The 121896-nt window shown below is 40.9% G+C and overlaps 5 protein-coding genes across 17 annotated transcripts in view; 2 read left to right on the top strand and 3 right to left on the bottom strand.

Annotated features, from left to right (window-relative positions):
• Positions 1-773: 773 nt before the first annotated feature.
• Positions 774-25433, bottom strand: LOC134210891 (regulator of G-protein signaling 7-like). Its single transcript, XM_062687303.1, has 7 exons — positions 25418-25433; positions 24379-25075; positions 6585-6920; positions 5808-6526; positions 5629-5742; positions 1632-1757; positions 774-1572 (listed from the first exon to the last, which is right to left on the bottom strand). Exons 2-7 carry the CDS (start codon positions 24421-24423, stop codon positions 1245-1247), a joined length of 1668 nt encoding a protein of 555 aa, XP_062543287.1. The 5' UTR covers positions 24424-25075; positions 25418-25433; the 3' UTR covers positions 774-1244.
• Positions 25434-38816: 13383 nt separating this feature from the next.
• LOC134210892 (cilia- and flagella-associated protein 20-like) lies at positions 38817-39791 on the top strand. Its single transcript, XM_062687304.1, has 2 exons — positions 38817-39092; positions 39148-39791. Exons 1-2 carry the CDS (start codon positions 38817-38819, stop codon positions 39727-39729), a joined length of 858 nt encoding a protein of 285 aa, XP_062543288.1. The 3' UTR covers positions 39730-39791.
• A 486-nt stretch (positions 39792-40277) lies between these two features.
• On the top strand, positions 40278-41528 carry LOC134215159 (uncharacterized). The gene is made up of 3 exons (XM_062694405.1): positions 40278-40585; positions 40807-40929; positions 41009-41528. The coding sequence occupies exons 1-3, from the start codon at positions 40461-40463 to the stop codon at positions 41142-41144; spliced, it is 384 nt and encodes a 127-aa protein (XP_062550389.1). The 5' UTR covers positions 40278-40460; the 3' UTR covers positions 41145-41528.
• Positions 41529-49022: 7494 nt separating this feature from the next.
• Positions 49023-85642, bottom strand: LOC134210894 (monocyte to macrophage differentiation factor). Of its 8 annotated transcripts, none has more exons than XM_062687314.1 (5): positions 85373-85642; positions 84772-85163; positions 51078-51528; positions 50609-50968; positions 49023-50542 (listed from the first exon to the last, which is right to left on the bottom strand). In XM_062687314.1, the coding sequence occupies exons 3-5, from the start codon at positions 51516-51518 to the stop codon at positions 50261-50263; spliced, it is 1083 nt and encodes a 360-aa protein (XP_062543298.1). In that variant the 5' UTR covers positions 51519-51528; positions 84772-85163; positions 85373-85642; the 3' UTR covers positions 49023-50260. The 8 variants fall into 8 exon arrangements, with proteins under 8 accessions (XP_062543298.1, XP_062543296.1, XP_062543297.1 ...); XM_062687312.1 differs by having other exon boundaries at positions 84772-85302; positions 85475-85642; XM_062687313.1 differs by having other exon boundaries at positions 85475-85642.
• A 31039-nt stretch (positions 85643-116681) lies between these two features.
• The window catches only part of LOC134210893 (synaptic vesicle membrane protein VAT-1 homolog-like), a 143452-nt gene continuing 138237 nt past the window's right edge, over positions 116682-121896 (bottom strand). For all 6 annotated transcript variants that reach the window (XM_062687306.1, XM_062687310.1, XM_062687311.1 and 3 more), the window contains exons 6-9: positions 118676-118821; positions 118449-118608; positions 117882-118386; positions 116682-117769 (exon numbers count right to left, since the gene is read on the bottom strand). In XM_062687306.1, the coding sequence (XP_062543290.1) occupies positions 117750-117769; positions 117882-118386; positions 118449-118608; positions 118676-118821 (831 nt within the window). In that variant the 3' untranslated portion in view covers positions 116682-117749. The remainder of the gene's footprint in view (positions 117770-117881; positions 118387-118448; positions 118609-118675; positions 118822-121896) is intronic.

Below are 121896 nucleotides of genomic sequence, written 5' to 3'. Positions count from 1 at the left end.
GCTGGCAGCAGAAATGGACAAATGGGGCGTTGGGTAGATGACAGTATTCAATTCGCCCGCAGGTGTCGAAGCGTCCATGGTTCAAAGAATTGAATATAGGACGTGACTTCATTCGAATCATGTGTCGTCTAATGTCCAATCACTACACTTTAAACGCACATCTATTCAGAGTGGGGCTCTCGGAATGCAATCTCTGTGTTTGCGTCGAGGATTATCAGGACATTGATCATGTCGTGTGGGCATGCAAGGAGAATCGCGGCCCCAGATCTGCATTAACTGAACATCTCCGGGTCCGAGGAAAACAACCAAAGCTTATTAGAGAAATGTTGGCGGGCCTTGATCTCGAATACATGTCCCTCGTCCACCAATTTGTGAAAGTTGCTGATGTAAGACTGTGATCTTACTCTGCCCATCCCGTTGTCTGTGAACATCAGAATCGTAATTACTTACGCACCCTATATTCCCACCCTTTCCTACTGTATTATTGTATTCTCCAGAGACGTTGTTTACAGACATATAATTACATCGTCTCTGGTATTCCCTAACCTCGACCAAACCGCGAGTTTAAGAATCAAGAAATAAATTGCTAAACTTGAATTCGGCTCCGGAACGCTTCACGGCAATTGAGCCTCCAAAATAAATGAAAGATTAAAAAAAATATTTGGTGTCTATAATACTTGGATGTATTTGAAACGGGAGGTCCACGCTTTCTTCCTCTCCCTTAACTTAATCTTCTGTTTTAATAAACGGCTGTCATCCACAAAACAAAGTCCTTATTTATGATGGCACAACATCATTTATATTGTATATATTTTCTTCAGATTCTTAATAATACTCCTATTTTTCATTGGATGCTGTCTTAGCGTTTTTCCATCGAATATTTCCGCATTTTGTGATGTCGTCTTTCAAGGTGAATAATATTATCGAAGATAATAGTTGTTTTATACATTTTATTTCCATGCCGAGAATCGACAAGACTCTGGCAAATCACACTAACTTTGAAGTATATTCAACAATTCCTTATGTTTTGTTTCTTGGATTGATTTTGATTTCACAGAATGTCTTAACTTGCTTGCTTATTGACTAGAAAATCTACAGTTCAATTCAATGGGCATCTGTTTGGTATAACCTGATTTTAAAACGGTCGATTTGCTTCTAATGCTGTGGGTTCATTACAAATATTCGCGCTAAAATATCTTTCCCCTATGTCGTCGCAGACATAAACCATCTCTTTATACATCATCTTAACGTTTAACTCCAAACAAATTCGGTATGGATTTGTTCTTTTTCTTGGACCCATTGAGGTACTCTTTGTACATGTCGGACCGTAGATACCGCGAGTATGAGTCACTCTTCATCAGGTGATACACGTGGGCGGCGGCCACGTCGAAACACCACCGATTCGGTGGTGCCGAATTGCTCACCGCCTCCCGGGCCAGTTCCATGGATTTCGAATCAACGTTTACCGGGCACGGAGCGTCCGGTGCAAGAAACTCCAGATATATTGCGTGGGCAGCTTCTTTCACCTTCGACTGAGGTTGCGCTTTCATACTCTGTACCGATTCCCAAAACCTAAAATAGAAAATGAGGATCATAAGGAAATGTACGATAAAAATGCAGAATGAAATTACTTCAAATTCTCTCCGCTGAATTCTTTATCCAGAAACTTTGAAAACTGTTCCCTTCCTACTGGATCAATCAGCAGCTCGCGTAAGCTAAAACCCCATCGTTTCACGCGTTTAAGCGATACGTCTTTGCTGAAAATGTAAGTTACAAAATGGTTAAACAATTTGTTTGGGTCACAATTTTTTGTGGAATGCTTCCAAAGTGATGTTCTAATATGTCTAAAAGATAAGCTAGATCGTCCTTCAAATCAACGCGCAAAAAAATATAGTGGAAAAATACCCCAGAAGAAAAGAAACTACACATATGAGTTTGTATCGAGCCCGACAAAACGATGTGGTTAATGAGTACTAGAGTTGGGGGTGATGGTCATTTTCTAAATCAATGTTTTTTCGAAGCCATTCTGGGTTCTGAACAACTGTGCAGAATTTGGGACCGATTGCTTGCTTCCTCACTTTCCGCATCGCGTTTGAAGTTTGTATGGAAATTAGTATGGAAGAACGTATATTTTTGCATTTCTACTACTAGAGGTTTCATTTCATCGTAAACCAAGTGGCACATTGCGTTAAAGTATAACCCAAAGGATGCCGAAAAACTTTGCTGAGGAATGCACGTTGCTGGAACGTCCACGAAAAAAGTTATAACGCTTCGAAGATTGAGTGTTCAAACCGTATGCAAAAAATCATTTATTCTGCCAGCACTGCGAGCTACGTACCTTCTTCGGCAAAGTCTTTCGGCATCTTTCAGACTTTCAGACTTTACTTTACGTTAGCATGTATTGCTTCACGTGATTGATGATAAATTGAAGCCGCTAATAGCAAAAATGTAAAAAGTACGTTTTCCCATACTAATCTCCATGTAAATTTAAAACGCGATGCGGCATGCGAGGTCGCAACCTATCGAGCCAAAGGCTGACCAGATCATTTCGGTCAAAAAACGGAACATGTCAAAAACCTTGTGATAAAATTCAAGAGCTGTGGAAATTTCAAAATTTATGAGCCTAATTTTCACTCTCCGTGCAAGAAATTAAAAATATTTTAGAGTGAATCATTGACCACTGTAACCTTCTATTGTGTTAAGTTAGTTGTGGAAGAAAACTTAACTACAAATATTTCACTCACATATTTAAAAAAAGTGGGGAATTTTGAAATTTTATTTTAATATACTCTTAAGCATGAATTAAGGATTTTATTATTGACCAATATCAAAAACTTTTCAATTCTGAACAATTGAAAATATCAAAAAATAGTTTTAAGAAAAAATGTCAAAAGACAAATGCGAAAAGAGCAATACAGTGGGCGTGCCAAATCGATTTTTCATGAATATAAGTATAATAATAACAAGAATCTCAACAAGGAAAAACATTGATTAAATGTAATTTTAATTATTTCCATGAATTTGGTTGGGGCATGAGAATAAAGGTCAAATTTATTCAATTCACAGTTCTTTTTGATCGAAATTAATTTAAATGACGCCAAAAGTAGCCTCACACCTCGGGAATCTTGTCCATTGATTTTGTTCCCATGTATGTATGTATGTAGTTAGCCACCATCCTGGCTAGAGTCTTGCTCTGCATGCGGTTCCACTTGATAGTAAGGTCAAATTTTAATATGATTTTGCATTCAACATATTGCTGTATGAAGGACCAAAAATGGGGGTGATGGACCTGTAAGCAGAGACACTTACGCGAAACCCACGGGAAAATGAGAATCTCCTTCCAGCAGAATGATCCAACAAAAAGAATAATGAAATTTGCAATACTTGTCAAGCTTTCCATGGGATGGTTGTTTTGAAGAAGGGCGCGTCAACTGGTTAAGGTCACTCCTAACAATAGACGTAATAAACTATAGAGGAAGATTGCCGCTGTCGTCACTGGCGAAACATCTTTTGCTGGCGAGGATAGGGCACTAAATGTCAACGAAGGAAAAATCAGTACGTTTTGACAGATAGGTACCCAACATGTTTGGGAACGATAACAAAGGGAACCGCAGCGACAATCGTCCTCTATAGATTATTACCTCTATTCTCCTGACGGAATTCAAGTTTCAAAGTGCTCGCGTTTTCGGGGACACACCACTCGATACGGAAGCAACGCACAACTGTCATTTTTGTTGATTTAGTTTTGTTGCGTCGCAGCATGCGTGAAAAAAATGACAGTTGTGCGTTGCTTCCGTATCGAGTGGTGTGCCCCCGAAAACGCGAGCACTTTGAAGCTTGGGTTCTGCCAGGAGTGACCTTGGAGATAAAAGTAATAGACGGGAACGACTAATACCTTCCTTCCTTGACTCCGATTGGCTACCACTTCATTGTCCAGTTGTAACTTCATTGATGCCCTGATGCACCCTCCCAACCCCATATCATACATTTACAGTCAAATCAGTAATATTGTAAGAAAAATTTAGGCATGTGAGGAGAATATATGAAATAATGATCTGACCATTGATTTTGTTCCCATGTGCTCCCAAAAACGCGGAACTCATGCAGATCGTCGCGAAAAGTCGCGAAATCCTGACCAATTTATAGTCTAGTTTACAGCTCGGATTTTCGGAGATTTCTACCGGATTGTATTCTAGATCGGGCCGAATCTCTAATTTTTCATAACTGAATCCTCGTCCACACACATGGGAGCGAAATTTCCAGACAAGCTCCTGATGTGTGAACTAGCCTTCCAACTAGTCCCAAGTACGTGTGACCTTAAATCTAGCCGTTAAATACGGTACTTATGGTCAGCCTACATATTTTGCACAATTTATTGGGGTCCCAAAACGGTTCAGAAAAACCTTGATCTCACTTGATCGGACGAAGTTTGCGTTTTTCCATACAACTGCGCCCTACTCTAATGAGTACCCTACTTAGGTGACCGTCGAAAACAATACCACCGCAGATAAATTGAGAGACACGTCGTGACAAAGAATGTACGGGAATCGTTATTAATTTTAACTACATCCAACCAGCGACTGTTAGATTTTCTAACAATTCTGTATGAGAGCCTACCAAAAATGTCAGCTCACAAACAAATGTTTTAAGAAAAGCTTGCAAAATTGTAAGGTCTCATACAATATTTGTATAAGAATGTAAAATTTTCGCATATGCCCAGTTCTTATGCAGGTTTTGGTAAGTTCTTATACAGAATTTTTAGAAAATCTTACAATCACCGGTTGGTTGTACGCAATACTTTCCGATTAAAAAGAATTATTAACAGAAGAAAAATCGCATTGTTAGGAGAATAATCCATCATATATGGCAAAAAACAGACGACTATTATGGGCCAGGCTTCCAAAATTTTGAACTACAACTGCGAGTGATTTGAATCGATTAGGTAAAAGTAGATCCACCGACCTTTTGAAGTCTAGATAAATGAATAATGAAGTAATACACATCCCGCTACGCTACCGATTACGTTTTGAAAAGCGCACGATTTATTTAAAAAATGTGACACCAATGAACCAATGAACAGCCACTCCGGCCTTAGTCTGGAAATAAAAAAAACCTAGCATGTTGAAAACCAGAGACCCTATTGCGCAGCTCGACTCTACAGCAGTTTTATGTGATAGTTCGCATGGGTAGCTCGTGTTGAATCGACATGTGTAATACCTCTCCAATAAAAAATGTTAGAAAAAGACTTTCTTATATATAAGAAATTTAAAACGCGCCATAATTGTTGATAAATTTTCACAGTTTTGAACATATTTTATGTACCCACAATTGGAGATTATATTCTAAATTATTACAGCAAACATACTCAATTACAAATTATCAATTACCAATTATTATATTATTATATATTATAATATTTAATACTCAATTACAATTATCAATATAGTCAATAACTCAATTACAGAAAATATACTCAAATATTACTCAATACTATATTTGACTACAGTAAAGCAATATCTAACGAGTTCCACTTCCATTAGGAATATATAAATTTGCTTGAAGCTGACTAGGCAAGATCTTACGTTACGGCAGTGTTCAGACAAGGCATGCACGAATTTTAGTACTTACGCAGTTCGATCAGTATCCCACATTTCAATATTGTCCGTTATCCATGGATTTGGCTGATCAGGTGTTGTGAGAAAATAATCGTATTCGTTATATTGTTCAAAATATGATATATAACTGAAATAATGAGAAAAAAATTCCGTCAGAATCATTGCCATTTTCACACATAATATAGAACATACGATTCGGCTACTTTGGAGATCTTAATAGTTCTACGTTCTAATTTGAGTTTCAGGAGCTTAATTTGTCTAGTGAGTTGCTCTATTGGATTGCTATTGACGGCCGCGCCGGATGAGCCTGAGCCGTGCGTGGAGGCACCACGGCGGTATGCCTTCTTAATATCTACCTCGGTGGTGTTAACACAACCGGGCATCGGACGGTGTACATCCCAAAATGCGCGCTCTTGGGAGTCGAGCACTTTTCGTTCCAGCTTATCGCGCTTCTTGTCCACCTTGCTCTGAGCCTCCGCCTGCATGAAGATAAATTCCCATTTGCGTGAAAACATTTTCTGTAGCTTGGCCAAGTTCTCTGCTTCGTAGTCTGCTAGTTCCAGGCGAGTCTTGTTCTGCATCGTTCGTTTACACAGATATACCGCGTAATCAGTGTTCTCCGGTTCCCAACAGTTCGACGGCCAAAAGTACGGCGTCTGAAATCGATAGAATGTTCCGTCGTTCTTGACCGTCAGTTGATGGTCATCGATTGGAAACAGGTACCCGTGGGATGCCAACAGATGTGCGATGTGCAACGCTTCAGCGACCTCTTCGATTTTAAGATTCTTCATGATCCACGAAATCAAATCGGACCCAGTAAATACGGACGGTACTTTACTCATGAATGCCTTAATTGTACGCACTGAGACCCCACCGTCCTCACTTTGCATGCGTTCCACAATGCCCTCCATCTGTAAAGATAGGTTGTTATCGAAGATAATAAACTTTTATTTGAAACATTGTATATACCTTCTTGTAAACTAAAATGTTCGGTGCATCCTGATTCATGACAACCTGCGTGTTGTGTGACTGACTACCACGGCTCCCACCGGAAGGACCGATTCCGGAACTGCCAGCACTGGACCCACTTACACCCGGGTTACTGCTGGTGGCGTTATTTACTGCAATCTTGTCCTTGTCCTTCTCCTTATCCCGGTCTTTGTCCTTGTCCTTCTCGTTGGATGCCATTTTCTTCGGAACAATGATTGATACTGCCTTGTCCTTGTCGATCTCCGTAGTCATTGTTACCATCGTCCCATCGATGGTTCCGGTCCACAACTGTGTTCTACTTTTCACGGGTTGAATCTGTAAATTTTCGATTATGTTTGAAGATAAAAAGAAATTAATGCCTGCTTTCCTCCTTCAATGGCTCTACATTCCAACTGAAACTTTGCCTACTTTTCAACTTAGTATTAGAAAGTCTCCCTAATAAAGACACAAAAAAAACTTAGTATTCTATTAGCATTTCCTTTCCTCAATTATTAATTCAAAGCTGTTCTATGCCAGCCATTACATGAGTATGTATCTTGTGTAGCAAGTATATCCAGGGAGCCGAGAATGTTACCCAACCAGAAACATCCTAAACCGGACCGAGAATCGAACTCTCCAACAATGCATTGATAATCCTACACCTACACAACAATTTTCATGCAATAAGCACCATAAAGGCAACCGAGCAGAGTGCTATCAAAATATTATCCGAAGAATTACAAATCGAGTTTTTGAAATCATATCAATAACATATTTTGATACAGAATTGCAAAGGGTAAAGGGTAAAAGCCAATATCTCAAGGCGTTTAGAAAATAACTAAATAATTACTTATCTGGTTCGAAGGTCGTTGTGTGCCATGATTTTATAGTAAATGGATTTCTCAGTTGGCAGTGTGCAATATGCATAATATCCATTGCCGATATCTATCAAATCGATCTTACGTCTCACGTGACTCGTCATACGTCTCAGGTCATACGCAACCGCGCGAACGAGGCATAATTTGAATTAAGCGTCAGTAGGCCATGACTTACAACACGTTTGTAAAGCAACCAGTTTTTTTCCCCTGATTAGTAACGGACGACACGTAATTATTATTTTGTTCCCGACAATTACCTAACGTATTCGGCTTGTCCTTTTCCGATGGCACGAGGTCACACATTTGGCGATCCTTGCCTGGCATAGTTTAAACTTTGCATTAATTTTTCGATTTACCAGATAATCAAAGTTAAAAATAGAAATGCAAAATGAAACTACAAAAAAAACGCGTATACTGCTCGTAAAAGTGCTCAGTGCGTATTCAAATCACTAAAACATTTCGAGAGTGAGTGGTGCTCGTAACAAGTGCTCAGTACAAGGGCGTAGCCAGAGGGGGGCAGGGAGGGGGGCGTCACCCCCCCTAAATGGTGGAAAGATCGAACGGGTACTGAAATGAATTCGCTTAAACATGTGCACTTTACAATCCAATCATATTCAGAAATAGGTTTTTGAAATTCAAAAGATTCCCAAAAAACTTATAAGGGAATCCAGGATCCATACTATATGAAATTTCAAAAATCTTTCTAGAAGCTCCCCTAGGAACTTCTAAATTCCCTCGAAAATTATACTAATTATACTTTTAAATTCCTCCGGAAAGTTATCCACAAATTCCTCAGAAAACCGTTCGAAAGTCCTTCTCCTGTAATTGTAATATCTCCTTATCTAGAAACCCCCAACTATTTTTTTTAAAGGAAATTCATGTGGAAGTTTCTTGAAGATTTCTTTTCTTCCCTTCAAGTTTTACTTCTAGACATTTCTTTGGCTATTCTTCCAGGAAAATCTGCGACATTTACTTCAGGAATGCATTCTAGAGTTCCACCAAGAATACATACGGAATTTCCTCCCAAAATTCCACTAGAAGTTTCTTCAGCAATTTATGACGGAAATCCTCCGATTTCGCTCCTTAATTTCATCTGCTAATCTATAATAAACTGCTCCGGGCATTCCTCCAGGAACTCTTCCTTAAATTCCTCCGGGATAACTTCCAGGACTTTTTCCGGAAATATCTCTATAAATTCAATAGCGAAATCCTCTAGAATTACATTTTGGAATACTTTCCGCAATTATTTCAGAATATCCTTCAAGAATTCCTCTAGAAATTTCTCCAAGAATTCGTCCAAGTATTTCCCGGAAATTCTTCTCTTACTTCAGGAATTTCTCCGGGATTTTTTCCGCGAAATTGTCCTAGAATTCTTTCCGGACTTCACTCGGAATTTACTACAGAATTTCATTCGGAAAATAATGTTAGAGTTCCTCCAGGATATCTCCCAAGAGTTCTTTCAGGAATTTCTTCAGAACAAACAAAGAACAGTAATTCATCTGGGAATACTTTCTGGATTTCATCTGGTAATTTCTGCATTAATTCCTTCTGGTATTTTTTTTGGGAATTCCTTCTGATATTTCCCCAGAAATTCCTTCATGAACTTCTCCAATAATTATTTCAGTACTACTTTGTGAGAATTCCTCTGGGCTTGTGGGAGTTCCTCCGGGAGCTCCCCCAGGAGTTTTTTCAAAAGTTCCTCTAGTAATCTCTCCAGGAACTTCACAGGGAATTCTTCGAGGATATTTGGCAGGAATTTCAAGGGAAATGAGATTTCGGAAGTTCCTCTAGAAATTCAACTCCGGGTATTCCATCGGCTGTTCCTCTGAAAATTTCTTCGGCAGTTCCACTAGTAGTTCCTCCGGAAATTCATTCAGACTTTCTTTCAGGAGTTCATTAAGGCTTTCTTTGGGAATTTATCTACAAATTCCTTCAGAAGTTCCTCGTAAAATTTCTCTGGGAGCTCCTCCGGGAGGACCTTTAAGAATTCTTCCAGGAGTTCGTCCTGGAATTCATCCAGAAGATCTTACGAGAGTTCCTCCAGGATTTCCTCCGGAAATTCTTCCTGTAGTTCTTCAATAAATTCATCTAGAAGTTCCTCTGGCAGTTCTTCCGAAAATTCCTCTGATAATTTCTCCGGGAATTCCTACAGAAATTCCTCTGGGAGTTCTTCCGGAAATTACTCCGGGAGTTCCTTCTCAAAGGAACTGCCGGTGAAACTCCCGGAGAAATGCTCATAAAAACTGCTGGTGGATCTTCCGGAGGAATTCACGTAGGAACTGCCGGAGGAGCTCCCGTAAGAACTCCCGGAGGAATTTCAGGAGAAACTCCTAGAAGAATTCCTAGAGGACCTCCCGGAGGAACTCCCAGAAAAACTATCGGAAGAACTTCGGTAGGAATTTCCAGCTATTTTTTTGGAGAAAGCCTAAATGATTTCCTGAAAAAAGCCAGAATGATTTCCTGGAAGAGCTACTGGTGGAACACCCGGAGAAATTTCTAAAGAAACTCTCGGGAGAATTTTTAAATAAACCTCCGGAGGAACTGCCAGTGAATCTACCAGAAGACTTCTCGGAAAAAAATATTGGAGAATTCATCTTATAGACAAATCTCATCTAGCTGAAACCTTTGTAGGGGTATGTAGCAGGACCATCTTCATCATCAGAGGAAAAATGTTGGCTTCAGTTTGACAACCAAATCGATTCTATCCGCAAATGGGTGTTTTTCGGAAAAATATCGATACTGCCGAATCGATGTTTTTATTTTCGAAACATCGATGCCGAAATATATCGGCGTTGAAACATCGATATTCCGATATATCGATACTCCCAAAAAATTAAAAGCACCAGCAAAAAAAAATGAAACTTAGATTTCCCATTTTAGATCATCGAATCACACATCGAAGATACGCTGTTTTTGACAGATTGTGCCTAATGTGCTATATTTTCACTCTGAAAAAATCGAAATCCGATATCAGCTACAAAAAATCGATACGGTCAAATATCGAACATAATAAAATCGATACAAAATATCGATTAATCGAAGCGAAAATATCGATTCCCGATATATCGTATCGATATCGCCCATTCCTAATCCGCACCACCCGCAGACTAAAACATTTTGAGCGCGAGTGGTGCTCGCAAAAGTGCTCAATGCGTGTGAAAAATCGTTAAAATATTTTGAGCGCGAGTGGTGCTCGCAAAAGTGCTCAGTGCGTATCCAAATCGCTAAAACATTTTGAGTGCGAGTGGTGCTCGCCAAAGTGCTCAATGCGTATCCAAATCGCTAAAACATTTTGAGCGCTAGTGGTGCTCGCAAAAGTGTTCAGTGCGTGTGAAAAATCGCTAAAATATTCTGAGTGCAAGTGGTGCTCGCAAAAGTGCTCAGTCCGTATCCAAATCGCTAAAACATTTTTAGCGCGAGTGGTGCTCGCAAAAGTGCCGGGCCTATTACGGGTTCCAGAAGAAACTGCGGTCAAAAAAGATTCACACCCATACCAAATTATCATGTACAGACAGAACGCTTAGAGGACCGGTGGTCCTCTGCGAACTTGAGACTTGGAAGAGGACTTGGACATGCTCGAAGAGGACTTGTAAGCACTCGAGGTATTCGAAAGACGTGTGCTTATAACTATCTTTAGCGGTGTGCAAGAGGACGGTGTGTGGCGGCGAAGAACGAATCACGAGACGAGCTCGCCCAACTATGGGGGACGCTTGACCATCAACCAGTAGCTGTGGCTTTATGACCCTCCTCAGGTGTATTGATCTACAGCAGAGCTTCCCAAACCTTAGGGTATGCGACCCACCTAGTAAAATTCTATATGTCTCGCGACCCACCAATGAAAAAATGCATTTTACCAAGTCGTCTTAAGCATTAATTGAATCAGAATGTCATCTGTTTCGGCTTCTTCCACATAAAAAATATTCACGTTACCTTACATGTACAAATGCAAAAAATGACGAACATGGTATTGTTTGTCAAAATGTTAGCGTTTTTATTTTACTTCATTAAGGGGACAGCTTTTAGGCATAAATGTTTAAATAAAATAGCGTGGTGATGGATATTTAAAATAAAATGCGGTTTGAACTTGAAATAATGTTCCTGAAAAAAAAATGATCAAAAGGTTCGGCATTCGAGCTGCAATTAATATTTGTTCTGCGCGACCCACCAACAATTCGCTCGCGACCCCCTGGGGGTCGGGATCCACAGTTTGGGAAACCATGATGTACAGAGCCGACAGGGTTTACACAATGGACTACTATTGATGGACAACTGGACTGCGGCAGCGTAAGCGGCAGTGATATTCACTTGTACGCTGCCGATAAAGTTTAAGTGAATCCATCAGCATGATGACAGCACCTAATAATTGTATGTACAAATAAGTATAAATGTACCAAGATGTCAATAGAAATTAAAAGGCGCTATAGTGCATAGATGTCAACTCAGTGATGACTAATGGGCGAATCAAATGGATGAAAGGCATTGGATTTCACACCTGGATATGTCAGGATTGCTTTAAGTTCTGCTCCCTATTGACACTCATTCAAACTATCAGCTATCTAGTCCTTTATACTGACGATTAGTCTTATCGTATCTTTGATAGCCATTTTCATCTATTCTAAACGTTTCTGCCATTTCTCGTTTTTACATTTGCTCGTTCCCGCTCAGTCATTATAGCAAACGACACTATGATTGGTGGGGTGGTGCATTCGGTGCACTGCTTGCGATAGTTGGGCGGTCGATAGACGATGCAATCCCTCCGACTGGTGGTTGCTCATAGGTGGTAGAATCGACGCTCCTTGGGGTCCTAATAATAGATGACAAGCTAACCTTCGGCAGCCATGTTGAGTATGCGTGCAAGAGGGCTTCGACTGCTGTTGTGCAGTTCCAATGTGTGGATAGTACGGCGGCCCGTCCTGGGCGAGAGCTCTGGGGGTAACCAGTTACCTGAGGAAGCTGAAGAGTACGTACCGCTTGATGTGCTTCAGAGTGATATCTGCCTACCGCACGATATCACACGATGCAGCCTGCGTAATAGCGAGCATGATGCCAGTTGGGCAGGTCATCCAGGAAGACGAGGAGTGTTTTGAGCTACGTGACACCAGAGGAGCCCGCAAGCGTACCATGCTTTGGTCGCCAGATGCTAGCACGAACGAAATAACTCCTCGAAAGGTAGGTGGACCCACCGGCTGATACCTAACATATCGAGCTGGGCCAGGAGACCCCATGGGGAAGTTCACTTCCATCTGACACAATTCCTGTCAGGCCATGACTGCTTCTGACAGCACCAAGTGTGGTGCTCAGGCTTGTGCACGCAGAGTACCCCGTCTGCCCTGACTGCCCAGGTGTTGATGAAACTGCAGAACACATACTGTTCGCTTGTCCTCGTTTCGACGTCGAAAGAAAAGTTATGCAAGACGTTTGCGGTCGATACACAACCCCGGATACCCATATCAAGAGAATGTGGCATGCGGTGGAGAAGTGGAACGCAGTTTCGACTGCAACCACTCAGATTACCTGCAGCTTGCAGAGGATTTGGTGCGCCAAGCAGCAGTCAACAAGCATGACTAACTCGTGATTGGTAAGTTAGAACGAAAAAGGCCAAGTCTCACATGGCTCGGATAGGGTGAGCACCCAAGATGGACTCATATGAGATGCATCCCTGTGCGAGTGTGAATGAGCGAGTACAATAAGTAATGCATATCTCCCAGAAGTAATGTTGGGAGGCAGTTCCTGAGTGCAAATACAGATATGTTCCGATTTTATCACGTTCCGATTTTATCACGCTCCGATTTTGTCACGTCAACAAAATTATTCCGTTTTTATCAACAAGAAAATACAATCATTGTTTTAGAGAATAAGCTTCTAAAATAAAATAACTTGGGTTAGTTTTTGGCTAAATGTTGTGTTTATAATATTTCTAGCACTAGCGATAATAAGGCCGTAACTAATAATAGAGAATTCTCTTCACCGACTTCCCCTCTTCGAAATAAAAGTGACTAGATGCGGTTTTGTTTGCACTTTATTACTTCAGGACGAAGGATTTCATTGTTCTTTGGTGTTCTGATATAACTGAAAAGTCCAAAATCCAAAAATATATATGTGATCATAAGCCATAAATTGATCAAGTTTTGAATAAATGTTAACTATTTCAAGGGCTCCAAAACGCCCTGGAGTTCAGAACATGTGATATAACCGAACAACCAAGTCCTGAACAACGTATTCGTGCATTGTTGAACATATTAGCAGGTACATGGAGCCAATAGGATTTCACTCATTACTTTTACACGCAACTATAGGCAACTTAGTTTCTCCAAAACGTCCCTGAGTTCAAACAAGTTCGGAACATGTGATCTACCCGATCAACCAAATCGTGAACGATGTTTTCGTGCATCGTTGAACATCTCAGCAGTTCCATCGAGCTGGTAGAATATAGCTTAATCCTTTCACAAGCTACAGTTCATCCTCCATGAGTTGATGTTCTAAGACTCGATATTGATTCGTTGAAACAAATGATGCCATACTAAAATATTTTCATAGCTTCTTTGATAGTCCTTTCGAACTATTCGCCAAGAACTTGTGTTCCACACCTCGATACCGACTGTATTACATCTTATTACGCCATGGATTTCAGATCTTACTTAATCAACTTATGGATGATGTTAGATATGATATCCCAGTGAGTCCATTTAGCTTATATGAGTTCAATCATCATCTGCACTTGCAATTGCAGGCCTTTACGGTTGGCTAAAGTATTCTGGAAGTCGTATTGTTTTATGCAAAGTCCGTTATACGCCTTAACAAAAAGTCAGCAGCCAAATTGTCTCAAAGATCAGGATAAATAAACTCGATTGAGTGTTTATATTTATTAAACAATGTGGAATAGGATCAACATATTTCAGATTCATTTGCAAGCTGTCAGAAGCAAAATCTTCCCAAGGTTTTGGATATCTAGGTCTTCAGGGTATAGTCAAACTTGACCTCCAATATTTTTCCTGGGTAGCCGAGATCCCGATGAACATTTTTCCTAAAGAAACTGGCGACCTAGCTCTCTTCTGTGATTTTTCACAAGCAATCTAAAAGGCTGGACGTATATGACCCATCCGTCCCGAAAGGGTTATGTAAATTACGCGTTCAGTGAGCTAACGGGCACAGCAGAAGCACCGTCACACCAACTCACCTGTCGGGGAGAAGGACCAATGTAAATTACGCGTTCAGTGAGCTAACGGGCACAGCAGAAGCACCGTCACACCAACTCACCTGTCGGGGAGAAGGACCAATGTAAATTACGCGTTCAGTGAGCTAACGGGCACAGCAGAAGCACCGTCACACCAACTCACCTGTCGGGGAGAAGGACCAATGTAAATTACGCGTTCAGTGAGCTAACGGGCACAGCAGAAGCACCGTCACACCAACTCACCTGTCGGGGAGAAGGACCAATGTAAATTACGCGTTCAGTGAGCTAACGGGCACAGCAGAAGCACCGTCACACCAACTCACCTGTCGGGGAGAAGGACCAATGTAAATTACGCGTTCAGTGAGCTAACGGGCACAGCAGAAGCCCCGTCACACCAACTCACCTGTCAGGAGAAGGACCAATGTAAATTACGCGTTCAGTGAGCTAACGGGCACAGCAGAAGCACCGTCACACCAACTCACCTGTCTGCGGGGGAAGACTGTACGATTTCAGGATGTTGCGCGTCGGGGTGGAGCCTCAGGTTTGGCCACATTCAGGATCCCGCCAACGACACCGGACACTCACAAACCTCACAGTACAATACCACAAAGCTAACAGACAGGCACTTTACTATTGGCAATTTCTCACCTTTTCGCTAATAATTACTAACTTATAAGTTTTACTATACTATTTTATTTTAGAATAAGTTAGATTAAGTACATTTAATTTGCTTCTGGATGGCTTGAAGTTCTTGATAAAAGTGTAGATTTTTCTAGATTTTCATGCATGGCATACTTCGATGGTTGTTGATTTGATCACCATGACGACACGTGGATGCGGCAGACGTCGACGCCGTGGCAACTTTTATTTCGGACGCCTATGACGTCACAGATGTTCTCGCTGCTGCAGTGTTGGCAACATTCTCCGGCCCAGGAACCGAGGTGATGGCTTCAAGCAACACGATTTTGCTGACAGGTCGCTTATAGGTTGATTTGGAAGTTTTGATTTCAATAGTTCTTATATTTCCATCTGGTCCACGATAGATTTTTTCCACTACACCCTTTGGCCAATTGCCACGATGTAATGATTCGTCCACAATCATCACAAGGTCGCCAACTTTGTATTCGTGATACAATCTGTTGTCGGGCCACTTGCGACTCCGGATGAGCTCCGGACGGTATGCAGCTACCCATCTGCGCCAGAAACGGTCAGTAAATGTCTGCGAATGTTTGTAGGCAGCATGAAAGTTCAGATCCATTTCGTCAAAATCGTGTTCAAAGTGAATTATATTGCTACGTCCCAGTAGTAACATGTTTGGCGTTAACGGTTCCGTATTCAGAGGGTCATAGGCAACGTGTGCTAGCGATCAATTATTGACAGTATACATTGCTCCGCACAATGCTGTTCGAAGCACTAAATCCGTAGGGTGTTGTTCCCGCAGCATCGCACGAAGAGCGGTTTTGATTGAACGCACTAGTCGCTCCCAGCAACCTCCGAAATGCGGAGCGCCAGGCGGTATAAATTTCCACTGCACACCCCTAACGCTCAAGGAACTTTCGATCTGCGGCTGATCGAGTGTTTTTACCAGTGTCTTCAACTCTTGGTCAGCACCGATGAAGTTAGTCCCATTATCGGTCATGATGAACTGCGGTAGACCACGGATAGCCATAAAACATCGTATGGCCATTAAACAGCTATTCGTATCGAGTGACGGCACAATCTCCAGGTGTACTGCTCTTGATGTCATACAGGTAAACAGCACTATCCATCTCTTCTCTAGATGACGGCCGACCTTCACAGATAGCGGTCCGAAATAATCGATTCCGGTACAGGTGAACGGATACGCGAACGGAGTCGTTCTTTCCGGTGGTAGATTTCCATTTGCGGAACAGTTGGTTTCGCTCTCAGTTCTCGACACCTCACACAAGACAGTGCATACTTCTTTACTTGCGAACGGATCTTCAGTATACGGTGGCGTTCCTTGACGTTATTGATGACTGCCTCCAACCCCTGATGCGCGTTCGCAATGTGATACATACGAATGATCAATGTTGAAAACGGATGATTGTCAGGTAGAATCACGGGGTTGTTTACTTCGAACGACTGGTTGTTATCTTGAACACGACCTCGCATGCGGATGATTCCATTGTGGAGAAATGGAGAATACGTTCTCAATCGGCTGTTAGCTTTCACATATCCTGTCTTCTTCAGATTATACAGCTCTGGCCCAAAGACTTCAGCTTGTACTTTCTTGTACCAATTATTTCTAGCGTCGGATATTTCTTGAACAGATATCGTCAAACGATCAGGTTTCTCGGATCTTGGCAATACTAACAGTTTTCTCATTTTCAGGTAGTATGCGGTTGATCTGATCAGCCTATTGAAATCTGAGAACCTTGAAATGTCGGGTACCTCAATCGATGCTTCTTCGTGTACAGTGTAACACAACAGATTGGTGCTACTATCGACGATGATTTCAGATTGAAAATTTACCAGCTCTGCAGTAGACATCGCCAATGGTTCCTCAGTAGGCCAGTACATACTGTCGCGATGAAGGAAGTCTGGACCTCGCAACCACTCATGCATATTGCCAAACTTTGAACATTTCGTGGCCAAATCAGCCACATTCAGCTGTGATGGAACCCAGCGCCACAAATCGGTTCCGTGTCCATTTTCTTTAATCCGCATCACACGTGCGCCAACGTACGCGGTCAGTTTTGACCTGTCTTCAGCCAACTCAAGCAGATCTTAGAGTCGGTCCAGAAGTACACCCTGGTAATATCCACCATCATCTCCGTTTGTAGTACGCTCACCATCTGACTTGCGAGAACACATCCTTGTAGTTCCAGGCGTGGTACAGTTTGTGACTTTAGGGGCGCCACTCTTGACTTGGCATATACCAGGGCCACATGAACTTTACCTTGACTACGATGAACCATATATACCACGCAAGCAAACGCCTTGTCACTCGCATCACAGAAGGCATGTAATTCCACATTGGAAAAAGACGAAACCGCAGGGTAATAGTACCTTGAGAAACGAATTTCGTTTAACTTCCTAGTTTCGACCAACCAATCCGTCCATCTGGGAACCAGTCCGTCGGGAATTTCATCGTCCCAACCGGATTGCAACCGCCACAGCTCTTGGAAGAAGATAATCTTCAGTTGTATTGTTATTGGACTGAGAAAACTAAGTGGGTCAAAGATACTCATCATGAACCTCAACAGCTGCCGTTTTGTTGGAATGGCTTCGCCACTTTGGAAGCGCTCATCCAGGTTTGAGAAAGTCAATGGAAAAACAAATTCACCGGACTGTAGGTCCAATCTAATTCCGAGAACGTGAACCTCACCTTTTCTACAGCCGGCCATAATTTCAGGATCGAGCGAGTCGATCACAGTTTTGGAATTCGAAGAGAACTTCGCCAGCTTGAATCCGCCTTGCTCGTGAACATTTATCACGCGTTGGATCAGTTCGATTGCCGCTTCTTCAGTGTCAGCGCAGTCGAAATAATCGTCGACATAATGTTGTTTAACAACTGCTCGTTCGACGCCAGGATGCTTTTCTTCCAGTTCCTTTGCATTGAAATTCTTTATGAATTGTGCCATCGATGGGGACGAAACCGCGCCAAATATCATAACCTTCATCACGTATACATCTGGTGGAACCGTGCGGTTCATACCACGCCATAGAAAACGTTGGGAATTTTGATCTTCAGGACGGATGCGCACTTGGTGAAACATTTCCCGGATGTCAGCTACGAAAGCTATCTTCTTCATCCTTGCTCGTACCAAGATTGCAATCAGCGGAGGAACGAAAACCGGACCCTTCAAGAGCAGATCGTTCAAAGAGAATCCATGCGACTTTGCTTTCGCGTCCATGACCAAACGAAACTTCTCTCCACTCACCACGCTGAAGTGAGGCAGATACCAGGTGTTAGATTTTTCTGACAGTTCTTCAGGCTCGAGTTTCCTGGCATAACCCTTATCGAGGTAGTCTTGAATCTTGCTACAGTATTTTTCTGCAAATTCAGGGTTCGAGTCCATCTTCTTCTCAATGGTTTGAAGCCGGCGCAGAGCTAGAGGTTTACTATCCGGGAAGACGAAATTGTTATATCTGTAAATCTGCCCTACCTCGAAGCGTTCCCCTCGGCGTGTGATTGTGCGATTCATGATATCTAGTGCACGTTGATCTTCATCAGCCATTACCGTCGACTGACCAGAGATACCAAAGTCTTCTACCTTATACATCTGCTTCACCAGGTCTGTAAGCTCGATGTCATCGTTATCGGTACACAGCAACGCATGTTGACCGCCCGATCCAGCAACGGCAGAGTCAATTACTCCATGTACAGTCCATCCCAGGTGGCATCGTGTCAACTGTAAACCGTTGAGCGAGTATTGCACAGTCTTCAGAGGTACGATCAGACCCGCGTTGTTCGACCCAATCAGCATACAGGGACGAGCACCTTGAATTGCAGCTAATTTGTCCTCATCCAGCATTGGATACATTCGTTTTACTTTTGCCATGTCGAATTTCAGCGGAGGTAAAGCTATATTGTTAACCGTTTGAATATTCTTCACTTCGTACCACTTCGCTTGTTCCGATGGTCCAGATATACGGAATGAAAGCAGCATCGATTGCTCCTCCTTGTGCAATATTCCGTTCGTCCATCTGTACGTTACGGGTGCAATCGGTCCTCGTAGTCCGATATTCTCAGCAACAGCAGCATCCATCATTGATAGCGAAGAGCCTTCATCGAAAAGCGCGAACACTTCCTCTACACCTTTTGGTCCTCGAATTTTTACCTTGCCGACGCGGAGCAGTGTGTTCATGTTCTTCCCATTCACGTTACATACGTTCTCTTGATGTTCGGTGCGATGGTACCTCGGACTTCTTGTGGGTTCGTCGGAATGTACTAGCTCGTGATGATTCTTCTTACAGATCGAACACTTCTTATCGGACTTGCAGTTCCGTCTGGCATGGTCCGACTTCAGGCATATATAGCAAACCTTGCAGGAATTTGCTGTAGATCGACGCTGAGCAACCGACAGTTTACGAAACTGTTCACACTTCTCCAGACCACAGTGAGAACTTGCTGAGCACAAGGGACATTTTCTGGTTTCTTCGTTGTTGCGACTGGTAATGTTTAGTACCATCGGTTTTTGCTTCGGTTGGTAGCTGGACTTTTTGGCGTTGAACACAGGGTTGAGACTTGCAAGTTGGTTGTCCATCTCATCCTCCAACCAACGAGAGAAAGTTTTGAACTCGATGACTTCGCCTTCTTTCATCAAAGCGGCCTTGTGTCGAACCCACATCTGTTTGCTGAAAGCAGGCAATTTATCAGCCAGGTGACAGATGAGCTCGGGATTCATCAAATAGTTATCCGCCTTCGCGTTTGCCATCGCAATCTTGGTACCAATTACCGCGTTGTAAAAGGTACGAAAAGATTCTATGCTTCCCTCCTTAACGTTCTCCAGATTTCTCAACGCTTCCAGTCTATTCGCAACTACCCATTCGGTGCGACCGAAATTGGACTTCAGCATTCTCAAGATTTGATTCACATTGTCGGGAGACGAGAGCAGGGCTTCTACGGTCTTACGTGCTTTTCCCTGCAACGCTTTATTCAGTCGTCTCAGATTGTCACGATCAGTAAGCTGGAATTCCTCGGTAGACGTTTTAAATTCGTTCTCAAATACCGTCCACTCCATAACATCGCCTGTAAAGAATGGCAAATCTTTCATATTTCTGCTTTGTAGTGCTTTGAAAGCTTGGGATAAAACGCCATTCACGTCAGGTATGGCGACTTGTGCTTGATTAGCGCCGACTGCTGATACGTTTATCGCTCCAGGTGGCGCACCAGATGCACCCCGTGTTCCATGAAACGGTGGATCCATTCGATAGGGTGACTCATCAACGTCCAATGGTTTGTCCCTCTTTGTATTAGCAAGCCAATCCACAATACGTCGCGATGCATTGCTATACATACTCGTTCCGTACGTGGTGTTCGATCGATGACTGGAGGTCGACTGCAGCTCAATCTTTCTTATATCACGTTCCATCTTCCGCTTTTGGAATTCAGCCTTCCGTTGTTCCGTCTTCAATGCCAGATCATGTTGAATCTGCAGCTCCGCTAGTCGTTTTTCTGCTTCGATTCTGTCTCGTTCGATAGAAGCTCGCAGCTCAGCCACCTCATTTTGCTCTTCTAACTCCAAGATCTTGATTTGACTGTCAGTTTTGCTGCTTCGCGAGGTTCCGGATCGGTTTGATATTAATCCAGTTTTAGCATCATCTTTTGCGGCATCGGATACGACCGATTTGTTCTCCGGCACATCGACCTGATCTCCTGTAATGGTCGTGGTGGCAGCGACGTCCATGTTCCGGTGGGTATTCAGATTCTGCTGGTTTGGTGGAGTACGAAGCATCTCACCGAGTTTCGGTATCTCGACGACGTAATTGTCTAACCGTTTGGGTGCAATACCACGATTCTTACGACTAGAGCAACGTACCTGTTTTTCCATATAAGCCGGTCGGTGGCTTTCGAAGGACCAATGTAAATTACGCGTTCAGTGAGCTAACGGGCACAGCAGAAGCACCGTCACACCAACTCACCTGTCGGGGGAGAAGGACCAATGTAAATTACGCGTTCAGTGAGCTAACGGGCACAGCAGAAGCACCGTCACACCAACTCACCTGTCGGGGAGAAGGACCAATGTAAATTACGCGTTCAGTGAGCTAACGGGCACAGCAGAAGCACCGTCACACCAACTCACCTGTCGGGAGAAGGACCAATGTAAATTACGCGTTCAGTGAGCTAACGGGCACAGCAGAAGCACCGTCACACCAACTCACCTGTCGGGGAGAAGGACCAATGTAAATTACGCGTTCAGTGAGCTAACGGGCACAGCAGAAGCACCGTCACACCAACTCACCTGTCGGGGAGAAGGACCAATGTAAATTACGCGTTCAGTGAGCTAACGGGCACAGCAGAAGCACCGTCACACCAACTCACCTGTCGGGGAGAAGGACCAATGTAAATTACGCGTTCAGTGAGCTAACGGGCACAGCAGAAGCACCGTCACACCAACTCACCTGTCGGGGAGAAGGACCAATGTAAATTACGCGTTCAGTGAGCTAACGGGCACAGCAGAAGCACCGTCACACCAACTCACCTGTCGGGGAGAAGGACCAATGTAAATTACGCGTTCAGTGAGCTAACGGGCACAGCAGAAGCAACGTCACACCAACTAACCTGTCGGGGAGAAGGACCAATGTAAATTACGCGTTCATTGAGCTAACGGGCACAGCAGAAGCACCGTCACACCAACTCACCTGTCTGCGGTAAAAGACTGTACGATTTCAGGATGTTGCGCGTCGGGGGGTGGAGCCTCAGGTTTGGCCACATTCAGGATCCCGCCAACGACACCGGACACTCACAAACCTCACAGTACAATACCACAAAGCTAACAGACAGGCACTTTACTATTGGCAATTTCTCACCTTTTCACTAATAATTACTAACTTATAAGTTTTACTATACTATTTTATTTTAGAATAAGTTAGATTAAGTACATTTAATTTGCTTCTGGATGGCTTGAAGTTCTTGATAAAAGTGTAGATTTTTCTAGATTTTCATGCATGGCATACTTCGATGTTTGTTGATTTGATCACCATGACGACACGTGGATGCGGCAGACGTCGACGCCGTGGCAACTTTTATTTCGGACGCCTATGACGTCACAGATGTTCTCGCTGCTGCAGTGTTGGCAACAGGTTAAGAGTTAGAGATTATGTTATCAACGGATGCCACCTTATCGTAGGAAACATCCATATATTACGTCACGCTTTTAGTGGGAGGGGAGAGTTTTTAAAAGTGTGACTGTTCATATATTTTTTTTGGAAATTTCATACAAAAAGTGGAACAATGAAGGGAGGAAGGATTGAAAATGGTTAATTTTTGCTTAACATAATTTATGGACGTTCCCTTGAAGCACTCCTCACTTACCAGGTACCTCAACCAGTCACCATTGATGATCAATATACATTTCCTATGTCTTTTCACTAACCCTCAGCACTCAGTGGCATGTTCACGTGATTTATGGACAGTCCTTTACCATTTATAAATGTTAGAACCTGAAAATCGTACATTCTCCCAGCAATTGTCAAAGAAAATTATTCCGATTTTATCAACTGAAACTCACGGACCGTGTTGATAAAAACAGAACATATCTGTACCTATAACGCATCAAGTTGATGTCAGTTCGAGTGAGTAAAATCCAAAGTATTCGTTCCATATAGAGTTTGCATCACATTTAACTTGTCATAAGACGAGTTCGTACAATTCCATTTAATTCCGCCACTTGATAGTATTTTCGACAGATACGTATATCGACCTCAACAGGAAGGCCGCTTTCAGTTTCTCGTGCATACGTGCACTCGTAAATAAGTATCTGTCAAGGTACAATCAAGTGGTGGAAATCAATGGAATTGTACGAACTCGTCTTAGGGGCCGTACACATATTACGTAAGCACTTATGGGGGGAGGGGGGGTCGTTCAATATCTTACGCTCCATATAAATAAAAAATCATTTGTATGAAAAAAGTCTTACATGGGGGGAGGGGGGGTTGAAAAACCCAGAAAAAATGCTTACGTAATAAGTGTACGACCCCTTATGACAAGTGAAGACATTCCACTAAAAGCTCAAAACAATTTTCTTATCCCATTTAAGAGTCCTGCACATTGGATACGTTTGCGTTGCGTCTGACACATTTCACATAGGAAAACTGTCAAACGCAACGCAAACGTATACTATGTGCGGGGCTCTTTACTTCAGGAATTTAAAACAGGTTTATAAATTGTTGGTTATGCGTGTAAATCTAGGGGTGTTACTTCAGATTTTTTATGGCCAAAAAGTTGTGCTGTGTGCAGGTACACATTCTAATCTATGTAGCACAGGTTTTTGGAATTTACGTGGGTTACGCGATTTTTACGCGGATTTTTACAAGTTTTTCTACATAGTTCTTCAAAAAGGTCGGAAAACACGTGTAAGCCAGATGATTTCTACACAGCCACCTAAAACATTGTCTTTTTTGTAATAATGAATCTTACATGTTCACAGTTTTTCATTCATCGGAACATAATAAAGAAGAAGGGAGGAAATAAAATCCACACATTCTCTCTAATAACTGGCAGGAGTGAACTCCAAATCCAAATCGCACCAAGTGCCAAAAAAAATCTATTTTCACGCACAAATTTTTGCGTAGTAGATCCAATTGATCACAAATCGTATCAGATATTCTTCCATCCTATAATTGACGATATCCAAAAACACATGTACAAATGAATTGATGTACATTTATTTCCGTTTCCATTCTACAAACAAAATATATCACAAGTCAGTCAAAAAGGCGCTTGGTGCGGTTTCGCTGAACCCCGACCAATTACAGTCTATTTCATAAAGCACGTGTAGGTTATCATTTGAATAACTTGAAACTCAAAAACTTGAATAATGAAATAGTCTAAAAGAAGCCTGGAATTGTAAATTACGGGTTCGCTTTTAGTCATTTTCTCACATTCATCACATTATCTATAAAAGCCTCTTCGATACGTTCCCACATTATAATCTACGAGTCTGTATTATTTATTACATGCATCGAGCGCATGTATTTGTTTTCCCATCAGTGCTTAGCGACCGATTTAATACTTGAACAACTTGTCTAGAACACTAAACATTCAACAACTTACGTTATCCTCACTGGCCTCCCCTGGTTGCCGGAATTCATCCCGCATTCACACAAGATGTGTTGGCACCTGAGAAAACCGGTGGTGCAATCGACGTCCCTTCACTTCGCAATGGGACCGATTCTAATTGCATACAGCGAAAGCAGAGCGGAAATTCCTTAGGATGCTCGATTAGCGCTGAAAATTGCTGCCATATCACTCTACGGCTCTACGGAGACGATGTCCTTCCACCGCCGTCTGCTTACCCTTTGGTGACGCTCTTTTTTCTGCTTCTATCAAACGATATCTACGGCGATGCTACTGATGACTGCTGGCGATACATCCATCATGGAGAATCCGATTTGCGATTCATTTTTTTTCTCCCTTGTAGCGCTTCGCAACGATGAAAAACTGACGATAGATTTTTTTACTTCCAATGCACCACTTCAATCACTGACGGATTTAACGAGTATTGCACTTAAAAGATCGTAACGCTATGCACGCCGTTGCTCAAAGAATGCTTATAGAGGGTGTATGGTGCTCAGAAAAGTGTGAAAATTGGAGTGAAATTGGAAACACTTGTGAACCATCACTGCTGAAATTTTTCACATTGTTTCTGCTTAGCACCGCACACTTCTTGAATGCTTTCCTCAATCCTGATGTGTATCACGGGGAATCACTCATTTTCACTTGGAAATCCACTGCTCGGGGGTTCCGATTACTGGGAAAATCATTTAATTTCCACACGAAATTCTTCCAGCCTGCCTGATAATCAGGGTCAAAAGTGTACAGGTTGAAAAACGAAGTATAAGAGAAAATAGGAGGAAAACTTGGGAAAAATTTCCCAAACTGTTCTTTTCTTTGGGATCTCCCACACGCACTTCCTCTCACAACTCCAGATTGATGGAAGCGACGCTCTCGCTCTAAATGACCGAATGCGACGCGTCGCTCTCGCGACGATTGGTTACGGAGGGGGATCCAATTGGGTGGACACTACCAGCCGATATACTGCAAGAGTTGTTGCTGGTCTAATCGTCTCCGAGAACACCATCCAGCTATCCACCCAACAAACCACGCTCCGAAACTCTGAATCATGAACGATTCCCGCTGTGTCTCCTATAGCGAACGTTTGCACCCTTCGATATCCGACAAACAACTATAGTCAGCGCGTCATGAACATCTGTCGCGTGGTGCTTGCACTATGTTGTTCCCTCGTCTATATATTTTTATCCAGATTGTGTGTCAGGGGAGAATGTTATAGAAATCCTCATGCGCTAATAATTCTCCTTAGTTTTGATTTTCTCGTACAATAAAGTGTACCGGAAGATTTTCATTTTACTCTAAAGACAAAAACTCAGGCACGGAGACTTAAAAATATATAACAATTATTTCAACTCGACAATTTGAGAAAATCACTGTCTGTATGTGTATGCTCGAAAAATAAGGAAAACTTTCAGTATAGATATTCTTACATCTCATGCACACAATTAATTTGGATAAAATTGTTGGTCAAACGTGCAATGTTTGACTGCGTGCAGAGCTGTTTTTCGAACTAAGATAGTCATCTCGGTTCGTCAAACGACTCTACATAAGGTCAATAATTGAGTCAGCTTTTCTGATTTCCCGGGGGCAGAGTCAATATTTATCAGACATGCATGACCTGGGAATATTTTTATAATATTCATTGCCTAAACTTATTGTTTTGAAAATTTTTTGCTTGACGGACAAAGTTTTTCCGGATTTTTCATGACGGTGGACAATTTCATGGTACACTTTTTCGATGATATGGAAATGCTAATATCATCTTCCAAACATAGACGTATATGTTCATAATAGAATTAGAGGGAAAAATACAGATTTGATCCGTTCCATTAGGATACGGCAGACAGGAAGAACTGGATTTGAAAAATAGCGGAGGGCAATATTTGTAACGATTTAAATCTCACATCCTGCCGTCTGCCAAGCTTCCGTGTGCGGATCTCTTCACTGCACAATGATTAGGCTAAGGGGTGGCCAAAACTACCAAAGCATGATTGGGCGTTTATATACTTTTATTGATCTTATTTAAAAGCAAATAAACTATATTTTCTTGCATCTTGATTCGAAACTAATTTGAAGGGTTAGGACAGAACGTCGAAAGACACATGGTCGAAAGGATAAAAGGTCGAAAACAAAAGGTTGAAAGTCAAAAGGTCGAATGAGCAAATGGCCGGAAGTACAAAAGGTCGAAAGTACAAAATGTCGAACGGTACAAAAGGTCGAAAGAAACAAAAGATCGAAATGGGCAAAAAATAGACAAAAACTGAAACGGAGATAATCAATCTCGCAAACTACAAGTTTTATTAATTTCTTAAATCAACAATCTTCAAGGATAAAAAAGAACTATCTAGATATTCATAATATTGTCTCATAGTAATTACTCCTTTTTTTAATTTTGAAAATTGCTCATTTTTCGACTTTGATTGATGAGTTCTGCTCGAAGTTGAATGCATGTCACAAATTTCTACCAACCCAATTTGTTATCACCTTGTTTTTGATCGACCTTTTATTCTTTTCGACCTTTTGTCCCTTTCGACCTTCTGTCCTTTCGAACTTCTTTCTTTTGACCTTTTGTCCTTTCGGCCTTTTGTCATAGATTCAATTTGAAAACATTTTTCATTGTTATTAGATTAATCAAAATGACTCTTATGGAAAATGTGAAAAAAGTTCTATTCTAAAAATGCCTAAATCACATATCTCTCACCATATTATAAGTTCTATATTTTTCCTATATTTTTTGCCGATACAAATATCAACTCTATTTTATGTTCAACAGCTCTTGGAAGGTAGGAGGAGAGGAATAAAAAATAACAAGGAAACGAAAACAAAAGTCCATAATGCAATTATTTCATAGAATATTTAAATTTTTTATAGAAAATGACAGCAAAAAATGTTTAGAAGAAGCAAAGAATATAAATATGTTTAAAATATTTATCCAGTGGTGGTTTAGCACAAACTTTGATTATTAAAAAAAGTACTGTAACTTATTTCTGTAGAACATTTTGTTTTTTTTTTTTGGAAAAGTGGACTCTAAACTGTTGAATCAATACCATCAAAAGTTTTAAAGTACTGCCAGTGTTATAAGCATTTTTTAAAGTCAGGTATGAAATTCAAATTGGTTGAATCAATAAGGGCAATGGTCAGATGCACTTTTGAAAACACAGATATGTTGTCTGAACATGGCTGAGATGTCTTCTCAGGTGTCTGGTTGTAGATTTTCGTTTACCGTACCCCACGCAAAAGCACGATACACTGATTGGTTTCCTTCTCAGCATGTACATGTGGCGTTCATTAAGTGGGATCCAATTCTCACACACTAATTCTTGGGTTCTGCGCACCTTAAGGGCCCCACGCAATACAGCGGAACGGCGATGGAAACGACTATTTTGACAGTTAGTCCATATAGGTCCATATATTTTCTGTAAAATTTTCCGTTTCCGTCACCGTTTCGCAGAATTGCGTTTGGACCTTTAGGGTTGCATAGAGCCAATGTAAAAGATCTCCATTCATACGCTTATTTCTTTGTTAAGGTTTCGGGCCCAGGACATCCTAGGTCTGCCTCTGCTGCGATGTCCAGCGCTTGGTTGTAGATTTCGTCTCCGCTCTAATGTGGTATGTGTCTGGCCTACGTCCATTAACACTTTGGAGTTGCTGTTGATATCGAATATCGGTGGACGTTGATATCGGTTGATGGATACTTGTAGACTTTCATAGATAAAAATAATGAAAAGTAATCAGCGCGTAAATAATAAAGACGTGGCAAATTACACTATTCTGGGTGTACATGGATCTTTTCCAACAAGTTCGTCCTAAATGTATGCAATTTACATAGCATTATGGCACTTATTTGCATAAAAAGTGACATAAAGCAACACAAATTGCATACATTCAGGTGATAATATCGTTTAAATTTACGCTCTTTTTGGCATTCCCTTTATGTGCATTACTTTCGTGTAAATTTCAACAACTTTTTCTATCTGTGTATGTGAACTCTGCTAATACGCACAAAGTCTCACTGGCGTATAACATCACAGATTTCACGTCAGAGTTGCGTATTCGAGGTTTGGTGTAATGCCTGAACCGATTGGATTTCCACGATCTACATATGTGGATCTTGGTCCGCCGCCCGATGTTGACTGGCATTGGTTTTCGACCTTCTCCACTGTTTGCCCGGCTACCGTAGAGTTGAAGTTGTTCCCTTGCTTCTAGGAACGCCCACAGTTTTTCGTGATTTAGACGATCGAAGGTTTTTCCGTGGACAGTCAATACCAATTAGAGGGACTCTTGAAACTCATTAACCTGCTCCAGGAGGATGCAAAGCGTGACAAAATGGTTCTCACATAATCGTCCGCGGCGGAATACTGCCTGCTGCCGTCGGAGAATTGTCAACCTTCCCTATATCCAAATTGGAATAAGTCGTCAAAACTTGAATAAGTTCAGAAAAAATATTTTAAGCACTTTTTAGTGCAATGTATTCAACCGGTTAAGACGAGTTTAGTACTCTCCATGCGAGTCAAGTACGAGACTCTGAAGACGACCACACAGTTGTGGTCGAAATACGTATCTGCAAAGATATCTAAATAACTGGTGGAATTGAATGCAGAGTACTAAACTCGTCTTAGACGGTTGAAGAAGTTGTTCTAAGTGGTCGAACCAACGTTTCAGCTGATCAGTTGGATCGGTGAGTGATTGACATGTCGCGTCTTTCTCTGGCATCCACGGATTTGTCCTTGCTTCAGAGTGCGTGTTTTCTCGCATTTCGGACAGCAGAACGATCGTGCGATCTGCCGAAATATTGTGTTCTGCATTACGCGGCCGGTAATAAAGTTAATCAGTTCAGTGCGTGTTTTCTCGTGTTTCAGATTCTCCAGTAAGCAGAGCGATGGGCCGGTCGTCGAAATTTAGTTTTGCTTTGTGCGGGAAGCAAAATGATCAGCTGGTCAGGGGCCGTACACATATTACGTAAGCATTTATGGGGGGAGGGGGGGTCGGTCAATATCTTACGCTCCATATAAATAAAAATTCTTTTGTATTAAAAAAATCTTGCATGGGGGGAAGGGGGGGGGGTCGAAAAACCCAGAAAAAATGCTTACTTAATAAGTGTACGATCCCTCACCGAAATTTTGTTCTGCTTTGTGCGGGTGAGTAAGTCAATCAGAAAGTGAAAATTTAGTTCGCATCCGTGTAGTGCGGTCGATAATTAAAATATTTAGCGTTTTTCGATTGTTTTTTAAATCAACTACACGCTATACACGGCAGAGATCGTTTACCGAAACGAACCCTGCCACACTTCTTCTTCTTATTGGCATTACATCCCCACACTGGGACAGAGCCGCCTCGCAGCTTAGTGTTCATTAAGCACTTCCACATTTATTAACTGCGAGGTTTCTAAGCCAGGTTACCATTTTTGCATTCGTATATCATGAGGCTAGCATGATGATACTTTTATGCCCAGGGAAGTCGAGACAATTTCTAATCCGAAAATTGCCTGGACCGGCACCGGGAATCGAACCCAGCCACCCTCAGCATGGTCTTGCTTTGTAGCCGCGCGTCTTACCGCACGGCCAAGGAGGCCCCCACTACACCTGCCACACTTCCTACCCCATATATCCAACATCTCAGTGATTTCTCGTGGAAGTGCAGATGACTCGGCGGCTTCTATCAAAGCGAGTATCACGTTAACAATTTCCTACCTTTCCTAATTGACCTGCATTCGGACACGACCGGCGCTGGTATTGCTTATTTTTGGGTCACCAGTTCTTACACATTGAAGATGATGTTAGTCCCAAACTTCATCTATTGGTTCTCTGTGTAACTATAGCTGGCCTGGCAATAACTGAGTAGCAACCGTGGGCGGTCAATCATGCTCATGCTCATCCACGGATTTGTCCTTGCTTCAATCAGGCGTCGTAAAATATCATAGAGGAGGCGTCTGTAGCCAGCAGCATTTGACTTACTTCTCTAGAGCCGCTTTTAGTTTGCAGGACTAGCATTTGGCTCATTTGGAAATGGATTATCTGAAAATGGAGACGATGTCCGTAATAAACGCAGCGCTGATGTCGTATTTGATTATCATCTTCTAATTGGCGGAACGAGAAGCACGGGCGATGAATCAAAATAGACCGACTACTTACTAAGAAGATCCAGCTGTGAAGAGATCGCTCGTTGAAAAATTTGGAACTCGGGTAGTGGATATTCTGGAAGGTGGTAGCGTAGAAGAGAAGAGATGGAAGATTGAGGAGCGTAGAAAAGCAGAAAAACGAGAGAAGCAAAGAAAGGGAAGAATCAGAGGAGTAAAGTACGAGACCCGTCAATGAATGGTATGTGTCTCTGTAAGTAGGAGTTAGGCGCTGCTGCAGCCAGGAAAGGCGGGCATGGGTGGACTTCCTGACCGATGAAGAAAGGATAGCTGCAGCAACCGGAGATTATTGCCTCAATTGGACAGCTGAAATGTGGGTTCGAGCACTTCGCCAATTTCTTCAAGTCTCAGCCAGTGTTCTTCAAAAAGTAGCCATCCGAAGCATGAATTCTGTCGGCTGTTGGTGTTGGTGTTCAGGGCTGACCATATGCTGCATGTGCGAATGTTGTAGCAACTATCACGCAATATTTTCTTCCCGCTCCTCATCATTCTGGAGTAGGTCAACAAGTTGGAAGTGTCCCTTTATTTCCAATTCATTGACTACGGAAGGGATTTCTGCTGTCTGAATCACGAAAATTTTGTGTGGCGCCCAGGGATGCAAGGGAATTTCGGATAGGGTTGAAGCTTTTTTCTGACTCCATTCGGATAGTCGCTTAGGCAAGGATGCATTTCCTCTTCACTATTACTTCTCAGCGTAATCGATAAGATCTTGGTGGGTGCGATTAACCATGTACCACACCTTGTGCTACTTTGGCAGTTTATTGGTGTGGATCATCTAGACGACTATGATTTGGCTAATGATCACGAAACGCTAAATAAAAACAATGAGCAGACCGTATGCTTCTTTGCGGTGGGTCTTACCATCAATGTCAACATGACCGGTGGTTGAGTGTTAATAGGCCGAAAGGGTCATTTGGCCAAAAGGGTCATTTGACCGGAAGGGTCATTAGGTCGAAAGGGTCCTTTTTCCGAATAGAACATTTGGCCGAAAAAGGCATTAGGCCGAATTGGTCATTTGGCCGAATAGGTCATTTGAAAAGTGTGAAATAAGGAGTAAGAAGAGAAACTTCGCGCGGGCAGCAGGGACTATGTTCAAGGGCTTGACGATCCCTCCCCAAGCCATCTGCGAGTTGTGGGGCTTGCCTAGGATGTGGTGGGGTTTGACAGTGGGCCCTGTTAAACCTCTATAAAAAGCTGCATGTATCCGCAAGTAGGCTCCACCAAAGCGACCGTGTGCCGCTCAAAGCGCACAAGCCCAAGTCTTGGTGTTAGGTGGGACGCTAAACAGCCCTGACACGACGGCCCTCCGACGAGACAGGAGGTTTGCGCAGGCCCAATAAGCCGCCTAGAAAACCAATCATTACGAACAATATAAGAGATAATGCGACTCGATATAATCGGCAAAGACCTAGGCGACGAATACAGGATCACGATTGGAAGCATGGAACATGGAATTGCAAGTCGCTAGGTTTCGCAGGTTGCGACAGGATGATCTACGATGAATTACATCCCCGCAACTTCGACGTCGTGGCGCTGCAGGAGATTTGCTGGACAGGACAGAAAGTGTGGAAAAGCGGGCATCGAGCGGCTACCTTCTACCAAAGCTGTGGCACCACCAACGAGCTGGGAACCGGCTTCATAGTGCTGGGTAAGATGCGCCAACGCGTGATTGGGTGGCAGCCAATCAACGCAATGATGTGCAAGCTGAGGATTAAAGGCCGTTTCTTCAACTATAGCATCATCAACGTGCACTGCCCACACGAAGGGAGACCCGACGACGAGAAAGAAGCGTTCTACGCACAGCTGGAGCAGACATACGATGGATGCCCACTGCGGGACGTTGAAATCGTCAACGGTGACATGAACGCACAGGTAGGAAGGGAGGAAATGTATAGACCGGTCATCGGACCGGATAGTCTGCACACCGTATCGAATGACAACGACCAACGATGCATAAACTTCGCAGCCTCACGCGGAATGGTAGTCCCGCAGACAGACGTTTAAGCTCATACATTTGAATTCGATTTTCTTGTGTAAATTTTCAAATCTAAATACGTTGGAATTGCATAGCACGCTAGCGCCGCCTACACAACTTATTGCTACATGAAAACTGACGTTTTGCCATATCGCCTTCTATCTCACCCACGTTTGCCACCCACCGAACCATGGGAGCAAAACAGAAACACTCGACAAAGATCTCCCGCACGGCCGCAAAAATCATTTTTATTTGAATAACTTTACAATCGACTTCAACAATGTAGCTAAGCGAATCGCTTTACTTGCAGTTTTTACCACGATACAGTAAAGAAATTGTGAAGCTGCGTGTATCCATCTGTTACCACCTTTTCGGAACTTTTGCGTTGGCTCTTTTACCTAGATCCTTTCACATGCGTGTATTTTTTTTGGCGATTGTGATTCAAAACATGTGTCTGGACCGAAAATTGTAGATTTTTTCCATTGCAAAACCAGTTAAGTAGGACATGGAATTTAAAAATCAAAAATAACCCTTCCTGAGTTACAAAGTTCTGGCGTGCTGAGCATTTTTCGATTCATTTTTCAACAGCGCGTGTGTGCGGGATCATGCATTTTTATTGAGTCCCATCGAGCAGATCCGATCAAGAAACTAAAAGATTTTGACGAAATCAAAAATCAAAACAAAACGGCAAATAACGTTGGCCGGGTTTGCCGTTTTGACATGTGGCGCCATCTCTTCGCTTATTGCTACTTGGCAATCCGACGGCCATGTTTTTTACACAAGTTAGTGAGTCGAACTCGAACGTCTGTCTGCGGTAGTCCGAAGCACCTTCTTTCCCCGCAAAAATATCCACAAGGCCACATGGAGATCACCTAACCAAGAAACGGAAAACCAAATCGACCACGTTCTAATCGACGTTAAATTCTTCTCCGACATCACGGACGTCCGCACTTATCGCAGTGCGAATATTGAATCCGACCACTACCTCGTTGCAGTATGCCTGCGCTCAAAACTCTAGACGGTGTACAACACGCGTCGAAGTCGGACGCCGCGGCTTAACATTGGGCGGCTACAAGACGGTAGACTAGCCCAAGAATACGCGCAGCAGTTGGAAGTGGCACTTCCAACGGAAGAGCAGCTAGGCGCAGCATCTCTTGAAGATGGCTGGAGAGATATTCGATCCGCCATTGGTAGCACCGCAACCGCTGCACTTGGCACGGTGCCCCCGGATCAGAGAAACGACTGGTATGACGGCGAATGTGAGCAGTTAGTGGAAGAGAAGAATGCAGCATGGGCGAGATTGCTGCAACACCGCACGAGGGCGAACGAGGCACGATATAAACAGGCGCGGAACAGACAAAACTCGATTTTCCGGAGGAAAAAGCGCCAGCAGGAAGATCGAGACCGTGAAGAAACGGAGCAACTGTACCGCGCTAATAACACACGAAAGTTCTATGAGAAGTTAAACCGTTCACGTAAGGGTCACGTGCCACAGCCCGATATGTGTAAGGACATAAACGGGAGCCTTCTTACGAACGAGCGTGAGGTGATCCAAAGGTGGCGGCAGCACTACGAAGAACACCTGAATGGCGATGTGGCAGACGAAGATGGCGGTATGGTGATGGACCTGGGAGAACGCGCGCAGGACATAATTCTACCGGCTCCGGATCTCCAGGAAATCCAGGAGGAGATTGGCCGGCTCAAGAACAACAAAGCCCCTGGGGTTGACCAACTACCAGGAGAGCTATTTAAACACGGTGGTGAGGCACTGGCTAGAGCGCTGCACTGCGTCATTACCAAGATTTGGGAGGAGGAAGTTTTGCCGCAGGAGTGGATGGAAGGTGTCGTTTCTCCCATCTACAAAAAGGGCGATAAGCTGGATTGTAGCAACTACCGCGCAATCACATTGCTGAACGCCGCCTACAAGGTACTCTCCCAAATTTTATGCCGTCGACTAGCACCAACTGCAAGGGAGTTCGTGGGACAGTACCAGGCGGGTTTTATGGGCGAACGCTCCACCACGGACCAGGTGTTTGCCATTCGTCAAGTACTGCAGAAATGCCGCGAATACAACGTGCCCACACATCATCTATTCATCGACTTCAAAGCCGCATATGATACAATCGATCGGGACCAGCTATGGCAGCTAATGCACGAACACGGTTTTCCGGATAAACTGACACGGTTGATCAAAGCGACGATGGATCGGGTGATGTGCGTAGTTCGAGTTTCAGGGGCATTCTCGAGTCCCTTCGAAACCCGCAGAGGGTTACGGCAAGGTGATGGTCTTTCGTGTTTGCTATTCAACATCGCTTTGGAAGGTGTAATACGAAGAACAGGGATTAATACGAGTGGTACAATTTTCAATAAGTCCGTCCAGCTATTTGGTTTCGCCGACGACATAGATATTATGGCACGTAACTTTGAGAAGATGGAGGAAGCCTACATCAGACTGAAGAGGGAAGCTAAGCGGATCGGACTAGACATCAACACGTCGAAGACGAAGTACATGATAGGAAGAGGTTCAAGAGAAGACAATGTGAGCCACCCACCGCGAGTTTGCATCGGTGGTGACGAAATCGAGGTGGTAGAAGAATTTGTGTACTTGGGCTCACTGGTGACTGCCGAAAATGACACCAGCAGAGAAATTCGGAGACGCCTAGTGGCTGGAAATCGTACGTACTTTGGACTCCGCAAGATGCTCCGATCGAATAGAGTTCGCCGCCGTACCAAACTGACAATCTACAAAACGCTAATTAGACCGGTAGTCCTCTACGGACACGAGACCTGGACGATGCTCGTGGAGGACCAACGCGCACTTGGAGTTTTCAAAAGGAAAGTGCTGCGTACCATCTATGGTGGGATGCAGATGGCGGACGGTACGTGGAGGAGGCGAATGAACCACGAATTGCATCAGCTGTTGGGAGAACCATCCATCGTTCACACCGCGAAAATCGGACGACTGCGATGGGCCGGGCACGTAGCCAGAATGTCGGACAGTAACCCGGTGAAAATGGTTCTCGACAACGATCCGACGGGCACAAGAAGGCGAGGTGCGCAGCGGGCAAGGTGGATCGATCAGGTGGAAGATGACTTGCGGACCTTCCGTAGACTGCGTGGTTGGCGACGTGTAGCCATGGACCGAGCCGAATGGAGAAGACTCAGGCCAGGCACAGGCCACTTCGGCCTTAGTCTGAATAAATAAATAAATAAGAGAAACTTCGCACTTCTCTCTCCTCATTTATCACTTCTCGCTGTAAAAAAATTAAGAGCGCGAAGTGAGTTTTGAGACGTCTTACTACCCACTTCGCAATACTCACCTTTCACAGTGAGAAATGAGACGTCTCACTTCTTACTCATCATTTCTCACTTTTCGCTGTCAAACGTGAGACAACTCACTACTTACTTCGCGCTTCTCACTTTTTACAATGAGAAGAGAAAAAAGAATGCAGTCAAACCTCCATGAGTCGATGTTCTATGACTCGATATCGACTCATGGAAGCAAATTAATCCATACTAAAAAATATTTTCTGGGTTACTTTGATGGTTCCTCCAAAGAGCTTTCCAAGGATTTTCTATTCTACATCTCGATATTTCTATGAGTCGATGGTCCCTTCAATATCGACTCATGGAGGTTTGACTGTAGTGAGATGTGAGACGTCTCTCTACTTTACAGTGAGAAGTGAGAAATGAGGAGTGAGAAGCGAGACGTCCCACTCCTCATTCCTAATATCTCACTTTTCAACTCACCCTGTTCGGACAAATGACCCTTTCGGCCAAATGATCCTTTCGCCCGAATAACCCTTACGGCCAAATAACCCTTTCTGCCAAACGACCCTTTCGACCATACGACCCTTTCGGCCAAATGACCCATTCGGCCAAACGATCTTTTCGGCTAAATTACCCTTTCGGCCAAATGACCCTTTCGGCCAATTCGGCCAAATGACCCTGTCGGCCAAACAACTTTTCCGTCCAAACGACCCTTTCAGGCAAATGACCCTTTCGGCCAGATGGGTTTCGGCCTAATGGTTTGTTCGGCCTAGTGGCATTCGGCCAAATGGCTTTCGGCCGAATGGGTTTCGGCTAAACGACCGTTCCTTATAGGGGAAAGTCTCAAAATATCGTGTGGCAGATCCAATTGATCACAAATCGTATTGGATATCTTTCTACTCTATAATTGAGGATATCCAACAACAAATGTAAGAATTTTTTTCGGTTTCTATCTACGAACAAAATATCGAGTTATTTAGTCAAAAAGGCGCTTGGTGCGGTTTCGCTGAGTCCCGACCATTTTAGAAACTTAGCGCCAGTGAAAAGATATCAGCTTCCACTCTGATACTCTTCCCTCCCTCTTCATACGGAGGCTTGGTAAAAGGAAGGTCGTGATATTTTCATCGTCACAAATATTGCCCTCCACTCGCTTTCAAATCCCCTTCTTAAAAAATATTCAAGCCTGCCGTATCCTAAGGAAACTATCAAATCTTGTACTTCAGCCTCTAATTCTATCATGAACATGTACGTCTTAGTTTGGAAGATAATATCAGCATTTCAATATCTTTATAAAAAGCGTTTAACTAACCTCATTAATTAAACTTTTACCGGTTCATATACTTTTTTAGATTGCTCAAAACTTTAGTTACATTTTCATCACCAACAAACTTTATTTCAATGATGCTCCGTTCCTGCGGACGATTTTTCAAATATTTTGCTTTTATGGCACACTTGAATTTTTTTCACAAAATTAGTCATAACTCAGCAAGAAAAATAAAGCACATTTTAAAAATTTATAATTCTCTCCTTTAGGAGACATTTTTAGGAATTCGTTTTCACGAATTTCAGAATAGTTTTTCAGGCTTTTCCATATAAATTTCCTTTCCGTTAAATATTTCGTGGAATTTTTTTATTCAATTAATTTCTTAAGCATGTTGAGATAATTTTCTTGGGTCTTAACAAAAAAAAATGTTTCTGCTATGCTCCGTTCTTGAGTTATTATTTTTCAAAGTTGTTGGTTTTGGGAAAAAAACTAACAATTTCCTGGGGAATAGGGAACCAAATTTTTTAAATAATTGTTTTTGTTTATATATTCTGTTCATATACCACCATATACCAACACCCACCACGCGAAAGAATATGGTCTCCTCTTTCATGTCGTGGATAAACTGTGTTCTATCGGAGGATTTAGAACAATTTTTAATTTTTCCGGTATTTTTAGTGTAATCTTCATATAAATCATCATTCACCACCACCAAAAATGAATAGAAAAATGACCCCTGATAGAACATTTTAAAAATGCACTCACGTGAAGGAAGAAAGTTTGTGCTATCCTAATAGTGGGTATTTCAGAGATACTGATTTTTTTTTTGAAAATATGCCTCTTCGGACAAATACACAGTTAGGCCTGTTTGTGGAGAAACCCTTCGGCCCGTACGATAAAAAATAAAAAACCTCATTTGTCAATTTAATCTGATGATCTGTTTCTTACCATTATCCCCTAATCACACGCCTTCTCTCACCATGCTCTCTCAGTCCGGATAGCAATCATTATAATTCTTAACTACTAGCTTACTAGAAGCGAAGATTGTATTTGTGCATAACGTTTACATCGTCACGTCGTTTGCTTATCAGGAAAAACATTCGGCGCTTTCCCATTCGCATTTGCTGCTTATTCTGAGAGTGCAGGTAACTGTTCGAATTATGTCTCAATGTCTTCCAGATGGGAACTTTCCAAGATATGTGAGATATTATTTTATCCATCTTTTCAAAATGGTTGTTTGCAATTGTACATCCCAATTATTTCCAAAAGTTTTGAAAAAGCCCGATACATTGTGAAATATATAAATTAATTATCATTTTATCTATATAATATTATCTATGTGAATTTACTTTTTTTAAAGCAAAGTTGAATTTGAATTTCTTGAACTCTCATTTCAGCATCAGGTAAATAGAACTTTTTTTATTAACTGAAATTAATGTTTGATCCAACCTAAGAATATGATAAAATGTAGCATTAGGGCAGTTCACATTTAAAAACTGTTCCAACTCATATAATATGTTGGTTGGCTTTTTTCCCCTGTCATAAGACGAGTTTAGTGCTTTTTCATTTAATTTTATTTTTAGTTCAATTCCATTGGATTATAATATCACTTTCCTTGGTGAAACCAGGGTGAAACCATTCCAGGTAAAACTTTTTAAAACGGAAGCAAACGAAGAAGTTCATATTTTTCATATTTACGAGCATCAAAGTATGTCATAAGTTCAACACTTCATCTCTGTTAACTTCATCAGGTCAAAGAACTATTTAACCTGACTATGTTCCGAAATACGTACCAATGCGGTTTCTTGACGATATTCAGTAGTAGCGGTAGCAAGCCACTTGAAATTTGGGACATTGTCACGAAGAACGGCCACGCCAAAAGGGTCACGGATGAGGAACTGAAGCTTATGTCTTTTGAGTTAATGGGTGCCAACGTTGCCACTACATATATGGAGGCACCAAAGTCACCTTGCCCATCTCTTGGCGTGAAACTACCATTTTTAGTGTTACTTGTTAAAAATCTAAAAAAGTTTTTCTCATTTGAAATACAGGTAATTTTTGGTTCACATATATTTCTTCAACGTGTAAAACTACATTTTTCAATAGATTTTGGACGACCGGAACCTTCTTCGACGCTTCCGTGCGTCAAACTATCAGAGTGCGACACGGGTGGATAACTTCTGTACCGTCATGCCTCTTTCTCTCACTCCCGGATGGAATCAAATTCAGTTCAATCTAGCAGATTTCACGAGGCGTGCTTATGGCACCAACTATATCGAAGCCGTACGAATACAAATTCATGCAAACGTACGCGTGAAACGGGTCTACTTTTGCGATAGACTTTACCAGGACGATGAACTGCCTCCACAACTTCGCTTGCACCCTCCACTGAGGCCTTGCAAAGTTACTCACTTATCGAACAGGGGTGGAAAGAAGCCCGCTGAAGCTGTAGAAACAGTCAGACCTACCACACCGGTGACGGCAACGGGTATTCAAGAAGTTAACCAAACAACTGGTAGAATAAGTATCATGCAGACCCCTGTAGAAATTCCAGCAGAACCAATAAATCTCGAAAATACGGAAATATTGCATGATGCGGATTTACCTGTACCTCTTGAAGAATATGCGGAAGAAGCACCCGAAACTATACCAGGAACTGTGGCTTCTGAAATAGCTGTACAATATTAAGTTAGGCAATAGTAATTTATTACCATCATTAGTTTCGTATCAAAATTACTAGTTGAAAGTATATACCACTTCGAAAATTATTTTTATTTTTGATTGACTATTCCCCATATGGAGTATGGAAGCATCGGAACAAACATGCACGAAATGCATTCAGTACATTGAACTATGGCATAACCCTCACGCTCTAATGCAACCCATGCATATGCAGACTGATGTACAGAACCATAACGCACGCAGTCATTCATTTTTGTTTAGTTTTCAGAATTATGCTGTGAATAAACAAATCCACTGCGGGATAAGCATCGCGATCCGGTTGGATATTGGATAAAGAGCGGAATTGTTCTGCGTTCCAGGCCCTGTGACAAACAGGCAGGGTTTTGACCAGCTGTATGAAATAAAACGAAATGTAATAACGACTTTTGTGGGTACGTCACATACGCATCTCGTTTATTTAACGTGGGAACAGTAGTTTCATTAACAACATTATTCATCATATTTGAATCATATTTACCCAAATCATCACCACTGTAAAATGACCTACATTAACATTTGACTCAATTATTGATGAACTCGTATCCTGGACAACGAACGATGGTTGTTTATTGGCTCTATCGATCGCACAAGGAAGAGACTTTGTGCCACCGAAATTAGTAGTTCAGTGGGCGAAATCGATAGCGGCTGAAACGGTTCGACAGAAGATCCCGCTTGCCATTTACGCGCTATCTTCCAGCATGGTCGGCAGAAAGAAACGTGTTAGTGCAGCGAATCGAAAATCGGTGCAGTTTGCGTCAGCTTCACGATCGAAAATTTCCAATGATAGTGTTTATCCCGACTATTCCAAATTCAGGGTCACCTAGTAAGTAAAACCTGACCTGTGTTACGCAGGTAATAGTAGTTAAGATAAAATTAACGTAGTTAAGAAAAAACTGTTGACGTATATGCAAAGAAATTTCTATCTGTAATTGTTACAGACAACCTTAAGAGGATAGTGAATAGAAGAAAGCCTCACACTCGTGCATTACGTCAGATTGATTAAAATATTATCCAATATGTAAATTGCAATTCTTTTTACCGCAGTCCCGTTGTTTGTCGTCAGCGCTACCACAAGGACAAATTGCGTTATGATAAGCAATTCGAATACGAGTTGAAAATGTTGGAGTTGATGCAGAATTCGGCTTACGATTCTATGCGTTTTCATAGGTTAGTGAGAGGTTTACTCACAATAATTAATGTTATTGATTAAGCCACCATTTATCGAGATATTGTTCTACATTTTCAGACATTTTGCCATCACGACGCTGTGGCCACCATTACACACCCGGAAGGAAATCGAGTATGTGCTGGACAAATTTTTCCGCCTCCCGAATAAGCAGACCAGCCGTTTACATGACATCATGAATGCTCCAGTGTACTAATGGACAATAGTTATTTTGAACAAAATAATGATAAGATCGAAACATTGTTTTTCTTGAAGATAGATCGTCACAGCGTAGACCCCCACTTACGCTTTACGAATATTATATATTGACACTCGAACAAGCAAGCCTCTCAAACAGTCGAAACGCTATTTTCAAATCGATATTTCTCAGCCGTTAGTGAACCGATTTGAACAATTGGGTCTCACAAATGTTCCCGTCCTCAAAGATTTGTCTGAGAAGTTGAGATCTCCTATCGGACCGTTAGGGACCTCTCGGGACCTTAAATCGTAGGAGCAAGTAGTGATTTTCATACAAATTGCGTATTTGGTGCTCACCAGCTCGACGTTCATGCTGATTTAAATAAGATATTTTGGAATCCGTAAGATATAAAAAGTTGTCATCTTCAAGAGGTCAGAACGAAATTGTCGCAGATCACATTTCTTTTTTTGGACTCCTCCTCCTTTTGGACTCCGGACAAAAAAATATCTAAGAAATTCACCTGACCTTGAAAAAAAAAAATGAGAATTGTTCTTCAAAAATTTGAATAATTGCTATTAGAACTTCTTAGGAAATACCTACAAGAATTCCTTTTGATCTGATTAACCGGGGATTTCTCAAACTTCTCCTGGAGTTTCTTCCATAACTCCGAGAAATACTTCGGGAACTCCATTGGGAAATCCATCCTAAATTCCTTTAGGAATTTCTTCAGTTTATCTAAAATTTCTCCATAGATTCAAACCAGGCATTCTTTCGCAAATTTATTCAGAAATATCTCCGAACAATCCTATAGGAATTGCTCCCTCTATTCGAACTACGCACATCACCCGATCCATTGTCGCTTTAATCAACCGTGTCAGTTTATACGGAAATCTGTTTTCGTGCATTAGCCATAACTGGTTCCGATCAACTTTGTCATATGGTGCTGTGAAGTCGATAAATCAGGCTACTGTCATGCTATTGTTTAGCCCATCGCCAAACCGTAGCCAGGATGTCCCGGGCACAATTTTTTTTTCATACTACTTTTCAATGATGACAGCGGTCTATGTCTATTGATGATGATGACACCGCGCTTGTCACAGGCTCGTGATAAATAGATGATGTGTGGGCACGTTGTATTTGCGGCATTTCTGCAATACCTGACGTACGGCGAACGCCTAGTCTGTAGTAGAGAGTTTAGCCATAAATCTCGCCTGGTGCTGCCCCACGAACTCCTTGCGATTGGTGTTAGTCGGCAGCATAACATTAGGGAGAGTACCTTGAAGATGGCGTTCAGCAATGTGATTGCGCAGTAGTTGCTACAATCCAGCTATAGCCCTTTTTGTAGATGGGACTCACGACACCTTCCATCTACTCCTGCGGCAAAACTTCCTCCTCCCAAATCTTGGTAATGACCCAGTGCAGCTCTCTACCCAGTGCCTCACCACCGTGCTTAAATAGTTCTCCTGGTAGTTGGTCAACCTTGGATTTGTTGTTCTCTAGCCGGCCAATCTCCTCCTGAATTTCCTGGAGATCCGAAGCCGGTAAAATGATGTCCAGCGCGCGTTCTCTCAGGTTCACCACCATACCGCCATATTCGTCTGCCACATCGCCATTCAGTTGTTCTAGGTAGTACTGCCGCCACCTTTGGATCACCTCACGCTCGTTCGTAAGAAGGTTCCCGTTAATGTCCTTACACATATCGGGACGTGGCACGCGCCTTACGTGAACGCTTCAACTTCTGGTAGAACTTTCGTGTGTTATTGCCCGGTACAGCAAACTAGCGTGAGGTGATCCAAAGGTGGCGGCAGCACTACGAAGAGCACCTGAATGCCGATATGGCAGACAACGGTGGCGGTATGGTAATGAACCTAGGAGCACGCGCGCAGGACATGCGACTTCCGGCTCCGAATCTCCAGGAAATCCGGCTGAAAGACAATAAAGCCCCTGGAGTTGGCCAACTACTAGGAGAGCTGTTTAAACACGGTGGTGAGGCACTGGCTAGAGCGATGCACTGGGTCATTACCATGGTTTGGGAGGATGAGGTTCTGCCGCAGGAGTGGATGGAAGGTGTCGTGTGTCCCATCTACAAAAAGGGCGATAAGCTCGATTGTAGCAACTACCGCGCAATCACATTGCTGAACGTCGCCTACAAGGTACTCTCTCAAATTTTATGCCACCGACTAACACCAATTGCAAGAGAGTTCGTGGGGCAGTACCAGGCGGGATTTATGGGCAGGGATGGAATGCTCCTCAGAGCAAATCAGGAGAAGAAAAAAAATGCTCACTGCTCTCGACACACGAATCTTTGCTCTTCTCTTTTGTACTTTTGCGCTTCTCTTTTTTTCGGGTTGCTCCGAAATATATTCATTTCTCAATGATAACTAAATGGTTTGACTCAATGAGGTGAGGAAAAAGTTGCTCATTGAGTATCTTTGAGCCTCTTTTCTCGAAGGACGGAATTGGTGGTGGCGAATAAATTTATGATCATTAGTTGGCTAATCTAAAGGGTAGCCAGTAGGTAATTGTATTTATCGTGTTTGTTTAGAAAACAATTCAATCACTGTCATAATGCGGGTTAAGGACTGCTTCATTTTATTTTTACACGTTGAAGACATTCTCTTGAAAGAGCTTAGTATATTTTAATCAAAATTGAAGCAGTCGAACAAATCTTGTATTTATCGGTCAAAATGGTATACACTGGGATCATGCGGTTTAATAAGACCGATTTGCAAGATTTCCTCACCAATCGATTCGGCTTGGGCTCCGCTGTGTATTCAAAAAGTTTGCAAATCTGGTGGAAAACTGTCTAAATACAATATTAGGGCCAGTTGGGAGAAAACCCAATGCGATCGCACATAAAATGATCTAGAGTGCGGCGCTGCAATGAACACAACAATTGACAGGAATGCAAAATAATACAACCCCGAGCAAGCTCGGGTACGTTCAACTAGTCTCTATATACAAAAATGAGTTTGCATTTCCTTTGAGGCAATATAAATCACGAACGAGTGGACCAATTTACAAGATTCTCTCAGTAATCGATTCGTCTTGGGATCAACTGTATTTGTACATACTAATAGTTGATCAATTTGCTGAGGAAAGTTGGGAAGTTGTCTAAATGCAACGGATTAATAAGTTCTGAAGAAAGCCATCAAACTCGGAACTGAAATCGATCTAGAGTGCGACGCCTCAATCAACTAAATGATTGACAGATCAAAAATAAAACCCGAGAGAGATCGGACAGTTCGTCTAGTATAAGATAATTTCGTCAATAATCTCTTTGCACTTCAAATTGTAATTGTTAACTAGATAAATGTTAAATTACCTACATCAAGCTGCCTGTTGCTTAGAAGCAGTAAATAATTAATGTAAAGATAGAATGGTGTTCATTTCTACCCGTTCATGGATGCTATACACGGTCCCTATTCTTATGCTGGTCTCATAAAAGTACGAATTTGTAAGACTGTTGTGCGGGTAGCGATGGTTTGACAGAAGTGTGCTATCATTTAACTGTACGTTCAGTTCGAAAGAACACCAAAAATGATGCTCCTCAGAGAGGCTCATTGAGACAAAAGGTTTCTCTCAAAGAGAGCCGCTCCTCATTTTTCCCACAACGAAGAGCATCTTTTTTTGTATGTTTTGATCATATCCGTGATATGTTGTTGCTCACTTTTGATGAACTTTTTTTTGCTCATTGAGCTCATTGTGCGAGCAAATGCCAAGCCTGTTTATGGGTGAACGCTCTACCACAGATCAGGTGTTCACCGTACGTCAGGTATTGCAGAAAAGAAATGCCGCGAATACAACGTGCCCACTAGGGTGGTTCAAAAAATCGATTTTACTCCACAGTGCTCATCTGATTCTTTACCATGTTCTGAGTGTCCTCTGAAAATTTGAGCTCATTTGGATTAAAACTGATTTAGCACAAGCCGTTTCAAGTTTGCATGCAAATTAGTATGGGGAAAATTATTTTTTCATTATACTGTTAATGACGCTTCCCCATCAAGCGCATGTTAAAAGAAAACCTGCATAGCTTAAAGGAATACTCAACAGCTTTCACTCAGTGAAAACCGCATCTCAATTAATTGTTCCAATAATTAGTAATCGAATTTAATCTATACCGTGGTTTTCTGGAGCTAATTGCATAACTCATCAACAGGCAACATTGCTGCTCGTGGCGCGAAAGATAGCACACACAAATTCAGGCTACTATGTTGCACTGCACATTTCAGTGATGCCCTCAAAGAAGTTTAACGATCATGACTAAAAATTCGCAACCTGTTTTAAAATCGATTACTAATTATTGGGACGATTAATCAACATGCGGTTTTCGTTGGGTGAAAGCTGTTGAGTATCCCTTTTAGCTATGTAGGTTTTCTTTTAACCTGCGCTTAATGGGGAAACGTCATTACCAGTATAATGAAAAAATAAATTTCCCCATACTAATTTGCATGCAAACTTGAAACGGCTTGTGCTAAATCAGTTTTAATCCAAATGGGCTCAAATTTTCAGAGGACACTCAGAACATGGTAAAGAATCAGATGAGCACTGTGGAGCAAAATCGATTTTTTGAACCACCCTAGTGCCCACACATCATCTATTTATCGACTTCAAAGCCGCATATGATACAATCAATCGGGACCGTCTATGGCAGTTACTGGACGAAAACGGATTTCCGGATAAACTGATACGGTTGATCACAAGGCGACCGACGATGGATCGGGTGATGTGCGTAGTTCGAGCTTCAGGGACAGGGACATTCTCGAGTCCCTTCGAAACGCGCAGAGGGTTACGGCAAGGTGATGGTCTTTCGTGTCTGCTATTCAACATCGCATTAGAGGGAGTAATACGAAGGGCAGGAATTGACACGAATGGTACGATTTTCACGAAGTCCGTCCAGTTATTTGATTTCGCCGACGACATTGATATCATGGCACGTTACTTTGAGAGGATGGAGGAAGTCTACATCAGACTGAAAAGCGAAGCAAAACGGATTGGATTAGTCATCAACACGTCGAAGACGAAGTACATGATAGGAAGAGGCTCAAGAGAGGTCAATGTAAGCCACCCACCACGAGTTTCTATCGATGGTGACGAAATCAAGGTGGTAGAAGGATTCGTGTACTTGGGCTCACTGGTGACCGCCGATAACGATACCAGCAGAGAAGTTCGGAGACTCATCATGGCAGGAAATCGTACGTACTTTGAACTTCGCAAAACGCTCCGATTGACCAAGTTCGTTCATTTGGTAGGTTCAGGCATGTATAACACTTTACGGAGCCATGGTTCATTGTGATATATACAATCAATATCATTTTATTATAAGTGAATAAGAGAGGGGTAGGAGCCAGCGTACTCGTGGTGACTCGAGGTTAGCTTACAATATTCAAGGATGGACGGGGCTTAGGATTTGGGATCAGGAAATTTAAGCTTCTCATCCGGGCATTTGGCATCAGTGACGATGTGGCGTGTCGTCGTGCTCGAGGAATTCGACTGGGAGCATCTTCTGGATGGCAAGAGCTATGGAGCTCTACGGAACAAAAAGGCAGAGATTAAACAAAAAAACTTCGAAGAAAGAAAAAAAAAACAAAATGGTAAAGTTTGATGTCAGAAGCACAAAGAAAATTATAAATGGCCTGCATATAGACAACATCACGATCTCCCAGAACACCTCGAACTTCCCTGAAGGGTTGTTTATCTCGGGCCACATGGGTATCCAATAATTGCTCTCTAGATGCGTCATTTTCCGAGCAGGACCAAACTACGTGATCGATGTCATCATATCCGGCTCCGCACCTACATAAGTTGCTATCGACAAGGTTTATTCTGTACAGATGTGCGTTTTGTGAATAGTGATTTGACGTAAGTCTCGACATCACGCGAATGAAGCCTCGACTTTAGTCCTCACCTCTGAACCACGCTCGCCCAGAAACTTTTGGAACTATGGAAAAAAGCCACCGTCCAAGTTCGTTGTGTGTCCAATTTCTTTGCCAACGTTGAAGAGTACTCTGACAGACAAACGCTCCGATTGAATAGAGTTCGCCGCCGGAACAAATTAACTATCTATAAAACGCTTATTAGACCGGTAGTTCTCTGCGGACACGAGACCTGGATGATGCTCGTGGAGGACCAACGCGCACTGGGAGTTTTTGAAAGGAAAGTGCTGCGTACTATCTATGGTGGGATGCAGATGGCGGACGGTACGTGGAGGAGACGAATGAACCACGAGTTGCATCAACTGTTGGGAGAACCATCCATCGTTCACACCGCGAAAATCGGAAGACTGCGGTGGGTCGGGCACGTAGCCAGAATGTCGGAGTAATCCGGTGAAAATGGTTCCCGACAACGATCCGACGTGAACAAGAAGGCGAGGTGCACAGCGGGCAAGGTGGATCGATCAGGTGGAGGACGATTTGCGGACCCTCCGCAGACTGCGTGGTTCGCGAAGTACAACCATGGACCGAGCTGAATGGAGAAGACTTCTGTGTATAGCACAGGCCACTTCGGCCTTAGTCTGGTAATAAATAAATAACAGCTGCTCCGTCTTTTCACGGTCTCGATCTTCCTGCTGGCTATTTTCCTCTGCAAAATCGAATTTTGTCTGCTCCGCGCCCGTTTATATCGTGCCTCGTTCGCGGTGTTGCAACAATCTCGCCCATGCTGCATTCTTCTCTTCCACTAACTGCTCACATTCGCCGTTATACCAGTCGTTTCTTTGTTCCTGGGACCTAGTGCAGGGGTTGCAGTGCTTCCAATGGCGGATCGAATATCTCTTAAGCCAAAGAGCACAGGTGCTCTTCTGTTGGGAGTGCCACTTCCATCTGCTGCGCGTAGTCTTGGGCTAGTCTACCGCCTTGTTATACACCTCGAGAGTTTTGACATACTGCAACGATGTAGGGCTCTGATTCAATATTTGTAATGGGGTAAGTGCGTACGTTGGTGATGTCGGAGAAGAATTTACCGTCGATTAGAACCTGGTCGATTTGGTGTTCCGTTTCTTGGTTAGGTGAATTCCATGTGGCCTTGTATGGATATTCTTGCGGGGGAGGAAAGTGCTTCGGACTACCATTCTGCGGGAGGCTGCAAAGTTTATGCATTGTTGACCGTTGTCGTTCGATACGGTATACAGACTATCCAGTCTATACATTTCCTCTCTGCCTATCTGTGCGTTCATGTCGCCGATGACGATTTGGCATCCATCGTATGTCTGCTCCAGCTGGGCATAGAATGCTTCTTTCTCGTCGTCGGGTCTCTCTTCTTGTGGGCAGTGCACCTTGATGATGCTATAGTTGAAGAAACGGCATTTTATCCTCAGCTTGCGCATCCTTCCGTTGATTGGCTGCCACCATATCACGCGATGGTGCATCTTGCCCAAAACTATGAAGCCGATTCCCGCCTCGTTGGTGGTGCCACTTGGCAGAAGGTAGCCGCTCGATGGCCGCTTTTCCACACTTTCTGTCCTGTCCAGCAGATCATCTATTCTGGGGTGCATATGGCGGGCAGTACGTAGAGAAGGCGAGTGAACCACGAGTTTCATCAGCTGTTGGGAGAGAGCCATCCATCGTTTACTTATCGTTAAAATCGATTGTGTATCAATAACAACAACAACAATATTTTGTCATTGCCTTACAACAATTGCCTTTAAAAAAAGAGGTACGAATCAATCACTCACATTAAAGATCCGGATCGTTTTAATGTTCCCGGATCTGAACGCCCATCTCTAGTTTTGATTATTCAACGTTAACTGTATTTGACCAACAAATTTTAATGATACTGAAGACTAAAATTTGTGGGAGCCGAGGTGGATATAACGAGGTGTGATAAATGGTTTACTTTTTCTATTGAAAAACATAGGATTTCAAAATCAATCTTTTCGAAGTACTAATTAAAAGTCTGTTTTGTTATTCAATGTAAACTATTACTTCATATATTTCTTCGTAGTATTCGACAGAAAGTCTATTTCAGTTAAAGGGGGAGTTTGTCTACAGAATAAGTTCAAAATAGTAACTTTCTCTATACTATTGGTGGTACAGTTGCATGTTTTCTATATTGTAGTTAAAGACCATACCCAGCAAAAAAACTTTGATACATGTTGGTTTACTATAATCTTTGCGTTTCCTCCCTGCAGAGCTGAAATAAATTGTGGTTAAACCATTTCATTCTGTATTACTTTTAATGAGTATTTCTTATTTTCGAACAGCGTGTGCTGTAAATATCTAGACGATGTCAATTCCAACATTTTGTATCACCTATGTTCAGCAATGTTTTTCTTCCACGTAGAAAACAAAAAGTAAATCTAAAATGTGGTTTAAATATTACTAAAACAAACATGAGTATCACAATTTTCCTCTATGATAGAAAACTAATGGGAGGCTATTTCCACATGTTGTGGTTGGTGGTTGGTTATCGGAAATGGATATTTTTTGGTAACGGATCTACGTGTCTTTTGGTTACTTTTTGTATATTTTTCAAAAGCAAAAAAGTAATTCATTAGAAATCTAGCTTACTGTACATTAAAGAATATTATCATGCGAGAATTGAAATCAGTGTAAAGTGCTATTGGCATATCATTTGACTAATTTGACCAAAACTTCTCTTAAAAGTTTAATTCATTTCGAAATAATTCAACAAATTAATTATGCTTCATGCCCTACTTTAAACATAAAATCTGAGTGAAATCTAACGAAAGGTCATGTGTCATTAGACATAATGTCATTTTAGCATTCAGATTATGTTTAAGCGCTGTTAAAAAAAAAGTTCTCGGAAAATTATACAAATGAATGCAAAAGACTGTTCATAGCACTGATTGGAATTATGACCGAATATTACATGTTTTGTCTTTGAAGAATATACTTTGACTCTAATACATATGTGCATTTACAGCTATTTCTTGTTGTACCTGTGTGTAATAATCAGGAATATTGAACACCTATAGGTAATGACATTTAGAGCTTGACAATAGTGATGTTTACCCCAACCGAAGGAAGATGTTCTCTTTAAACAGAGAACAATACAGTACAATAGCATCCAAGCACATTACCATAAATCAATCATACAAACGTTCACATATTTGGTGGTCGTCGATAATATCACTGATTCGAGAGCACATTCTGTTGATGGAGGAATTTCTTATTCTAAGCAACGCCTCCAACTTCCACCGAGTAAAGGTGATTGAGTATCGCGAAATAATGCACTGTGGCAGCCATGACTACGAATAAATGCCAAATCGCATGAGCGAAGGGGAATATTCCGTCCGACTTAAAGAAACCAATTCCTATTATGTATAGGAGACCACCCAACTTCAGTTCAGTCATTCCGGTGAATTCATGACCCCAACAGATAATCACCAAAGACGGAACCACACCGATAACTGTATAGAAGAACGTCTCCAGGCATTTGTATCGTTCATGGAACACCTGAAAAGGAGTAAAGTAACATTCAGCGAAACACGTTAAATTATTGTTATGAACTCCCCAACCTACCTGTTGGTAAATGATTCCTAGAACGGCCATAACACAAACACACCACTTCACCACAGATACAATCTGCGGATGAGAAGTGTGTCCTAGGCTAAGCCACGGGTAGTACGATCCAGCGATGAAAATGTAAATCATTGCCCTATCACATCGGTGCAAAACGTCCTTCAGTTGGCGGTTCCGATTGCAATAGAACACACAATGGAAGAATGTTGACACGAAGAACAGCATCGTCAGCGCAATTCCGTAGATTATTGAGCAGACTATCTGGGCTGATGTGCCGCTTCGGAAGAACAGATTCAGGCCGGCATACACCGATGGAAGCACCCAAAGACCATGAGTTAAAACATTGGCAATGTGCTCAATCTATACAAAAGAAATAGAAATGAAATATAGTCTTGAATCAAAGGGTACGTTGGCGCAAAATGCACAGTATTCCAGAAAAAAAGTTCGCATATTCCAAAAAAACGGTTACCTTAGTAGGAATGTAAGCACAGCCTGGTGCGGCACGTGCATTCTTCATCTTAATAGCCCTCAGTTGCTTCCAAGGAACGGATTTCAAATCGTGTCGCAGTTTCAGCCAAAATCCCAATATGCCAAAAATTTCGGCCGGTGTCGTTCCACTGCAGTCCTCTCCGTTTCCGCCATCGTATCCGCAAAGCTTGAACTCCCCGTTGCAAGTGCCTGCACTTGCCCCCACACCGCTGGAGCCCGGTCCGCCGCCGAAGATGTGCGTCGGAGTAGTAGGAAGTGACTTTTTAGCGGGTGATGAAGATTCCGAGACCGGTGGCGAGTCATTGTGAAACTTCTGCTGTTGATAAAGCTGTGTGATTGTGCTTCCTCCATTGCAAATGTTTCCGTTTTCTTGTACTGCATTGGAAGATAGTCCGTGTCGAGCAATAATGCCATCTGGCATTGCGATCCAGCTGAAATAAATGGTAAGGGGAAAACATGAGTGGTTAACATCTAAATAGCCATTGCATATTGGAAAAATAAAAAGGAAGGCGGCTTAGAAATTGAACGAAAAATTCAATTGAAAATAAGTCAATTTGAAGCACTATATCATCTAAGCTGCGGGCGGCTCTGTCCCAGTGTGGGGATGTAATACCAATAAGAAGAAGAAGTAGTGGCAATAAGAAGTGAACAGGTGATTTTTTGTTATTAAAAAAAGGCAAAAGATGGGTCAAAATCTGAGACCATACCATGATGAAGGTGGATGGGTACAAATCCCGTAATGTACATACTAAACTGCAAGGCGGTAGAAAAAGAATCCCCTTATTCACGCCTTTGTGCAATCTTTGTATGCATTCATCTTGACTCCTTTTTTACAATCATAAAATCAATTTTAGCGTTTTAACGATTTATTTTTGTACATATAACTTAAAGCCACTTATTCGGGTCTAACTATCATTAATAACCCGGGGGGGGGGGGGGAGACCCGACGACGAGAAAGAAGCGTTCTATGTACAGCTGGAGCAGACATACGATGGGCTGCGGGACGTCAAAATCGTCATCGGTGACATGAACGCGCAAGTAGGAAGGGAGGAAATGTATAGACCGGTCATCGGACCGGATAGTCTGCACACCGTATCGAATGACAACGGCCAACGATGCATAAACTTCGCAGCATCCCGCGGAATGGTAGTCCGAAGCACCTCCTTTCCCCGCAAAAATATCAACAAGGCAACATGGAGATCACCTAACCAAGAAACGGAAAACCAAATCGACCACGTTCTTATCGACGGTGAATTCTTCTCCGACATCACGAACGTCCGCACTTACCTCAGTGCGAATATTGAATCCAACCACTACCTCGTTGCAATATGCCTGCGCTCAAAACTCTCGACGGTGTACAACACGCGTCGAAGTCGGACGCCGCGGCTTAACATTGGGCGGCTACAAGACGGTAGACTAGCCCAAGAATACGCGCAGCAGTTGGAAGTGGCACTTCCAATGGAAGAGCAACTAGGCGCAGCGTCTCTTGAAGATGGCTGGAGAGATATTCGATCCGCCATTGGTAGCACCGCAACCGCTGCACTTGGCACGGTGCCCCCGGATCAGAGAAACGGCTGGTATGACGGCGAATGTGAGCAGTTAGTGGAAGAGAAGAATGCAGCATGGGCGAGATTGCTACAACACCGCACGAGGGCGAACGAGGCACGATATAAACAGGCGCGGAACAGACAGAACTCGATTTCCCGGAGGAAAAAGCGCCAGCAGGAAGATCGAGACCGTGAAGAGACGGAGCAACTGTACCGCGCTAATAACACACGAAAGTTTTATGAGAAGTTAAACCGTTCACGTAAGGGCCACGTGCCACAGCCTGATATGTGCAAGGACATAAACGGGAACCTTCTTACGAACGAGCGTGAGGTGATCCAAAGGTGGCGGCAGCACTACGAAGAACACCTGAATGGCGATGTGGCAGACGAAGATGGCGGTATGGTGATGGACCTGAGAGAACGCGCGCAGGACATAATTTTACCGGCTCCGGATCTCCAGGAAATCCAGGAGGAGATTGACCGGCTGGAAAACAACAAAACCCCTGGGGTTGACCAACTACCAGGAGAGCTATTTAAACACGGTGGTGAGGCACTGGCTAGAGCGCTGCACTGGGTCATTACCAAGATTTGGGAGGAGGAAGTTTTGCCGCAGGAGTGGATGGAAGGTGTAGTGTGTCCCATATACAAAAAGGGCGATAAGCTAGATTGTAGCAACTACCGCGCAATCACATTTCTGAACGCCGCCTACAAGGTGCTCTCCCAAATTTTATGCCGTCGACTAGCACCAATTGCAAGGGAGTTCGTGGGGCAGTACCAGGCGGGTTTTATGGGCGAACGCTCCACCACGGACCAGGTGTTCGTCATTCGCCAAGTACTGCAGAAATGCCGCGAATACAACGTGCCCACACATCATCTATTCATCGACTTCAAAGCCGCATATGATACAATCGATCGGGACCAGCTATGTCAGCTAATGCACGAACACGGATTTCCGGATAAACTGACACGGTTGATCAAAGCGACGATGGATCGGGTGATGTGCGTAGTTCGAGTTTTAGGGGCATTCTCGAGTCCCTTCGAAACCCGCAGAGGGTTACGGCAAGGTGATGGTCTTTCGTGTCTGCTATTCAACATCGCTTTGGAAGGGGTAATACGAAGAGCAGGGAATAACACGAGTGGTACAATTTTCAATAAGACCGTCCAGCTATTTGGCTTCGCCGACGACATAGATATTATGGCACGTAACTTTGAGAAGATGGAGGAAGCCTACATCAGACTGAAGAGGGAAGCTAAGCGGATCGGACTAGTCATCAACACGTCGAAGACAAAGTACATGATAGGAAGAGGTTCAAGAGACGACAATGTGAGCCACCCACCGCGATTTTGCATCGGTGGTGACGAAATCGAGGTGGTAGAAGAATTTTTGTACTTGGGCTCACTGGTGACTGCCGAAAATGACACCAGCAGATAAATTCGGAGACGCATAGTGGCTGGAAATCGTACGTACTTTGGACTTCGCAAGACGCTCCGATCGAATAGAGTTCGCTGCCGTACCAAACTGACAATCTACAAAACGCTCATAAGACCGGTAGTCCTCTACGGACACGAGACCTGGACGATGCTCGTGGAGGACCAACGCGCACTTGGAGTTTTCGAAAGGAAAGTGCTGCGTACCATCTATGGTGGGGTGCAGATGGCGGACGGTACGTGGAGGAGGCGAATGAACCACGAGTTGCATCAGCTGTTGGGAGAACCATCCATCGTTCACACCGCGAAAATCGGACGACTGCGGAGGGCCGGGCACGTAGCCAGAATGTCGGACAGTAACCTGGTGAAAATGGTTCTCGACAACGATCCGACGGGCACAAGAAGGCGAGGTGCGCAGCGGGCAAGGTGGATCGATCAGGTGGAAGATGACTTGCGGACCCTCCGTAGACTGCGTGGTTGGCGACGTGTAGCCATGGACCGAGCCGAATGGAGAAGCCTCTTATATACCGCACAGGCCTCTTAGGCCTTAGTCTGAATAAATAATAAATAATATCATTAATAACTGTGAAAACGCGAATGGAACACTATACCGTTGAACGACGGTGAATGTGCTTCCTATTACCATTTAAAATTAGTTTTAAATGAATCAACATCATCTACTGCAAATTATCCGTACAGATTTTGACAGTTTGCTTCTACAATAATGATGACTCAGTGTGCATCACAACTCAGCAGGCTGTAACAATAGAGGTGATAAACTATAGTTCATTGCGCGCGGCAAACCTAACCTCACTATTTTGACAGGTACTGGTCCTGTTGTTTACGTTTCGGACTTAGAATTTTTTTTTATCCAAATTAAATCTGCATATTGCACGATGTTGAAGACATTCTGTGCATTCCGCATTCAAATATTGGTAATTATCGATAAGTTTAGGTAATTATCGATCAGAAAATCCAAAAAATCATAGAAGAATCTCAAAATTAAAATAAAGTCTTCTGTAAACAACAGGACCAGTACCTGTCAAAAGTCGTGCGTGATGTCACTGTGCAATGGAGTATAGAGGAAGATTTTCGCTGTCATCACTGGCGAAACATCTTTTGCTGGCAAGGATAGGGCACTAAATGGGCTCGAAGGAAAAATCAGTACGTTTTGACAGATAGGTACCAAACATGTTTGGGGACTATAGCAAAGGGAACCGCAGCGACAATCGTCCTCTATAGTTTATTACCTCTATTGCTGTAACAGATGTTCTGGCAATAGGGTAAGGGAGGTATTGTGGACCACCAGTTCGACGGCTCATATTTTGGACCACTGAGTGCAAATTCCTCTTGGTTGTCCAAAATAAGAGCCCCCGTAAGGGTCGTCCAAAATACATCCTTTACTCTACTGGGTGTCATTTCATGGACAAAAGGACTGTTAAGAGCTGAGCAGAATAGATACGTTTGCATATTATTCTGCTCAGCTCTTTAGTCTTAGTCAGGGTTAGCAGAAATCGCTCTCGATAGATAACGAACAACGATAAGAGAGGCCAAAACCTCTTCGAATCATAACAAGCCATGAAACCAAAACTATCGCACTTATATAAATAGTAGAAAAAACTGATTCGGATAGGCAGCCCCCACCGAGGGGGTGTGATAAAACACGTTTTTCTCGCTCATTTTATGTTGGGGAGCATTTTTTTTTCGCACAGCTGTGTAAAACAAGTGTAAATGCATCATCAGAACCGGTGCCCCCGCAATTGGGGCTTATTAAAAGAAATTTATCATGGAATGTTGCCCCCCGAATCAGTTCATTATCGTAACAGCTACACATGATAAGTGAGAGATTTTCTTATTCTCCTTTGGATTCAAACCCTGTGAATGCTTTTTCCTGATTTTTCGAACAAAAAGGAATGGCCTTCGGTCTCATCGGATTTGAATTGATTTAATTGTTCGTCTTGATCCATATTGAACATTTTTGGGCATTTTAAAATGAATAAATCAAGCATGTTTTATGAAATCTAATCACCATAATATGCAATGCATGCTGGTTTTTCAATTTGTTCAAAAATATAATTGCAAACGTATTTTGTTGGACGGATAATTTGCAGACAACCTGTACAAAGCTCAATCACAGTTTCTCTTATCATGTCGTTAATTTAAATCGTTTATTGATGACATTTACAGCCGGAATCTCGATTCCTCTTATCTTGCTACCGAGTTTGACATTTTTATGGTGCCAGTTTGATTGAATTCAGACAGGCATTATTTGGGATTATTAACATGTCTAGTGATATCTATCTCTTCAGCAGCACATTACAAGAATTCCAGTTTTACAAAGTCCATTCATCAACTAGAAACGTTTACTTTTATACAAAGGCGATGATTCTACTCAAAATCTGGTTTGGACATTATCTTAGATAAGGCATTGATTCGAGAAAGATAACATGTTCGGAATGAATACAGGAACTGGATTCAGTAAGTCAAACTACACAACTGATAATGATGTCTTGATTGCAATCTCATTAGCTGCTAGGTGTTAATTTATACATTTGTTATCAATTTTGAACATCGTACATGAATTCCTCCGCCTGGTAGCTTTTTGGGCCTTTCCAGTGTAGGAGTTCTTAATATGCGGATTACACCAAGGAGACCTAAAAAAGTTGCCATGTAGTAGCGTTATCTTTTCTTGCCCGGCTACATAATTTATGGGGTTTGAAAACATCGGAGCTTATCCAGTGTATTTTTTGGTCGGCCGTACGTTACTCTGTACACCAAGTGAAAGGCTATTGAAGACGTTTTCTGTACAACAATTTGTTTTGTGAAGACATTTGAAGACTTTTCAAAACATTTGTATATTTAACAACTAGTCGACCCGGCAGACGTTGTCCTGCATAGTAGGCGAAAATGCGCGTGCGAAATTTCCATACGAATCTTAATTTTAGTTTTTTACGATTCACTCAACTTTATTAATAATTTTCGCATTACGAAATATCATATAAACCCGTCGGAAACTATAACGAATGTAAATATTGGAGGAATGAATAAAATCCATCCAGCCATTTTTGAGTTATGCGGATACGAACACAGACCATTTCATTTTTATTATATATATATATATATATATATATATATATATATATATATATATATATATATATATATATATATATATATATATATAATAAAAATTATTCGTCGCCATTTTGAATATCGCAATTCTGCGAGCTGTACATATATGCAGCTTATATTGGCAATTCAATCCTACACACCCAAAAAAATCTGCACGTTGTTTCCACCTGAAAAAGTACGTAGATTTTTTCCACCTGAAATTCACGTAACTTTTAGCTGATTTTTTGATAGAATTTTTATTCTACGTGAAAATCAGGTAAGTTCTACCTGTGTTTTGGATAGAATTCACCGGACACGTAAGTTTCACCTGAATTTTTCTTGAGATGGTTTGAGACCCGTCCCCGTTTTGGAAAGGGGGGCTTCCATACAAATGAAGCACACATTTTTTTTTATAACTCGAGAATTAATCAAGCAAATGGAACCAATTTGGGCATGTGGAGGTTTTGCAAGGGAAGATATGTTTCTGTCGTGGTTCGAACCCCCTTCTGATAAGTGGGGCTCCCATACAAATGAAACAGACATTTCTGCATAACTCCAGAACTAATCAGAGAATAAATCAATTTTAGGCGAAACGAAGTTCGTCGGGTCTGCTAGTAGTATAATAAAAGTCCAACCATAAACTGCTAACCGTTCTTCATCAAATTTCAAAAATTTCCTTCGTATGCATTGCTGTGCAATATCAACTTGGGATATAATCTCTCTACTCTACATCATACAACATTTAACCGTCAATAGAGATTAAAAAAGAACTTTTGTCTAAAAAACTGAGTTTGAGATTCTGATATCTTTACCTTGGGGTAATATTTCAAGATATTCATCTATAAGTTTTGATATGAATTTGAATATCAAATCTGTGTTAGTCTTTCCATAATTACTATGCATTGGGTGGCGTTTTTGATGTGACGTCAACAACACACAGCAGCAGTTGGAGACCAAGGTTATTATTTATTTTCTCTGACTAAGACTCAGACTTAGTCCGGGTTTGGGGTATGAGCATGAAGATCCGGGTTGGGATATCATAAAAAATAAGAAACTTGGGTATAACATGTTAAATCGTGAAGCGAGAAGTTTTCCACTGGTCCATTGAGTGTTGTCCGTTGTTTCATGCTAGATGTTAAGTGTTCAGTCTGTGCGACCTCTGGTCGAAGACGGTGATTCTGTCTTTTTAAAAAAATAGGCATAATTCTTGCTTAACAATCGATAAGGGTCTAGAAATAAAAAGTAAAATCCGATTATGCCATCTGGGATAGTATCCTCTAATAGGGTAAAGTGCCCAATAGTGGACCCCCAACCAATAGTGGACCCTCCAGCCATTTTTGCATTATTACAGCACATTGTAAACATTTTGCTATGAAATTCCATCGGGAGAACCTACCTCACAGTCCTATGATTTGATTACATGCATTGGAAATGCTATGGAAAGTAAAATTAGATGAATAACATAAAAACCATATGGAGTGTCGACTATAGGGAAGCAAATTCCTATTATGGACCCCAGGGGGTCTACTATAGGGCGAATTCAGTCAGACTTTAAAATGTTAATTTCAACGAATAACGTCGGGTATTTGAGTGTTTCATGTATGTATCGTGAAGAGGAGATGCAGAGCTTGATATTAGATATCACGCAAAATTAATATTTTGAAAATTTCCACTCCTTATGCCAGGAAGAGCAAAATTTCGCTACTAGGGGGTCCACTATTGGGCATTTTACCCTAGCTACAAATCGTATAAAAATTTGCCGTGTTTTCGATTAAATTAGTTAGGAAAAAACTATTTTCGATTAGGCCTACACACTTAAAATAAATCGCCGAATTCGGTAAAATTTTACCGAAATCTCAACAGCAGAACTGTTCGGTAAATAATTTAACTGATTTTCGGTGATTTTGACAGTTGAGCAATGGAAAAAATTACAAAAAATCTGTAAAATAAATTACCGAACAGTTCTGCTGTTGAGATTTCGGTAAAATTTACCGAATACGGTGAAATGAGTTAAGTGTGTATAACATGTTATTTTCAAAATATGTGTTGGTACACCCTAAAAACCACCAAGCCACTCATTTTTTTCTGTCAGAAATAAGCCTCCTCCAACTTCGGGGCCGATAACGGGACTTTTTTTTCCAAACCGTCATCGGCCCGAGCTTAGGGAGAAAAATTCTCTCTCTCAAAAAGCCTAATTCCCAGGGTATTGACATTCTATTGTTTAGCCCATCGCCAGATCGTAGCCAGGATGTCCCGGGCAATATTTTTTTTCATTCTGTATTTCAATGATGACAGCGTCTATGTCTATTGATGATGATGACACCACGCTTGTCACTGGCTCGCTATTTCCATGTTTACATTTAAAAATGCCATAAACAAGATCTATAAATGTCAAGGAAACAGACTTATCAAGAAGACCTATTCCGGAGAAAAAAAAATGTCTATGCAATTAAGGTTATGGATAAATAAACAGTGTTGATTATGTGCTTTTAGAAGTTTTTGCGGCTCGAAATATCATAAGCCTGCGAATTGGAAATTGAAACTGTGTTGATTTTTTTCGAGCGGCATTTTCTCAATGCTTGCATTAATCATGTAGACCCTTTTCACATGTCAAGCGAGAATTCTGCTTCAACTTTAAATTCATCTATTGGATCAAATTCTCCTTGTTCTGAGTGAAAGTTTGTTCATCTTTTGTGTTGGACGCAGAACGATCACTCGGTTATTGAAATGTCCGGTTCTGCTGCGCTGGGGATCATCAGTGCAAGTTTTTTGTGTTTTGTGTTAGAACACAGAATAATCGCGGAATCCGGGATTGTGCTATAGAGAGTGCCTGTTAGAAATAATGTGTTCAGCTTTATGTGGTTGGAAAATGAGTTAATTAGTGCGTGTTTGTATTTCAAGAAGTCCACAGAACGGCACGGCAAATGCTGGGTAAAGCGTACCATTGGTACTTCGCGTACCTGAAGGAATAAAATAGACCCCATCTCGCGGTCCTTAGCCTCTTACCCAGCAACTCCTATCCCTACCTCCCCGCGGTGCTGGCCGGGATACGAGCAACCTTAGGGAAGATCGGGTAACCAACCCCGGTGGGAACTATGGTCGTATGCTGACAGGGAAGGGGGGGTTTGCTCCTCTTCGGAGGTGCAAATCTTATTGAGCGTCTGTCTCCATGTCAGGATCGGCTCACAACAGCGTCTGTTCTCCATGTTAGGGGCGGCTGATCATCGTCCGAGTGCCAGCGAGGGACTCTAAGTGAAACTGTGCACCATGGTCCACCGGAAATAAGGAGGAATGGTCCTCCGGAAATTTAGGGGGTTTGGTGTCAGGCCCTGCAAGCCAGCCTTTAAAAAATCATAAGCAACGAACAATCAACAAGAGAGTACGGACCGGAACCATCGGCGAAGACCACTGCGACGAAAAGGGACTAGCGATTGGAAACTCGGTTCGTGGAACTGCAAATCTCTCAACTTCATCGGGAGCACACGCATACTCGCCGATGTGCTCAAGGACCGTGGATTCGGCATCGTAGCACTGCAGGAGGTTTGTTGGAAGGGATCAATGGTGCGAACGTTTAGAGGTAATCATACCATCTACCAGAGCTGCGGCAACACACACGAGCTGGGAACAGCTTTCATAGTGATGGGCGATATGCAAAGGCGCGTGATCGGGTGGTGGCCGATCAATGAAAGAATGTGCAGGTTGAGGATCAAAGGCCGGTTCTTCAACTTCAGCATAATCAACGTCCATAGCCCACACTCCGGAAGCACTGATGATGATAAGGACGCATTCTACGCGCAGCTGGAACGTGAGTACGACAGCTGCCCAAGCCACGACGTCAAAATCATCATAGGAGATTTGAACGCTCAGGTTGGCCAAGAGGAGGAGTTTAGACCGACTATTGGAAAGTTCAGCGCTCACCGGCTGACGAACGAAAACGGCCTACGACTAATTGATTTCGCCGCCTCCAAGAATATGGCCATTCGTAGCACCTACTTCCAACACAGCCTCCCGTATCGGTACACCTGGAGATCACCACTGCAGACAGAATCACAAATCGACCACGTTCTGATTGATGGACGGCACTTCTCCGACATTATCGACGTCAGGACATATCGTGGCGCTAACATCGACTCGGACCACTATCTGGTGATGGTTAAACTGCGCCCAAAACTATCCGTCATCAACAATGTTCGGTACCGACGACCGCCGCGGTACGACCTAGAGCGACTGAAGCAACCTGATGTCGCCACTGCATACGCGCAGCATCTCGAGGCAGCGTTGCCGGAAGAGGGTGAGCTCGATGGGGCCCTCTTGAGGACTGCTGGAGTACAGTTAAAGCAGCCATTAACGACGCAGCGGAGAACAACGTCGGGTATATGGGTCGAAGTCGACGGAACGATTGGTTCGACGAAGAGTGCAGACAGATTCTGGAGGAGAAGGACGCAGCGCGGGCGGTCGCGCTGCAGCAAGGTACCCGGCAGAACGTGGAACGTTATAGACGGAAGCGCAGACAGCAGACCCGCCTTTTCAGGAGAAGAAACGCCGCCTGGAAGAAGCGGAGTGCGAGGAGATGGAACAGCTGTGCCGTTCTCAAGATACACGCAAGTTCTATCAGAAGCTCAACGCATCCCGCAAAGGCTTCGTGCCGCGAGCCGAAATGTGCCGGGATAAGGATGGGAGCATCTTGACGGACGAACGTGTGGTGATCGAAAGGTGGAAGCAGCACTACGAGGAACATCTGAATGGCGCTGAGAGTACAGGCAGTGAAAGTCAAGGCAGCGGAGGAGATGACTACGTCAGTTCAGCGGACGATGGAAGCCAACCAGCCCCCACCTTGAGGGAAGTTAAGGATGCCATTCAACAGCTAAAGACCAATAAAGCAGCTGGTAAGGATGGTATCGGAGCTGAGCTCATCAAGATGGGCCCGGAAAAGCTGGCCACTTGCCTGCACAAACTGATAGTCAGAATCTGGGAAACCGAACAGCTACCGGAGGAGTGGAAGGAAGGGTTATATGCCCCATCTACAAGAAAGGCGACAAACTGGAGTGTGAGAACTTTCGAGCGATCACCATCCTTAATGCCGCCTACAAAGTGATATCCCAGATCATCTTCCGTCGTCTGTCACCATTAGTGAACGAGTTCGTGGGAAGTTATCAAGCCGGCTTTGTTGACGGCCGCTCGACAACGGACCAGATCTTTACTCTACGGCAAATCCTTCAAAAATGCCGTGAATACCAGGTCCCAACGCACCATCTGTTCGTTGATTTCAAGGCGGCATACGACAGTATAGACCGCGTAGAGCTATGGAAAATTATGGACGAGAACAGCTTCCCTGGGAAGCTTACCAGACTGATCAAAGCAACGGTGGATGGTGTGCAAAACTGTGTGAAGATTTCGGGCGAACACTCCAGTTCGTTCGAATCGCGCCGGGGACTAAGACAAGGTGATGGACTTTCGTGCCTGTTGTTCAACATTGCGCTAGAAGGTGTCATGCGGAGAGCCGGGTGTAACAGCCGGGTACGATTTTCAACAGATCCAGTCAATTTATTTGCTTCGCGGATGACATGGACATTGTCGGCCGAACATTTGCAAAGGTGGCAGAACTGTACACCCGCCTGAAACGTGAAGCAACAAAAGTTGGACTGGTGGTGAATGCGTCAAAGACAAAGTACATGCTTGTGGGCGGAACCGAGCGCGACAAGGCCCGCCTGGGAAGCAGTGTTACGATAGACGGGGATACCTTCGAGGTGGTCGAGGAATTCGTCTACCTCGGATCCTTGCTAACGGCTGACAACAACGTTAGTCGTGAAATACGAAGGCGCATCATCTGTGGAAGTCGGGCCTACTACGGGCTCCAGAAGAAACTGCGGTCGAAAAAGATTCGCCACCGCACCAAATGTGTCATGTACAAGACGTTAATAAGACCGGTAGTCCTCTACGGACATGAAACATGGACAATGCTCGAGGAGGACTTGCAAGCACTCGGAGTATTCGAGAGGGTGCTTAGGACCATCTTTGGCGGTGTGCAAGAAGACGGTGTGTGGCGGCGAAGAATGAACCATGAGCTCGCCCAACTCTACGGCGAACCCAGTATCCAGAAGGTAGCTAAAGCCGGAAGGGTACGATGGGCAGGACATGTTGCAAGAATGCCGGACAGCAACCCTGCAAAGATGGTGTTCGCTTCCGATCCGGCAGGTACGAGACGGCGTGGAGCGCAGCGAGCGAGATGGGCAGACCAGGTGCAGAACGACTTGGCGAGCGTGGGGCGTATCCGAGGATGGAGAGATGCGGCCTCGAACCGTGCATTGTGGCGTCAAATTGTTGATTCAGTGTTATCTGTTTAGATGTTAACTAAATAAATGAAATGAATGAAATGAAAGTCCACAGAACGATCGCGTGATCATTTGGAATAATTTGTTCTGCTTTGTGCGGCCGTGAAATTAAACTAGTGCGCGTATGGTCGCATTTTAGGTTACACGCCGGTTTTATAGCTAGAAAGGTGAGTATAGTATTTTCAATGCGCGTATTTATATCCTATCCCATCGCATCGCTTACCGGAATAAATCCAGATAGAATATCCTTTATAACTAACATAATATCCTATCTCAAGACAACCGTGGAGAATGGAGATACAGAGGTATACTCTGTCTGTAGTAGCAACAAGAGGTGAACTAACAATCCTTCCCTTCCTATTTGACCATGAGGACGTGGTAAACACGACGACGACGGACGGACGGACGAAATTTGTAAACAAGCATTGGACTGGAACCCAGCGGGACATCGCAGCAGAGGCAGGCGCAGAGGCTCTTGACGGCGAAGCCTCAATAAAGAAATAAAAGAAGTCGACCGAAATCTAACCTGGCAACAGGTTAAAGCGTTAGCTGGGCAACGCTCAGGATAGAGATCTTTCAAATCGGCCCTTTGCACCACAAGAGGTGTACAGGATTCATAAGTAAGTATAAAAAAGTACCCTATGCAGAGGTTCTTAGGACACAATATGGTGAACATACATACACCATATTGCATAGGGCCAACATAAAAGATCTCCATCCTGGGCTGCTACTCGCTTTAGTCTTGACCTGGGCCCAGGTCAGATGTCCTGCCGGATTGCAGTCCAGAGCTTGCTTGTAGATTTTGTCTCCGCTCTCTATAAATGTGTAATCAGCTCAATTAATAAAACAATTTGAAATGCCGAACCGCGAATCGAACCCAGCCACCTTTAGCATGGTATTGATTTGTAGCCGCACATCTAACTGCAAGGCTAACGAAGGCCCTTTAATTGTATACCTTCGTATAAAGCACATGTGAAAATTGGACAAATCAAGCATCCGAAAGATATTCAATTTGCAAAAAGAGCTAATCGCGGTGAAGGTTTGTACTCGGATTCTGATGGGTTTTCCGCAAACGTGACCTTTAAGTGGTCTTGTTATGTAGGGGTTATCACGCCTATCTAGAGAGTAGGAGGTTGAGGGTTCGAGTCCCTCCAAGATACGTGGATTCTTTTTCGCAAATTTCATATCAATTTGTCCATTTCGAAACATGCGCTGTGCATATGCACGGCCAAGATATTTAACAATCTACATGTTCTGCATTTGAACCTCGTTTCCTTCAGTATGTTCTTATTCTATAGTCTAAATTATAAACAGTGGAATGCCACAATGTTAAGAATAATACCACAGACAAACAGACATAAAACTTGTATACTTTTCATCGTGCACCTGTTTAACACATCATTTGAATATCCCTTAGGTAGCCAAATAAGCCGGTAGCCGGTGGCGTTCCCATCTTTTTATTCACATTTAACGATTGCTCATGTATGCCGTCACGTTTCAAACACAGTAAAACCACAAATAGTGTTAGTGATTTTTGAATGATGATATTTTTCGCGAAATGTTCAAAGAGTTATGTTCGTTTGCTTGTGATGATACATTTACATTTTAATCGTAATCTAAGACAGTTGCGTCCGGCTCAATTTCATTCATTCAGTTTTGCTATCAAGCCTGGTCACTGTTGAAATACTTTTTGTACGAGAAAGGCAAAACGTAAACACATCGAATAATCAACACATTTGTGATACGATCTTTTATTTTGGAGTATTCTTTAAGAGATTTATGGACTTTACTCTGGGACAGTTAGCCTATAGGTCTACAGTTATACAATACCAAAGTGCAAGCCCCAAAGGTTTCGAACGAGACAGACTGTCAGAAGACCTTAAGCGCTAGGTATTTATTTCTAATTAAATTTAATGTCACGCAATGTACAGCAAAAAAGGAACGGAAGTTTACACCATCCAACCAAATGCCCACCTTTAATATTCAAGCGTGATGTTCTGACACTTGCGTTCTTCTTTGGGGGGAGGGGGGCGCTAAAAATAAGATTCTTGGTATTTGACGGCATCAGAAGCACCGGAGCTTCAAGGTCGTAGCATTGAACCAAGCGTACCTATTAGATAGGTAGCTTATAAACACCGACATGTGGAATGAAGTAAAAGAAAGTGATGCTTACGTCAATCGTGTCTATACCTTTCAGTATGTCAATCACATGTTTAGCGATAAATGATAACGCTGAGCAAATGGCTAAGAACTTAGATCAATCAACCTAAAGGTGTTTGTAACTTTTTTGTGCTGAGCCAAAAGGGTCAAAGATGTTCGTACAAGGTTGCTCTCAAAAATCGGTAATGAAAAAATTTATTGATAGTAACACGCCTGCATAACGCATGAAAGTTAAATGATAGACACTTCCAAAGAATTTATCTGATATGTAATGCATGTTAGTATTGGAACATACACCTTATAAAAATCAATTAATTCATTTTGATTATTTCTGACTTTTTAACGAAGAAATTAATTCAAGTATTTATCAATCACTGTGAAAAATCAGTGGTTCGATTAAAGGGCTTTGGTGTCAGGCCCTGCAAGTCAGCCTTATAAAAGGCAACGAACAATCAACAAGTAAATATGGACCGTAACATTCACCTTAGACCCCTATTAAATTATTCTAATCTGTATCGCCTTTAATTATACTATAATCGTAAACGCCTTAGGCTAGTTGAACCTACCAATAATTTTCCATCCCAAACTGCTCAATATGAATATTCCAAATGTGAAGGCAAGGGAATTGAAACTAGATCTAAAACTTTAAAGAGGCCAATAAATCGTTCAAGGACACGATCGAACAATCTATAGGTGTATATTTTTAAAATCCAAATACAAGGTAATGAAATCCTAAAGGAGAAGCCATTCGAAAAACCAAATTACATTTATTGGAGTGATTGGATGAAATAGTTCGGTATCGAAGATTGTCTATTTTGATATAGGAAAAATGCAACCCTGAAAAAAAACATATCGATCAGTTTCAACAGTAAAGAAGCATAAGGGATATATTTCCTGTTAGAGCAAATAAAAGCCTAGGAGACTGCTTTATTTTCGGAAGTATGCGAGAAATTGGCCAAATTGGCAACATTGCCAAAACTACATTTACTGATGATGATAGTCAGTTCTATAAATCAGTTGTGAGTGCCTTATTGCTAGTATTCCTGAATTTGTTAATTTAAATGTAATTCTTTACTATCTCAGTTAGACGCTAAATTCTTAATTGTTGAACATGAAAGGTGCTAGTAAAAAATAGTTAGATAAATATCGAGGTAAGACTACATGATGACAGAATTTTCGAAAAAATCCAAAATGTAAGACCCTAAATCACGTTAACAGGTTTCCCATTAGCGTGAGTGCTCGGTCGGAGACCATTGCCTCTAGGGAAGAGAGTGGGAAAGGCTAGTCGTCGTTGAAATGTGTAAGCCGTCTGTGAATCACTCTCGTGAAATCGTTTGGGAAATCGGTAACCCGTATTCTTCTACGGAAAACTTGAAAGCTTAAAGTTAGGCTCGATCGGCGGCTGATTCAAACCTCTCGTCAACGAACCAAGAGTAATCGAGTCGTGCACGTGTAGCGCATGCAAAACTTCCTAGCCAGAACCTCAACTAACCTCGGGTGTCACATCGTCGCCCGTCTCGCTGTAGATGAAACCTCACCGAATGCATCGGCGTGGCGTTAAATGTAAATGGTATCGGAAACCAGGTCAGTGATCGCTGTCAAACAGAAAATGAGCTGAATAGTGCATTAAGTTAGGCTGAAACAAATTCCGAGTCAAGTATTGAATGAACCCGTGAAGTAAGCTCAATGTGAAGACGCGAATCAATTGAAGCCTTGTTATTTTATATTGTTTGAAATAAGTTTTATAATCCTATACGAGTAGTTAGCGTTAGTAAGAATTTGGAATAAAGGTTTTCGAAAATGAGCTTGAAAGATATTTTCAGTGAGCAGTTCTATGGAATCGGTAAGAACACGTTTCGATTGACTCGCCCACAGATTGTGAGTTTCAGGCCGGGCATCCCTGAAAAAAATCTCTGCCAATGATATCCATTAGGAGTGGCGCGGAAGTTGTTTGCAGGTTGAAAAAGAAAATTTTCGCTCCATTTTTTAGAGACTTAGCAATGCGGCGGACTGAGCGCCGTTGGTAAAAAGGTGAGCGTTACAAAATAATGGAAACTAAGAGAGCAACCCTGACAGAAATTAAGGATGCCATCCAAGGGTCTCCTCTTGAAAAAAAATTAAAATCGATTTTTTTTAACTGTTGCAATGCATTCAAATCAACGTAAATAAATGTGAATCTATCTCCCTAAAGTGCAATTTTACAAAGTTCTAGGATCCCTTATTTATTTATTTATTCAGACTAAGGCCGAAGTGGCCTGTGCGGTATATAAGAGTCTCCTCCATTCGGCTCGGTCCATGGCTACACGTCGCCAACCACGCAGTCTACGGAGGGTTCGCAAGTCATCTTCCACCTGATCGATCCACCTTGCCCGCTGCGCACCTCGCCTTCTTGTGCCCGTCGGATCGTTGTCGAGAACCATTTTCACCGGGTTACTGTCCGACATTCTGGCTACGTGCCCGGCCCATCGCAGTCGTCCGATTTTCACGGTATGAACGATGGATGGTTCTCCCAACAGCTGATGCAATTCGTGGTTCATTCGCCTCCTCCACGTACCGTCCGCCATCTGCACCCCACCATAGATGGTACGCAGCACTTTCCTTTCGAAAACTCCAAGTGCGCGTTGGTCCTCCACGAGCATCGTCCAGGTCTCGTGTCCGTAGAGGACTACCGGTCTAATGAGCGTTTTGTAGATTGTCAGTTTGGTACGGCGGCGAACTCTATTCGATCGGAGCGTCTTGCGGAGTCCAAAGTACGTACGATTTCCAGCCACTATGCGTCTCCGAATTTCTCTGCTGGTGTCATTTTCGGCAGTCACCAGTGAGCCCAAGTACACAAATTCTTCTACCACCTCGATTTCGTCACCACCGATGCAAACTCGTGGTGGGTGGCTCACATTGTCTTCTCTTGAACCTCTTCCTATCATGTACTTCGTCTTCGACGTGTTGATGACTAGTCCGATCCGCTTAGCTTCCCTCTTCAGTCTGATGTAGGCTTCCTCCATCTTCTCAAAGTTACGTGCCATAATATCTATGTCGTCGGCGAAACCAAATAGCTGGACGGACTTATTGAAAATTGTACCACTCGTGTTAATCCCTGCTCTTCGTATTACCCCTTCCAAAGCGATGTTGAATAGCAAACACGAAAGACCATCACTTTGCCGTAACCCTCTGCGGGTTTCGAAGGGACTCGAGAATGCCCCTGAAACTCGAACTACGCACATCACCCGATCCATCGTCGCCTTGATCAACCGTATCAGTTTATCCGGAAAACCGTGTTCGTGCATTAGCTGCCATAGCTGGTCCCGATCGATTGTATCATATGCGGCTTTGAAGTCGATGAATAGATGATGTGTGGGCACGTTGTATTCGCGGCATTTCTACAGTACTTGGCGAATGGCGAACACCTGGTCCGTGGTGGAGCGTTCGCCCATAAAACCCGCCTGGTACTGCCCCACGAACTCCCTTGCAGTTGGTGCTAGTCGACGGCATAAAATTTGGGAGAGTACCTTGTAGGCGGCGTTCAGCAATGTGATTGCGCGGTAGTTGCTACAATCCAGCTTATCGCCCTTTTTGTAGATGGGACACACGACACCTTCCATCCACTCCTGCGGCAAAACTTCCTCCTCCCAAATCTTGGTAATGACCCAGTGCAGCGCTCTAGCCAGTGCCTCACCACCGTGTTTAAATAGCTCTCCTGGTAGTTGGTCAACCCCAGGGGCTTTGTTGTTCTTCAGCCGGCCAATCTCCTCCTGGATTTCCTGGAGATCCGGAGCCGGTAAAATTATGTCCTGCGCGCGTTCTCTCAGGTCCATCACCATACCGCCATCTTCGTCTGCCACATCGCCATTCAGGTGTTCTTCGTAGTGCTGCCGCCACCTTTGGATCACCTCACGCTCGTTCGTAAGAAGGTTCCCGTTTATGTCCTTACACATATCAGGCTGTGGCACGTGGCCCTTACGTGAACGGTTTAACTTCTCATAGAACTTTCGTGTGTTATTAGCGCGGTACAGTTGCTCCGTTTCTTTACGGTCTCGATCTTCCTGCTGGCGCATTGGCGCATCTTACCCAGCACTATGAAGTCGGTTCCCAGCTCGTTGGTGGTGCCACAGCTTTGGTAGAAGGTAGCCGCTCGATGCCCGCTTTTCCACACTTTCTGTCCTGTCCAGCAAATCTCCTGCAGCGCCACGACGTCGAAGTTGCGGGGATGTAATTCATCGTAGATCATCCTGTCGCAACCTGCGAAACCTAGCGACTTGCAATTCCATGTTCCAAGCTTCCAATCGTGATCCTGTATTCGTCGCCTAGGTCTTTGCCGATTATATCGAGTCGCATTATCTCTTATATTGTTCGTAATGATTGGTTTTCTAGGCGGCTTATTGGGCCTGCGCAAACCTCCTGTCTCGTCGGAGGGCCGTCGTGTCAGGGCTGTTTAGCGTCCCACCTAACACCAGGACTTGGGCTTGTGCGCTTTGAGCGGCACACGGTCGCTTTGGTGGGGCCTACTTGCGGATACATGCAGCTTTTTATAGAGGTTTAACAGGGCCCACTGTCAAACCCCACCACATCCTAGGCAAGCCCCACAACTCGCAGATGGCCTGGGGAGGGATCGTCAAGCCCTTGGACATAGTCCCTGCTGCCCGAAGGATCCCTTACTGTACTATGAATTGTTTTTCACTAATATTTATACTTTCGAAACAAAAAACTTTTTACTACGAGTTGAAATGTGATGAGATAAAAAGAATTTTGATTATTGAGCGCTAGAAGGTTTAAAGACAAAAACTGCGCTAGTTCATTCCTGTATACATTTGAACAACAGCCATGGACCATGGTTTAGAGTTTTCCTTTGAACTAAAAGTCTAGAGTGAGAATGGCTTCCACACTCTATATCATGCATATCATATGCGCATAGACGACTAAACCCACGGCCATGAAGCCCACTGATTTGTTTGATGTCTGAGGTCAAAGCTCAACTCTTTCAAATGAGCTATGAAGATCTGAAAACGTACTTAAAAGTACAGAGAGTAACTCCAGACTTATGATGCATGTGAGTACACTTGATAAGATTTGAATCTGTGCCACACACCAGCATCTCATATGCCTCAAAAATTCCTCGAGTTTGTTTTTTTTTGACTCGTAAAGGGTCTTCGGAAAAAAGCTTAGGTGAATTTATGTTCTTCGCTCAGAACCATACATATGCTATGCATACTCATATATAAACAATAAATTTCAAACGCTCTTCAAGAGATTCGGTTTTTGGCAAGTGAGTGAAACGATGCGATTTTGCATTAAAAACATGATGATTCCCTTTAAAATCGCAGTTTGCTCGAGCATGAGAGATCTATAATTGGGATTTTGGAATGGTTTTATCAACAATGATAAGGTAAGGGCACGATCATGCCTGTAACAACTTTCGCTTAGCAAATTGTCTTTGAAATATCAAAGCTTTGATAACTTAAAAAGACATAAAAAAAACTTAATTATAACTTAAGAAAATTACTTCATGACACAAAATAAACATACAACCTCATCTTATTGCAGTTGTAAAACTCGTTTTAACCGTAACACTTTTTGCGTTCTAGTTCTGATGTTCTATAGAATAAAACACGTAACCGGTTCATCCACTGCCATCGTTGTAATTAGCATCGGCGTTAAGATCAAGCGTATGTTATAACGTATCCACTACTGTTTTGTTGCTATGCCGTAATGTTTGACAAACCACGCGGTTTGTTGGCCAATAAACTGTGATATTTTTAAGCAAACGACACTCGGCCGTTGTTCCTCTCAAACCCCTCTGTTCTAATTATTGCGACAGGAAAGGTGGCAGAAGCTAATTAATCATCAACAAATCGTGGTGAAAATGAATGCAGTTTTTACATTTCTCTGCCTGACAATCCCAAATCCGAATGCTCTATATTTAGAAACAGTGAGACAAAGTATAACATGTGCTGTTCCGAGGAATGATATCCGGTAAACTATTTTGTCGAACGTAACATATAATACTGTGTATAGATCTATGTGTGCCGCTGATTAGTGTACAGGCCTTTCTTACCATAGAAACACCAAATATCCCGAAGAACTCTACGAGCACCTTGTGATGATGCGTATTTTTCGCATGTTCGCTTGAGGTCTTGTTAGTTAAGCTGCGTTAGTTAAGCTGCAAAGCAAACCGTGATCCGGAAATTATCGCGTCGGATTTTGTTATTGATAGATATAAGAGGGGTATAATTGCGCTAGTCACATGAAATTCGAAAGCAAAAATGATAAATAAGACAATATGATAATCTACCCAACTAAGATTATATACAAACAACCATTCTTACATAAACATATAAATGGTATAAATGAATGCACTCAGGCATTATGTATTATAATATTTCTAGATGAATTAATGCATGGGCTATTTTGAATGCAACAGCATAAGTACAAATATAAGTGTAGCAAAAATGGCCGTCAGTATTAAATTATTATTCTCAAAATAAAATAATTAGGACCAGATTTTTTTTAATTCACAGTATTAAAATCGATTCAATCAGGCGAACTGTTCTCTCCGCACTAGTGTATAGAAAGTGATTTTTTCTCAAGTTCAAAGTTTTCACGTTTTCTACCCATTCTGCGTCCGTGTAATTGGTCCGGGAAGCAGCGTCGTCGCTCACGGCACAACTGTTTTAAGACTGATCCGGCAAGAATCATCACCGGGAGCCATCGAAAACCCATCGCGCCGAAATAATGATCACCATTATTGTGTTCATCCATCACATTTGGACCATTTGGTAGTATATATACATACTTTCTGGGTGGTGGGTATTTAAAACAGTAGTTGTAGTACCCAAACCGATGTTTATAAATCAGAAAATAAAGAAGTTTTATTTTGGCCCAAAGGTAAACCACGAATTGAAAAAGATCTGACAAAATAGTTTCGGGACAGTAATGAGATGAATTCACCCAGTAGAAACAAGATCCATCATAAGTGCGATTTAACAAATCCGCGATCGTATGCCGTGCAGATGTGGACGTTCTCAGAAAATCGAGACGAAGTGAATCGAAAGGGTCCAACACAGTTTCGTTCGATGTCGCCATCAGATTATTGATCCATTAAGATTACCTCAGTACGAAGAGCAATGCCAATCAATTATTCTCGAAACCCTTTGATAGTGTTGCGCGTATTTGCGAAGTTTGCCATATTTTATACGATTGACAATATTTTCTTCTTTGTACACTTGATACAGCACGTGATTCATGCATTACGTCTTTTCACTTCACGGGAAACGTCATTGTCACATGTCACAAGCATTCCAAGGTAAACATAATCTTCAACAACTTCAAACACATTCACATCAAGCACTATCTCAGCACCAACACTACTAGTTCTACTTCTATCTCTACCCGTAACCATGTACTTTGTCTTTTTTTGGTTTTTGTGGTTTATGCTAAAACGTAAAAACAGCACGACGCTAATACAGGGTGTTCAATAAGTTCGAATACACTTTCAAAAACCCAGATTAATCCACCTAGCGTTGGTGGTGCCTTTCTCGCATTTAGTTAAGACACCAACCTTATGCGGGGTTTAAATGGTCCGATGTACCATTTTCTTCATAACTTTTAAACGCAATGACCGATCGTTATAAAATTCAATAGTGATCAACAAGGCTTTGTCCCCTGCCGAATGAAACTTGTTGCGAGAAAATCGGTTAAGGTTTACTATACGAAAAGTTGTCTAATGTTTTTTATAGCTTTTGTGCACACACATACACACACATACACACGGATAGACAGACATGTGCTCAGCTCATCGAGCTGAGTCGATTGGTATATAATACTATGGGTCTCAGAGGCTTCTATAAAAAGTTCGTTTGCGGAGTGAAATGATAGCCTTTCGTTACAACTTTGTTGTACGAGAAAGGCAAAAATATTTAAAAAATGGGATTAAATTATTTCTTTTCCCGGTTCCATTTCATTGAAAGTATTGTTTATAAGGAACGTTTGTAACATTTCTTTTGGAATGGCCTCTATTTTGTACTTCTTCACGAGCTTCAAACGTTTCTAAAACCCATCGCAAGCGGCACGCACGGTCTGCATGGACATTTCGTTCCAGATTTTGAGAATTACGTCTTGAAGTGGTCCAAGTTACTGACCTCGTGTTCGTACAGCTTTAACATAACTAAACTAAACTGTCTAAACAAGAAAGTTAAGAGGGTTCAAATCCGGGAAGCTGGGAGGTCGCAAAGTTTTGTCCAAAAAGTCGATGAAATTGTCCCCATATAAGGCTTAAATCGCATTTTTCGTGTATAAAAGGTTATCGCCCTATTGGAACACGTAGGGCTGATCTCCGTCTTATCACCGGGCCACTGGGGGCATTATTCATCCCCAAAACTTCAGTTTTGTAGTACGCCGCAATGATTTCGACCTTCAAAAACGGCTATTTGCGATGCCCCAATTCATTTTCAACGCGCGTAATAAACAAACAACAAGAGACATCCCAGGTTTTTTTTTACACGGTTGGAATTCATCAATTTCTCGGTAAACCCGAACTTTCACAACTTTTTAAATACCCCCTGAATTTTCTTTGATTTTTTGTGAATTTTTTGGTGGGGTCAACTCATTGTTTCATTGACGCTGAAGGTCTTAAACGACTAAAACCAAACCGTGTAAAAAAAAAACCTGGGTGTAATGTCAACACCACACACATTCGTTAGCGTATATATACCGCTAACGCTAACACCAATACTAATACAGAATATATACATTGGGTTTACAAACACAATGATCAAACATTTGTATTCGAACTTATTGAACACCCTATAAAACGCGACGCGAGACAAGACATAACAGCGTCCCGCAATTAATCAAGGATCATCCGCAAGCTTAGCATCTCACCCGTCGCTGATCAAGAAAACCTGCCTGGTATTCGCCGACGATGCAGTTCTAAAGCCTGTTAACAAATGTAGTCTTCTTCTTCTTCTTCTTCTTATTGGCATTACATCCCCACACTGGGACAGAGCCGCCTCGCAGCTTAGTGTTCATTAAGCACTTCTAGAGATGTCGCAAATTAATCGATTACTTCGATTAATCGATTCAGCGTTGTGATAATCGATTAATTTTGAATCGATTATTACCCAACGATTAATCGATTCAATAATCGAGAGGAATCGTGAGTAATCGATTAGTTCCTAATCGATTAATCAGAATTTTACGACATCATAAGGATGTCGAAAATTAATTGATTATTTCGATTAATCGATTCATCGTTGTGATAATCGATTAATTTTGAATCGATTACTATACAATGATTAATCGATTCAATAATCGACAAGAATCAAGAGTAATCGATCGAAATTCAGGTTTTAACTAATTTTGTTAAAATTTTTTTCCATAGCTGTACATCTCTCAAACCATGCTGCATTTTTCATCCATTTCACAAATACTATCAATTTCCTGGAAGAAAATAAAACAACAGCCAGAATTCAACTGATGTAACTGAGCCTTTTGGGAATGTCTGAGCAGCTCGAAGTTGTTCTCGCCCTGCTCGTTCTTTTTTGTCAAAAAATGGGCATGAGCAGGACAGGGAGAAACTTCGAGCTACTTCAAGCTCTCATTGGACAGCACTAATCTCATCAGTTTAATGATTCGTTATTAACCCTTATAACCGTCTGACGGGTAAAAATTAAAAATAATTTAAATTAATTGAATATCTTTGGCGTTTCTGAAACGATTTGTATAACTTTTTCTCAGAAGTACCGGGTAGGTTCCTAGATAATAACAAGTGACTCTAAATCAGGATTGGCCACTTGGTCCTGGAGTTATTCCGGGTTGTACAAGGGTAAGATTTTTAAACTGGTGAGTATTGCCGACTGAATCTTTAGTCTATGCTGTTAAAATTACCTAATACTGTGATTCGTCAACTCGGGGATGTTCTGCCCGTAATGGAATATTTTCTAACCACTCTGGAGATTATTCATCCTTCAGAACCGGCTATAAGGAAGTATATCCCGTGATGGCCAAATTGAAAAAGAAATTCCAAATATGGCTTGCGACACATCATATGTCATTATTTTGCGATTAAAGTTCATTTAATCATCGTACAATTTTCTGTGAAATTGTTCTGTAACATACCAACTGCCTTTTTTGCAATTCTGAGCTCAATCAAGCAATCAGAGCCAATTCCTACATCGAATGAGTGACGGAGGTGTATTTTCCTATACATTTTGACTGAAATCCCCATACAAACTTCAAATCAAATGCGCCAGCTTATGCAACAAGCGATTGAGCTGAAATTTTGAGAGATTGATTTTCTCACCCAAAGAAACAATACTGGAGGAATTCGACAACATTTTTTCCTCCCCATACTAAGCTGGGCCAGTCTAATGGCCATATGGAATTCCAAACAGAAAAATGTAACAAATATTTGTATTTGGGTTATTTATTTGACCACATTACGACCAAAAATTGTGGCTTTGATCGAGCTAAATAAATTGCTTATTGACGTTTGAAGCTTTTTCATCAGATTTATGAGAGTAATAAGTAATTGATAGTAATAAGAGCGTCAATAAAACTGAGAAACTAGCCATGGCGATTGCTGTCATAAATTCCCTATTAGAATTAAATAGATCCAACAAGCATTGAAATTGTTACTTGGGTATTGTTCGTAGTGATTGTTTGAATAATGAAAATACGATTTGTATTTCTGTACAAAATTAATAGATTTTTGTAGAAAAAAAAGTTTTTTAAGAAAAAGTTAAGTTGGGGCAAGTGTGCGCAATACTTCTGGGGAACCGTTCAAATGTTTTAAAATTACCTACTTTACGGGTATTGATCAACCATCATAAAAATTATTACGATAATTAGATAAAGGGTCCACAATTTAAAGGAGAGGTGTCTAGCTGGGCATAACCTTGACCAAATGGTCTCTCTTTTACTCAAATTTAAATGAAATATATTACAAAGCTAATATGAACTTTCGAAGATAATCACATAGAAAACATACTGGTTGCTAAATCAAACTTTGAAAGCATTCCTATCATAATGATGATGAATAGGATGAATAGAGAATCTCCTTCCAGAAGAAAGTTAGTACATACAATAATATAACGTAGCCCTCGTTTCCCAGATTGACCCAATAGATGAGGAGAAGAGCCCGCCCTTTATCCACGAGATGTTAACAATAGGAAGTTGGCGATTCCACTCTTCCTATCCAAATCGCTTCAATCGGGTGCCCTGGTGGTTATTTAATATTTTTTACGTTATTTTCATATAGTTTATAATGTAAATTAATAATATATATATACTGAAATTGGCTCACCAAATGTCCGTTCTGGAGCAGTTGAAAGGCAGAGTTAGTGGATCATGATGGCATTATCAGCCTCAAGGATTTCAGGAAATTATTGAGAATCGCCACAACACACATGCGAATTGATTGAGAGTTTGAATCACATCGTTTCCTTCCTGTGTCTGTAGCGCGCACCAATACAAATGGAAATTTTGATCACGACGAGGTACGGGATAGGGATGCTGTTACTAAACATTCCAGTAAACGTTTGTAAACTTGGTGCAAAGGAGTCCGACGTCTTTTTGTGCAAGGTAATATTGATTCCTCGTTAGAAACGTTTCAAAAAGATTCAACTTTTTTTGCCGGAGCGCTTCAGATTTGTGGCTAGAGAAGGTACAAAAAATGGTTGTAATAAGTACGACAGAAATAGGGGAACTGTTCCGATCTCCATCTCACTGTACATATATCCATCTCATCGATAAACAAAGAAATACGGCACCAAATTCGTCGCTTCTTTTTGTCAACATGCGTGCTCACTGCTGAAAAAAATCACAAAATTAATAAACAAACCAAATACCTTTTAATTGCTTTGTTTTTGATGGGATGGAAATAGGAGCTATGAGATGAAGTGGCGAACCGTTCCCCTACAATGTGCGAGGAATGTAAAGGAAGTTAAAAAGGATCCTGCTTTGGAAATATCAGCGAAGTCAGACTACGAGGAACTTGACATCGGAGAGACTACATTTGGAGCTTTAGTTTTTGATGCGGTACCAAAACATTCGAACGGTATTACTAATTTGCAGCAGTGATCCCGAAATCTTCGAAGCAGGAACTTGTCTGGCATGTCTTTCCGGATTCAATGACCATTTCATATGCCTATTAATTGCTGCATTAGCTCGAACAATCAAGTGTTGATCTTTTTTTTTCGTCTTGCAAAATGTTGGTCGAAATCCTTGTTCGGCGGTACATATGGGAAGGTGAATTTGCTGCCTTTGTGCGAAAATCGGTACATCGTATGAATGGAAGTTCACCTTTGCGGTCTTTGAGTGATTTTAAACCTTTGGATTTTTTTTCCTAATTTTGACGCAGGGAAAAAATGCGTCCTTCCTCTAGCTTTGCTTACTACGGGATATATCTCCTGTTACATGTGATAAAACCCTTGGAAATTACTTTATTTTTGGAGTTATGCGAGAAACTGGCCAAATTAGGAACATGGCCAAAACTGACACAGTCTCCCTATTGTGTAGTTTTAAATGTATTTTTATACACATGCGTAGTTGACCCGCTTTTGTCACTCTCCGATTGTATGTACCCCTCAGTTTATCACGTTTTACACCAAATATCGTTTTAGACTCATTTTTGTAACATAATTTTTTTTTTATTTTAGGCGTTTTTTTTATTTTTTTATTTATACCGCAAACAACAATGATTTTTGTGAAATAACTTTTATCGCCTTATGAATCAAATTTATATTTCTTAATATCTGCCAAGGATTTCGTTAGCCTCTAATGTTACCTTTTCAAGGCATAAACAGATTCATATCTGTGAAATGAATTGAAAAAATGAAAATGAAAAAAAAAATCCAATCTTATCACCCCAAAATTTATGGGGGGGTGATTAAATCGGGATATTACGGTATTTACTCATTTTATGACAAGTGAAGACATTCCGATAAATATTTTCTATTAATTTTTCTCATCAGGTTGATTTTAATCAAACATGGTGGAAATGTAAGTCTGCTGGGAAGGACGAGATGTCGGTAGAGCTTCAAAAAATTTGGAAGTAAGCAGCTGCATCAATCGATCCACCACATTATTAAAAAAAAACAACCTAATTCACCGAGTGATGATACTGCCTTTCTCGCATTTAGCCAAGACACCAACCTTATATGGCGCCTATAAAGTTCGATTCCATTTTCTTAATAACTTTTAAACGCAATGGTCGATCGTTATCAAATTTAATAGTGATCAACAAGACTTTATCCCATATCGAATGCAACTTGTTGCGAGAAAATCGATTAATAATTACTATATGAAAAAGTGGCTAATGTTTTTCGGTTTTCGTGTGCACACACACACACATACACACGGACAGACAGACATTTGTTCAGTTCGCCGAGCTGAGTCGATTGGTATATAACATCATGGGTCTCCGAGACTTATATGAAAAGTTGGATTTTGGAGTGAAGTTATAGCCTTTCGGTTCAACTATGCTGTACGAGAAAGGCAAAAATGGGATGATGAAGAACCGCCTACCAGCATATGTTGGTTGGATGGCCTCATATGTTAAATCTACAAGAAAGGGCATAGACTAGAGTGTGCCAATTACAGAGAGATTACCCTTCTGAAATCGGCGTACAAAATTCTGTCACGTATTCTGTTTAACAGCAAATATACTTTATTACAAATAACTTTATTACTTTACTATTCTACATTTGTTGGGGCCCTCCTTAGCCGTGCGGTAAGACGCGCGGCTACAAAGCAAGACCATGCTGAGGGTGGCTGGGTCCGATTCCCGGTACCGGTTTAGGCAATTTTCGGATTGGAAATTGTCTCGACTTCCCTGGGCATAAAAGTATCATCGTGTTAGCCTCATGATATACGAATGCAAAAATGGTAACTTCCCGATCAGGAATGCATAACAAAATTACAACTCAATTCTATCAATTGTTGTTATTTAAAACAACGTATGTTATAATTAGATAATTCGATAAAAATGTGTCTTCGGTCAGTTTTATTTCATATCAAAATTATAACAACATTAGTTATGAATATTTTCACAAAATAATTGCCTACATTTTTTGTAGACATAGGAAAAAATCGAAGGTAATCACCTTTAGTATAACTTGAACCCGCTCAATATTAATACATAGCTGGAACAAAGTTAATTGCCTACATAATGGATGGAAATCCGGCGTGGTAGCCACCAGATTTCCATCCGTGATGTAGGCAATTACCTTGAAAGTAGATTTTTGTACAGAAAAATTATATCAACGTTTGTTATAATGTTGATATGAAGGTATCAACCTCTGTTTTAATTATGTTACGGCTAGAGGTATTTTTGATATAATTTTTGTTATTTTAACAACTAACCAGCAAAATTTATAACACATTTTGTTACAATTTTTTTTTGAAATAAATAACTCCCCTTGTTATAATAATTTTGTTATGCATTCTTGATCGGGTTGACTTAGAAACCTCGCAGTCAATAACTGTGGAAGTGCTTAAAGATGTCGTAAAATCCCGATTAATCGCAGAACATCCCCGAGTTGACGAATCACAGTATTAGGTAATTTTAACAGCATAGACTAAAGATTCAGTCGGCAATACTCACCAGTTTAAAAATCTTACCCTTGTACAACCCGGAATAACTCCAGGACCAAGTGGCCAATCCTGATTTAGAGTCACTTGTTATTATCTAGGAACCTACCCGGTACTTCTGAGAAAAAGTTATACAAATCGTTTCAGAAACGCCAAAGATATTCAATTAATTTAAATTATTTTTAATTTTTACCCGTCAGACGGTTATAAGGGTTAATAACGAATCATTAAACTGATGAGATTAGTGCTGTCCAATGAGCAGCTCGAAGTAGCTCGAAGTTGTTCTCGCCCTGCTCGTTCTTTTTTGTCAAAAAATGGGCATGAGCAGGACAGGGAGAAACTTCGAGCTACTTCAAGCTCTCATTGGACAGCACTATTCAAAAATTATATCAAAACTGCTGGAAATACAAATTACCTCATATCTTCAGGAATTATCAATGAACATGTTTATAATTTTATGTACGATCTTCTTATTCTTCAATGGCTTTACATTCCAACTGGAACTTGGGCTGCTTTTCAACTTGTGTTCTATAAGCATTTCCACAGCTTTCTATGCACGCCATTGCATGAGTATGTATCTTGTGTGGCAAGTGCAATGGATACACTATGCCCAGGGAGTCAAGAATGTTTCCCTCCCAAAAACATCCTGGACCGGACCGAGAATCGCCATCCCCGGAGTGTCAATCCAGCCCCTTTGCACGCAAGGTTTACTGAAGACCCTCATATACGATCAAGACTTGACTTAGTGGTCTAATGATGTGTCATTCACATACAGTGTTGACAATTTGTTATGCTCATGTTTTTGAAGATCACGAGTGCGCAAACTTCTCCGTATTACGCTATGTGTTTTGTTCGCAAAACGTTAAATTCCATGGAGAGATCCGTCTTATTTTGTTACCAAAATTGGGCCAGACTGATTGCTCCCTCCCCTCGGATATGTTATCTTGCCGCGATGGGTGGGCTTACGCCATTAGCACTGATATGGCAACCAAAGACATATTCTGTCGTGGTGATATCACATGTTGACTATTTTTTGATTAATGCCGCGTCACATATAATCTGGCATTGATGCACTGATTTTACGCATGTGCATGTGATTCAACGGACATCGTATCTTGGAGCCTTGAGTGGTGGTGCAGACAGGTAGATGTCATTTTCATCAGTGATAATGATCTCTGTTAGGCGGCAATACTTTTCTGAGGCGTTCCCTGATGCTGAGTCGTAGCCACGCTTAAACATAGCTAGGTGGAATTAACCAGTAGAAAATATCATCAAGACATTAATAGGGAATTGACTCTTGGATTCACTGAGTAGAAGTTTTACCAAAACTAGGAACGTGGCACCTTTTTATTTTGTTAAGTCTCACTTTAACGAGCCATAATTAAAAATACCACAAATTATAACGATGGTACGCAAACAATCTTACATTGGCTTCATTTTCGATAACTTTTTAGTATTTGTGAGGTAATAGGCGTGATGAAGCTTTACTTTGCCACCAAAAAGTGTATCCTATAGGTGACCAATAACAGTAATGCTACGCTTGTCTGTAAGGCTTTGAGACTATTAGACAACTTAAAGGCCATTTCTTCACGTTTGCTTAACTCTTAAGCGGTGCTTACTTATACGCTTGAACTAGGATACTCGCCTGAAAGGAGGTGACCTTTAGCAATAGAGACAATGAACTGACATCAGAACGTAACATAATCTACAATGAGTATAGAATTGAACTGAATAACGTAGGAAACATAAGATAACTAAGACAGACAGAGTAATAATAACACAGTGCGAAACATTCGACATAATTATGACTAGATTAACAGTAGATCCATAGACATAAAGATCTACCATAAGACTTCCTAAGCCTATCAAAAATTCGAAGATCAAGAAATGTCTGCTGAATCTTATTCGGAGGCGATTTCTAAGCTTTTGAAGACCAACAAGCCCATAGCAACAGTATTCGGCGTTGTTAAGTTGAGAATTTTTGATGATTTCTAGGCGCACGGTTCTGAACTGTGGCCTGGTAAATAGACTAAATAGATTCCAAAATAAAATTGAAACGAGTCATATTTATCAAAATCTAGTGCGTTATTGTTGTTTCAAAATGCACTTCTATTCGAGTTTTCTCTCTTTGTCATCATATCTACAATAAGACTGACTCTCGCGAAAGATTATAAGCTTATTATTTTTTGAGCTTCATTTGGTTGATGGAAACTGCAAATTTAGAAAAAAAAAATGACTGACTTGTTTTTTGAAGTAGGGATAGCAGTGATGATTGCTGATCTCAATGAAATTGTGAAAAAAATGGTTTTTGAAAAGGTTAATACAGAAGTTGATATTGGTGGTGTAGACATAGTGACAAAAAAAGCTAGGTAGAAGATAGAGTTGATTTAAACGGGATGGGAACATGTTCGCAGTGAGTATGAAGAAGGAAATGCAATATTGAGTTGAGGTGCTAGAAGTGGGAATTATTTTATAATTATACTAGAAATAATGTAAAATATTCGGTACATATCCAATGAAAGCTAGTAGAAGTGTCGGTTCTTATATGATATATAACAGCGCTGTTTTGAAGATCGATTCATTGTGTGTGTTTGTTCATGACTGCAAATAAGATATTTGTGATGACAGGGACAATAGTAATTATGATAGTGATGGTGGTGAAAACGATAATAAGTGATGCTACCGGGATTATTTTATAGAAAACTATTTGGATCAGGCCTTAACAGTGACCATTTGAGCAACGTAGCTTAGAAACGTCTGCTAATGATCAAAAATAGAGGCTCGTAGAAGCAAATTTAATCACCGGATCAACAGGGAATAGACCTAGTGTTAAGTTGGAGTGATGAGTGATAGTTATAATCGTGAAAACGGTGATCAGTTATGTTATTGACTATTTAATAAAACTATTTGGATCAGGCCTAAAACAGTGATCATTAGGGTGGCTCAAAAAACACTTTTTCAAAAAATTTGATGGGCCGCCCTCTTATTCGGTTCTATTTGATGCCCTGATGTTCTGGACAAAATTTCAGCCAAATCGGTCAACGATTGGGCGGTGCTAAACTCGTCGGAAGTTTATATGGAAAAATATATGCAGAAACATCCAAAAACAGTGATTTGCAGTTGGACGGTACAATTTACGATCAAGAACAATGATACTCATTCAGTTCTTGTAGAATTAAATACAGAATGTAATGCTGAAAACCGCGAGAAGATTAGAGTTTATTAGGCAAAGATATTAGCATTTTACTGGAGGGGTGAATTTATTTCTTTTCAAAGGTAAAAGAAACGAAATTTGCTCAAACCCCACTACAGAGAAATGCTAATAACTTAGCCGGGCAAACTCTAATCTTCTCGCGGTTTTCTGCATTACATTCTGTATTAAATTCTTCAAGATCTAGATGAGTACCATAGTTCTTCTTCCTAAGTTGTGCCGTCCAACTGCAATTCACTGTTTTTGGATGTTTCTGCATACATTTTTGCATATAAACTTCCAACGAGTTTAGCACTGCCCAAACGTTGACCGATTTGGCTGAAATTTTGCCCAGAGCATCAGGGCATCAAATAGAACCGAATAAGAGGGCGGCCCATCAAAAAAATTGAAAAAAGTTTTTCCCATACTAATTTGAGCCACCCTAGTGACCATTTGAGCAACGTGGCTTAGGAACGTCTGTTATTGATCTAAAATAGAGGCTCATAGAAGCAAATTTAATTACCGTGGGGAATAACAGGGATGGACCCGGAGTAGAGTCGAGAGACTGCCAACGGGTTACATGAAAAAAAAAAAATTGGGCCATACTGATTGCTGCTTCTTGGAATTACTGTTATACAGAGTGGTAAAAAGCTAAACGAAACGCTCAAAATGAATTTTGAATCATAGACAAAGTGCCAGTAAATGTAAACAATTTAAATACATGTTAGTTATGCAACCAGCAACAATAAGATGCATGTTTAAGGTGATTATACAATCAATCCACCACATGTTTTCCTATTCCCGTTTTGAAAAGCCCAAATCTGACGTAATAATTTTCGTACAATGATGAAATTCAAGTCGATTGTTCAGTATAAGTAAGCAAACGATTTTACCAATGTTTCACTCCTATGCGCATTGCAATGTTCTCAGCTCGTGTTCTCGAAAAAAATCTTTAAAAATCACGTGGCTTCCAAGATGGCCGATTCGTGGCTTTATTGTATAATCACCTTAAAATTATTTTTTTATTTAAAGTACATTCATACTATTCACAATGAAAAATATATTTTACTACATTTATACAATGTTTTATGTTTAAAAATATACCAATACAGCTAAACACGATAACTTAATATTGTAACCTTACATACCTAATAATTTCACCTTAAAATACACACAGAACGAAGCATCAATGACTTTAAACTGACAGGATCCCTCAACTCAAACAATATAAATATCTTCTGCTCTACACGACGGGCCGTCTATTTCAACGCAACGTGTTAGCTAAGAGAAGATCGACTCACTACAAACAAAATAAAAACTCACCGGTATATATCAGCCAGTCTTTTCCGCAATTATTATCTTCTGGATGGTGAACGAGACTTTGCGTGGAAATGATACTCTGACGTGCTCCGTCCGTCAATTGATTTCCAATTAGTGGCCTCCTCTGCTGGATTATGCACTGCCGGGGTGTTTGTTGATCCAGAATGCAGTATATTGAATGCACGATATTTCTTTTTATATCACTTGCTGCAAGTGCTGCTCTATCACCGACGTACAATAGTCGTGATGCGTTAGATGAGCGAACAATAACAAACACTAATGAAACGCATTGTGCTGTACAATTGTGGGTAAATTGGGCCTAATGGAAGCACTTCTCGAACGATATTTAGTAATTTGCACTAGCTCGTCAGCTTAGAAAGCTAATAAATGCCCAACTAAAGAAGTCCTTATGCTTAGTATCATATGGGTGATATTCTTTCATAAATCATCGTCGAATCATATTGGTTCTTATTCTTGGTGGAAGTTATGACTTTTTCGTATTGTATCGCGCAATCTCTTGGCAAATTGATTCTTCTGGGATTGAAGAAGAGAAAAATCGATCAATGCATTCACACCAGTATGACACTAAGCTTAAAAATCTCACTTTGACGCATTTCGGATTACAATCAGTACCGCACGAGATTGTGAATGGGTAAACAAAATCTTAACCGAAACAGCTGCTTCTCTAGGTCACGGAAATACCTACTTCAATATTATTACTGAAGAAGTTGAAATGGAGTGGCTATGATTGTATGATGCACACACACACGCCCGTACATTAATCAGCATGTATGTTTATATGGAAACGCAAGGAGGAAGCCAATGCGAAGCAACGACGACGGAGTACGCTCGCCACGACGTCAGGAGATGAACTGATTTGAGTCGAGTCGATACTAACCAAGCTGACAGCACTCTGCATTCGAATGAACCGCCACCTGATGTGCAGGCCGCATGGCTACGCTTTCTTGCGTTGTTTGATACAGTCTTTCTCAACATTGATGTTTCCGATAGTGGTAGCATAAATTCAATTCAAAGTTCGATCGATATCAGATACCTTTGCTTTTTATGATTTTAAAAATTCACCTTTGATTAATATTCATACCAACATTTTTATGTACCGTTTTCTGTCAATTTATCAATTGTGCAAAATCCTCTTTGAAGTTTTTAATTTCATAAAAATCGAAAATGCTGATTAACCATATTCAAAATGATTAAATTTATTCATGTTGGTTATTTCAGATTCGCACTATATGTTGGAAAATGTATTCACTTGAAATATCTTGTGTAATTTAGATTCTTGCACACGATATTCATTCTCAGAGAAGATCATAGAAGCATACAAGTTCATCCACTTTACTACGATTCGATTGGTAGCACCAGCTATCTATGCTTTCATGTTGGAACAACAGATAATTATATGAGTATGGGAAAATCCTTTTCAAATGTTTGCTGCCTAAGTAAAGTGAAAGAAAAAAAATCTAACTTTAATCTATAATATTTGATACTCATATTGCTTTCATATCATTGATTGCTTTTACAATTTTACTATGCTCGCTCTAATTTCACTCCATGATAGTGATTGAGCACCCCTAAGTTGTACAGAAGAAATATGAAAAATTTTAAACAAGTCATTGCATACAATATGAAAGCAGAGGTGTCCATAAAATGTTTATTTGAAAAAATATAGAATAATTCTAGGAACTTTTTTCAAATGGGTCTAATTGATTCTGACCTTCATTTTTGGAACAGCGATTGTGCTCTTCATTCAAACTATTTCGGTAAACTCATGTGCTCAACAGGAAGAATAGATTCCGATCTATCTGATAGTAACGGCAATTGTACCAAATTTGCAGAATTTAGAGAGTATTGGCCGTTTTAATTTTCAAGGTCAAATACAGTTACGCCTATTTGAAAAAAGTTTCTAGAATTATGTCTTAAATTTTGATGCTAATAAGATGTGCACCTCGAAGCAAGACTATGCTGATGGAATCTGGATTCGATTCACGACCATTTTTAGAAAATTTTCAGGTTGAATATTTCGTCGACTCTCAAAGGAGTAGACGCCTACATAAAATTCAATCTTAGCATGTTTGTATGTAAATTGTTATGTATGTTCAAGCATAATATCTGAACCCATTGACCAATTTCAACCACAATCGAAAAAAAATATGCTCTGTCCTAAGGAGATGGTTGTTGTGATGGTGTGCGGGCATTGAAAAAATTGATGGGCTTAAGGGAGATGGGGGTAGATTTGTTTACCTAGTTAACGTTTGACTTTGACTTAGACTTGAAAAATGACTGACTAGATTTACTATTCAACGTTCGAATAAATGGAACGAAATTTATCAGCACTGATTTGTGTCGTATTCCAGCCGAAAACGGCTGAATGGAATCCGCCATAGAAGAGCGGTGCGACTGTTCGTTTGTAAATTCGACAACAAACTGCCGGTGCAATCTTCGTCGTTGCTATTCAACCCGATGGCGTTACCAACACCATCTCACACTGCGGCGCAGCAATGAACCGTTGCATCATGACCAAGGAATGTAAAATAACAACATTGCCAATGACAACAACATTGTCCTCTCTTGTAAATGTTGGGACAAACTCAACTCGCAATAAGCGTTTGTCCCAAACTGCAACAGAATAGGACAATGATCGCTTGCCGTGCATTTTGAGAAGTAGTCGGTTTTCGATGATGTTTTTGGTTAAATAAATATCAGTTATCATAGTTTAGACATAAACTTAACCATCTGTTGTCATGATTTGTGTTTTACTTCTGAAATATACAAGTTATCGCAGTTTGAAAAGTTCACAACAATTACCTCTCCATGTTTGTTGCAAATAAAATAGAGCGCAACAATGTCTTTATCCTCTGCAGATGAGGACAAAGAGTTATCGCTATTCTCTTTTGTCGCTTGTTTTTTGCATTTTTCAGCGACAATTACATTCCTTGATCATGACGTCATACGATAATTTTTATTTACCCGTATTCAAATGGAGAGTGAAGTTTCATGAGGGCAATGTTTACATTTTTTTTTTCACGATAGGGATCAGTATTTGTGCATATGCAACATTGAGAGTTCGAATCAAGTCTAATGTGAAACTTGCCACATTGTACGGTAAATTGGGACACGCGAAATATGTGATTTCACGAAATTGGTATATTTGATCGATTATGTTTGATGTGCTATCCGCAATAGCAGAATCAATTCATAGTCTAGAATCACTTATACAAACTAAAATAATTAGCCGCAACTCTGAATACTACATCTTTCTCCTTCCCTACTCTTTCAACTTTGTAAGAATATGATTTCAGTTTTATAAATTTTTCAAAATAAAGCAAAATCAAACCTAAATTGCTTCAAAATAAATTTAATCTTTTCATAATATTTGAGTACCAGCAACATCCAATGCAAAAAATAACAAACTTGGTGTTAAGTACTGCCGTATTTTAGCTAATAACTAATATTGATTAGCCGCTTACTTTAAATACTACATCTTTCTTCATAGGTCTTCCATAGAATGCCTAGACGTAGTCCTACGTCAACGTGCCTTGGAGTTCTATTCTCTCCAAAAAAACAAAAAATGCATCGGAATCCTGCTTTGCATTCGCAAACTATACTCTTCTATAGAATACACAAACGAAGTCCTACCTTAAAATGCCTTAGAGTTCTACTTGATCCGCTCCCGCTTTGGAGTCCTTCACATTCGCAAAGTATACTCCTCTATAGAATGCACAGCCGTAATCCTACGTCAAAATGCCTAGGAGTTTCCGGAATGAACACAAAATGTCTTGAAATCCAGCTTCGCATTTGAAAAGTGTACTCTTCAAAATGTACTCTACATAATACACAGACGTAGTCCAACGTCAACATGTCTCGAAGTTCTACACGCTTCGGAAAAAAATTAAAAATACCTAGAAATCCTACTCTGCATTCGCAAAATGTACTCCTTTATAGAATACCCAGATGCAGTCCTACGTCAAAATGTCTCGAAAGTCTGCTTCGCATTCACAAAATGTACTCTAAATAATACACAGACGTAATCTTACGTCAACATGCCTCGGATTTCAACTCGCTCCGGAATCAACAACAAGTGCCTCGGACTCCATCACATTCGCAAAGTATACTAGAATACACAGCTGTAGTCCTACGTCTACGTAATGAACACAAAATGTAATCCTACGTCAACGTGCCTCGGAGTTCTATTCGCTTCGGAATAAACAGGAAAATGCCTCAAAGGTTTGCTCGCATTCACAAAGTGTACTCTACATAATACATAGACGTAGTTCGACTTTAAAATGTCTCGGAGTTTTACTCTCTCCGGAATGAACACAAAATGCCTTGGAATCCTGCTTCGCATTCACAAAGTGTACTCTTCTATTGAATTCACAGACGTAGCCCTACTTCAACATGCCTCGGAGTGTTACTCGCTCCGGAATAAACACGAAAATGCCACGCATTCGCAAAGTGTACTCTAAATAATACACAGACGTAATCTTACGTCAACATGCCTCGGATTTCTACTCGCTCCGGAATCAACAAGAAAAAACCTCGGAGACCTGCTCGCTCCGGGCTAAACAAAAAACAAAAAAAATGCCTCGGACACCTGCTCGATCCGGAATAAACAAAAATTGCCTCGGAGACCTGCTCGCTCCGGAATAAACAAAAAAAAAATGCCTCGGAGACCTGCTCGCTCCGGAATAAACAAAAAAAATCCTCGGAGACCTGCTCGCTCCGATATCTTTTATTCCATCCTCGGGAGACCTGCTCGCTCCGGGATTATGTTATATTAAACACTCGAAGACCTGCTCGCTTCGGTATTTATTTCTCTGATTTCGGAGACCTGCTCGCTCCGAAATGCAGTACTTTTTTAGCATAAATCCACAACATAAAATGAGAGCATACTTACCATTTAGTAACTAGCACACTAATGGATGTGGCAAGCACCATTTTCATGTGCTAGTTACAAAACCAAACACTATTTCTACCGACTGCGACATGTCGTATTCCAGCCGAAAACGGCTGAATGGAATCCGCCATAGTAGAGCGGTGCGACTGTTCGTTTGTAAATTCGACAACAAACTGCCGGTGCAATCTTCGTCGTTGCTATTCAACCCGATGGCGTTACCAACACCATCTCACACTGCGGCGCAGCAATGAACCGTTGCATCATGACGTCAGACGATAATTTTTATTTATCCGTATTCAAATGGAGAGTGAAGTTTCATGAGGGCAATGTTTACATTTTTTTTTTTTTCACGATAGGGATCAGTATTTGTGCATATGCAACATTGAGAGTTCGAATCAAGTCTAATGTGAAACTTGCCACATTGCACGGTAAATTGGGTCACGCGAAATATGTGATTTCACGAAATTGGTATATTTGATCCCTTGAACTTACCGATTACCCTGAACTTACCGATTATAACAAAAAATTGTAAATCAAATCGGCAAGATTGGATACATACAGCTATTCCCCATAAATCATATAAATCATATAAACATATACACATACGTTCACAAACATACACAAACGGACAGACCGACATTTACTCAGATCAACGAGCTGAGTCGTTTGTTATATAACACTGTGGGTCTCCGAGCCTTCTATAAAAAAAATCGATTACCGTAATTTAGTTTAGTTAATTCTTCTATTGTTTCATCTACATCATTACTCATCGCTTTGAGAAATGTTTTTCTTTATGTTTTTTTATACATTTTTTAATAGATAATGATCGAAACGATTGTTGATCAATATCATCCCAAATTGAAAAATAAAAAAAAACTCGACAAAGATGATTTTTAAAACAAGTTTGAAATTAATAAATTTTTAAGACCAACAGCCTTATACGTTTTACATGTTGCAGTACTCGTTTTAAAAACATTTTATTTAACCTACATGAAATGTATGTGTACATTTGTTCTGCTCATATAGTCTTGGATTTATTTATATTCACCAAAAGCCGGAAAACTTCTTTGTTTTTTTTATTATCTTTATTTATGTGATTTTGACCCTTCCTTCGAAAGGGTCTATTAGTTCACTTTATATGCGTTACGCAGGCGTGTGATTTAATTCTAGATTAAGTTAAACACATGAAACTTCTCCACATAACAAATGTTATGGTTTTAAATACATGCAGTTTTGCATAAATTCCATAATAGTATTATTAGAGATGAACATTAGTTCTTGTTTTAACATTATTTTGAACACATGTTTCCCCTTTTCTATTTCTGGCCGGCCAATCTCCTCCTGGGTTGCCTTGTTTTCCGGAGCTGGAAAACGTATGTCCTGCGCGCGTGCTTCCAGGTTCGTCACTTTACCGACATCGCTGTCTGCCATATCGCCATTCAGGTGCTCTTCGTAGTGCTGTCGCCATCTCTGGATCACCTCACACTCGTTCATAAGAAGGTTCCCATTTATTTTGGGGACCACACAGCTGTGTAGAACAAGTTAAAATGCATCATCAGAACCAGTGCTCCCCGAGTTTGGAGCTGTTTAAAAGAAATGTATCATGAGGTACCGTTTTGACTCAAATTCCGAACATGACTCCTATTCCGAACACTCGCTTTTAAATTGCCATTTGGGTTCAATTCGAGTATTTTGTTTATATGGAAGCTTGAATTCGTTTGTTATCTTGATCCTCAGTACGGAAAACGGATGAAAGTTTTAGTGGTTTTAGTTTTAGGACACTAAAACGCCAGTAGTGTTCGAATATGAGTCAAAACGGTACATATCGTATAAAGAGATGATAAGTGAGAGACTTTATCATTCTCTTTTGGATTCAATTTCTGGTTGGAGGTATTTTTTGATGGAATAGGGTGAGTGTACCAATCGTCGCCAACGTCGCCAACTATTTTTATTAAATATAAATAAAAGACAATGTCATGTGGTTGGTGTTGATAAGGCAAGCGAAAGGCTTCTTTCTGCTTCTTAGATCAAATGTGAAAACCGTGATAGTACCTAAAACTGCCTAATCCATAATAGGAACGCATGTACCAGTTGTGGCACTATTTTTAATTCTGGTTCCTATTATGACAAATACCATTTTTTTTCTAATGGGATTGGCCATAATGGACTAGTGGTCAGTCCGACAACACTAGTACTGACAAAATTAAGCAAAATCATTTTTTTTTACAATTGTGTTTTGTTTGATTTAAAGGTTTTATCGTGTCATATGAATATGGTTTACAGATCAAAAAACGTTTTGTGGTGATATGATGTGCCACTTGGTGCGTCCTGTCATCTGTTTTCACTGAAGCAGGAGATTATTGGGATTATTGATAATGGTAGCATAAACAAGCAGGACTTGTAATGTAAGTAAAAGCGACATCGAACTGGTCGTGAGAAAACAAGCAGTCTGAAATGGGTCACTGAAGTAGAGCTCAAGATTTTTTTATGTACTGGTTATCCGACTTCGTCAGTAGATGGGAATAACCAGCGCGGGGAGGAAACATACATTTTCAGTGCAAAACGTAAACAAACGAGCATAAATTCCATACAAAAAACCAAGATGGCTGAGTTGGGGATATTGACAAGTCGGATAACCTGTATGCATAAAAAAAATCTTGGTAGAGCTAACATCTCCTAACTCCCGGACTAAATCTGACTGCACATAATACAGACAGCTTTCTTCCATAATATGACAGCTGACCAGTTATTTATTTATAACCAGACTAAGGCCAAAGTGGCCTGTGCTGTACATAAAAGTCTCCAACCACGCAATCTGCGGAGGGTTTGCAAATCGTCCTCCACCTGATCGATCCACCTTGCCCCCTGTGCACCTCGTCTCCTTATTCCCGTCGGATCGTTGTCGAGAATCATTTTCACCGGATGTCTGTCCGACATTCTGGCTACGTGCCCGGCCCACCGCAGTCTTCCGTTTTTCACGGTGTGAACGATGCAACGATGCAACGATGCAGCTGATGCAACTCGTGGTTCATTCGGCTGGCCAGTGTAGGTTAGATTAAATACATACTACATACATAGTGCGACAGACTGGATCCAAAACATGGAAGTCGCTATCAGTAGCCTGTATGTAGACCTGTATGTAGACCGCATATAGGCGCTTCCATTTCATGTTGAATTTAGATTCATTCCAAATGACACCAAATGTATTTAATTTCAACCAATAGCCAATCTAAATCCAGTCCAAATCTAATCCAAATAGAATATAAATCAAATAAAGAGAATGTTTAATACATCCCAGCCAACACAAAGTCATATATGATAGCGAATAAGTATACAAGGTGGAGGCGATATAGGCGCATTTCTCCATTTGACTGCATGCAAAGTGTACGTATATGGCCTCCACTTCGCTATGATATACGATCTTGTGTTTGCTGGGATATATAATCTAATTCAAATTATATTCCTTAATGCAATCTTTCAATAAAATTTTCAACCTTAAATTGAATATTCACGTTGAATAACATTTAAAATAAATCTCTCTCTATAATAACCAAATTTAATGTTATGTCTGAACAAAATCTTGACATTGAAAAACAAATCTAATTACAAAACCTGATAGTCATTAAAAAATATTCAAAATTATGCATCCCAAGAAAAAGTTGAGTAAAATATGAGACATTGAAGGTTGAGGTTGAGGTAGAAATACGTATCTGTGAAGTTACAATCAAGTGGTGAAATTAAATGGAATAATACTAATTCCACTCATGACAAGTGAAGACATTACACTAAAAAGCTCTCAAAAGCTAAATAGTTTTCTAAAATGAAAAAAAAAATCATCCGTGCACCTGTGTGGTAAAACTTATGAAGTAAGCGATTAAGTATGTCTCCTTCTTCTTCTTTCTTGGAATTACATCCCCCTACTGGGACATTGCCGTCTCGCGTCTTTATGTACAGGCAAGTCAAGACAATTTCCGAATCGAAAACTGGCTACACCGGCACCGGAAATCGAATCCAGCCACCAACACCAACATGACTTATTGCTAGGCTATGGAGGGCCCCATGGCTTAAATTATTATTTATCAGACTAAGGCCGGAGTGGCCTGTGCTGCACATAAAAGTCTTCTCCATTCAGCTCGGTCCATGGCTGCACTTCGCCAGCCACGCAGTCTGCGGAGGGTCCGCAAATCGTCATCCACCTGATCGATCCACCTTGCCCGCTGTGCACCTCGCCTTCTTGTTCCCGTCGGATCGTTGTCGAGAACCATTTTCACCGGATTACTGTCCGACATTCTGGCTTTGTGCCCGGCCCACCGCAGTCTTCCGATTTTCGCGGTGTGAGCGATGGATGGTTCTCCCAACAGCTGATGCCAGGGACAGAAAAAGTCATTTCAACTACACTCAAACAGCTGACATCCAACACACAATCAAGTTGCTAGTCCTTCCCGAATTTGAATGTGCGAAGAATTGGACGGCATGTGCACGAACAGCAGCAAGCGTTGACTCTCGGTGTCAGCGTTGTTTTGTGCGGTGTCAAAATGAATCTTCTGCTTGGCACATTGATATTCAATTTGAAATATCAAAATTTGAATATCACTTTGTACTGCGGTGCATGGATTCAACATTTTGAAGTCAGATTCCTAAAATATATGCATCTGTTTAGTATATAAAGTAAAATAATCATCATTTATCGGTACAAATTAACCGCAATTCAAAATATTCATTTCAGCCCCGTTAGATATTTATTTTTGGCGCTCGATTATCAATCGGCTATTGAAGATCGGGCGGTAAATTTGGTATGGAAGTTTGACAGCATGCTGCGAGATGTTCGTGCCTGCATCGCCGAGCATCTGATCAAAACAAACACGAATTAATGACGAAGCTGCCTACTGAGCATCGATGCAAGTGATAGTAAAACGAAGATTTCCGTCCTTGGCTGATGCAACTCGTGGTTCATTCGCCATCTATACCCCACCATAGATGGTACGCAACACTTTCCATTCGAAAACTCCCAGTGCGCGTTGGTCCTCCACGGGCATCGTCCAGGTCTCGTGTCCGTAGAGAACTACCGGTCTTATAAGCGTTTTGTAGATAGTCAATTTGGTACGGCGGCGAACTCTATTCGATCGGAGCGTCTTGCGGAGTCCAAAGTACGTACGATTTCCAGCCACTATGCATCTCCGAATTTCTCTGCTGGTATCGTTATCGGCGGTCACCAGTGAGCCCAAGTATACGAACTCTTCAACCACCTCGATTTCGTCGCCACCGATAGAAACTCATGGTGGGTGGCTTACATTGATCTCTCTGGAACCTCTTCCTATGATGTACTTCGTCTTCGACGTGTTGATGACTAGTCCAACCCGTTTAGCTTCGCTTTTCAGTCTGATGTACACAGAAAAAAATTGTGAAAAGTAAACAGCGCGTAAAACTTGAGATGCAGAAATCTACGCTATTCTACGCTGAAACGGTTCTCTTCCTAACAAGTTTGCGTACAACTTGCAAGCAATATTGATGATTCACGTTAAATATTGTATACATTTAGGCTATATCACGCGTGGAATTACGCTAATAATGATGTTCCATTTATGTGCATGATTTTTAGTTTAAATTTCAGTGAATTTTTCTATCTGTGTAGGCTTCCTCCATCTTCTCACGTGCCATGATATCAATGTCGTCGGCGAAACCAAATAGCTGGACGGACCTCGTGAAAATCGTACCACTCGTGTCAATCCCTGCCCTTCGTATTACTCCCTCCAAAGCGATATTGAATAGCAGAAACGAAAGACCATCACCTTGCCGTAACCCTCTATGCGTTTCGAAGAGACTCGAGAATGCCCCTGAAACTTGAACTACGCACATCACCCGATTCATCGTCGCCTTGATCAACCGTATCAGTTACCTGGAAATCCGTTTTCGTGCATTAACTGCCATAGCTGGTTCCGATCGATTGTATCATGTGCGGCTTTGAAGTCGATGAATAGATTATGTGTGGGCGCGTTGTATTCGCGGCATTTTTGTAGTACTTGGCGATTGACTAACAGCTGGTCCGTGGTGGAGCTTTCGCCCATAAAACCCGCCTGGTACTGCCCCACGAACTCTCTTGCAATTGGTGCTAGTCGACGGCATAACATTTGGGAGAGTATCTTGTAGGCGGCGTTCAGCAATGTGATTGCGCGGTAGTTGCTACAATCCAGCTTATCACCCTTTTTGTAGATGGGACAAAGGGCACCTTCCATCTACTCCTGCGGCAAAACTTCCTCCTCCCAAATCTTGGTAATGACCCAGTGCAGCGCTCTAGCCAGCTCTAGCTTTCGCCATTCAGGTGTTCTTCGTAGTGCTGCCGCCACCTTTGGATCACCTCACGCTCGTTCGTAAGAAGGTTCCCGTTTATGTCCTTACACATATCAGGCTGTGGCACGTGGCCCTTACGTGAACGGTTTAACTTCTCATAGAACTTTCGTGTGTTATTAGCGCGGTACATTTGCTCCGTTTCTTCACGGTCTCGATCTTCCTGCTGGCGCTTTTTCCTCCGGAAAATCGAGTTTTGTCTGTTCCGCGCCTGTTTATATCGTGCCTCGTTCGCCCTCGTGCGGTGTTGCAGCAATCTCGCCCATGCTGCATTCTTCTCTTCCACTAACTGCTCACATTCGCCGTCATACCAGTCGTTTCTCTGATCCGGGGGCACCGTGCCTAGTGCAGCGGTTGCGGTGCTACCAATGGCGGATCGAATATCTCTCCAGCCATCTTCAAGAGACGCTGCGCCTAGCTGCTCTTCCGACATCGAAGTTGCGGGGATGTAATTCATCGTAGACTATCCTGTCGCAACCTGCGAAGCCTAGCGACTTGCAGTTCCATGTTCCAAGCTTCCAATCCTGATCCTTTATTCGTCGCCTAGGTCGTTGCCGATTGTATCGAGTCGTATTATCTTCTATGTCGTTCGTAATGGTTGTTTTTAAAGGCTGTTTTTTTTAAAGTCCTGTCTCGTCGGAGGGCCGTCGCGTCCCACCTAACACCAGGACTTGGGCTTAATGGCTTAAAGTGAATGTTAAATGGATAACTATAGTGAAGTGCCTAATTCTGATATAGATTCGAAATTAATATCTCCATATACAATAAAATTATATTTGAGGGGATGCTTTCGACTGCTGTGCTCAATTTTGTTTAACTCTTTCAGTCTTATAAAGCAGCTAACACGTTATTGCGTCTATTTTCTATTTATATCAAACGCAATAACAAAAAAAAATTATAGTTTTTGGATTTTGAATCACTTATTGTCTTGAGGATCCTACGGACCCTGAGTGGGGCCGTCTTGATCCCCATCCGTGGCGATTGCCCATTTGTTGCCAAGTTACCAACCATGCGTCATTCTTGAAGCATATTCGCATATATTTTTTTAAATAAATCGTGCAGAATATTCCCCTTTTTTGTGGTGTACGTACCATCGCCCGTTGACCTTTTTTTGTTATAATCGTAAATACTTGTCAGATTTCGCCATATATTTATTACGTAATTAGGATAGTTTTGATCACCGCGTGTATTTATCGAAATTAATTTATTGGATTTTTTCGTTGATAATTATACTACTCTACTCCCTGATGAAAGTAATGAAGATACAGATTCGATTGACACCGCAAGGGGCTGTACACTAATTACGTAAGCAATTTTCTGGGTTTTTCAACACCCCCCACCCCTTCATGTAAGATTTTTCCCATTCAATACATTTTTTATTTATATGAAACTTTTATTTATATGGAGCGTAAGAAAATAGCAGACCCCCCTCCCCTCATAAGCGTTTAAGACCTTACGTAATTAGTGTACGACCCCCAAGCGAGCGGTAAGTGTGAAATGCAGGCTGCAGCATGTCTTGGTACAGTGATCACCACGTCACTATCCAAGCCGTTCCTGGGTGGACGTTAGGCAGAATAACAGCGATTTCAACAATGCTTGTTCTCTCATATGGCCCTCTGCTAATCTTCAATATCTATTTATTTCACACTTTCCGCTCGTTTGCGGTATCAATCGAATCTTACTTTTATCCCTATGAGTAGTATAATTATCACCGAAAAAAGACAATAAATTGATTTTGATACTTATTACGGAAGCATTTTTGGGGGTTTTCCGATCCCCCTCCTCCTATTTAACTCTCTTCCGCCCAATTTGCACCTTCTAGCCTTCATCGAATTGTTTCAACAGAAAAAAGCAATATTTGGCACTGCAAACATAATCAATTTTGAGAACAAATAGTTGAACTATTGAAAACAATCAATTAACTATTTATTTATAATCAATATTTTTTTAGATTTTCCATTAATTTAATATATGCCAAATAACTTTTGTTCTAGCATTTTTCTCAAAGATGTTTTTGCTTTTGAAATCTTTGAAAAAAGTCGTGAGCGGGAAAGGTTGAAGACTTTTTTCATACAAATTATATTCTATTAATATGGATCGTAAGTAAAGGACAGACTCCCTCCCCCCTAAGTGCTTACGTAGTAATTGTACGGCCCCTTATATAGACATCTTTGAACTGATATCAGATATCAGGGAGACTTCCCAAGTAGCATTGTTGGTTTTATAACGGGCTTGAAAACCACATTTCGCTCTACAAGACTATTATTAAACCATCATAAAACCAAAATTTTACTGGGGTTGACAAATATTTGTCATTGAGACAAAGAGTATACTGAACTGATAGTTTAAGACTAGACCAATATCTGAAAAGGGCGTAACATCCTAAATGTAATATAAAAAAAACTTCTTGGACTTATTCATACTACGTCGAATCACCACTGAATGTGACAGTTTCGGATGCAAAATCAGAAGGACAACTATTGGGTTATTGTTTCCTTTATTATGATCTACTAGTTTCTTAGAATTCCAGATGGCTACAATCACATAGCAGTTTGTTTGCAACACACAGGTCAATTTGTTTGATACATTACATAATCGCTTTTTCAGTGTTCTTTTTCACTTATTTTTTTTTTCGTTAAATTTTACACTATATCACCGTTACTACACTGTAGTATTGTCTTTTCCAACTGATTCGTGCCTTCCTTCGTTCAGTTCTTATCAATCTACAGTGCGTACCATGTGAAGAATGCTGACACTCATTTTGGTCTGTTGTAGATACAATTTTCTGTCACATTGATTGGGTTTAAGGTCGGGATTATTTGTCCACTCAGATGTTTCTGATAGTTTTACACGTTATATATAAATATATATACTTTATCAAAGTGATGGGGCTTTTTTATATATATACGAATATACATATGTATAGGTAGATATTTTGTTATTATGTTTTGTGAATTTATGTTTGCATCTCTCTTCATTATATGGCGATCGTTGCAAAAATTCGATATTTCTGTTCTGGTGGTGGAACTGTGACGATACTGTTTCTCCTAGTTTTTGTCGTTTCATTCTCCTCAATCACGTGAGCAGCATTTGGTAGTTTGGCCGAAGCACGCTTTATGAAAGTATTCTTTCAAAAAACATATCTAAAAGCAGTTCGATATCATTTGAGTAAAAGCGTTCCAAAACCTATCTCATTGATATGTTGGAGGAAGTTTTTTTTTTGTATGAAAATATAAGTGTTCGAAAGAGATTGAAAAACTTTGATGAAAAACTGTGCACTATATTAAACGAGCAAAAGCTGCATCAGGCTGTAAAGCCGTGTAATTTAAATTCAGACTAAAAACATCGCACTGCAAGCGATGCATATTCTTAGTAGTGTATAAATGTGTTGAGGTAAACTTTTTCGTATTTCTCTATGAAAAGATTCATGTCCGTTGTGGGTGAGCATGATTCATTGGTTGAATCGATCTACTGTAACGATGTTTGATTTGATCATATCATGACTTTGTTGTTGGCAGTTGTACTGTTCTGTCCGCCTTAACGGCGCAAAAGAAGCCGCGTTCCAGGCGGCAGTGTGCTACGACGGTTTCTATCTTCCAAATTCGATCGGTTCGAATCTTCTTCGGTGATTACTGTAGATGAAATTGTAAAGGGGATTGTGTAAACCAACGAAGAAAAGCTTATTGTGCCGGTAAGGAAGACGCCAAAATTTTGTAAATTTTGTCAAATGTGTACTTCTCTAGAGCGTTTAGGGCGCGATTTAAAATGTCGTCCAAAAGTGCGGCTGAGGTTCTCCGTATCGGTGGTCTCTGAAGCTTGAGTGGTCTTTTGTATCTTCTATTCAGTGCAGTTTTCTCTACTTTTTCGTGTGCAAATTGTTGAAGCATTTAGCAAAATTTTTGACGAAAGTTGTTTTTGTTTTATTTCCTCAATATCACAATCCGATTTCTACCTTCCGACTAGGGCGCGTTGTATATTGAAAAATCTTCCTTACTCTATCGTTTGATCTCAATGGAAATTGATTTACGCCTAGCCTAATTTTTTCGAGTGTCTTCACTTGGTTTGTGTTGATGTTTATCACTTCAGCTTTATTGATTTTCTGATCTTTTTTTGCTGGTCCTCAAATGAAACAATACTTGCGCATTGTTGTATAGAACTACTCTAATCGCATTCCCAGCAAGAAGTTGTATATTTTATGTGTAAATTAGGCGATGACAGTTCTACTTGTTTTGAGACGTAAGTGACTTACAACCATTTCGATTTGGAGGGATCGGGAATTTCGAATTAATCCGCAGGGATTTAGAAGCTAAACTAAATCTACGGTTTTAAAACATTTAAATAAAGCTTTAAAAAAAGTTTATACCATTGTACGAGAGAAATACAATACCCTAATAAAATCCACAAATTAAGTCGAGGGTGTGATGTTAAAAAAATTAGGTGGAAATCCCAAAAAAATTCGATGGAAAACATTTTAGGAATTAAGATATTACTTCATTATACAATATTTGAATTATAGAAAAAAGAAATGTTTTTTAGTTCTGAAATTTTGTGAAAAATGCTGCAGCAGGTCAAAAGAAATCCTCAGATGTGTATGCATTGTACAATTGTACATTGTAATTATTATTTTTTAATTCCCTCTTCTTTAAATCAGTATTACATCCCCCACTGGAACATTGCTGCCTCGCAGCGTTCATTAAGCACTTCCACAGTTATTAACTGCGAGGTTTCCAAGTCACCATTTCTGTATTCGTATATCATGAGGCTAACACGATGATACTTTTATGCCCAGGGGAGTCGAGACAATTTACAAACTGGGAATCGAACCCAGCCACCCTCAGCATGATCTTGCTTTGTAGCCGCGCTCAATGCATATAAAATAATGGTGAACGCATGGTTGTTTGTTTTGTAATAACCGATTGAACGACAATATGAAAGAAACGCAATTCGTTAAATTTAAGTGAAATTAAAGGAATTTTGCTCTTTTTCAATGTGGCTCAATAATGAATATCTTATATTGATTTGGTAATGGTAATATTTGATCATAAATGTCTTACAGAAGATCATATGAGTGATTTTATGAGTTAGGCCATTTTGCCTCGTGAATGTGTTATGCACTGTTCTCCCTTATACATCAATAATGGATTCAAGCAATAGAATGGCTTGGTGGCATTGATAAACTACGGGCTACGGGCCATGATGTATGATATAGAAATAACTGTCTCGGTAAATGTGGCAACGCTTGCCATCACACCCACAAAGTTCATCAAAATGCCCTTCTGGAATTTTTTTAGAGATTTCTTTATGAATTCTTTTAAAAGTTTCTTTGCAAATTTCCACACCTTCCTTAGGAATTTGATTTGTTAATTTCTTGAAATTTATTTTATTACTTCGGAAATTCTTTTAACACTTGAGCTGTTGTATTTTGTACAACACATGCGAAAAAAAAACATCCCTTACGGTACACAGCACGAACGAGTCAGCATGAGCGTTTCAGAAAACTCTTCAGCAAAATTCTTCCCGAAAATTTTTAAAGGCTTACAATTTAATTCTTCAATAAATATCTATATCATTCCTTAATGAATTTCCGAAAGAATTCATACAACAAAATTTCCGGGAGAATTCTTTCAGCCATTCCACAAAATTCTCAAGAATTCCTTGAGAATGTACTTCAGGAGTTTCTCCGGACATTGTTTTCATTTTTTCAATCAATAGTGAGTAAAATTGTATTGCCATTAATTGCATATTATTCGGTAACTCGGCCGTACGAAAACCATTTTTTTTTGTTAAATATCTTGGCTGTGCATATGCACATTTAACAAAAAAAATTGTATTGCTGTTTTTTCCACGGACATTTTACTCACTTTTAAATGAAATGTGAGAAAAAATGTGAAAGAAGATAATATGACTATTTTACTCACCGGTGAATAAAATCAAGATGAGTGTAAATAAAGACCTTCAGGAAAATAATTCGACAGTTTCAAAATTGCTTCATAAATTTTAATTTCTTCGGAACTTTCTCTTCAAAATTATTCGGATATTTCTTCAGGAAAACCTTACGAAATTCCGTTAGAATTTCTTCAAAAAATCATCTTCTTCTTCTTCTTCTTATTGGCATTACATCCCCACACTGGGACAGAGCAGCCTCACAGCTTAGTGTTCATTAAGCACTTCCTCAGTTATTAACTGCGAGGTTTCTAAGCCAGGTTACCATTTTTGCATTTGTATATCATGAGGCTAGCATGATGATACTTTTCTGGGCATAGAAGTCGAGACAATTTCCAATTCGAAATTGTCTAAACCGGCACCGGGAATCGAACCCAGCCACCCTCAGCATGGTCTTGCTTTGTAGCCGCGCGTCTTACCACACGGCTAAGGAGGGCCCCAAAAAATCATCTAAGAACTCTTTTAGAAATTCCTCCTTGAGCATTAGTTTCACACATTCCAACATGAATTTCTTCGGAATCTCCAGATAATCCATCGTATTTTTCTTCAGTATATCCTGCGGAATTTTTCCATGAATTTGTTTTTTCTCCAAGAATTTCTTCTAGGATTTTATATCAGGAAAAATTCTAACCAATTTTTCAACAGAATGGAATTTTCAAAACTCCTGAAAGAATTCCCTACATTCTTAAATTTCTCCTAGAATTCCTCCGCAAATTTCTTAAGCAATTCTTCTAGACATTTAGTCCTTCGGAAATTCTTTTAACACTCGAGCTGTTGTATTTTGTACAAAACAAGTGAAAAATATCTCTCATGTGTACCATGAACACACGAACGAGCCGTTTCAGGAATCTCTTCAGCAAAATTCCCCCCGACAATTTTTAAATGTTTACAAATTTCTATTTTATTTCTTAATTAAATTCCGAAAGAATTCATACAACAAAATTTCCGGAAGAATTCTCTGACAATTCTGACTCTGACAATACAATTTGACTCACTTTTAAAATCGAAATGAGTGTAATTAAATACCTTCAAGAATCAATTCGGCAATTCATTTCAAAATTGCTTCATGAAATTTAATTTCTTCAAAACTTTCTCTTTTCATTCTTTCATTCAGAAAACCAAAAAAACCTAAAAACCTAACGAAATTTTTGAAGAAATTCTTCAATACTTCCTACGGAAATTCCTTGAGGATTACTTTCAGACATTCCCACATGAATTTCTTCGGAATTTCTCCAGAGAATTCCTCAGTATATCCTGCGGAATTTCCTTCAAGAATTGCTTATGTGATTAAATATCAAATTCCTAAAAGAATGGAATTCCCAAAGCTCTTAAAAGAATTCCCGGCATTCTCGAATTTCTCCTAAAATTTCTTCTGAATTTCTTCAACAGTTCCTTAGGAACTTCCTCCTGGGATTCTATCGGGAAATTCTCCTGAAGTTTCTTTCGAGATAATGCCAGAAATTCGTTTTGGAATTGGTTCAAGATATTCTTTCAAAAATTCAATAAATGAAATTTAAAAATTCTTCCAGAATTTTCTCCATAAATACCTTTGGAAATCTAATAGGAGATTTCTTTGGAAATTCTTTCATAAATTCTCAATGAAATTTCTCGGACATTCCTTTTGAAATCTTCCTTGACGAATTCCTTTGTGAATAATTATCCAAACCACTTCTGGGATTTCTTCACAAAAGGTAATTTAAACGTTTCATCGAAAATATCTACCATAATTTCTTAAGCAGTACCTACGGTAATTTTTTAATAAAAACATTCAGAAACTCCTTCAGGGTGAATGCTTTAAACATTTATTTGGGAATTCAGTTTCAGTATTTTTTAAACGAATTTCTTAAAGTAATTCAATCCCTTTGGAATCCTTAGGAAGAAATTTTTGTAATTTATTTAAAATTTCCCAAGATTTTATTCCGAACTCAGGAATCATTTCGATAACCACTCCAGACAATGCTTCGGAAATATCTTAAGCAACTCTTCCAGAAACTCCTTCAGATTTTCGAAAATTAATATAAGAATTCATTCAGTAATCTTCTCTGTTATTCTTTCATACGTTCTTTCAGGAATCCATCCTTAATTCATTTAGGAATTCTTTGGGAAATTGATTTAGAAGCTATACGCCAAAAAATCCCCAAACATTTGTGCTTATTCTGTGTCTCGACTAATTCGAGAATTGTCGATTTCGACACATCTCACGTGAGACGACAGTTGTCACTTCATTTGAAACCCCTCACCTCATACGATACGCAGAATAAGCATAATTTTCTTTCCCACTTATAAATAAATTTCTATTTCATTTTTAAATAAATTTGCGAAATAATTTCTGAAGGAAGTTCCGAAGGAATTTCGGGAGAAATTTACAAAGAGTATTTTAGAGGGTTTCCGGGAGAATTGTCCAAAGGTATTTCTAGCGGATTTATATAAACAATTCTTGGAGGAGTTCCCGGAAGAATTTCCAGAAAAAAATTAGAATTAGTTCTTAAAGAAATTTAGGGAGTAGAACTAGAAGAAAGTTAAAAAAAACTGAGAGAATAAACGAAAAAAACTTCACAAATTAATTTCCAAAGAAACTGGCAGAAAATTAGATTCTTTTTCAGAACAATTCTGGGGGAAATATCAAATTAGGTGGGTCACGTGCCCCATCGTGCCTCAGTTTAACTCCGCCAGTGGGTGTACAAAAGTTTCTTCTCTTGGGCTCAGCCCTAAACCTTATAAAAAGTATGGATCATATGATCTGCTCCGATAAGTATTTGCGGGATGTCCAGCGGCTTGAATGTGCAGTGTTGATAAAAATTGATTCAAGCCAGGGGCCTCATTGCGCATCTCCTTTCGATAGCTCTTTCGTATGACAGTTTGCTTGGTTTGCTCGTTTCGAGTCGAGATGCGCTCATCCCAGAGGTTAGCTGAAGTCACCACAACAAGGGCGAGGGTCGGAGCTACATCTCTTTTCAATCCACGGATGTGGCAAACGTGGTATGGAAGTGGTATTTACCAGGAACTCCGTAGTAATCAAATGGAACGATGAGGCAGTTAATAGAGTCTGTATGTGCTAAATATGGAGAAAGCGGAGGAAGTGGTGGGATCGGAGAGCCTGACGACAGTGCGAAGTGAAATTATGGCATGAAGGATATAGCCACATTGGTAAAAGTGGACTCTTTAATTGCTTTAAACTGATCAGAGACCTCACTTAACTAGATTAAAATTAAACCGACAATTTAACTGCTGAATGCTCTGTTCAAAAAAGAATAGCCTATCTTTTAGTAGTTTTCACCGAAAAAATCAACAATCCAAAAATATAAAATATAGAATAGCCTATCGCTCGATACCTGTTCGTCATGTCCAACTTAACCTTTTGTCTGTGCTCTGGGGTCAATATGACCCCAGGCCACTTTGAGTGGCTGCCATTTTTTTAGTTTTCAACCGATTCTCCTAATTTTTGGTAGTTTGATAAAACTTGCCGAGATCTGTCTCCTAGGTGCAAATTCGCTTGAAAAATCTTGAAAATATGCGCTACAGTGTACTTTTTTCAAAAAACTTACGTTGTCTGTGCTCTGGGGTCAAATTGACCCCAAATTGAAATTGCTATAACTTTCTTAATGTTTGACCAATTTTGGATTTTTGGGGCTGTTTGATAATATATAATTTGATAGATAATTTGATCATCTTTCAGGTCGTTACCAAAGATTGACTATAGGAGGGCGGGTACATAGCGGGGAGGTGTTTTCGTGAAAAAGGGTACAATAACAGTGATTTTTCATGCTTATTTTACTTAAATCAGAATATCCTACCCATTTTGAACTGCACCTTTTCAAAAAGGTTATACAGGAAGGCATGTGCTTTGACATGAGGCATTGATTCATTTAGAGCTTGATCGCTAGGTGGTGGTATATTTGAATTCATTATTTTAGACTATTCACGTAATTCCGATATATGGAATTTTCCTCATTGTAAATATTCTTATCGCACAAATTTGAGATTTGTAAAGATGACGTCTTTAACAAAGTTCGTCTGGTAGGAATGGTCTGTCAAGTGACGGAATAAATAGTTAGGAAATTTACAACTAGGCGGCGCTAGTGTACTTACAATATTCTTGCATGTTTGAAATATTGCTTTAGCTTGAGATCCCTCATACCTACACCCAAGTTGTATTCGGCAACATTGTTCAGCATGTCCAGGACTACAAAGTGGTGCTCAACATAATGTGCACTTCTTCCAAGATGCGGCGCTGGAGAGCTGCTATATTTGAGTATATTGTTCCATGTGAGATCTGATGTATTTTGATTTGTAGCAGTTTTGACAAACATGAATGTTGTGGTAGAGTTCATCAAAAGTTTTCTTTGTATTCAACCTGTTCCAGCGATGCTGCAAATAATAGAATGTGTTCACAGAATATGTTTTAGGTCATCCAAGAAAACCCCGGAATTAAGGCTTTTGGGTCTACATGCGTAACCAAAGATCAGCCAATTTTCCGCCTATTTGTAAAATTCCCAATTATTACTTCCGTCACAAGACAGTGCATTCCCACTAGACGACCTTTGATCAAGACGCCATTTTAACAAATTTTAAACTTGTGCGATAAGAATATTTACACTGAGGAGAATTCTATATATCGGAATTACTTGAGTAGTCTAAAATAATGAATTCAAACATACCACCACCTGGCGGCCAAGTTCTAAACTTATCAACGCCTCATCCCAAAGCACACACTTTCCTGCATAACCTTTTTTAAAAAGATGCAGTTCAAAATGGGTAGGATTTTCGGATATAACTAATATTCTCATGAAAAATCACTGTTTTTGTACCTTTGTTCACTAAAACCCCTCCCCGCGATGTACCCGCCCACCAATAGTCAATCTTTGGTAACGACCTGAAAGATGATTAAAATATCTTTCGAAACAGCCTCAAAAATCCAAAATCGGCCAAACATTAAGAAAGTTATAGCAATTTCAATTTGGGGTCAATTTGACCCCAGAGCACAGACAACGTAAGTTTTTTTGAGCACAGACAGAAGGTTAAATACAAAAAAACTGGATTTGCTTCCTAGGTTCGGTTGTATAGTGTTACGAACAATTGTCATGTAAACCGATCTTACTGTAACTTTGGTTCGATTTTCCAGCTTCAATTATGAAATATAAAAAAGTTTTGCCATTTTGAAGAATGAAATTTCTTACTGCGCTTCAATCCAACCATTCTGTATGAAGCACGTTCGATAATTGATGATTCCGGATTGAGCGAGAGTCTGTGGAACGAAGAGAATCACTTACCTCATTGTCGTAGCCAAGTAAATCCGTCTTCCGATTTGTCTATTCCTTTTACCAACGAAAACAAGCGCAGAACACCGAAGGATAATTCGCATGTTCACGCATCAAAAACAGAACACTAAATGATGATTCACCAGCGATGCCAGATTGCTTCAACATCAATTCCGTAGATTAGCTCAAAAAATTTGACTAGCCCTATTTCGGCGCTCATCCACAATCCTATTTAATATACAGGACGTTACATGGACGATCTCTAACATTTTCTCAATTAGATACAAATTAATAGTTACTGGTCTTGTAATTTTTCAACATTCATGAAACAATAAAAAAAGAGATTCATAAGTTTAAAAGGTGAGCCATCCTAGGGCTGAAAACCTCTCAAATAAATACAAAGAAAAGATTCATACGCGCAGTGCCCTGTACAGTTGTCTTCCTCGCTAAAATGACAGTTGCTATAAATATTTCCGACAAAGACAGTGTTTCCAACACTGAGACTACCGTCGTCGCGTGGTTTTTTTTTTACAAATTTGGGGCCACTTTGTACATTTTGAAACAGGAATTATCTTGGGAATTATAAAATAAATTACTATAAAATTGCCACTATCACCATTCGGGTGTCTTGTTAATAGTTGGATGGCAACTTCTGTTTTAAATTTGGTCGGGGAAGGTGGTCGGTTGTCGGTTGATTTTAGTTCATAACTTTCGTCCAATTGCACAATGTGGTGATATTTGCAAACCAATGGAAGGCAATAGGCATAGCTAATAACTGGTGGATAGATTTCATCTATAGGAAAATTTGTATTAACAATTTTGTTAAGCGTTGATTTTATGCCATTTTAAAAAAGGTGGTCGGTTATCGGCACCCTAAAAAACACTCAAAATTAAAAACTATGAAGTGGGAGCGTTATGTCTGGAAAGATCAAGATTTATTTTGTCAATAGCAATGAAATTTATTACATTTAAATAAATTGTACACATTTTATCAAGATTTCCAAAATTGTAAGTTTTGCTAACATCTTGGCTTATAGCCTGAACTTAATAAGGCAATAAACTGATGATTTCCCTTGATAATCACCGGGTGCCGACAACCGAAATAAGTAATCCTTTTAAAAAGTTAAAAAAAATAGTTAAATTGCGACCGCAACGGTGGCATTCAATTATGAATCACAAAGTAGAGTAAATTTGCTTTGTAATTATGTAATGCGCTCACCATTTCGATCGTTTTACTTCGGCTTAGTGTTATAAGCAAATGACCAAACAAAACTTTGGAGTGGATTTTCACTTGACAAAAAGTGTTTTCTCTGTAAAACGAAACAAAGACCTATATATGCTTTGGAAATGAACACAACAAGATCGTTCTTACATAGCACACGTATGGCAAAAGTCAGAATGACCACATATGTTTTCTGTCAAAAGTTACGATGGGGTGCCGACAACCGACCACTGCCGGCAAACGACCACCTTCCCCTATTTTTTGTTTAACTTTTTAAGAAAATCAAAAATCCAAAGTTTATTTATGGAACTCTGTTTAAAAATTCTAAATATGCTCAGCTTAATATTATGAACTTCTTATATTTTAGAACATTTCAAATTATCGGAAATGTTCCGATGCCAAGATTTTTTTTTATTATAGTGATTTTTTCACTGGGTAAAGTTCATCACTTGAGCTCCGCAAGGGGGTGTAAGTGTGAGATGGTACGGATCAAATAAATAATGGATCCTTTCTACTGATTGAAATTTCTTCGAGTATATTTTCATTTTTTCAGGAATTCATTCGGAAATTCTTCCATCAACTTCTCAAGAAAGAAAAAATAAAGAATTAGAAAGCTCCTTAATATTCTAATTCATTTTAAAATTCCACCAGCATTTCTTTAAAAACAGCCTCCGCAAATGAATTTAGAAATTCCTTCGGAAACTCTTAAAGGATTTTTTTTCGAATTTCACTAACTTCTCACAAATTCCTTCGGATTTTTTTTTTAGGAAAACCTTAGTAAGTTCCTTGAGGAATTCTTCCGGAAATTCGTCCAGAATTTCTTCTACGGATTCTTAACCTTCCGGAACAGGCACCGTTGTAAAAAGTACAACTCCTTTGAATAAAGCTCGCTTGTCGTTCACAACGTTCTTCTCCGACATCACGAACGTCCGCACTTACCGCAGTGCGAATATTGAATCCGACCACTACCTCGTTGCAGTATGCCTGCGCTCAAAACTCTCGACGGTGTACAACACGCGTCGAAGTCGGACGCCGCGGCTTAACATTGGGCGGCTACAAGACGGTAGACTAGCCCAAGAATACGCGCAGCAGCTGGAAGTGGCACTTCCAACGAAAGAGCAGCTAGGCGCAGCGTCTCTTGAAGATGGCTGGAGAGATATTCGATCCGCCATTGGTAGCACCGCAACCGCTGCACTTGGCACGGTGCCCCCGGATCAGAAAAACGACTGGTATGACGGCGAATGTGAGCAGTTAGTGGAAGAGAAGAATGCAGCATGGGCGAGATTGCTGCAACACCGCACGAGGGCGAACGAAGCACGATATAAACAGGCGCGGAACAGACAAAACTCGTTTTTCCGGAGGAAAAAGCGCCAGCAGGAAGATCGAGACCGTGAAGAAACGGAGCAACTGTACCGCGCTAATAACACACGAAAGTTCTATGAGAAGTTAAACCGTTCACGCAAGGGCCACGTGCCACAGCCTGATATGTGTAAGGACATAAACGGGAACCTTCTTACGAACGAGCGTGAGGTGATCCAAAGGTGGCGGCAGCACTACGAAGAACACCTGAATGGCGATGTGGCAGACGAAGATGGCGGTATGGTGATGGACCTGGGAGAACGCGCGCAGGACAGAATTCTACCGGCTCCGGATCTCCAGGAAATCCAGGAGGAGATTGGCCGGCTGAAGAACAACAAAGCCCCTGGGGTTGACCAACTACCAGGAGAGCTATTTAAACACGGTGGTGAGGCACTGGCTAGAGCGCTGCACTGGGTCATTACCAAGATTTGGGAGGAGGAAGTTTTGCCGCAGGAGTGGATGGAAGGTGTCGTGTGTCCCATCTACAAAGGGGCGATAAGCTGGATTGTAGCAACTACCGCGCAATCACATTGCTGAACGCCGCCTACAAGGTACTCTCCCAAATTTTATGCCGTCGACTAGCACCAACTGCAAGGGAGTTCGTGGGGCAGTACCAGGCGGGTTTTATGGGCGAACGCTCCACCACGGACCAGGTGTTCGCCATTCGCCAAGTACTGCAGAAATGCCGCGAATACAACGTGCCCACTCATCATCTATTCATCGACTTCAAAGCCGCATATGATACAATCGATCGGGACCAGCTATGGCAGCTAATGCACGAACACGGTTTTCCGGATAAACTGACACGGTTGATCAAAGCGACGATGGATCGGGTGATGTGCGTAGTTCGAGTTTCAGGGGCATTCTCGAGTCCCTTCGAAACCCGCAGAGGGTTACGGCAAGGTGATGGTCTTTCGTGTTTGCTATTCAACATCGCTTTGGAAGGGTAATACGAAGAGCAGGGATTAACACGAGTGGTACAATTTTCAATAAGTCCGTCCAGCTATTTGGTTTCGCCGACGACATAGATATTATGGCACGTAACTTTGAGAAGATGGAGGAAGCCTACATCAGACTGAAGAGGGAAGCTAAGCGGATCGGACTAGTCATCAACACGTCGAAGACGAAGTACATGATAGGAAGAGGTTCAAGAGAAGACAATGTGAGCCACCCACCGCGAGTTTACATCGGTGGTGACGAAATCGAGGTGGTAGAAGAATTTGTGTACTTGGGCTCACTGGTGACTGCCGAAAATGACACCAGCAGAGAAATTCGGAGACGTATAGTGGCTGGAAATCGTACGTACTTTGGACTCCGCAAGACGCTCCGATCGAATAGAGTTCGCCGCCGTACCAAACTGACAATCTACAAAACGCTAATTAGACCGGTAGTCCTCTACGGACACGAGACCTGGACGATGCTTGTGGAGGACCAACGCGCACTTGGAGTTTTCGAAAGGAAAGTGCTGCGTACCATCTATGGTGGGGTGCAGATGGCGGACGGTACGTGGAGGAGGCGAATGAACCACGAATTGCATCAGCTGTTGGGAGAACCATCCATCGTTCACACCGCGAAAATCGGACGACTGCGATGGGCCGGGCACGTAGCCAGAATGTCGGACAGTAACCCGGTGAAAATGGTTCTCGACAACGATCCGACGGGCACAAGAAGGCGAGGTGCGCAGCGGGCAAGGTGGATCGATCAGGTGGAAGATGACTTGCGGACCCTCCGTAGACTGCGTGGTTGGCGACGTGTAGCCATGGACCGAGCCGAATGGAGAAGACTCTTATATACCGCACAGGCCACTTCGGCCTTAGTCTGAATAAATAAATAAATAAATGTCGTTCACAACAAGGGCGGGACTACGTGAGCGATCCAGAACTATGCGAGTCCCGGAAGGTTAAGGAAATTCCTATAAAAAATACTCCAGAAATTCAAGCAGGAATTGATTTAGAAATAGTTTCATTAATTTCTAGGGAAATCGCTACTCCAAAAATTCCATTGCTTCGTAAATTCTCCAGAAGTCTGTCTCATTTGGAGAATAAAACTGAAATTAAACTTTAAAGTGACGTTTCAATGATTATTGAATAAAACTACTCGCAGAGCAAGATCACTTTTGACAGATATCGATGTCCAATTGGAATTGCTGGGTAGCACCAGTCGTTCTTATGACAGGGTGATTTCTTAAATTTTAAACTGTTTCTGTTAAGTTTGATTCTCCAAATGAGACAGAACCCTATAATTACTTTGGAAATATATTCGGAAATTCTTACAACCATTTCTTAAGGAATTCCTTCGGATACTCTAAGATGGAGCTTCGTCGAAAATTCCCTCAGGAATTACTTCAAAACTTTCGTAAGGTGTTCTTTTAGAACATTCTCCTAGAATTTTGCTAGAACTTTCTCCAGAAACTCCATTAGGAATTCTTTTGGATATTCCTCGCGAAATTCCTTTAGAACATTTTCCAGATATATTTATAGACATTCGGAAATTCCTTTAGGAATTCTTTCGGGAATCTTTTCAGAACTTTATTTAAAGTTCTCAGTCTTCAATGAATTTCCGAAAGAACAAATTTACTGAATTAATTTCTGAGGAGAATTCCAAAGGATTTCTTAGATTTTTCAGAGAGTTTCCAGAGAGAGAGAGAGCTTTCGGAGAGCTTCTGAATAAATTTCAGAAGAAATTTACGAGGATTTTTCCGAACGATTTTTCGAAGGAATCACTAAAAGAATGTCCAATTGAATTACTGGCGGATTTTTCTGAAACCTATTTGGAACTTCTGGATTTCCCGTGACCCCGAACGGATTTTCGGAAAGTTTTTCTAAATGAATTTCCGAGAGAATTGCTTAAGGAATATCCGAAGAATTTTCTAAAGGATTGCCTTAAGGAACTTTCAGATGATTTCCTGACGGGATTGTCAATAAAATTTTCAATTTAATGTCGAATGAAATTTCTGAAGATCTGCCTAGATTTCTCCAGGAATAACTTAGGGAATTACGCCAGGTTACCTCCAGGAATTCCTCCAAGAATTCTTTCGATAGTTTCCCCGGGATTTATAAAAATTGGCAAACAATCGATTTTTAGAACTATTTTGACGTAGATATATGAGTTTGAGGGAAAATATTCAATTTGGTGAATCGCGTGTCTCATCGTGCTCCAATTCAATTCCACAAGTGTAAATGAGTAAGCTTTAAATTATCATGGAATTAAGCTGAAGACGAATTTGATGTGTTCAATGTTACATGTTCATGATCCTGTCAATAAATGTAATACAACATGTTTTAAGCAATGATGTATCTAGTTACGTGTTCTTGAGTCTTAAAATCATTCACGTTTATGGCAGCGTCCTCTATTTATCTCTTTTTATGTTGGAGAGGGTCCCGTAACCCAACATAATGGTTCTTCGAGCCGGATTATTGGGATACTAAGTATGCGATTCGAAGGACCAAATATTGGGTAGCCGGCTTACCTCCTTCGATTTCAATCAGTGGAACCTTCCTTTGCTGACTTCCAAATGGTTGGAGGTGATTCCTAAATTCTACATAGATTCAACACACGGCTGTTTAAACCTAGTTTCAGGATTAGAACACAAAAGTGTTCTTCAAGAATTTGAATAGAATGTTCGACTTCATTGAATAAATTGGTTAAATTGATAAAATAAAATAAACAGGTTATTTGCAACAAGTTTCATGTATCATACACATGATACACTGGTGATTCAACTCACAGAAATATTTACCGATTGGAATTGAAAGTGTGCCTTTAAAAAAATCCGTAGATTTCCGCAGAAAATTTCAAATTTCCGTAGTTTTTATCTACGGATCCGTAGATCCGTAGAAAGCACTCAATTCCGTAAATCTACGGAAATTTCCGTAGATCTGGCATCGCTGTGATTCACCGAATTTCACCGTTCGAACAATCTGGAATTCCTATCAGCCTACTGAGATTGAATTTCAAATTTCTTCTCATTAGTATACATTTCAAATGCATACTACGATTGAATTTCAAATTCGAAGAAGTTTTTAAAACTCTTCTCAAAAATTCTAATAGCAATTTAATTAAAAACGGTAAGCAGTAGGGGGTTGGATTTTTTTTTATACTTATGGATCCCTGCGGAAGCGGAAGGCAAGATTGGTCCCAAAGGATTTACACAGAAGTATGGCGTATGCAAACCAGGGAGCATTTCACAACGGCACACTCACAAAGGATATGTATGTATGTGTTTAAGCTACTCAAATCCTGTCACGGACTGCACCAAGTCGATTTAAGGAATCCATAGCCAAATGCAAGTTCCAGTGTAACTTCTGCTATACGTGTCAATCATTTTTAAGGATCTGCGCAGAAGCAGATCTTGGCGAGGTCAAAATGTTGTTGGACCTACAAATCGATCGGAACCGGAAGAAAGCCTCCGTGGAGCTGCACCAGCTGTGCTACATCAACGAAGTCTTGAAGTGATTTGGCATGGCAGCGTGCAAGCCATCGCGTACTCCCTAGGAGCAGTACTGCTAGTTTTCGTGACTGTCATGTGAAAGCGAAAACAGTTGCATTTTCATTTTCAAGAGACCAAATGAAAATGTAGCCATATCCCGGTCACCTGTCACATTACAAGCAGTCATGATAGGAATGTGCTTTGTATTGAAAACTAAATTTCTAAATAGTTTTAATAGATCTGTGTAAATAACGATGACTAATCGATACAATGATTGTATTCTTTTTGATTTTTGAGTTAGAAGTAACATTATTGAAGAAGAAACAGCTTGTTTACACTAGTTTGAAGCGCTTTCATGAAATAAAAATCTGTGAAAATTTAGCAGAATTCCTTTCAATGTTTATGTTTTCTATGAAAGCGGGAGAGAATAAAGTGTAGATATCGCGTGACCTCTCTCAATGAAAATGAAAATCTCAGTACTGCCTAGGAGTCCACCACCTTTCAGCTCGAGAAAGCACTAAGCAGCTCAACATCTGGATAAGCCGTACCGTGAACTCATTGGCTGCCTCACGTACCTAGTGTGGCAGTATTCTTCGTTAGCCAATTCCACTGCAAGCCGTTGGACACTCGCGAAAAGGATGTTGTGGTACCTTAGAGGTACAAAAACGAACAATGGATTAGTTTACAGAAAATGTAAAACACCGTCAAATAATTGGGTTCGCGGATGTGCGACGGATATCAATGATAGCCATTCTACGTTCGTGTATTTGAGTATTTTATGTATGTATCGTGAAGAGGAGATGCAGAACTTGGTATTAGATGTCAAGCAGAATTAATATGTTGAAAATTTCAACTCCTTATGACAGGAAGAGCAAAATTCCGCTACTAGGGGGCCACTATTGGGCATTTTACCCTAAATAAAGAAAATTAGTAAACGAGACGAGCCAGCCTTGGGCTGAAAGTCTCGATAATAAAGACAAAAAATAAGAAAATTAGGAACGGAGATTACCGAGATGTAGAAAGCAAAAATTAAAGGGACCTATACTGCCGTGAATCGCATATTTGTTCCATTTGAATAGGAAACCCAGCAAAGATGGGACAGATATGCGATTCACGGCAGTATAAAACCATCAATATAAGGAGAGATATCAAGATACAGATACATATATCCTGCCGTTATACGCATATTTGTCCCATGTTTGCTGGGATTCCCTATATACATAAGACAGTTATGTGTATAACGGCAGTATCTATCTCAAGTGATTTTGATTCCTCTGTGTGATCATTTTAGTCGACCCTCCCCCCCTCTTTTTCATTTGCACTTATATCCTCTCAAAACAAGTAGAACGTGTCAGACATTATGCGATTTCTACAAATGCTTTCGTTATAGCTACTAATCAAATCAAAGCTCAGTTCATTTCCGCAAAAGCCGTTTCGTCACTATCGATAAACAATTAGGCTGCACTGTAAGCGATTTATTCGCGGTTTTATACTGGTATAAACATCAAAAGCACATGTATATTGTATAGCTCAGAATCTATTTAATACAAGAGATGATGCCAGTGTTTTGCCACTACGCTACGATTAGCTGTTTTTTTTCAATATTTATAATGTAAATGATGTACAAAGACAGCTCGTGTCTCAATCCGGGGACTTCGGGAGTACTTTGATGTTTCATTATTATTTTTAGTGCCATTTAGGGACATAGTTATGTGGGTTTTCAATTCAACATTAGCTGCTTTATCGCTTCACTAGTTATTACTCTCTGTTATTCAAACAATGAACAAATCAACAGCAACAGGTTCGTACTTTCGTTTGTTTGTCATTAATCATATTACTTCTTGTTATGGCACCCTACTGAGTGTTGTTCTCAACATTCTCCTTCGATCGTGTGGATGATGGATCCGGCTACCAAATTGAGATCAGGGTTGCTTGAATTTTCTTTCGTCGTTTTTGGTAGGTAGTTAAAACTAGAATCGATGTGGAAAAACCTTAGAGATTTTTTTTACAGATTTCAGTACCTTTTCCCACAATAAATGGGAAGTAGTACAGGAGAGGGATAACAAAAAAATAAAGAAACAAAAGGTGATTTCGGAAAGTAAAACAACAGAACAAATTTAATCAAATGTCAAATGTATTATAAAATAAAAATATTTAAAAATTTATACAAAAGAAGACAAAAATATCTCGTCAGTAATGGGATTTTAAAGTTCCACTAATAACGCCTAAGATGAATGTTGCGATCGTACCAAACGATGGAAATATTCAATTGCATGCTTTTTTCTAATGAGAATGTATGACATTACTTATTTCTCCAAACTTTTATTCTCTAACAGAATATATATATGATCTGCTCCTTCTTACTTTCATTCTAACTTCGCGCTTCTCAACTTACTCACACCATCTTGCTCGTAAAATAATCATTTACTTTATGGAAACGTAGAATTTTTCTCATTATAAAGAATCTAATATATATATTTTCAAATCAATCAAACCGTCCTTTTCTGTTATACATTAGGATTTAAACATATATATTTAAATATTACAATATTGAATGACACATAGTTTAAAAATCATAATTTTTTATTTGCTTCTACTTGCTCACGCAGTGTGTGTGTCGTCCGCTGATTTCAAATAATTGAGACGATAAAATGTGATCGTGCATCTCCTAGAAATGAACACAATCCAACTGAATGATAATGATGAACTACTCCTTTGTGCTTAGTTCCAGTCGGTTGATGAGTGAACATGATGAATTCGATTGAAATCTGGATATCTTGTCTGCTCTGTGTACCGTATCCATAAGCTAATCTGTTTCAATGGTTTGGTTGTGTTCTCCTGCTTACATGCACAAACGCGGTTTTTTCTTAGTTTTGCATCCGCATCCTGAAACCTTCAACATTTTCGAGGCTTGTAATAGTTTGTTACTATCAGTAGTATAGCGTAGGGCTTACATTTGCTGTAATTTACTGCTTATTAGAGCTTCAAATGAACTAGAACATCACTGACACAAAATGTCATCTGAGATCATAAAACTTTCACTTAATTATGAAAAATACGTACTCTTAGAAGAATTACATAAAAAAGGTGCACAATATTACTCACAATCACAACACGGAATGCTTTCTCTTTCATGTCAGTTTTACACTATCGGACTGAACTTCCCTACTCCTTGTTACACTTTTCTTGAAATTCTTCCAAGGACACAATGCGGAAGATACGGAGGAAAATATAAAATAAACTATTTAAAATCTCGGAAATAGCGGATGTAAAAAAATGGAGTCTACTGTGATGAAGTACAAGAATCAGCTGCACTACGTTGGGCAGTTTGGGGAGCATTTTACCGGTGGATACTGAACACTGCGCACATTCCAGGGTAGGACTCAGAAGATGATTTGTTTCGACGTAAGCTGGTTGGGTCTGTTGATGCTGGCATGATTTTGATCTGTGGTGATGTTTTTTTGTTCTTGTGTGAAGCGATTAATCGCTTCAAGCTGGTCTAGCTTAAGCTGTTCAACTTGATTCCTTTTTCTCTGTGAAAGATACGAAACGGATGAGCAAATAATGTCGGTTGCAGAATATAGCAGTTGAATAGTATTGTACGTAAGTTTTCTGTTTGTTGCTTTCAAATAAAAAAAAACTAACCACTTTCAGTTGCATCCCCATTTGTGGCAGCCGCCGATTCTTCCTTCTTCTCTGAGCTGTCGCCGTTCACCGCTTCTGGGGTCGTAGCAGCGCCATCACCACCTTCTCCATTCGACTTAACTTCTTCGTCCTTTTTGTCGTCACCGTTTTCTGAAGATTTATCCTTTTTGCTGCTCTTGTCCTCGCTGGCCTGTTTCTTCGACTTGGTCTTAGCCGGAGTGGCTGGTTTTGGCTTCGGTTCCATGGCCGGATCCAGCACCAGCTTACCAATGTTCTTGCGATCGTGCATCTTCTGCATGGCTTCAGCAACATCTTCCAGAGCCCAGGCGCTGTCCACGACTGGCTTGACCTTACCATCCTTCCACAGACCGAAGATCTTCTCCACGGTGGAACGAACGTACGCCGAACCATCCTGCTGGTACAGCAAGTGTCGCAGGTTGAACCCAGCCAGACTTTTGTTCTCGTCGAACAGCTTGATTGGCGATACTTTATCCACTTGCCACCACTGATAAAAAAATCCGGATAATTTTATCTATACAATGAAACGAAATGTCTGCAAGAACTTACCGAACGGGCAACGCTGAAGAAGCTCTTGGTTTCTCCGGTGACAACGTTCGACGAACCGTAAAGAATGTACTTGCCCATAGGTTTCAACAGTCCATAGCCGCGGTTGCATTCCTCTCCGCACAAGCAATCCATAACCACGTCGACACCTTCGGTTGTGATCCTAAGACAAAATCAAATCATCATTTCAAATGCATCTACATTTTTGAGGTTTAACGGGCGCTACTTACTTTCTGACTTCATTGACGTAGTCAGCCCTGTCGATCAGGTGATCGATCAATCCGGTGGCAGCCAATGCCTCATGCTTACTCTTAGAGCAGACACCGAAAATAGTCACATTTGGGATGGTACGCGCCAGTTGAACGATAGCTTGTCCCTGTTGACGAGAACCATAGTACGCAAATTAAATCATATTTTACATATAAGCAAATGGCGTATAAAAATCAGGAATATAGTCATGCGACGAGAGGCGTATGCTAGGCTTTGATTATCCTGTGAAAATATACAACTAGAACACCTTACAAAGCACATTGTTTTATCACAATTGTGTCAAGAGCGCATTCTTGGGAACATACTTTGTCGTGTAGCCATAAAATGGAAAGATTTACAGAGGCTAATAGCAGCAGTCTTTTTTCAATACAGGTTGGCATGTTACAGATTGACACGACAGTTATCGTGAGCTACGTTAGTCATAAGCACACAATATCCAGTCTGTGTTATTGCAGACTAGAACCACTGACGCCACTGTTGTACATGTAGCGAAGTAGTTTGGTGTATAATTAATAATTTGAAAATAGGAAACATGCATCCTTGAACTGACGACTGAAATAGCACAAGGTTTTTAAGTCATTCTGCTAGGTAGGTACTTCATGGTTAGGGTGACCATATGAAATTTTCCCAGGAGGACAGTTCTTCCAAATCGTGTCGAAAAGGGAGGACATTTGGTTGAGAAACAAAACGTTCTGTATTTGATATAACATTGACTGATTTTTCGTGTTGTATTTCATTGAACTTCGAAAGATAATTTTATTATACTTTTCTAGACGAAATTTGATCGGAAAAAGTTTTTCTAAGTCGAGTCTAATACGACATACAAATTTATTAAAATAAAAAAGAAAGAACAAACTCAACATCTTCATAGTGAGGCTCTTTTAAAAAAGTTTTAATAAATTTAAATATTAGACAAATGTTTGGTATTCAATAAGTTCGAATTTGAAGCAACATTGCACAGAATTTTAGCAAGAAAAACTGAAATATTATTATTTTCGAATGACATAGCCATCGCAAACAAATCGGAACATTTACTTACTCGCGCCATTTTCGCCATGGCGACTTTAAATGGCTTGGCGTGGATTTATTGCGTTGTTATTTCCAGACGATTAATAAACGAATACAATTAACAAGAGCATCTGATTTTTATCAAATAAGGATGACTTGTCCTACTTATTATTAATTATTATTATAATTTTTATTTCTAAACGTAATTTCTTCAAGTCGAATCAAGCTAGTTCCTTATTTTCCTTAACCTTCCTAGTGCATTAAAAAAAGTGACACATTGTGCATTAGCGGGTCAAAAATGACCCTAACTTCAATTCGTTTCAAATCTTTTGGAATCAAATTGAAGGTGGATTCTGCGGATTTCGTTACGGACTGTTTGGCCATTCTGGTTCCCAGAAATCGGTTTTAAAGGACCATAGACCATGAGGCCAATTTTTGGCATGATTTCTTGCCATTCGAAAGGTTATTTTGGAAATGCTCTTCAATTCCAATATCTTGATAGCCAAATGGCGTCAGACGGCGATACCAAGATCGACATAGGCGCACGGTTTAAGAAAGCAAGGGCTGCCTTTGCGAGTTTAAGAAATATCTGGAAAAACGGCAGATAAGTGAATGCACCAAAATACGAATTTTCAACTCTAACGTGACATCTGTGCTGTTATACGCTAGCGAAACATGGTGTGTATCAGTGGAGAACACTCAACGACTGCAGGTGTTCATTAACAGATGCTTGCGGTATATAATTCGGGCCTGGTGGCCTCACAACTGGATTTCAAACAACGAGCTCCATCGTCGTTGTCACCAGAGGCCGATAGCAACAGAAATTCAGGATCGGAAGTGGGCCACATTCTACGTAGGGGCGGAAACGAAATCTGTAAACAAGCATTAGACTGGAACCCAACGGGACATCGCAGCAGAGGCTCATAGCGACGAAGCCTCAATAAAGAAATAAAAGAAGTCGACCGAAATCTAACCTGGCAACAGGTTAAAGCGATAGCCAGGCAACGCTCAGGATGGAGATCTTTCAAGTCGGCCCTTTGCACCACCGGAGGTGTACAGGATCCATAAGTAAGTAAGTCTTTAATTTGCGGAGCAACAATCCCAATAGAATGTAGCCATTGCATATTTCCATGGATCAACACAATTCCTAATAATTCCACCGTCCGTTGTCCCTCCGGAAGATGCACAACCTTCGTAAAAGTGGTCAATTCATGTAACTTATCATAGAAGAATGTGTTTTTTTTAAAGCTTTCCCATTTTCTAACGGTGAATAACAAATGATTGTGGCGATCTATTGTGATAGAGCTGTGTGTGATAAAAGTGTGTAAAATAGTCAAATCATGAAACTCATCATAAAAGAGCGCAGTTTCTTCCTAGCTCTTCATTACTCTGAATAATAAAAATGCATATCCGTAAAACTGGTCAATTTCTGAACGGTCACCGGGCTCCTCCCGAAAATTCATCCTAAAAAATAGCTTTTTTTTTTTAAATTCTATTATCATACTTTGAGCAAGACACGAACGATTGTCGTGCGTGACCTGTGACATACTATAAGAACCATTTCCTTGTCGTATTCTGAACAAGAAATCATTGTCGTGTTTTCTCACATTCTCACAGATGTAAGTAGCAACCTTAGGTCCTCCGGAAGATCCGTATCACATGTAAAAGTGATCACCCAACTAACAATTTTTGTGCTATAAGCTTCATCTTCTAGCCTTAGGCTGTATGACATTTGAATAAAAGCAGCAAATGCTGAATAAAAAGTAAGCCATCACAATTAACTCCTTAAGGTTCAACTCGACTATTACCCAAATATATATCAGCTTCCTAGTTTGTGCCGAATGTCTTTCACTTTTTATCGTTTATGCAGCTTCCATATAGCCATAAAACAGTTTTGTCTGAATTAGTAACACAGCTAATCGATTAGGACTCACTCACTAAACTAAACTCACTCATGTATGCAATTGTGTTGCTTGTTAGCAACTGACCTTATTACGATGTGTAGAATTCACATTAAAACGCTTTCTCTTTTGTTATAGCACAATGTCGCTATAAACGAATTAACGAATATTTTTCGTAACTTCTGTATCCATGATGGTAACACAACGTTTAAATGGTGGTAGGTCATTTGGCATAAAGTCGTTTGGCATAAAGGTCGTTTGACATAATGTTG

Source organism: Armigeres subalbatus, chromosome 2, assembly GCF_024139115.2.
Source record: "Armigeres subalbatus isolate Guangzhou_Male chromosome 2, GZ_Asu_2, whole genome shotgun sequence".
Lineage (NCBI taxonomy): Eukaryota > Metazoa > Arthropoda > Insecta > Diptera > Culicidae > Armigeres > Armigeres subalbatus.
This window is presented reverse-complemented; position numbering and strand designations above follow the sequence as displayed.

Bases quoted from the DNA above. Each gene is read 5' to 3' on its own strand.
- LOC134210891 (XM_062687303.1), bottom strand. From the start codon at position 24,423: ATGCGGGATGAATTCCGGCAACCAGGGGAGGCCAGTGAGGATAAC. The intron at 1,758-5,628 runs GTAAGTACTAAA...TTACATTTTCAG, and splicing joins TGGGATACTGATCGAACTGC to CAAAGACGTATCGCTTAAAC. The intron at 1,573-1,631 runs GTAATTTCATTC...TTTCTATTTTAG, and splicing joins TTCAGCGGAGAGAATTTGAA to GTTTTGGGAATCGGTACAGA.
- LOC134210892 (XM_062687304.1), top strand. From the start codon at position 38,817: ATGTTCCGAAATACGTACCAATGCGGTTTCTTGACGATATTCAGTAGT. The intron at 39,093-39,147 runs GTAATTTTTGGT...ATTTTTCAATAG, and splicing joins TTTTCTCATTTGAAATACAG to ATTTTGGACGACCGGAACCT.
- LOC134215159 (XM_062694405.1), top strand. From the start codon at position 40,461: ATGGTCGGCAGAAAGAAACGTGTTAGTGCAGCGAATCGAAAATCGGTG. The intron at 40,586-40,806 runs GTAAGTAAAACC...TTTTTACCGCAG, and splicing joins TCCAAATTCAGGGTCACCTA to TCCCGTTGTTTGTCGTCAGC. The intron at 40,930-41,008 runs GTTAGTGAGAGG...CTACATTTTCAG, and splicing joins GATTCTATGCGTTTTCATAG to ACATTTTGCCATCACGACGC.
- LOC134210894 (XM_062687314.1), bottom strand. From the start codon at position 51,518: ATGCCAGATGGCATTATTGCTCGACACGGACTATCTTCCAATGCAGTA. The intron at 50,969-51,077 runs GTAACCGTTTTT...TCTTTTGTATAG, and splicing joins GTGCTTACATTCCTACTAAG to ATTGAGCACATTGCCAATGT. The intron at 50,543-50,608 runs GTAGGTTGGGGA...ACTCCTTTTCAG, and splicing joins TAGGAATCATTTACCAACAG to GTGTTCCATGAACGATACAA.